Raw genomic sequence first — 144,179 nt, 5'->3', positions numbered from 1 at the left:
ACAAACATTCATTGCTGCTGCAAAACAAAGGATTATCTGGAACCTGACTGGAGAGTGATGCATCCCAGGAGCAAGCCTTTCAAACCACCTTCGTCACATCTACTTCAAATGCATGTTGCTGGAGGCTCTTTGTCAATATTTCATAAGGGCATTATACCACAACACTGTACATCTATTATTAATAACTTACTTGGAATTCATAACAATAGTGAAAAAGTCAAAAACATTACAGAGCATTACATCCTTAGTGGGCAAAAGATTTCTAAATAAATGCCATTCATGAATGCTATTCAACAACCTTTGATTTTATGCAACATTAATTGTAGAATAAAGTCACTTTATTTCAAATATATCTCAAGTAAAAGACACGATACAGTCGGCATCCCAGAAAGAGACAACTTGTGTTTGCAGATGGTTGAAATCAGGCAGGATTCTCACCTCTTATCCACAGTGCTGTCAATGAACCCCTTCAGCTTGTACTGGAAATCCTCCTGGGCTGCGTCCTCACTGGCCTCTCCACCTGGCAGCACAACAAGACTAGATGTTGTAAATGGACACTTCCTGATATGCTTTGCAGCACTCGATGTGTGTGACTGGACGCAAAGCACTGGATGAATTGCATTTTTCAATGTAGAGTTCTCAAACTTTTAAGAAGCTCTTTTACGATTCCATGAAAAACTGGTAGTTCAACTCCAATGTTAGCCAAATAAGAAACTTGACAGGTAATCTGCCAGGTATCTAGTGCATTCCTTTTTGATGATGTGTAAACAAATTACAAACGCATGCCCATGCAGAAACACCCACTGGCAGTATAGCCGGCGTGTGTATTCACAAGTTCAAACAAAGACCAAAGCACAGAATACACACAGTTGCATGCTTCATCGTGCACACAAACCTACCTTCATCTGCCACACTGGCAGTGTCACTGAAGCTGCTGCAATGACTGAGGGTCTCGATGGAGGCATCCTCATCACTGAAAGGCTGCACATGTCCATGCTGCCCTCCTGGAGAAAGAGGCAGGTAGCATAAGCATACAATTCAGGTCTGTGTGAGTTCATCATTATGTAACCCCAGCTCCACAAAAGGTACTGTGGCAAATACTGCAGTTATCTAATCTGTTTGATGTCCTTTGCACACCTTATCCTGCTGTACTTCAAGTCAGCAAGGTCAACCCACACTCCTGTTGACTATCTAAATACAACATTATGTTCAGGTTGGAGGGACGTGGGTCACCACAGGCGAACTGCCTGACATGACAGAAACCCTGACAATCTGTCAGTGATAAAGCTCAGCTGCAGAACTACTGTTCAGAACAGACGCGCACAGTTTTGGTACAGTCCAAAGACACGAGAGCAGGTTGTGGAGGGCAAGGAGGAAGCAATATTATACATCTATCCAACCAAAGTCCACTCCAGATTATCAGATTTCCATTGAAAGCACCCGGAACACTGATAATTGGCAAAGAAAACCTGCAAAACACCAGGTACTCAACACAATACTTTCACGGCTCCTGAAAACAAGATGAATGTGGGAGAGTTGTGAAAATTCACAGCTAAACAGTGTGAAAATCATGAGGCTGTTTGGTTTTTCAAAACTGAAAAGCTTTGATTGTATCAGCTATGAGAAACATCAAATAGTAACTAAATTATGTGCATGACACTACTTCCTCAGTGGTTGTGCAGAGTCACTAGGCTCAGACTCAACAGGCGTCCTGACCTGAAGTCACCCCTTGAAGACACGCTGGTGAGTCAACAGCCTTCTACGTGTTAGTATGCACAACTTCACGACTAATGAATGAATGTAGTTGGACATTTCAAGCCACGTTAAACGCTGTATGTGCGTTCAGTTGGTTTAAAACAGGCCATTTTCTCCACCTGACAGAGGCTACTACCTCCGTGTGTTTGTGTTGACGTGGACAGCTGATTTCTGAGAACCCAGCGCCGCCTTTTTTCCACCCCGCGTTCTGCGGAGCCAAAATGTCCGCCTTCTGTCGTGAAACAATAACAACCCAGATATGAAACGGCGATCTGCCTCACGTAGTAGTTTAAAGTCAGCTAACATTAGTCGGAATGAGACCCAGAGGCCACAAATTCGGAGATTAGCTAAAGTCAATCTGCAGACAAGACGACCTCACGTTAGCTAACGTTTTGTCTTTATTATGTCGACCCACGTTAAATAATTTATTCCTATATCGAGGCACTAATCATAGTAAAAGCTGCCAAATTGTCCAACAAATAGCGTTGTTTGTTTAAATAAACTTAATCTAATGTTCGCAGCCAGCTAGCTAGTGGGGAGTTGACATTAGCTAAAGTTAGCTTATGCCGCTACAGTTTGTCGGCTATTTAGGGCTCGTGTGGAATATAAATTAATCTATAATCATGAAACGAGTGTGTCAGGACATGTTTAGCGAAAGCACATTGCTGTAAGGTAGCACGTTTTGTCACCAACAGCGGTGCTTTGTGTAGCCATGGCTAGCTAGCTTTGTTTTGACGTAGGCCTGCGTCTGACGTTTGTAGTCCTCGCTGTAAACACGTTCCACACCACTCAATGGAACGACAGCGCAAAGAGAACTACAACTACCAACAGCGCACAGACGGCACATAAGAAAGGCCAAAGCAATGCGGCCGCTGGCTTGCTTACCCCTGCTATTCTTCTTCTTGGTCCTCGGCATTTTCGTGCAGATTAATGAATAATTTGATCAAAAATCAGCCAATACACGACCAGCTTTTATTGTATTGTCTCGTAAAATGAAAATATTCCCGTGGCACCGTAGATAAAAAGGAATTGAAAGCGATCTTGGAGATAGTCTGTTGGCCGAGACGATACATTTTCCCTCATAAAACAGGGCTGCGTAAGAAGAGGGCGGCTTCGAGTATTTATACCGGCAGGCACATCACGAGGAGGTTTCCCGGCATCACCGACCAATCCGGGAACAGGAACAGGTGTCGCGTGTGTGTGCCCGTGATGCAGTAGACAGAAACGTGGACACTGTGGTCTTCGGTCACTTTGGTAAAATGTTTATCGGTCAGTGGTCATCGCAACCCAGTGCCGACAAAACGAGCTTCTGATCTATAATGCAAAAATTCAATTAATTAAAATCAAACCTGTACTTTGTAACTTTCAGAAGATACTCACATAAAACATAATGTTACCTTCTGCATTAGGTTTCACAGGGAAATATTGTAGGATATGTTTTATACCACTCCTATCTAACTTAATACACATTATATATATATATAATATCACATCTATATATATGTATGTATTTATTTATATGTGTATATATATATATACACATATGTATTTATTTATTTATTTATATATATTTATATATATATATATATAATGATCCCTGCATAATGAGTGCATCAGCTTGTGATATTATTTATTGGAGTACTGAAGTTAGTGGATTTAAATGAGAGAAGAGATGTGAGGTAGTCAGGAAGCAGAGCTTTGTAAAAGAACAACATGAGGTGCCTGTTTCTTCTTGTCTGTAAGGAAGTCCATATATTCAACAGCATTTTGTTGATAACACTGATACTATTGTACTTTTTACGTAGTGCAGTACCTCTACTTGGAACATACTATTAACATTTTGATCTTGCTACCTTAACTTATAGGTAAAGGGAACTATACAGAGTAAATGGCAGTAAAGGGCTCCCTTCTGCAATGGCCTGCTGTGATCATGCACCTCTGATGCTGTGATTGTTGTTATTGACCTCTGTCATGCAGTAATTGCAAAAATGTGATGTCAGGGCTCTGTGATGCAGCTGATGCTCATTATATAGCTTTGAATACATACTGTGATTAGATAACCTCTTTATCACATTATATACTTTGATCACTGTCGTCTTAGATACGCTGCATAATGTGGATTCATTCACTGTGCACAATATGTACTATTGTATGCTGTTGCCACGGTGAGGTGGACAAAATAACAGAGACGCATTATAACATTTTTAAAACGCCTTTCGTCTTTTCTAGGATGGGCTTGTGGCCACTCTTCTAATGTTTCTGGCATTTGTTGTCATTAATTCTGAGCCTTTACCCCAAGCAGGAAGCGACAACTTAATCTCTACTTATGCAGTCACACAAATTATATCAATTAGTACTACACAATGGATAGATACTGTGGTCAGTATAATGCGATCCATTGTAGAGGCACTTCATTGCTCACGCCCTGTGATCACTGTCCTGAATAAGATTGAATTGGATTGAAAACTGTCTGTCCCCCCCAGAGCACAGCCATTGATAGGAGCTGTCCATAAATGCAACGTAAGTAAAAAAAATCTGCACACAGTTTTCTTCTTTTGGAATGAATGAAGTTAAATGCAGCCTTTAACATTTGCTCATCAATGCCAGGATGTGAAACCGATCAATTCCTTTTTTTTCTTTTAAAGGAAATCGGCAGAAATTAGGTTTTTTACAAACTCAGCACTGTTTCAGTCTTTATTTACACAAGGTACGAGGAGTATGGATTTTTCCCAGACTGACATTACTAAAGAGAATCAATTCCAGCAGGTCGACCACAGATTCACACAGCTACTACAGTTGGTGGCAATTGCAATCAACACCAGATCTCAGGAATGAGTGCACTGTATCAGTTCTCTGAGCAAAAGAACAGACTTACAGAGTTTAAAGTGAACGTTTACTCAGCAAAATCCAAATCTCTGTCGTCTTAAGTGGGTTTAATAAGGAACGTTTGGATGTGCGTACCCAAATCCAGTTAGACAGTGTGGATCAGTGACACAAACACTCCCTGGACAGTAAAAAGCAGGCATGTGTCCAATATCTGTACTCCAGCAGTCATGTTGGAGTCTCCTCATCTGGACTCGATGTAGTTAATGTGTTGTGTAGTGTGATGTAATGTAGTTTGCGTTCAGTTAAAGTTGTAAGATACTTTATTATAAGGTCTCACCATTATTCTCTACACCATTCATAAGTATTTATGCAAGCTTGTACTTTATGAGGTGTTTATTTTCTGTGTGCATATTGCTTTACAATTTAAAAACCTAACTTGTTTTGCCATTAAAGCTAACTGCTAAGTGATACAGCCAATTACAACTTGTGTTTTTAGTTTCTCTAGAGAGTTTAGAGATCAAATAAGGACAGGACTAACTAACTAACTTTTCCTGCTGCCTAATACCCTAATAAACATTTAACCAACCTTAGCTTAAGAGCAGGGATTCAATCAGTCCAGTTGATTAACTTCTCTGGCTTTTATTTTCTCAGGACAGAAATAGTTCATTCTTTCTTACAGTGGAAAATCTCACAGATGTAGCCTCCTTGCTGCCATTCCCACGGCCCAACTGTCAACAGCGTTCTTGCCAGCTCAGACCTGACAAACACGAGAATATCGGTTTGCAGGACTCAAAGCTGATTTTCATTCTTCATGCGCTTCGTGTTCCACTGCTGCAAGGTTTCCAGAGCTGACTCCCGAACACACGCATACACCCACACGCTGATCCTGATTGTCAGTGTCGCCGTTTTAAATCTAGGTAATTAATAAAGCTTTTTTTTTTTCAATTTTTATCATGTAGTTGTCAGTTTTGTAGTTGTCGTATTTTCTTTGGAGAAGCAAGTGCCTTGATCCGTGCTCACTGTCAAGACGTGGGTGGGCTCCAAACACATTCACAAGGTTTTTCAGTCTTTACTTAACCAAATAGTCCTGCCAAAAGAAGATTTATCAAGACAGTGAAGTCAGACACGCTTGAAGGTTCAAAACATATCACCATGCAAAGAAATTCACATGGAAAGAGTAAATAGTGTGCAGCAGGCAGCAGGAAGGAACAGTCGAAATCCTCACTAAACAAAGCACAGACAGCTCCTCGAGTAGTCATAAGCAAAATCTGTCATTATGAGGCAAAATACAGGAAGAAAGATTTGGCATTACATGCAACAGTGAGGCCCAAAGTTTCAAAAACTTGAGGACCAGTGCTCAGTATTTGCAAAGTGGTTATAGCAAACAGAAATTCTCAGTTTTTATCCTAAAGCCATCCATGTGGTTTTTCTTTATAGTTCACTTTGTGCATGGAGTGATGTGCCGCTTTGAATATTTTACTTTTTACACTTCATACCCTTAAGATGGTCCACTGCAAGCTTCTTTCCAGACGAGGCTACATGTAGCCCTTAGGGCACAGCGCATGGACAGAAGTGCTGCTATGTTTGCAGCTTCAAACTTGAATAATTCATTACATGTGAAGCCGGGGTGTTTGAGTAACACCTACTGTGAGGTTAAATGAGAAGCATTCCCCAATATGGTAGATTTTGTGCTAAATTATTTTTTAAAGATACATTCCTTGATTTTAAGGGCTCTAATTGTGCTTCCAAGTTTACTGTTAACTGTTGAGTTTGGGGAACATAGCAAAATCAGAGAATGAATAATTGTGACTGCACTGTGAGTTAGTCAGTGGGGGGGTTGTAAAAAGGTTCTCCTTTATTACGTTTGAGCAAAGAAGCTGGCAAGTGCTTTTAATTATTACCCAGTTAGACTTTACAACTGTCTTTGGCACTAGGGGGAGCCATTCTGTTTGAAATTCAAAGGACACGCTCCTCTCACTGCAATACAGCAAGAGAAATTCCAAGAGCTGTTTTTTTGATGCATAATTTATTGAGTCAGTGAACTGTGCTCACTGCTGAGCTGCTTTAAACGTTTAATGGGCCGGAGCGTGCATTGCAAATATCAAATAACCAAACCAGTTAGGACGACCGTAAAAGCAGAATTTTCAAAAGTAGTGAGAAAAAGCAGATGTTATTTTGTGGGTAGTGGAAGCTGGTGTAGGCGAGCGCAAGCGATGTGTAGTAGGAAGAGAGAGAAATCACCTGCCAGTAAAGCAGTGTAGGAGTAAGGAAAAAACAGAGCAGCCCAGTCTAACCTCACTCAGCATGCCTGGCACGTTGCCTCAATGGGCACAAGCTCTGACCAACCCAATGCCACAGGAATACAGATCATTAGCAAAATAACAGATAGCAGGGAGGGAGAGAGCTGACAGCGGATAATAGAAAATGTCTGAATATTAATTTCATGTGCAATGCTTCTGTTTTTAAATAATTCATAAATGACATGGCCTGGAGCAATGGGGTGAGGCTGCACGGGTTAAGCCTGGTGGGGAGAGAGCGGGGTTAGGAAATGATCTCAGGTTGATAGGCTGATGGAAACGCAACGCCACAAGTTTAACGGAGGTAATCCACTAAAAACCTTCTCTGAAATTTAGCAGTGCACCTTCTCTTCCTTTAGTCATCATTTATTGTAGACAGCACTCCATGTCCCTGGAGGTGAAGTGGCTTTGGCTTCTTCTGCTTCCTGACCATAACTGTTATTTTGAGGGAGGTGGGAAGTGGTTCAGGTGAGAATTTCAACCCAGCAAGGTCTCACAAAGCCTCTGCATTTATTACATTTGTAGTTTGTTTGTTCAGTTGGCCTACGTGTTACGTACAAGAGATGGATCTGACATAGTGGAAAACATCCTGAGTAGCTTTCGGACAGATGAGAAGATGGATATCATTGCCAGAAGTGCACAATGAGTATGAAGGTACCAGCTGCTGGTTGACTAAGCTTACCTTAGACTAAAGACTAAGACTAATTTTATGTTTAGTGTTTTTTTAATAAGTGAGCTTCAGAGGTGCTTGTTGATACCTTTGGCCAGACTAGCTCCTCCTAACTAAGCTAAGCTAACTGGCTACTGGCTGGAGCTTTATATTCAGCAGACATGAGCGTGGCTTCAACCTTCTGAATGAATTTCCCAAAATGCCAAAATACTCCTTTAATTTTAATATGAAACACAGAAACACATTGTTTAAAAATTGGTCATTGTATAATTTTACTATTTTTTGTTTTTAATTTATTCATTTAATTATCTATTTGTTTAATTATTCAATCATCCATTTATTTCTTTGTTCCTATCCCATTTTCCATGATGTATCCTAGTTTTCACTGCTACAGAGTTCAGTTTCCCTTCAGGGATCGTGGAATTTTTATTTTGCCTTAACTGCCTTAATGTATCATTGTGTGAATGCCACTCTAAATAAACTAAATCACCTAACATGACTTGTAAATACCTAACTATTTCATTTGGCATCTACTCCACTTGACTCAAGCACATAATTCAAATTCATGTTGTTGATCAGTAATTTATTATTTCCGGAATAAAAACAACTGCTGGGTAATAGAGGCAGGGTGCTCAATTTAGAGCATCCACCTCCTAATTACAGTCTGTTAGTCACCGGCTGAATCCCATATTCTCTCTCCTCATTTACTTGTTTTGAGAGGGGTTTAAAACTCAATCAGCCAGCATCCTATGACAGCTAGGCTACGCTCCTGTCATTGTAATTACCTCGGCAGCCCTGCTCACATTTGTCTTACCAGCTCATATTTTGCAACTTCAATCTCAATCTATTAACCTTTTAAAGAGGGAGAGAGAGAGAGAGGGAGAGAGAGAGAGAGGGAGAGAGAGAGACCTTTGTTCCAAAGATGTGCTGTGCCGCACCCTCGAACAAGGATTTTAATTGATCCACGGAAAAAAAAAAAAAAGTAAAACACAATAAAGAGCGAGTTGGGGGAAGGTCGGTCAAAAACACCTGTATGCCCCCAACTCTGCTCTCCCTTTTCATCTCGGCTTCAAACCCAGTCACACTCGGAGCAGAGAGTCACGATGCCACAGCCTGTCTTTGAATCGCTATTTGCACATTAGTTTGCCAGTCAGTCATCCAATAAAACATCTGGATGTATTTAAATTTTTAAACTAGTGCTGCCTCTGCTGGCTCTAATAGTCGCTTAAAGTCCCTCCTGTTTACTCTAAGTGTTATATTAAGGCGAGCGTTCCCTCGCATCTTGCTCAAAAGGTGTGATTATCAATTTGCTGCAGAATCTGAATAAAAATCTGCAAACAAAGCATTATGCACTCCAGGTTGCGGCTTATCTGGGTCCTGGGAAAAATCCATTAAGTCCCACAAGCACGGACACTCGCCTGAGCACACACACACATATACAAAGATGATTAGATAATGTCATTGTCATCTGGCCATCTGATTAAGTAGATTAAAAACACATTTATTGCTTGGTTGTGGCTCTGATGGCTTTACATGTGTGTGTGGTGGCGGGTGGGGGGGGTGGGGGGTTAAACGGTACCCTCACACACTCTGCTCTGTCCTCATTACCTGCTGCCTTCTCTGGAGGTAGCCGCCATTTTCCATCTACAGTTGGGGTACAAAATACCGGAGTATGTCGTAAGCACCAGCGACACCAAGAGCCAACGTTTCGATCTGAGGTCTATCCATTCATCGCAGGCACCCAGACGTAATAACAGCTGTAAAGCATGTTCCACAAACACGTTTTGTGTGAGTGTGTGCTATTGCTCATTGGGCCACGTCCTAGAAACAAACAGAACAGCCACTTGGATGTGAGGTCCATTTTGCAGGTTTCCACAGACAGATAGACCAGGAGCCCCGGGCATTGAATCAATAGCAGGCTGAGCTAGACAGCTTGTTCAATTCCATTTCCTCCGAAAAGCCCCTTTCCCATTAAGGGAATTTCCCCTATTTTCTCCCTTCCTCCACTGTGGGAGAGATTGTGGAATAGTTGGCAGGAAAGTACTTAAAATAAGTTCAGACATCCTATCTAAAGGTTCACGCAGCCTTTCAGTGCAGCCACCCAGAGAGACAAGCTGACTGACTTGTTTGAAGTTAAAAGGCTGTTTAGTGATGAGCTTGAAGCTTTTAAACTAATTTCAAATGGCAATCCTCTTCCCGAGTCACCATAAAGTTGAAATCTGAGTTATGATTATTGTACATAGCATGTCTAATGTTTTCATCATAACTGTGGTTGTCGCAGTGCGGTACAAAGAAGTAGGAAAATCAAATACACATTGCCATTAACAAAATAAGACACCCTCTTGGAGAAAATACTGCAGGTCATCATGGATGCTGCCGGGGTTCTGTGTCTAGGCGGGCAGCAGCCTTCCAGACAATGGAATCCCATCTGAAGAAGACACCGTGGCCAAAGGCTATTAAAACAGACAGACGATCAGTTGGGGAATCTCTAGCCACATTGGTTTGCCTCAGCGGATGACTACACCTCATTGTTACATGCTCGCCTCCTATTTCCCCTTGTATCTCCCTGCATCTTGTGCATCTGCCTTTTCATTCTTTCGCTCGTGTGCCTACACACAAACATCCCTCTCCTCACTCCCCTCCTTGTTTCCTCTTGGTGCACCAGTCTGTAAAACACAAAAACTGGGATATCTAGTTGCCTGTCAGAGCTGCGATATATCAAAGGCCTCTCTGTTTCTGACAAAAACAAAAGTCTAGATGCAGAGGAAAGACATATGCGGTGAGAGGTTTGATCTTTGTATCCCTCCTGTTGAAGTACCACTGAAGTCCAGTCAGTGCAAATATTCTACCCTTAAGCTTTGCTCGGTGCTCATGTAAAACGTTATTTCTGACAAGATGTACTGTAAAAACATTAATATTTCATAGACCGCTTCAAGCTAATATTTAACATGACTTAAGCTTGGCCTGTGTAAATCTCTCTGACTAGACACAGGGTTTGCTGTGTGATTTTGTGTCCATTCAGGGCTATGAGGGCTGCCTCTGTTTACCATACCACACAGTGTCAATGCACCTGCACCGGCCATACAGAGGACGTCCAGTGTGAATCCATTTTCAAGCCCATAATAATCCATTTGAAAAGAGGGACAGTGAACGGGCTGTTTAGTCTTGGAGGCCTACAATCCACTCTCAGTACAGCAAAGGCATCAGTGCATACTGCGTCATTCATGGCAGTTACAGAAATGGGTAAACATTGCACAGAATTATATGAAGTAAAGCTTATAGGAGCCAAAATGTATGAGACTTAAAACCATGAGTATGTATGTGTCGCCTTGAGTAACACCATAATAACATTATCATTAATTCTGTATCTTCTGTCCTGCTTTATTTTTGGTCTTCCATCATAACAATTTAATTACAAAACATACAATTAGTTCATTTTGTTTTACATTAATTGCAGTTAATAAGCAAAAAAAGTAGATTTTTACCATTCTTTTAAACTCTGTCCTCCATGTATTTGTATTTATGTGCAATGCTAAATCACATAAAACAGTGTTAACTGTGTATTTATCCCATTCAGTCTGAGTGCTACTTGATCCTGATGATACTGATTCATCTTATTTACGGTCATTAGGAAGGAAAATCTATATTTGTTGAAGTCAAGTCATGCCTGTCTTACTATCAGTAACCACACACTGAATGGGGACTCAAATCTTCCAGCAAACTCTGCACATTCAACATGATGATATTGTTCAGTTCTGCTTTGTGGTGTTCCTGTCCGGTATCATCCATCTAATAATCACAAATCATCCAGTTTCACAGAATCAGACACACTGTGAATCAGATTATCTTACAGCAGTGACAAAAAGTTTGTTGGAGACGAGGAAGTGCGGCTCAAAGAGGCGAGACTTCAAAGTGGACACAAAATGAGACGCAGCATCGCAAATATCTGTCCAGGAAGTTAGTTGGGAAAGTCCACGCTGTCATCTGGTGATGAAGTTTCTGTTCTCTTTTCAGACTTCTCCTTTTGACAGCGTCGCTGGCTTAAATAAACACATAACAGAGCCGAGTAACCTCATCTACCTCTGAGGCAAGACACATACAAAAGAGAACAGGTGATTAAAAGGGCTGGGTTCTTTGCATATATATGTGTGTGTGTGTGTGTGAGTGCCACAAAAGGTTGCAGGGACGCAGTCAGGCAGACGTTCTTGGAGTTGCCTGGCAACCCTCTAGCCACAAAGAGGAGGAAGTGTGGTGTGTTATGACACCTTATATAACCGCAGGGATGGGTCTGAGGAGAAGGAATGAGATAATCCATTCCCATAACTTCTCTTTATACTATCTGGGAAAACAAAATTGAAACAAATGATGTATTAAAGATGGCTGGACTGCACGCTGTTTGTTGGCATGCTCCATCCATTCACACAAAATGAACTCTTTTACAAACCTGCCAATGGGCCAGACAACAGCAGCATCTCAGAATGTTACATGCATTCAAATGTCTCGTAGATTTTACTTTACATAAACTCCACAGATGGTTTTATAGAGTCGCAATCTGCAGAATCCACAGTCCGTATGATCAACCTATGCCTCATCCTTGGTGCTGTTTTCTTTTCTGTAGGTCAGCACCAACTGTGCCCTGCAGGGCTGCGTGCAGGGAAGCCATGAGAATCTCCGGTGAACCTGCAGTGAGGCCTGGTGGGGGGGATTCTCCTCTTCCTCGCCTGCCTGCCTGCCTGGGGAGCCTGAAGCCTGGGATAAGCAGCCCATGGGTACCCTGAGCTAGATTTGCCAGCATTGTGGAAGATTATAACACTGAGGTAGAGGGGAAGAAAAGAGGTGGTGGTGGTGGTGGTGGAGGGGGGGTAAGGTGCAGAGAGCAGGGAATCTGGAGAAGAAAGGAAGCAACAGAGAAGTGGGGAGAAATGTGGAAAGATGGTGGGCAGCAGCTGGAGATGATTACGTCTCCCAGGTTGAATCGCTCACCATGCTCCAGTTCCCTCGTTCGCTTCTTCACTGGAATCTGTCTCATTCTCACTCATTCACTCAGTCACAACTTAACCACTGCAGATGGACGCCTACGGTGCACTGAGATCCACATAGCTCTCTCCACTAAACCAAATAAGATATTTATGAAGCAGGGAGTGAGTGAACAATACAAACAGCTGTCAAAAAGAAACTTCCAGGAAGTCTTGTTTGATAAATTGTCCTTAAGTGATGCAGACAACTATGTGTCTGTCTTCAGGTGAAAAAATAAATTACTATTCAACGCTTCCTTCCTCTGCTGGAAGCTATCGATAATGTGTTTGTGTCCAACATAAAGACGGGATGCCCTATCAGTCTCTCTTTTAAATATCCTTCAATGTAAACTAACAATGCAATATAGCCACAAGGTATGTCTTATTGTTCATAAACTAGTTGGTTTATTTGTGTGTTTACGTGCTCGGCTTTGGCAAAGCACTGCAGACAAAGCATCTTTTATTCATGCACTGAGATTTTGGGCTATTTTGCTTCCATAGATTGTCTTCTTCGAGACAAGTGAAGAAGATATCCCAAATACACATTTAGGTGTTTATTTTAGTACCCTTCATCTTCATTTGTGTCTTTAGATTTCTCCTAAATTCACATATTTAAAGGTTGTTTTCTCAAAATTAGTTTGAGACATACTCTACTTCAGTAACACTGACATACACCAAACTTTCCAATTTTACTCCTGTCTATATTCTGATGGTTTTTACAGATGAGTTTGTGCATGTATCATTCATAACCTTTGTTTTATATAACATTGAATTCCTAAAAACATTGTGAAAATAGCTTTTTATGGCTGTTTTTAAAACCTTTGGCTCTAATATATCAATAAAATGAAACATGAATTTTGAACCTGGCTTTATCCAATATTCGGATTTATGTTCTGGAAAATGTATGCAATGAGTGCATATTGAATTTGCATATTTAAAAATCAAATTTCAGGAAACTTATAAGCTAATCATTGGAGGAAGTTTCATGGTGATACCTGTTAGTTAAATTTGTTTTACTCTATTCACCTTCAGTGCCTGAAGTTCAGGCAATTGTTGGCAATTATGGTAATTCTTGATTTCTGATATTAACATAGGCTCAAATTACTATGTGAAGTGAAAGGTCTCACTCATAGTGACAAACCCACAGAGGATTAAACCCAAACTCTGCAGTTCCTCTTGGCTCTGCAACATTTGAGCTTTTCTGTTTTTGTTAAGTGATCATCACTTTTATTATTAACCTTGTGTCCAGCTGTTTTAAGAGGGGCGTTAAATCCTGTACATTACTTACCCCACACCAAACAGCAGACAGAAAAGCATTTAGCAGCTAAAGAGATGTTTTCCTCAGGGGTTGATGGACACCAAAGCATCTAAAGGGAGAGTGAAAATTGGACTTAAATTAATCCGGTGGCTGCTTTAATGGACTAGAGCGGGTGAGGCAGGTTAATTATGACAAATAATTCCTGACATAAACATGCTAAAACAACAGCAGCATAAAAGTACCAAAGAGTAGAATCTTCTTTTGTTCAGCTACAGCGTGGCATCACTGCTAAAGAAGCATCACCGATTTCACCTACATGGAGCCATAACAATACATGCACCGAAACTGATGGCTGCTATCTGGACATTTCACTCTAATATTGTACTGGATGTACTGACGGATTTGAAAGCATGAAACAGCAGGACTGTATAAGTGTGCAAGAGGAGTGAAAAACATACAAAAGAAACTAGACTGTACATGTATTATACATGTCACTCTGCACACGTTCATTCACTATTCAGTCAGTATGTGCATGCAGGCATCTTGCATACTAATTTCCTGCACTGACACAGCCCTTGCTGTGATCTCTGTCTGAGCTCTAACATTATTGCCAGGGGCCACTAACAAAGATAAGTGAATCAGAGCTTATTGGCATCCTGGCTACTCACCCCTGCGTTCTGAGGATTGGGTGAACAGATAAATAGTAAGATAGTAAGAGGAGGGTAGGTGAAATGAAAGAAGCTAGGATAGAGTAATTATTGGAAGGTGATAGAGTGATGTTATGAATACACAAATGAGGCATAGTGCAAAAACAACCCCAACAAAACGTAGAAGCTCAGGAGTCATGGCAGGAAGCAAACAGAGGTCAAGTCAAATCAGCAAAGCAGAGGAGAGATACGGATAATGATAGAGACAGAGAAATATAGTAATGGCTGTGGGCAGTATTTAAATTAGCCTGTGTGGCGGTCCAGTGCACAGATTGACTGTGAATTATTACCACTGTGTGCTCACTGGAGCTGCTTGCCCGCTAGGCCAGTGGGCACTCAGTAATTCAGAGAGACAGAAACAAAGAAAGGAGGGCAAGAGAACTAGAAGACCCCGAACGATACGAGTGGACTACGTTAAATTACATATTAACTGTTTTCTTTAAGGCAAATGGATGAATTACTTTGGAATTCGTTACCTGCATGGTGGATAGTCTCTAGTCGATTCCAATCAAGTTTAGTAGCATGGCTTCATATAGTGTATCAGTGGGTTTCACAGCCGTGCTTCCCAACCCAGACAGCACACAAAGAAGACAATGGAAAACTCCCCCAAAACAAACTTAAACACAGAATTCTATGGAGGTGAAATTCAAAAAGAGAGATGGCTAGAGGTGCAGTAGGAGCTACAAATGAGGAAATGAGGAAACACACACTAAATGCACCAATTATCTAATGAAATATCTAAACATAGGATTATTCCACAGTCTTCTGGTTTTGCTGTGTTGCTCTCTATCTCGTTTTCCTCTGCTCTGTCCTCTCTCTTTGGATTCCTTAACCAGAGACAGGGAGAGTGTGTGTGTGTGTGTGTGTGTGTGTGTGTGCGCGTGTGTGTGTGCACATAGAGAAAAAGCGCTTAGATCTCTAGCAGAGCAGATCAGTAAGGCTGTGGGCAGAAGCAGGGCTCCAGGCCCCAGAGTCCCAAAACCATCACCTACACTGCTGCCCTCAGCAAGAATCACACACACACACACACACACACACACACACACACACACACACACATATCTGTTTGTCTGTGTTTCTTTGGTGTTTGTGTTTGTGTATCAAGGTCTGTACAGTGTGACTAAGGGTTATGTTAACATACATGCACATATTTTTCTTCTATTCAGGCACAAACTACTGTACTGATTCTATTATGACATAAAAACAGTGGCGGTGTCTGTCAGGAACCTTGTGACCACTGTATGTTAGTTTCCTTCTTCCTGTACAAATTGAACATAAAAAATGCATGTTAGCCATAGCCTGCATGTAATTAGATCATTATAGGGTCATTCTACTGTCACTCTCTTCCCCTCCACAGAGAGGTTAAAGGTCAAGAGCGCTTTGACAGAGCAGGAGCTCACTGCTTTAGAAGCCTGAAGGCAGCTCCTTGTAGACAGTAGACCACCTCTGCCATAGTAGAAAAAGAAATTATATTCACTTTCTTCCTCTGATGGCAACATAGCTTGTGGAAAGGCATAATTTCAAGCAATTTACATTGCAGTGTTGTTTGTGTGCTGCTCAGATTGTCTGCTATTCCCTTCCATTAAATCCTGAGTCTGTATCAGTGGGGATCAAAGTATTAATTCCAGCATATAGAGAGATTCAAGTTATGCTGCACAGGCAAATACATAAGGGATAATGTAAGGGAACAGGATATTTATCATATCCTTTAATCTAGTGTACTTCTGTTTTTTGTTTTTATTTTCTTCTGAAATATTTTTTTTCTAATCATATCTCCACAGCTTCTTTATTATCCTCTTTATTATCAGCCTTCCCTTTTTTATGTCATAAAACTGCACTTCTGCATTTTCTGTCACGGCAAATTGATATTCCGTAGCTATACTCAGAAATAGAATTCAATACTGTGTATTTATTGTTTGTAATGCATCTCAATTTCAAGTCAGTATCACATCAGAGAGGGGAAAAAAAAAATCAGCTCATGCTCGTGTTTTGTTTGCTCTGCAGGCTCTTACCCGTCGTGTGTTTAGGCTGAATAATAGAAGCTCTTATTTTTGGTGGGGAGTAAACAGCTGGCTGAGAAAGCTTTGTCTTTTCCCACCTGGATACTTTGTTGGCTGTCTGGCTGCTATCAGGTTGCTATCTAAAGGAAACTCCATAGAACAGTCCTGGCATCGAGTCAGCGTGGCTTCCCTGGAAAAAAAAAGCTTAGTTATGTGCATGTGCACTCTGTGTCTGCCTTTATCTGCAGTACGCTCAAATCTATACTGTTGCCTGCCTCTCTGTCCCACTCTCACATTAGCTGTCTCACCCCATGAGTCTGTTTTCCTTCCTCTACGTATTGATTCTGATTTTGGCACTAACACAATGTTCAAAGGAGTGTAACTTCCCGCTGAGGCAGCTGGGTGTTTGTTTGTGTGCATGTGTTTTACCCTATATGCATTTGTCAGTGTGTGGACCCCCCCCTGTCTTTTCGTAGGCAATAGGAAGAGACAAGATATTACTACTTATAGCTTGTTGACACTAGTCTGTGCAAATCTCTTTGAACTGTCTTGTCAAATTAGTGTGAGTGGTCCAGAAACTTCTGCCTTTTTAATCAGTAACATTATACAGTATATCTGTGGACTTACCACATATTTCACAACATTAGCATTGGGATTTGACTGGATTCACTCATATTAACTGTTAACATTTTGTCGTCACCGTTAAGATATATCTTCAAAAGAAAAGTGGCAACCATGGATCCGATCCAACCCCCAACCTGCCTCATGTATAATAAAGCCTAAACTCTCCAGAGAATTGCCAGAGAATTCATAATTTTCTAGTTTTCTCCACCTCCAAGGTGCTTTTACCACAAATCCACCCTGGTAATGTATGCAGGCAGCACAGAGATCAAAGATACATAGATCATATTTTGGTGTGTGCATTCGTACATGTATGTGCGCTGCTAACAGGCATGTATGCGTATCTTCAAAAGCACCATCACGAGGCCTAAGGCAAAAGGGTGAAGAATACGGGTTTTGATGTCAGATGCCTCTACCTGATGTGCCGCCTTCATGCGGTCGCATTATGCGGCTCCAGCATGAAGGTGAATCACCAAATGTGATGCCTCAAAACCCTGCCAGTTTGTGACTACTGACCTTAAGTAAATACATTTCTGCATAGCATGTTGGAGGTCCTGTTAAAAAAAAAATCACACACTACATGCCTTAGTGCTAAAAACAGAAAAGTAGAAAGCATGGCTTTATCACACACATAGTTTATGTGTATTCAAGGAGATAGTTACAGTAATATTTGCTTTTTTGCAGACAGTTAAATGAGAAGATTGATGCCACTCCCATCTCTGGTAAATGTGAAGCTGCTGCCAGCAGCTGCTTTGCTCAAATTAGCATAAAGACTGGAAACAGGGGGAAACAGCTGGCCAGGCCCTGTTTAAAAGAAATAAATAGATCCACCTACCACCACCTGCAAAGCTCACTAGCATAGCATATTAGATCTCATTTGTTCAATCTGTATAAAAACTCTTAACACTACAACTACAATAACAGGGGTCACGTGCAGGAGTATTTCTTGGAGTTCTGTTATCACAGTCACCAGCGAAAACGGCAGGAAGTCACCTCAAGAGCTTGTCTGCACCTTTCACCACCTGAAACTGCAACCACACGCCTGATGCTCAGACTTATTCTCATGTGTGTTTCTTCTTTACTTGTATGAATTCGGGGTTATAATGTACATTTCCTCTGGGAAGCAATGTCACATTAAGCAAACTGTAATGTAACAAAAAGTAAAGGAAATCGGCCAATCAGCTTGCTTGACACACAGGTCCATATTATGTGCTGTTGAGATTTGAGAGGTGTGCACGTCGGCTGCTGAGGTTACCCATAACTCCCCTTTCTACATAGGTAAACAAAGACATAACTGTCTATGTTTTAACTGTCTGTACCTTAATATCTAATAGACAAATATAAGAGTGGCATCAGTCTTCTCATCTAACTCACAGCAAGATGGCAAATTTCCCTAAATTCTTAACTATTTCTTTAACACTTTGTTTATTATATTATCCACTTTACACAAAAGCATGTGTGGGCCATAACTAGTAAAACCAGATGTGTGTAAATCAAACTGTTGCTCTAGTTCTTAACAGTTTAATACCAGAGTCATATTAAGGTGAAGTGCACCATTTCCTGGCACTGACAGCGCTGCATTTTATTGATTTGGTCTTCATTTTGGAGTGCTGTATGTCATGTTCGGTTAATAATAGAGTGGGCCGAGCGTTCAGTGAAAAATTGCTGCAATCATGGCAGGGTGCTGTTCATAAATAGAGCAGATTGATGCAAGAAACCAAGCCAAAGGGCTTTTAAAGGTTATGTCATCGTCGGTGACAGTTGGAGGAGAAAAGAATATCCTCTGGGACTCTGCTCCGTCTGTCAAGCCAGAGATGAGGGAGGGAGATAGCCTTTATTAAACTAAGAAAGTCTAATAAAGGCAACTTGCTTTTTATCTCCTGGTTTAAAGGTTGGTCTGTGACAGGTGAGGCTGTGTCATTTATTTAAGCAGAGATGGGTTTCAATTTGCCTGTAAGGCACACAAAAACTGTTTTTATTTTATAAGCAACAACCACGCACAGAAATAAATTGAATCCCTGATCACCTAACGACAGGCATGTTGGACACAATCTATTTAGTTCCTCCTCAGGGGGGTGTGCGATGGTGAGAGCAGAGATTGGTCTGTTTGGATTAAGCATACACTACCTGAGGTGATAAATCATGATCATGGGAACACAACTGCTGTTATGTTCCCACTGTATATTTCTCCGGGTGCTAGTTCCTCCGTCTTCCTGTCACTCACCCAACCTCTCATACATCAGTCCATCCAATGAGAAATCTCTCCGGCTACATCTATGCCTTGTAGCTGCAGCGGCATCTCAAATAGTAACCATAAAAGAGTGCAGAGCATGCTCTAGTTGCAGAAGACCCCTCACGGTCGAGTTTTAGGGACGGCAAATCGAACCACGAGGGCAGCCGAGCCTGATTCAGAAACACAGGCAGGCCTGATATCCAGCTACCCTGACATTTGGAAAAGAAGGCTGTTTGATGTGGGAGGCAGAATGGAGCTGTGTTTGTTTTTTTTTCTGTCTCTCTGTTGCTGCAAATCTGTCCAGAGCTGTCTTTCTCTCTCCGCCTCTCACTGCATGTCTGTCTTTGTTTCTGTCAGTTTCATAATTTCACTCCTTTCTCTCCTTTTCCTTTTTCCTTGTTTTGCCTACTCCTGTCCTGTGTTTATATTTTTGATGTTTCTGTATGCTTGAAATAGGCCCTGTGTGTGAGTGTTGTAGTGGATATCTCTGTATTGCACTCCTGTCTGTGCTGAGTGGAGCAGCAATTCACAGACCCCCTCACCTCACCGTCAGAGGGTTATCAGAGTAAAGCCTGGTGTGCCTCCCACTGAGCCAGGAGGCACTGATCTTCCCTCCGCCGGCTTTCATCTGTGCCTTAATGCAACTGAACTAAAAGCATATACACACACACTCACACTCACACACACACATGTTATTTATTTGCACACTGCCACATTATTTTCCAGACCCTTAGAATCCTGATTTTTAACCATCCATTTGAACCGTCTTTGTGTTCTTTGAAGAACATTTGATGCTCAAAGTGTTGCGCAAGAAATCTTCCGGCGTTAATGAATGCTGATTTTTCAGTGACAATTATTGGGCTCTGGGTTGGGTGTTCAAAATGATCAAAAGTGTTCAAGTTCACTTGACTCTGATGGTGCAGACATTAGCAGACACCGACACAGTGCCGAGTTTAAATTCTAAGCTCAATTAGCATTCATTATTTCCTTCAGTTAACGGATATAATACAGAGTGCTACTGTATATTCATTATTTCTATTCACATTATTTTGCTGTATTATTCATAGAAGACCTGACATGATACGTGTATCCAGCATGTGAGACAGTATGTCTGATAGAGCTTCCCAAGGCAGAAAATCAAGGCTGTTTCATGTCCTGCTGTGATTTGTAATTCTGTTGACTTATCTGTCCAGATCAGTCTTTCCTGCTTCTGGTTTTGCTGACGGACCAAAGCCATTCTATATAGCTCTAACATGAGAATAGCCTCTATTTGTACAGTGTCCTTCTAAACAGTTTGAAGCATGGATGCAAATAAAAGCAAAACAAATTCTACGAGAACTTGGAGTTGATTTTCCATCTCCAGCAGCTGATTTTGAAGCCCTGGACGCTGTCGGACCTTCCCACTAGCATATGAGCTCACCATTACAATGATGATAATCATATAATGTCGGAAATCCCTGATCTTGATCACCGCCAAAATTCAATTAATGGATCCGTTGACCTTGGGTTATCTCTCCACCAAATTTCAGTTAAATAGAATCAACAGCAATGTGAGATTAGCAAATTTGTTAAGTAAAAAAATGAATTATTTAGATAATATAGCCAACTGACAGATTGTTCCAAACTTTACGAGCCTTGGTTGCCAATCATTAAGTCAGTCTGACTTCAGAATAACACATAAATACCAGGCAAGCACTCACACAAGTGCACACACATGTAAACAGGTTCTCACACACTTTTCCATGCACCACATAGGCTTCTGTGCTCCACATATTCACTGTGATCACATATGGCACGATAATCTCTGTAATGTCAGCAGAGCAATATGAAAATTCATATTAAATACGTCTCTGCAGACATGTTTTTACTAGAGATAACCTAACTGCCATTTTTCAGCTGCATCTGAGCAATTACAGCATGTAATTCCAGCCCCTCAGGTTGGTAGCGCTGCATGTCACAGGTTACAGTTAAACGTGTCAGCATGTCTTTATGTTATTAGTCCATGTAAACATGCAGCCATGGTAATCACACCCCTCTTGGCATGTTTTATGCACAGAGAGCCTTAATGCATCAGAAAAGCAGAAATTATCAGCTCAACCGCTAGTGAATCTTATACACCACCTCTTTACGTGGCTTACTGGATGTTGGTGGGGCGGCTGCACTCATCACAGCACAGACTGCTCCTCACGCCAACACCCACAGACCAACAGGCTGACAGAACAGCTAAACACCAAGCAGAAAAGAGCAAACAGCACTTAGCTGAGAGCTGGTCGGGCTACTGCCAGTCTGTGGATTTACAGCTATGAGTAAGACAGATGACTAAGCCTAGAAACAAAAGCTTGTGCATGCTTGTGCGCTGCTAAACGTGGACTCTTTACACTTTTCGTTCTTTAATCTGGTGGTGTTTTCAAAACGGTTGGATCAAATCAGGAAAGCTGGACACTCCCCTTGATTATTCTTCCCATCATCTAGTTCCTTTTTGCTTCTGTCAGTGTGGTTTTGGTTCTGTATAGGTGCAGCTGTGACAAGAAATTATCCAGTTCTACTTCTTTATTCCTAATAACCCACTTTTAGCACATAAAATGTTGTCACATGTTATCGTGGATACTTTTTCTCGTGGGAAAGTCCATTGCTTTCAAAGAAACAAACTGGCCTGGCCTTAAAAAAAAGGATCTTAAGCATGCACTCATGCACTAGACGGCTACGTGCATGATACCATGCAAAAAGTAAAAAGTCAGCGCTCGCCACCATGTAGAAGACTGTATGTCAGTTACATTTAAGGCACAAAACACGAGTTGTCAAGGGAGACATTTTTCTGTGTGTATGTGTATGTGTGTGTTGTCATCTGATGAGATGAAACATGTATGTGGGTCGGTGAATAGGTGTGGGGAGGGGACACATTGCCAAGAATTGCTTTCAACTTGCTAACAGATACAGCCATTTATGACAGCCATCTGTCCAACATGTATGTGTATGTGTGTGTGTGTGTGTGTGTGTGTGTGTGTGTGTGTACATTCACTCACAGGCACAATTATGTTTTCGCTGGTGGGTGTCGGAGTCCAGGTGGCTGTATACTGTAATATTGCACCCACTGTGTGCAACAGCTCGGGGGATGTGCCCAGCAGAGCATGTTACTCATAAAAACCCATTTGTAGATGACCAATCTGGGGCCTGCAGTGTTCTCACCATGAAGCTAAAACTGTAACCTGAGAGAAATGTGGCTTTTAGGGTCACAACACATCTGGTGACAGGAGTCAATAAGTTTAGCTGACCGCTTTCGATACAGTTTCTCCAGATAGTCACAGTTTACCACACAGATCGTCACAGGCTAGAAGCCCAATCTCAATCATACAGCGCGGTGGAACATGTGTTTAAATGAAAATCTCTTCGTTGTTACCACAGTGGCAAATGACCACATGATAAACGTTGTGGGCGGCTGGTGACCTCGTCTGCCCAGAGGCTTCCTGGAGGCAAAGCGGATAAAAACGACCACTTCATAGGCTAAAGCAGATAAGAGCTGCTCCTTTTAACTCCACTTGTTGATGTCTTGAAACAAGATCAGGGTTCAGATCCCACAGGCATCAAAGATCTTTGGGAATATGCTGAAAACTGAGACGCTTTGTGTCTGAGGGAGCAAAGACGTCCTTTCAAAGGTAGAAAGCAGCTGGAAATGAGCATTAGCCGAATAGACAAAATAATTGCGCCTTTGCTCGTCTGCAGTGGCTCCTGAGCTTGTCGATGGTAAACGTTTTTGGAGTATCAGAGAAGCGGTTAAACTAGATGAGAGAGAACACGTGGGAAACACTGTAGTCTTCAGCCTTTTGATTCCCACTGTGAATACTTGCAGGTGACAGGATCCATTCCTGTACTGCAAATCATATTTTGTCGCTTCTGAGTGCAGTTTTGCATATCAAACCAATGAAAAGTCATCCATGGTTGATGCTGAGGAGGGAGACGGAGTGGGTCTATTTTTACACCCAGCCAAAACAGGGTTTGAAGTGAAGGCCCAGCGGAGAGGAGGAAAAAAAGTTGAGCTGAAATGCTGCTCTCATCCAGAGTCTGTAAAATCTGCAGATGCTGCTCCATCAGTCATGTTGATCAGATGGAGACTATCAAGGCGTTATCAGATATCTGGCAAAATGCAGCATTTTATTGGTTTTGGGGGCTTTTTATTAGCAGTTTTGACACATTTTTGCACATGCTTCAGACAAAATGTGCCTATGTGTGAGTATACATGCACGTGTGTATAGATTCAGGGCATTTGTGTGAATATGAATGGGCTTTTATGACTGGATTATATCCTAAGCAGGCATTACAAATGTTATAGAAAGAACAAAAGATTAATCCCTTTCAAAGCTATGGTAAACGTGTCAATACTGCAAAAGCGCTGTCTAGGAAAAGCAAAGTAATTACAGGCAGCATTTCTATATGAAGATCCTCCATTAGGGGTACAGGGTGGTGAAATTCAGTCTTCATATGATGAGAATGTACACTGAGGGGTGTTTTTCTTGTAAGGCACAGCCTATTTTCACGGCTATATTTAGAGGCCTGTTTCTACTGGAGGTGAGGATATTGCCTGCTGTGTGTGAGCTGAGGGAAGCATATGTTTTTTCCCCCCATCTGACCCACACTTCCTGGTGTGAATTGAATAAAAGCTGAGAATTGCTGAGAAGAGGTGATAGGCAGTGGTCTCTTGAGATAAGCCGGTGTCATTTCTGCCCCAACCGGCCAGTGAAGTAAATCAGCCTTGTGTAGTCTCACTTTTTGACAAATTAACTGGTTGTAGTTATAGTGCTTTGATGCCCAAAGGGGCTCTGTGAGTGAAGTAGATGTGGGAGGACACGAAAAAGAAACCGGGGGTTGTCCTTAAACGAAACCTGAGAGCTCTACTATGGCTTTAAAACGCACCACTGACCCTGTCATCTTACATCTCCTTTGTTAGATACAACTTGTTTATGTTCAAAGAGCAATGGAGTCCTGGCTGATGCTAAAGGAAAGTACAAATCTCTTCTCTTCTCTTCTCTTCTCTTCACCCTGGCCATTTTGATTTATGTGTCCCAGATGTCGTGTATATTTGTGGCCATGGGCCAGAGATGGTGGTTGAGTGGCGGAAGTGCTGAGCGATCTTCAGAGGCCATCTGGGGTTGTGGAACTGTCCGAGATGACAGACCCCATCTTCCCTCCATCATCTTCAGTCGTACTGCCAACTGTGACGCCCTGCAGGTAACATATGGGTCCCACTGATGAAACTCGGAGCAAACATGGAGAAATGTACGGACGGTGGGAATGGACGAGGGATAGTAGGAGAGGGAGGGGGGAGATGAAGTGATGGAGGGTGAAAATAATCGAGCTCAGACAGAATACCGGGAGAGTCGACCTGTCCTCGGTCCGCCATGATAATCCCTTCACAGTGTGGTCAGTGAACAGATATGCCACCTCTGACCCCTCCCCTTCCTCTCTCCCCCATCCTCGGCCCCTCAGCTGCCACTCCGTCATTCTCTGCCAGTCTGAAGCTTACAGTGTCACACGGTTTCACATCACACACGTTGAAACACACTGCAGATTAGTATTTTTAGCCACAAACAGCATTGTGGATGTGGATCTGTTGGTCATTCCACCAACTTTTGTCCAGACTGACGTGTTTCAGCAACTACTGGATAAATCCTCAATGTTTTGTACAGACATTCATGCTCTCCAGAGGATGAACAGTCTGCCTTTGATGTTTCCCTGATGGCACTGATTAAAACATATGGTCAGTATTGCATACTGTAAATTAATGACAAAATCATTTCTCGATGAGCATCTAAATATTTCATTTGAGTTTGATGAAAATCAATAGGAAAATACAAACTCTCATTTTGTATGAAACTCACAGGGACAAACTCTGATGATACCGAACACTACACCATTTCCTCAGGTCACATTTTGCTGCAATCTTCTCTGTCCCATCCATGTTTTCTTGTTTACTTTGCCAGATTTTTTCACCTCAGTCACAACCAAGATGTGATGGCAGCCGAAGTTTGCGCAGGGACTCACTGATGTAGAGGAACACAGTCTAGTTTCCACTTTCCAAAAGCGCACACTGGCTCCAATCTCCTGTCCTCGCAGGGATGAATCCATAGGGTTTCTGTCTTACTTTGCTCCCCGGCTTATGATTTATTCATATGTAGAGTAGAGCATTCCTACATTCCCCCACACCACATTTTATACCCACAATCCCCCACCTCTTTAATCAGAAATATCGAAGCAGGCCGAACGGGGGATGAAGCAACGCAACGTGGAAACGCAGTGAAATTAATCCAGTTCTCTTTTTAATCAAATGCACTATTCCATGGCATTAACTCTGCGTATGTATGCTTGTGTACAGTGGCAGAAACGGGGCGTATAAAAATGACATGCGACCCATGATGCCCTGAGCACACGGTGTGTACTTTAACCTACAAAGCCGGCAGCGAGCCTCGGGTTGCTTGCTTTTTCATGGCACATCCATTCATAATTCACCATGTAAACTACAAAGGTGGATGGGTAAATGGACATGTGAACTAGTGATGAGACAGAGAGAAAAGAGAGGCACATTTGACACTTCAAAGCATTTTAATGCGCCATTTGCAGCATGGGAAATGAACATGCATTACATTGCTTTTTTTGTTTTTTTACAAAAATCCTTTGTACTCAAACACAACACCAGCTACACCCAGGCAGATGAGGAGAGCTAGTCGGGAATGAGAGAAAAGTGTATGGGTGCTATGGATGCATTAGATGGTGAGGACAGCCGGCTCATAAAAAATGTGTGACATTTGGTGTACGTGCACTCACCCACATGCAACAAAGTACAAACTCACTTTCATGCACACACACACACACACACACACACACACACACTGAGAGCTATCTTTCATTTTGGCTGTGGAACTCCCTCCAGTTTTCTTCTTCTCATGTATTTTTCATGCACCAGTGCTCCCAGTAGAAGGCCTGTGTGTCCAAGACAGGATCCTCCACTGTTACAAGGTCGTGTTCTACACTAACACCCTGAAATTAGGGATCTAATTCTTAAAGGGATTTATTTATTAATTGATTTTTTTTTTTTTAGAATTTAAAATGTGTATAACGAAGACAACGTTTTTACATTACAGTGTTCTGACCAAGTCGGCTACCAGCAGATTCAACAGTTACAGACAATAAGATTTCAGATCACTGTGTGATGGTAGAAAGAAAAGGCTCAGGGTGTCATATCCTGGGTCACCTATGAACAAATCATCTGTGCCTTCCTCCGACTCCTTCCATCTATATTTAAATACACTTAAAGTGACCAGCAGCTTCTTTCTCTCTTTCCCTCTTTCTTTCTGAGTAGTCTGATGGCTGTAAAGATGCTGTAGATAAAAGGGTCTTCACCGTCCACGTTGACGTCACTGGGTTTCACTCCAACTCCCAGAATGCGTTGCTCAAGTGTCTCGATGCGCTTGCGATGCCGCTGCATTCATGTACTCCTCGGAATTCTCGCTTCCGATTTTGTAAATCTCGGCTTGCACTTGCAGGCCCAATTGTTTGTTAAATATTAATCAAACTGTGTTTGGACAAATCAGGGAATCGAATGAAACAGGTCATTACTTTGCAGTACCATGGAAGAATGAAAAGGTCTAATGTAAGTTTCAATGATTCTTGATTCAAATAAAACAAAAATCACCCAACTAGGTTTTGAAACTCATTTGTAACAATGATCAGGCAAGATATCTTATTTAAATTGGAAGCACGTATAGATTATGTAGTCTAATAATCCAAAACCTTTTTGAGAAAGAAAAGCAGTCAGTGGCGTGTTTTCTTTTAACTTATAGCTTTCTGTCTAAACTGTTCCTATTGGTATTAGACTAATTAGACTAGTGTGTATGTTATTGGGATTTTAGTCTTAAATGAACCAGTGAGTCATATTTATTTGCCTATTTCTTCTTTCAGATGATTTTATTATTGTCAGTTACATGTAACAATGTCCATGTGTTATTGCTTGACCTGTGCATCAGGTTAGTGGAGTGATGACCATTACATGTATTACCACTGCAAGCAATCAGACACACTTAAGGAATTCAAATATGAGCTATAGATACAATCAGATCTAATATTTACAATAGTAATGGAGAGATTTTGCACAGCTGTAATCTAAAACTTAAATGAATACCTCATAGTATTTAAAAGCATGGAGCATGCTCTCCGCCCCCCTTCATGCCACGAAGTTGTGAAGTGGTGATCAAGTCTTTTATCACTCATCACAATTTCGCGGATCGAGCCTAGCAGCGGTCACATTTCCGACAGCCCGTGAAGGCAGCACGCTCCGCACCACTCCGTTCAGCAGCAGCAGCAGCAGCAGCAGCGCTTTTCCTCCCTGTAACCTAAACAATGACTCCTGCTACAGACCGGAGGAAAGCACGCCAGTAGAATGCGTTACCCAGCACCAGATCCCTGCATTTCACCACTATTCCTACCACTCACTTCAATGAGCCGACCGTGAACATGTGGATACCTACAGAGCATGAAAAATACGGCGTCGGTAAGTTTATTGCCTTTCTGTGTTTAAACTGCTGTCCTCTGCGCTCACTCACATTCAGCCGGAGGGCATGTGTATCGATACGGGCTGGCGGAGGTGATCTGGCTCTGAGCGGGATGCGTTTTCCAGCCCCTTATGATTATTTTATTATTATTTTATTCTAATGGAAATCAGCATCGGCTCTCCTCCCAGCAGCCCGTGATGAGAGCTTGGGTTTCATCTGACTGCCACATTGCAAAGCGCAGGGTTGTCGCTCTGACCCCCCCCACCACCCCATGGTTTGCCAAATGAACAACCACATTTAGATTTTTATTTTTTTATTTGGTTTTCTTTCTTCTCCTGCTTGTGCTTTGCCCTCTTTCTCCTTGCATTGTGTGGGGAAAACAACCAGCGCGCCGTGTTGACTCTTTTTCTATTTGTTACACTGTGTCTGTTTGAATGAGGGGGGAAAAATCAGCTGCTTGCTTCAGTCAGTATCTGTATGTCTGTGTGTATTTGTCTCAGGCTCTGCCAATTCTTTGAAAGAAACGCAAATCTGAGGGGGGAAAAACCCCAAAAAGAGAGCTTAGATTTATTTTGGTGTGTCTGTGATCGAGGCTGCCTTGGACCTTGAGAGGTCCTGGAAATGTGTGCATCCTTGAGCGCATTGTTCCAGGCTGTCGCGAGGCTCTGGATCAAACACTGAAGTGAGACAAACAAGCGACAACAAGGCAACCTAAGCCAAGTGTGTATGTGTGTGTGTGTGTGTATGTGTATGTGGGGGGGTAAATCCCACACAGACTTTGTCCTGTTAGTGTGGTAGGAATTTCTCCCTTTGCCTGTCTGTCTGTCCCCACTAAAAAAGAGGCTCATTGAGATGTGGCCGCTGAGAGGCGGCTTAAATGTCTCATAATTATATTCCCCAGAGATACTGGTCTGCTCTGTGTGTGATGTTCAGGTCCCTACATGATCCCACAGCCTCTGTGAAAACCAGCCAATAATCAGTTTGTAATCTCCACCAGGACGCCAGGAAAAAGTGGCCAGTAAAACCTTCTTAAAACTGCTGTGAGATGATAAGCGATTATGGTTGTTTCCCACTATTGTGTGTAGCCTGTCTGGTTGCATAATAAGGCATCTTTCCAGGCTCTTAAACTTTGCTCAGTGTTTAAAAAAATCCACTTGTGCCACCTTGCTACCGTGACCTGGAATCATTGGAGCACAGTGAACCAGAAACTAGCCTTTGGCCTCTCTCCGTCACACAGTCTGGTCACTTGACTGCTTTGCTAAATTTTCCCCTGGTGTAGACTTGTTTCCCTTCCCTGTCCATGTAAATGTAAGACCTGACCCTAATAACTGTGCAGTTTTATTATGTTATACTCAATTCTGTGCATGATAGAGTCCCCCAGAGCCCATAGCTTCCATATTTTGATAAGCCAGAATAGATTTATTCCATTTAGCCTCTTAAACCCATTCCCTCCTGTCAAAGTTCACTTGGCTGGAAAAAGAAGACATTTATTTTGAAGGCTAAACACTTACCATTGTCCCCAAACTGCTAGGAGGGGGGGGGGGTTAATTGGATTAAGTCTCTTTATCCCATTTTTTCCTCAATAACAGCAATAAGACTCATTTAATTGACTGTGATTTATTTTCTAAGACGTGCTTTGGCAGAGGTGCGTTTTTTTTTTTTGTGGCCGGGTGCTTTTTTTGAGGAAGGAACTGGGACGTTTGTTTTCCTGTTGTGAAATTCAGGTTACACGATGCACAAACACTCACGCATGCACGATAGATAGATACAGTGGGAAGCATGTTTGATGGTTTAAGTTATGATAACAGCAACTTTTAAGGTGTCTGCCTCAGTGCTGTTTTTCCCAGTCTGAAAGGTTGGTGTGCTTTTGATTTTTGGTTTTTCTTGTGCTGTACACTCTATCAGTGTCTGAGAATGTCATTCATTCTGTTTAAGTGGATCAATGGAGACTTTAGAGAGGCTATGGAGTGCTATAATGGGTATCATTAGGATGAGGTTATGCTGCACTGGAGCTATTTCCGATGATTTGTTGTTCGACCACTTTGTCAGACAAACGTGTTCACACACTTTAAACAGACCTTCCGGACGCCACAGAGATGCTTGAGACACAATGATTGTTTGAATATGTAGATAATGGTGCAATTTCTTTCAGATAGTCTCTCCCCTCTTGGTTGTGAATACGAAACGTGACAGGAGTAGTTGAGCGGAACAGAGAACTTGAGAGTTGTTCACACACTGCTTGCCTTCTCACCTCTGCACAGCTGGCGATTCACTGCACAAAGTGAGCGTGTATGTCGGATTGGTGGTTTCTGGAAGTTACAGAAATATTTAAAAGCAGCCCCTCCCAATTGGTAGGTTGGTAAGATGTGAGACAAGCTCTCCTGATGAAGTATAGGAACACCTTGAATCTCAACATAAAGCCTTCGTAGTAGCCCTGCATAATTAATTTCATATTCATAAAATAACCCCAACAATATTAAAGACTTTGTCATTTTGCTGTTGCTGGAATCTTTAGCACGTTTACTGCAATGTCACATGTGAAAATGGCAAAAGTTTCCATCCTCTGGCCTCCAATTTGATCAGTTATTTTGCAAGAGAAAAGGATAACTAAATATTTATCCTTGTTTCAAAATAACTTCACACAAGTAATGACCATTGATCCCCAGATGGAATCTCATGCTAAATTATTCATACTAGGAGGAGCAGCTGTTGCCTCTCCAGCAGCCTGCACAACTTAGCAAAACACTACCTGAAATGCTACTGAGCCGAATCACACCTCAGTAGAATTACCACCACTGAACCACATCTGTTTTTACTCTTCCGCTCAGTCCTGTTGGGCCTCTCATGGAAATCCATGCTGTGGAATATGCAGTGATATCTAAATATTGGTACAAGTAAGTCCCTACCTTAGCCATTTTAAATGTGATCTCCTCCAGGTGCTTTCAGCGAACATTTTATCCCGTTTTGACAGGGAGGCTGGCCAACTAAAAGGGCTTGGAAATCCTTGGATCCTTGCGGGAACATTTGATCTGGGGCCAAATCGAGATGAGATTAGAACGTCTCGCTGTCTTAATTGGAAGGTTGCGGCTTTTGATGTCGATTCGCCTTACAGAGCGAAGTGGCGCCCTGGGAGGACAGGGGGACCACGGCCATTGATGAAATATGAATGCACTCTCACCGAGTTGATGTTAAGGCTCCCATTAGCCCACCAGTGGAGTGATTACTGGTTCTTAACCTGAAGCCAGAAGGTTGGAAGATTGATGAGATGATGTTAATGTCTGACTCCTAAATGGACTTGGGACATGGAGACATTAGATTGAGCCAACAGGGAGAACTTGTGAAGATGGGTTAGGTTGGCACTAAAAATGACGAGATCACATAACAGAGGATAAGAGGAGGCATGAAGTTAGATGGCGAAGAGCTGAGATAACTGAATCTCAGTAGACAGACGTACTGAAGGCTGTCTTTCCAGTGCTTCATAAGTACATCAGGAATAATCTGTCACGAATGTCACTGAAGATAAACCCACTTTGAAATAGTCGCTGACTAAGAACATACTGGAGGCTGCATTGTGTCATGTTTGGAGAAGCCGTACAGTTAATGCTGCAGACAGACAGAGTGAGTCCTTTCTCCCCATTAAGGCCCTTTGATACAACCAATCAAGCATGTCATTGCTCATCATAATTTAGACAGATAATTAAACCATTTTAACGAGCTGGTTTGCGTCCGTGCGCGTGCAAGTCGAATCCTCTTGCTGGAGAAGCTTGATTTAGCATGCAGCCCCGCTCTGTTCTTAGAGTGCCGTGGAAAAGAAGCATCAGATAAAGACAGAAGAAAGCAGTGGCCTGATTGAATGTTCCTGCTCGAGGCCAGGCTGCGACAGAGGGCCGATGTCAGGCCTGGGGGTTTCCTGCTCTGTCATGGCTGAGATCGCTGGTGCCTCCCTTGGGGGGATGTCGCTGTGGTTGATGGGGGGTGTAGGAGATGGGGTTGGAGGGGTGTGATGGGAGGTTGAGGGTGCTGGCGCGTGTCAGGGGTGGACTCATTGTCGGGGCGTCCGCCCTGCCCTGTTACCCCCAGATTCATCCCCCCCTCCCTTACCCCGCACTCCACAGGGGATTAGCAGGTTGTTTTGGAGGGGGCCCTGAGGCTCATTCCACCATTATACCCATGATTCTCTAATGCAGCAAGCCCCAAGGCGATGTTTGGGAGAGGTTGGGGGGAGGAGGCGTGGTGAGGTGAAGCCTACCAGCTTGTAATTGCATCCTCGCCTGCTGCCTTGTCGCCGTCTGCAGAGATAGCACCCCTTCCCCTCTGTGCGCACACACACACACACACTAACCCAATGCAATCATTCAGTGTGGAAGGAGACCGTAGGAGGCTCCCTTGTGAATTGATCAAATGCAGAAAATGGAAAAAAAAAATAGAGAGCAAGAGAGCTAAACACCCAGCCCACTACTATACGCAAGCTGTTCCCTGGTGTGTGTATCATGTAAGGGTTAAATAAATCTGCGTGGACATGTGACATATGACGGGTTGAGTGAGCGTTTTATTCATCGCTGATTCACCCTGACAATAATAGGCATTGTAGCGCAAACATGGCCTGAGACATGAGGACAGCGTTGGAGAAATGCCACCGCTGGTTCGTTTGTGTTGTTCAATTAAATCATGCTCTATTTATTGTGGAGCCCTCAATTATGAAATAAAACACCCAAACACTAGACACAGGAAAAACATTCAGCAACACCAGACACAGGAAAAAGGGGCACGATTGTGTCATCTCAGTTGCATTTTGTGGAAATGAAAATATTCCACTTCACTATTCTTTTCACCCCCTTCTAGCTTTTTGTCAGCACAAACACGGGGGGATACCCTTGTGAATCCCATTGGAGTTGGTGACAAAAACAAACCAATGTGCTGTATTTGTACATCTGTATCCATGTATAATGCAGAAATGGGCTGCTGGGGTGGGGGGGGCTTTCCTGCATTTCCACCCCAGTGTGCTTGCTGGAGGAAGATGATGCTCCTACTCTGAGATGGCAGTGATTTCCAGATTACCAGAATGCATATGGCCGTTGTGATGGCCATTATTTCAGATTGGCTTGACATGAATTATTGGTTTCAAAACCTGTGTCTCGTGTGCTAATGTCCTTCTTGGAGGCCCAAAGAGCTTGAATGATGCATTTTGATAATGAATAGTTTTCATCGTTTTTTTAAAAGATGTCAAAAGCTTCTCAAATGTGTGGATATGCAGCTTTGCTTGATCATAAACGGCAGTAAATTTAAAAAAAAAAGGGCTTTCAGCTTTTGGCTGTACAAATCAAGACATTTGATCTCCCAGATATTATGAGCGTTCATCACAGTTTTCTTTGACATCTCACTGTCTAAATCAGTCCATCATGGGAATAACTGGCAGATTATTCAATGAAAATAATTGGTACTTGCAGCCCTACCTTCTACCTTTTTGGCAAGCTTCATATCAAATGCTCTTGTGATACTTTGTAGCAGGCCTGCTGTGGTGTAGTTTGGTTGTGGCTCCCCTTCGTTGATACCAATCTGTGATCCCTGCATGAGGGAGGTTAATGGGATATGTCCTATTAGGAATTCAGCAGCTTAACCGATCAGTGGCACTCCTGTAGTGGAGGCGAGGGTACATTGTGTATGTGTGTGTGTGTTATTTGCCATGTGCGTAGGCTGGAGGGAAAAATGACTGACATGCCATTTTCATAAATGAAGGGCGTCTGCCGGTGACAATCACTTTGATTGGCGGGTGAGAAGAGCTGTTTATGCATCAAGAGACACAGTTGGTTTTTTTTTTTGTGCTCATTTGCAGCAGAAAAATGATTGCCCCCACTGGTCCAGCATCAGTTATCTGTCTACCATGGCTGTAATCCAGGCTCACATGTATTGACCATAAAGGAAGTGTACATTGATTTGTGTGAGGGTTTGTGTGGGTGACCCACTGCATCACAATGACCTCAAGGCTTCTATTTTCCTATAAACCTCTCTTTAGTAATGGCAACCTCTGAACACCCTCAAGTTACCAAGTGTGAGTAATTCATTGTGAACATGCTACTAAAGAGATAGTTATGGTCCACTCAGGATAAATCTTGGAGCATTAATGTATTATTGAAGGCTAATAAAGTGTCAAGGCTTGCTTAAAGGACATATGCATAATTTAAGAATGTGAAGAGCTAATGGTGGTGGTTGTCTCTGTCTTCAATTACCCCGTTAATTCCTGAATATAGAATTGGCTTCTAACACTCTTGAGTCACACAGTCATGGTGGGGGATGTGTAACCAGGGGAGAGTCGTACAGATGGCTTTGGTCCAGTTCTTTGTTTCGCTCTGCAGTGTAATCTATTTCTCTGTGGGGTGATTGACCCTCATCAGGCCAAATCTGCATTGGGGTAGGTTTTCCTCAAAGTATATTTCCTCATCGTCCTTTCCTCTGTGGTTTTAATGATGACGGATACGTCCACATCACATTTGGAAATTGTACATGTCCACTGATGATTGGCAAACACCAAACCTATGTAGTTTTTGGCCAATACCGATAGGAATATTACATTTCAAAGAAGAGTGATATATCTGATATTCATATTTTAACATACACATAACATGATTTAATGAGAATCCTAGAGACTATATAGCTAACTAAGTGGTAACATGTGCATGCTAACATGCTCACTATTACAATGTTTGTATGTAGATGTTAAGAAAATATAATGGTTACTATGTTTGCACAACAAACGACAACCAAAATAACAGCAGCTACAGCACTGACAATAGGAATATGACTAATAATGAGCAATATGGTAACAGTAAAAAACATGACAATAGTTAATACATGACAATAATAACATTAAAACTGTATATCCGCTTAGAAGAGTATTTCTTAAAAGACTGGATTTAAGTTGGATAAACCACCAGCTTAGTGTGGGTGAAATGCCACAACGGACGACTAAAGATGAATTTGTAGACATGACCTAAATTCATCCAAGTGCCAAGATATTTAAAACCAAATTTGCCCCTCAAACCATACAGCTCAACTCTGCTCAGTTCCTCTGAAAAGCATCACAGTCCAGTTCGGGTCACTAAGGAGGCTATTAGGAGTTTATCAGTGTGCACGACCAGGATTAATGCCAGCGAGAGGGAGAGAAAGGAAGAGGGTGAAAGGTCTTCAGACAGAAAGCTTGTGGACGCCTTTGCTCGACCTTGACTGGACGTTCACTCACGGTGCTGTCTGACCACATCTGTTCCCTCTCTCCTCCACTTTAGTTTTGTGGAGCCTTGATTATATTCTAATGCTTTTATATACCTGTTGTATGGAATTGGCTCCTTTTGCTTCCTCTTTTGTATCCTTTTCTCCCCCCCCCTCTGCTCTGCAGCAAATTTCTGCACAGTGAACATTTAGGCTGTCACGTTAGATCGACAGAGACAGCAGGTTGCACTGTGATGACCCTTATCTCACTTTCTACCTCTTTCTTCTCATCCGTCGATCGCTCATTGCTTTTCTGCATGCCTTTTTTCCCCTATCTTTTTTCTTTCCCATCTTTCGCGAGCCCACTTCCCTATCCTGTGCTATGGTCTGTTCCACCTTTTATCTCTCTTCCACATGTGTCTCTTTCTCTTTTTTCCCCCCCATCCCTCGTCTCGATCCATACTCACCTGCCCTAGATATCCCCAGTGACTGTGTGTGTTTGCCTCTTGTGTATCAAAAAGTGTGTATTCAACGTTGAATGCATATTTGTGGCTATGGTGTTCTCTGTGTATCTTGTGTGGCATAATGCAGGTTTGTATGTTGTATTTCTGGGTGTGTGTTTGCAGCATCCTCAGCGGACTAGTAGTTGAATGTGATGAAGCACTTCAGATGCCCGGCAGGCTTTGGATAAGAGCTGCAGCTTTATGCATCTTTTTGTTGTGCTACATACTACGCTCCCTATCAAATCCTATAAAACATGTTTCCTTTTGATAGTAGCATATCATTCTAAAATGAGATTTGAAAACACTCAAAACTCAAAACTCAGTCATACCTTAGCAACTGTAAAGAGTCTTTTTTATCATCTTTCCAAAACCAAAAATGGAGGAAGCAAAAGTGTGAGGAATAGATTTAACTGTGTTTGTAAGTCCTGTAGCATGAGCTTCAAATGTTAGTGTTTATGGCTAAAGTAGTGCTATTTCCGAGGCCTAGAAGCACATCATTGGGCCTGTTACATGTGTGAAAGAGTTATGTATACGTTAGCTTTATTAGTAACTTTGCCGTTATCTTTACTGTATTAGGTGAAGTTTAAATTCCAGTAGCCTTAATCAAACTTGTTACAAGAAATATTATCTTTGCCCAAGTCTTAAGTTCTTTCACATGTTGCTTGTACAGGTATTTTTCTGTAATAAGCTGAGGATCCAAGCAGGTGCATGCTGGGACAAAACGACAGTCCAAGCTTAGATTTTTACATTAAAACCCTCTTTACATTGTCTTTTCAGTCAGCCATTTCTTTTAAGTGTGTGTAGCAGGTGGACAGATGGTATTTTCCTGTTTCCCTGAGTTTGGTTTCTGTCCCATTCTGTCTGCTGTCTTTGTGACCTCAATACCTGTTTTATCAGTGTTTTCGTAATGGAGGAGGCAGCTGTTTATATGCTGGCTACTTTGCAGAAATGACATAAGAATGTCATTTATGCTCTGCTGTTGATTACTTCTGTCTCTATGAATAGTGGTGGTGTGCCTTTTGTTATCTTCTCTCGTGTCTCTATCCATTCATCTTCCTGCGTACTTTCTGCGTGCACATATTCTAATCAGAGCATCTGGTCGTTTCAGAATTGACTGTTGAAATCTCAACGGCAAATACAAAAACACATACACCACAGGTATGCTATATTATTAGTGTAGCATGACTCTGGCCTCATGAGCCGTGGTAGTGACATTGATCTGTTTAGATCCGTCTCTGTCTTCTCTGAGATTGAACTGTTTTGCCATCTCCATCACTCTCTGTAAAAACCACATAGGGAGGATCAGCTGCTGCCTGGCTGACTTCTGGGCAGCAGCCTCTCCGACCTTGGCTGCAGTTAGCTGTCTTATTACCTGCTCGGTGTGTGTGTGTGTGTACACCTCTGCAGCGATTGAATCAATGTATATAGGGTCTCTTAATTTGATCTTTGTCCCCTTTAGAGATTCATGCATGTGTGTGTGTGTGTGTTAGTGATCTGTTTCCAGCTCTTGCCGTGCCGTCGAGATGATGGCCTGGCTCCCCTGTGCACGTCAACCTGCTGCATGCAAGGTCCTGGCTCACCGCCCGTCCTCCTCACCTCTCCTCTAGCAGCTCCCCTCACTTCCTCTCTCTGCCTGCACACAGGAAAGCCAGTTTAATGTCAGGTTGACTTTCAAAAGGCCTTTTCATGGCAGCCCACTGCCACTGGCTTGCTCGCTTTCGTCACAGCTTCTTTTTTTTTTTTTTTTTTTCAGTCAATTTGAGACTGAAGTGCTGAGGCCGATTGCAATTGATTTTTGGCATGCAAGACCGCTCAGCTGATTGAAATAGCTTTATTTTATAGAAGGAGAAGTTATAGGATGTATAAAATTCTGCATGTGGGGTTTTCTTCATCTAGATTGATGGGCAAAAGGAGAGGGGAGTTACAACTTTGAAATGAGATTAACTCCAATCTCGGTGACAAAGCTGCAAAATATGATTATTTCGAAACCGACTGGTTCTCCCCAGCTGAGCGCTTCTTATGAATTTCTAAATTAATTGTGTGGGTGTTGTAGAGTGTTATTGCCTCAGAGAGTCTGTTTAATTCATCAGGTTGACTAAACCTCCAACTGCGACCCAGTTCACTTCTTACATTTCCTCTTTTCAACCCAACCCCTCTTCGGGAACTGTTCCTATTTGGATTGTTTATCTAGTTAAGAGGAAAGCCTTCAAACCACACAGACAGAAACCGATTTTTCAGTTAAATACATTCTTGAATTAATATGCCCGCCAAACATCTGAGCCGCAGGATCATTTGAAGTTTTGTTTGTCTGAAGGGAGAAAACCAAGCGCCTTCCTGCTTCCTGCCTCTCATCATTGATTGAATTGGGCCTTTTCAGCCTTCTTCTAGCAACACCAAAGGTTTGCATCGCAGCACATTGGAAGGTTTACTTTGTTTCTACTCCTTTTCTGAAAGTTGCACAGAGGATTCCTTCTGTTGATTCAGTAGGCTGGGTATTTCTTCTCCTGCCAGTAGAGTAGACACTTTATGTGCTAAGCTAACCATCATCGGCTTCATATTTACCGCACAGATTTGAGAGTGGTATCTTCAAGAAAGTGGATAAAAATATTTTCTAAAATGTTGAATGATAGCCCACATCCTGTGTTATACAAAGATATGTACTGATGTTGCACGAACTCACAGATGGCATAAAGCAACACAGCACTAAACCTGACACCAGGGTCACTCCAAGCACTGATATCAGTTTCTTTTCCTCCAGCCAAGCATTACCAAAAAAAACACAACATTCAACCACAGTGCGATTGGCTTGAAGTGGCCTTGTTTGCCACAAGCCTAACCTCTCTCCCATCATCCACCTGGCGTCTTTATTTTCCTCCTTCCTCTACTAGTCGCACCCTCAGGGGAGGGAGTCTGAAGAACTAAAAGCGGAAAGTGGCGCTGCTAAAAGCCGCTGAAATGGATCCCCTTTGTGTGGGGGCGAGAGGGGAAATACGAAGGAAAACCCCCACTGTGGGAGCCTTTGTGCGGGGAGTAAAAGCACTTGGTCTGGGCGATGACGGCGGATGGACACCTCAGGCAGTTGGTTGAGCCCAGCAGAGGAGATGACAGGAGAGAAGAGTCATTGTTTGTATGCATGCTTGCTATGTACAACATCAACGCAAACTGTGATCCTATAGCAGATCCCCTCCCAGTGGACGCCTCGCATACCTTTTGAGGCCAAGGACTATTCTTGCTAACAAGCAATTTGAGTTGAGAGCTGGCCTCAGATAAAATACAGCCACTGGCATGGAAATAATATAATAAAGCAGAAGCCCACATTTACTGGTATTTATTTCAAACAATCCTTTTTGATTGCAGATGGTTTTGTTGATCAAGTGATAAAATACTTTGAGATAGTGGTAGTTTTTGTCTCACTCCCAAGGGCATCTAAAAATAGCATCACACCCTAGCAGTATTTTCCCATAGAGTAATCACCACTGTTAATGGATCAATAATGGAAATCTCTTTTTGGATCATGTATCCCCCTACCTATCTGTCGACTGCCTAATGACCTGTCATGGCCTCCATTTTGACCTTGATGGTCATCACAAAGCCCAGTATCATCTTTCAGTCTTTGAGCTTTTTGAAGAAAGATGCTTTCATGTTGTTTGAATAGTTTGACTTGAAAGAGTGCTAGAGGGATAATGTAACATCAGTGATTTATACATCTTGTCTTGAATCCCCTCCTCTTGACTAATTCTTTTCAGGCGGCACCTCGAGAGTTTGATGCTGCGCAGCTTCCGCAGAGAAATGAGGCGTATTTGTTTTCCATCCCCCTCAAAAATAAAGTTAATTGGGCTAGTGAAATGCACAACACATTCCTCGCAGCCAGGATACATGTGAGCGGCACGCATGTCAGAGCAGATGCCCGGGTCGTAGCAGAACCGTGCATTGTCTTCCTTCCTGTCTCTCTCTCTCGGTTCACTCAGACCAGCTCGGGCCTTCTGCTGTGCCGTGCTGACATAATGAGTATGGGGATGCTAAAAATACTGATGCACAAATGGAGCATGCTGCACTGCACACGTTTAAGACATATGTTTTAGCATAGCTGCTGATGCTGCTGTTGTCTCCTGGAGCAGAAAAGGGAAGAACTTCGCTTGTGGCTTTGATCAAAGTCCAGCTGTTTCCCTTTGACTCGGCTTTTGATTAGGGGAAAGTAACCTGGGTGAATTCGATTTCAAATCCACCTTTTTACGTTGCACATCTACAGGTATAAAGATGCCCCCCATTTGACATATGGTAACCTTCTGTGACTGCACTTCCTCTGGCTTGTATTGAGTTCAACGGTTAGTGTGGTAATGGTAGTGATTGAATGGGCGCTTGGAACCAGGCCATTGATCTGTAGGGGAATGTTTCCAGGCATCATCAGTGGTGATGCATCACCCATAAGCTCCCCCCGGACCCTCATCTGGAGTGCAGCCATAATCCTCTTTGCACAGGCTGTCCTAATGCACCAGTAACCTTTCCACCACCTAGGAGTACAGACTGGGTGACAGCGTCTGCTGTGGCTGTGCTAGTTTGGCATATAGCTGTGAGAAAGGATGCACTTAAGCTCCTTTTACACAGGCAGTCTACTCCTGACATGTTCAGGAACATTTCCTTCATGGGGTCGTGTGAATGGAAGCTGGGATCGATATTCTGGGAAGTCTTTACATCTAAATTCTCACCTCAAGGCCCCGAACTAGCACTGTCAATGCATGTGTGAAAAGGCATAAGAATTAAGTGTTCCTGAATGTAGCTGCATGTGTGAATAGTGAAAATCACTAGCGGTGCCTGAAAGGTTATGCTGGTAATCTACCAGGAACTGCGTGTGCTTTATGCTGGTTTATACACCAACATGTAGGCAGTCTGGGAATAGATGTGTATGAGCCGGCAATATTTTTACACCTAAATCCTGATGTCAATATCAATAATGGAGATTAGAACAAGAGAACCAATACCTCGTATCAACTTTTCAGACAAACTTACTCATTTTTAATCAAAAGATCAATGAATTAGCCCTTACTATGTGTGAGTAAGTAACAGGTGCAATCATTTTATTGATCTGGCATCATAATGAACAGCATGATCACTTCTAACACTGTGAAAACTGAAAATATAAGCATTGATAACACAAGTTGCAAACAAATCCCTGAATTTTATAGTGTAACATTTGTACCCCCAGACCTAAACACTACACATTAAATTACTTATCAACCAACTCAAATTAAAACAGAGGCAACTTTTTTTTATAGCGCAGAATATAACACAGTAACCTTCAATAACACTGCATGGAAACATTTTCCAGCCTTTGAATCTCTTCATGGTTTATACTTGGATCTGAGTATTACTATACTTGAATACTTGGGGGAAGTTTCCAGACTTGTCTGCTCTCATGTTCACCAAAACGTAAGACAAAGGAAGTTCACAAACTCTGCGTATAGATGTTGATAGTAACCATGCAGTATAGTGAATAACACTAAAACTCCGCAACATATGCTAACTTACTTGTATGAGGGAAGTTTGGGAGGTTAACGAAATCTGGCCATTTAGTTTACAAGTTCTCGGACTCACCGCGACCTAACATAATAGTTTTTATAAAATTAGTTTGTTTAGCAAATCCTACCATCACTTTAGTTTAGCCACTCCGTTCCTGGAAGAGATCCTTCCTCCATTGCAAGGATTTGTATCCAATAACTCCTAACCTAAGCTTTGACCATAAATTAAACCCAAATATAATCAGGGGTGTGTGTATATGCGTATGTGTGTATGCATTTACTGTCCCAAGCAGGATCTTCCAGGCTTTACCCAGTACCACAGCAAAGGAAGTGAGGGGACTATGAAGGGGGAGGGAAATGAAAAGGAAAGGAGAGGTGGATATGGGTGAAATGGAGGAGGAGATACAGCGAGGCGAGGAGAATGACACAGACTCAGAATCTGATGGTTGATGGGCTGTCAATTGGCGGTCCACATGGAGTTCCTCCTCAGAGTTGAGCTGCTAAGGCTGGCAGAGCAGCGTCCCAGCGTGTCTCTATATGCCCGTTTGTGTTTCAGGAACTCTCTTTGTAGCTCATTAGAATCTTTATACTTGCTTCCCCCCAGGGAGTAGCCGGCGTTGAACGGGCACACAAATGAGGCTACCTTTCTACTTTGTATAACGGTGTTCGTGCAACTGTGGGAGGAGAAAAACAAAGATGAAATTAATCACTCTAGCCGCGCCCCTCCCCCTTCTCTCATCCCTCTTCTCCCTTCAACTTCAGAGCTCCTGCAGACTTTTCAACTAGTTTTATTTAATTACAGACAGCATGAGGGTGCACACAACTGCCGTTGACCTAAATTGGGAAACTGGGGCGTGATTTTTTTTTTTCTCTCCCCCCTCGTCCCCTCCAACTTCTTACTCCACTCTATTGATTTTGTCTGTGTGGACACGAGCGCGAGCGCACGGCCATCAGTTTGACACTCACTCTCAGCGTCTGTCTCTCGGCCTGCTTCTGTCTCACTGCTGCATCTGAATCAGCCTAGCCACAGCTCCCTCTCCTCCCAATTGAATCTGGAGAATATGTAGGGGAATTGGGAATCTCATCCGTTCGGGGTCCCTGACAGGACGAGAGCTGTTATAAAACAAATTGGAGAGCAGCCTCTTTGTTTCGCACTGATGTCTTCGCAGTAATGGACAAGATTAAGGCAACGTGTGAAGCAGCTCCTCGAGCTGAAGCAAAACCCAAAGCAGGCATCAGGGACGTTCTTATGTGACAGCTGAGTATTGGTTAATTATTTTCATGGTACAAGATGGCTTGAGTGGCTACTCTCTCTCTCCTTCTGTGTCTCTCAGTCAGTGTAGCTCTTGGCTGTGTCATTTCCTACGTGGTTTGCTTTGACAAACACCGCTCTGATTCTCAGTCCCTTTTGCCTGAGTTTGATTCCTGGAGGAAAGCCTTCCAAACCATGGTGGTTCTCTCTCTTTCCTCTCGTATTCTCTTTTTTTTTTTTCTCCTCTCCATCTCTACAAGCATAAAGTTCTCCGACCCCAGGAGTAATCCTCCTTGATCTGCCAATGGCATGCAGCGCACAGGAAAATAGCACCGACGACAGCTGAACCCCTTAGCCCCGCAGGAATGTTTGACCACGTGCACACACACACACACACACACACATACAGGCCATACATTGAAACTCACAGTGCAGCGCAGTGCAGCGCAGTGCAGAGCAGAACAGAGCGTTTCATTCTAAAGATGGCTGTCCTGGAATCAGTTGCAAGCAGCCATCCGCCCTTGTTTACATTAGCAATTTCGCTCTGGTTCACTTCGACACCGGATGAACATGAAAGCAAAGTCGGGCAACGAGTCACCTCTTAGACTTCTTTTCAAGAGGCCTACATTTCCTGAGAGCAAACGCCATGTTAGGTGACCGAAGCACGTAGAAGGAAGGAAGCCCATTTCCTACAGAAAGCCATTAGACGTTGTAAAACAAATTATTTCACTGGCATTGTATTAATACACAATGCCAATTAATAGAGTTTTCTGAAATACTAAAGTCTGATTTGCCACATTATTTGCCCATATATTGGTGTGTGTGTGTGTGTGTGTGTGTGTGTGTGTGTGTGTGATATCCATTATTGATCTGTCTAAATTATAGCAGATGTCAGAAACACTGGCATGCTAACAAGCCACGGAATCCAACCCTCATTTTTCAGTTTTTAGTGTGTGAGGCTCTCTCGGTAGGAAAGAATGAGAATCAGTGCCAATATAGACATAGACACATACACACACACACACACACACACACACACTCGCTCATTCATTCTCCATATCTTGTGGTTCATGGAAAGCGGAATGCATATCACATGAAAACATTTTATTTTTATTCCGAGGCTTTGGCTGGATGACAGATTCCGTACTTGTCATATTTCTTGGTTCAGTCGCCCCTCACCGCCGTCGCTATCTTGTCATTGTTAGTTCAGCTCTATTGTAGTCTCCACTTTAACTGGCCTCCTCTGCTCTTATGACTCTGCTGAGTTTGGGGGGGGACTTGTGGCAGAGCTTGCAAACTTTTGCTGAAAATCTGCTTATACCCAGTGGTACACCCTGTACTTAGAGGTGCCACTGTTGAATGGCTCTTTGTCTAGAGGCCCTTAGGATACTAAAACTGTATTGGTAGCAGATTTTGCAGATTGCAATTGAAGTCAGACTATAAACTGTGGACTTGAAAAGCAATATTCTTCAGCTTTTGGCGTAGAAAGAGTTCACTCAGAGTCAGAAACACAAGAGTAAATGTTATTGAGGGACTTGTCAATGTTTGATTATGCTGATTTTACTGATTAGTTACTGTGATGCCATTCAGCCAGAATTTGATTGCATGTGCAGTAATAATTCTGCCTTGACTCTGTTGAAAATAGTCCTGTAATTTAGATTATATATTTTTCAGTCTGTATTTTAACCAAGTTTTTGTAAGAATAGAACTAATAATATCAAAATGAAGAATATTTGTGCAAATCTGATGGTTGTCATTGAAGACTGGTTAGAAAAATAATCCCCAAGCTCCTTTTCAGAGAAGATCTATTGAATATCTACATACAGTACACTGTATATGTTCAACAGGTTTACAGACCTTGAGAGGTCAGTTTTAAAGCATTTCACCTTGTTCTACCACACAAGTTTTGCTGTATTAAGCCTGGAATGAGCCATTGTGTCATATGTGAAGTGTGCCATGGACTTGGATGGGTTTCATGTATGCTTATTCAGTCTCAGCTGCGCTTCCTCTCCCACACCCTCTCTTCAGCCATATAGTGATTGTTAAACATTGCGTACAGTGTTAAGCTGACACATTAAATAGTTTCCAGTGGTGGTTTTCTGTATTTTTTACTGGCACTGTTTTGTATTTACTGTATTATTTGCCGATAGCATGGGATTTAGGTTGGTTAGTTTAGGGTGTTTCACAGGCTTCCCTTTAAGTTATCAGCTTAGCTGCTTTTTTTCCCATGTTAAAGGAAGCTGATGTATTCAAAGCTGCAGAGTGGTTCTTACAGTGAAGCAGTGACTGGCTGGCTGGCTTAGCTGATAATAAGGTATGCTCCAGTGGCTTGTATTTGTGTAGCACCTGCCATCTGTGTGTCCTTGAGTGTGTGCGAGTATGTGTTTCAGAGTTACTCCACGCTGCCACTTCCTGTGAAGAGGCTTCAGTTGCCCCGGCTGTGCTTTGAGGCTATCGCCGTCTGTCAGTGTGCGCGTGTGTGTGTGCATTTTAGCAAGCACACCGAATTCATGCGTGCACATGTCCTGTGCGCGTGACCGTGCATGTTTCAGTCGGCGCCTCTTCCCGTGCCTCGACCCCACGCCGCGAATCTGAGCACACATCTAACATCCCAACCTGCGCCCAGCGGCCCTTCAGCTCAGCGCAGACGACCCACACTGTGGCCTTTTCATTCACTCTCGTGCTTTTTCATGCACTCCCCAGCGACTTGAATCACTCTCTGATGCTTCAGTGCTCTCTCTACTCTTACGCCGTCTCTCTGTCTCTACTTGTCACTGAGCTCTTTGTTTGCTCCGCTCGGGAGGAGAGCAGAATGAAGGCTACTAGGCCAGGATGTGAAGTGAACATATAGAATAATGACTACACAGCATTAGGGATACTCGTCCAGTGGGATTTTGTCTCTCGCATTTGTTTGTGATGCGTCTTTTCGTCTCCCCGTTTTGTGTTTTATCTTGTTTGCTACAAACTAGGCTAAACGAGACTCTTGGCGGTTGGCGGCAGAATTGCCAACTTTCAGTAGACATGAAAACAAGTCATATAATTGGTTGAATTATCTCGGGTCTATAATTAGCTTCAGCCCTATCATCAACATTGTCATTTTCCCCTCCTCCCCACTTTCTTTGTCTTGGTCTTTTTGTCTTTGCACGCAAGTTACTGCGTCTTCTGGGAGGCTTAGCGTTTAGCGGTAGCAGCATGGGGTCATTTCTCCATGCCTCGCTGATATCGTGCTTCAAAGGGAGACATACCGTCAGCTTCATCACAAATGATAACACAAGCTTACTGTCGGCAGCGGAATTGCATTGAAGTCAGTATTAACCCCACGGTCCACTGCTGACATTTGTCTTTTCTGTAGGATCCCTATTGGTCCACTGATTCTGATCTTTTCACATCTTTACCCAACCTTGTCTTCTATCTAAATTATCATTCTCTCTTCTAGCACTTCCTCATCTCTTCATTTTCATTTGTTGATTGACCCTTGTTAATCGACCCAACTCTTTGACTTTCACTTTTCTCCTCATCCTTCTAGCCTGTGTGTGTGTGTGTGTGTGTGTGTGTGTGTGTGTGAGACCCTTGAGCTAAGGGTGGCTAAACAGATGAGGCAGAAGCCACATGTTTCAGCTTGCTTAGATACAGCTTGCATGAACGCACGCAAAGTGCATACACACAGACACACACATGTAAATGCATATTGTAGGCACATTAGGATGCCACATACCAAGGTATGTGTGTGTTTATAGCAAGAGGCCAGGCTGTGGTTTTTCACAGAAATGAAGCAGCAAAATATCTTTTCATTTCCTCGTTGGCCTCAGCACCATAGCTGTATACCCTAGAGAGCTAGAGAGCATCACTGCCCTTTTATTACTATGCATGCATGATCGAGTTACCCTTTAAGTACATCTTTGTGTTTATCTGCTCCCATTTAGCACCAGGCTAGATGGCTATATCTCATTCTGCAGTTAGGAGTCCTGAACAATAGATTTAATTTTAGCTCAGAGGAGGTGTTTGTTTGCGCTATTTAGTTGCTGGAAGTTCATGCGTCGTCTGCGGGCTTTTGTCTCAAGCCTAGGACCCTACAATTGAGAGTGCAGTGGTGATGTTGCGGTGGCATGTTGCCTTAACAACAAATCAGAGTTCAAAACAGACCTGCATCTGTGCGTAATAAAATGCACAACGTGTTCCCAGGCTACTGTCGTGCAACAATCCAGCGGCTGTGAAGAAAGCCTCCATATGGCTGTTCATGGCTCAGTGCAGACCCAGCGATGCCGAGCTAGCCCTGCTCACCACGCCAACAACATGCATGTGGGTGCGTTTGTGCGTGTATCATGTGCAGTCTCACGCATGTGCGCATGCTAAGATACTGTATGTATGGAGAACAACTTGCAATTTCATCAGAGTGGGGAGGGAAATATTTTTAATGAGGCGATAAGCACCAGCTGTCCAGCTCGATATGACAGATTCAAATAGTATGATACCAGCACATTAGCCCAGTAACACACGCTGAGTGTACAAATGAGAACCATTCTTCAAACACCGAGCCGCACAGTGCATGCATTGTCTTCAGGCCTGAAAAACCCCACTTCAAGGTTCAAGGTCCAATTCATTAATTCCAGAAAGCATGAAAATTACAAGTCTCCTGCAACCAACTTAGATTGAAGATATGGACAAAAAGGTTTTAGAAAATACTCTACACTTATATATATATATTTGCTGCTTTACCATCTCCCACCTTTTTAAGTGGATTTGAAATGAACACAAAAGAACTGTACCTTTCAAAAGGATTTGCATGATCAGTTTATGTTCAATTAAAGAGACAGGTGACAAATTAAAGTGAAAAACAACTTAGTAAGTCTAAGTAAGGTGTTGGATGACCATGAGCCTCCACAACAAATCTGCCAGTGACCCTTCATGGCCTGTCTGGGAGCATCTGCTTTTGTTATGCTTCACTTTTTTTTTTCTTTTTATTTGTCATCCATCTCTCTGTTTTTGCAATTATGCGAGGCTCTGCGTTGGAAAAACCTGCTGTTGCCCTGACAATGTCTCAGCCGCACTCGCTCTCATATGTAACTGTGCTGTTACCTAACAAGCGAGAGCTTTGCTATTTTCTGATCCGTTACCCTGCTTTATTGCCATTCTTTGCCAGAGCTTTGCTGAAGTCCGGGCCTTTTATCGAGCAGCAAGTTATCTCTTGGAAACTACAGTTTTTTCCCTACATTCTCTACGTGAAGCAGTCATCGGAGTAAAAAGACTTGGAGCTGATAAATGCATCTGGTTTTAAAGGTGAAAATATCCATGGATGTGTCAGCAGCATGTTAAGGCCTAGATGCATTAAAAATGTAGACTTAAAGGTGCAATCAGTAACTTTCCACATGTTAAAATCACAGGCCGAAAAGGGCATCCAGTGAAATGTGTGTGAAATGTAAAGTTTGTGATGATGGTTTATGTGCTATCAGCACATGGAACCTGTGTATGGAGAGTTTCTGGAGAGTTTCTGGAGAGCAACTGACCGTTCGCTCAGGCCTTTCCCAGAATAGTGATTGTCCACTCACAGCTTAGCAGCTATAGCTGGGTTTCTCCACATGCCCAGGCAGTGTGCATGGGGCTGTTGCGAAAGTGACACACTGTGGGAACCGGCAATTCCCTGCCTAAATAGTGTTTGTCTTGGTGGCTGTGATCAGGTTATGTTATGTATGCAGACGTCAAGTGCATATTTGAGACCCCTTTTAGACGTTACTTGTTTTAAAACAGTTTGAAACATTACACGCTCTTAACCAACTCGTGGCACTAAAGTTATTTAGCTGGCTACATACGGCTGACAAAACCTGCCAGAGAGAGTTATTTCAGCAGACAAAATAAACGGTTGCTGGCTTGAAATGAGAGGTCTGCTTTTTCCTACCTGTGTCTGACATCAAGGACCCAGTGGTGGAAAAAATTAAAAGAATTTCGAGTGGTAAATCTGCCACGGCTGTCACTGTGAGCTGGAATTGTGCTGTGCAAGAATGGAAAGCTTTAAAGGAAGCAGCAACAGTAACTAAAGGTGGAGTTTCTCCACAGATGGGTCAAACCATATGATAATTTCCACATTACAACTGTAAATGTTGAATTTCTTCCACATAAATCACCAAATTATCACAATTAGAATCAGATGTTTTCTCCGTGTCACGCAGCCCTCTCCTTCTCTCTTTCCTCCCCGAGATTGATTTGACAGCCGAGTGTGTGTTTAGCTCCCTGCTCTCGTCCACACCTCTCCCCTTGGCCCTGCCGTTGGCGTGTACACGTTGGAGAGCCGACAAGGAGCATCTCTCTTCCCCTCAAGCTGACATACAGCACAGGGGCAAACAAAAGGGGGAGTGAGATGCAGAAGAGCTGACATCTACTTATCTCTCTTACCTCTCTCTTTGATACACTCAGCCTCGCTCTTTTCTCTCTGCCTCTCATCCCGTCTTTCCTTTTCTATTGTTTGTCGGTCTCGCTGCTCTGCTGTCTTTATCTGGCCTTCACCCTCTCGCTGTCTCTCTCTCTCTCTCTCTCTCTGACTCTTTCTCTGTCTCTACCCAGACTCTCTCCTCTCGCTCCCCAGTCAGCACCAATCCCACCTGTGTCTGTACATCTACAGGCTTGAGGCTGTGGCTGTAGGCTACACTGCGCTGCCTCTCCCATTTTAAGCCTCCTGACAGACGCATAACACAAATGAAAATTTAAACTAAGCCATTGCAGCGGTTTTACTGCTCTGCTTATAAAATCCAATTGATTTAGCCTCACCTTGGGGCAGCATTTTCCCTGTCTTCTTTTTGTTCGTTTTTTTTTTTAAAAAGATGCCACACCTTCACTGTTTCATTTTTGGCCAGCTGGAGCTGAGAAACAAAATCACAGATGCTGTTTTTGGAGGATTTTGTTTCATCATAGTTTCATCATGATCAGTGTGGACCTGAATGGTATTGGGGTTGCTTATAGCCTGGAGCAATGAAACTGAGTGTGTATGTGTGTTTTTTTAATATTTTCTTACCAGTGCCGGATGAGGGTCTATTGCTGATGTCATGTCACTGAGATGTGATATCAGATTTTAGTGCTGCTGACTGCTTAACGTGCAACCTGCCAAATTCGTCTATGTGGGCGTTTGCTCTTGTCAAAGGTCACACACTCACAGGTATGCAGGCGCTCCTGCTCAGGCCGCATGCCCGCTCAACTTCCTGTCAGCTTTGGGTGTGTTTACACGCCACTGCAGCCGCCGCAGCACAAGTGCATAATTTGTTGTAATTTGATTCAAGATGGAATGAAGTGCAGATAGAGGTCGGTCGCACCTCCTCTTCCATGAAAGAGAGCGGTTGAGGGATGGTGGAGGGGAAGTGGAGAGGTTACAGTGAGTCAGAATGAGAGAGAGAGAGAGAGACACACAGTGATGCAGTAGGTTTCATTTGACACTCCCATTTTTAACGGTTATACCTGACGGAAGAAAAGCAGATGCTGTGTCTGTTCATGTCTTTGGTTAGTGGTAGATGCTGCCTGCTCTCCACTCATCTATCTCCTGTATCCTGCCGGTTCTCCCTCCATCCGCTCTTCACAATCTCTCTTTGTCTCCCTGAGTCTTTATTGTTTTTCATTTATTGCTTTATCATCAGCCACACCCACATCCCCTCATTTCCGTCCTTTCCCTCTGTATATTTTAGCCTTTCTTCCTCCACTCTCCATCTTTCTTTCTACAGGGTGGGAGGATGTGTAGGCATCAGTGTCGGTGTGACTTGAGCAGCTGCTGCTGAAAATCATCACTCTGTAAAGCTGCAGCTCCCAGGATTTGCATGTGGAGTGTTAAGAGTATGAGAGAGGGTGGTGTCATGTGGTTTGTAAGTAACTGCAGTATAATTCAAAGTGTAATTATGGCATCTCACCACTTTGGTAATACTTAAGTAGTTTTGGTCACAGTTCTATGTTAATTTTGTACCGATTGGGTTAATTGCTTAGCTCTGGACATGTGGACATGCAAGAAAAACAATGATCAGACAAGTTTGAAGTCCCAGATTTGTCAAACTTATTTGAAAGATCAAGCAAAGCTGAACCGTAAAAACACAACCCACCTGTCCGTTCTAAGCAACCATCACAGCTTGCAGTCCAACTTCCTGATTCAACCTGATGTACAGCACTAGCCCTAGTCGAAAGCAGCCACAGTTTTTAATGATGAATTATTACTGACATTTTGTGTTTGCTCACCTTCAGTTTTACCATAAAGGCCTGGTGGTTTAGATAACGTCACTCAACTGTTTCCCTTTTGTCTTAATTGTTACAAATTGTGGAAGTAAACGTCTTAAAATCCTGCACTGATTAATACTTTTATATTTCCAATGAATGATATGACTGTATGAGAAACGTGTCACTTGTGGTGAGAATTATCACTTGACTCTGCAGTTCCTCTCAGCTCTACAGAACGTTTTACTGTCTTTTGTGTCATTCTTTTGGTTTTTATTGTCCACAAGTTTAATGTTTCGCTCAGTCTCACTGCTCAACTTCATTTCCAGGCGACTGTTTTCAGCAAAAAGCTCCAATAAACCTATTGCACATTGTATGCCAGTGTCAAACATCAGACAGTCAAAGTTAGCAGCTAGTTGGTGAACATAGTGACGCATTTAGCAGCTAAATAGCCAGATATGTTGGTGGAGAACAACACGGAGCTACAAGAAGAGTAAATGTTGGGCTAATGCTGATGTTGAATGCTAATGTTGCTCTGTGTTTGCTGGATCTATTTAGGCATCAAGTTGTTAACACATTAGCCACTGCAACTTTATTAGATATTCAGAATGTTTAGAGTCTGTTGCACCTCACCTGTCCGAAAAGCAAATTATGCAGCTTAAAATGTGCAACAAACCCATTGAAGATGATGAGTTTTCCTTCATATTGCCTTTGTTTGGTGCACTCTGGTGTTTATTTGCAGACATAAGAAAAAACAAAACACTGGAGTTAAATTCTGGTGGCACCTCAACAGGTGTCCTCTTGTTCTCCAGGGAGAGCTGGTGTCAGATCGCTTCCCAAGGAAATCTGAGCTGTTGGCAAGAATGCCAACAGCTCAGATTTCAAACCGAGTCACAGGAAGTGATCCTTATGTCAGCTATGTAGACAAACGCCGACAGTGACAAACACTGGAGTAGTGCTGTCAAAATTCATCAATAATTACTACAGAGGAAGGAGAAAATTACAAATGTATGCACAGGTGAGATAAAACCCTCCAAGATTATAGTAATCATCTCATCTTAACTTTGGCATCAGTGGGCTATCTAATGCATGCACTTAGCCGCACGCATTAGCACACACACACACACACACACACACACACACACACACAGAGTCAGATTAATGCCTGGGAATGAGGTGAGGTTTTAGCGCACTGACCTATATTTCTATTTAATCTGAGTCATTTATGATTTCTCCTGCTCAGGCCAGTAGGACAGACTGAGAGCTGCTTTTGTTGCTCTCTGTTTTCCTGCTCTTTATGACAGAGGCCAAAGCTGATGTCACCTCAGCTGGTAATCATGCTGATTAAAAAGCCAAAGGGGGAAAAAAAGTGTGTTTTTACCTTTTTCCATGTTAAATGCCTTATGCACATTGTTTAGAAAGTGTGAATTGACAAAGTCAGTGTGCGTCTGTGTGTGGATGTGTTAACAAAAGATTCGTCAGTGCTAATCATGTTCGCCTTCACGCCGCGACTGTGTGTCACCTGCAGAGCTTGTATTTATTTTTGAGTTCTTTCATGCATCAGATATTGTCGGTATAAGATTTCACATTAAATCTTTGACACTGAAGCAGTTCTGAAATGACGGTGAGCCCTGAGCTGCACTTTTTTGCCATGCAGCCATTGCCAAAAAAGTAATAACTTTCCTCACACAACTCTGCCATGAAAGCCTCTGCTCGAGCAGCGTGATTTGAGCGAAGGTTTATTGTTGCTTGTGAGCGGTGTTGTGATGGCAGTTAGGTTGCTATCTCTGCACACACAAAGGCAGCGTAAGGAACCTGGCGGCCAGCAATGGAGAAGACGAAATGAAAGCCGTTCCTCCTGGGTGATTCTGCCCGCTCGGCTTTTGTCTGTGCTGCCTATCAGACCTCTGTGTCTGCACATGTGTGTGTGTGTGTGTGTGTGTTTTTGTCTGGTTCTGTGTGGACCTACTGCCAAGTTGAGTCCCGTTCAAGGCCTTCTCAGTGGCGCTACTTTCACACATCTGCCTGCTCTCTCCTCCCGCTGCCGACCCCTGTTGATTCCCCTTTTTTAAAATGCACGATGCCACCTCCCAGCATTCCAAGCTCAACCGGAGAAATCACCTTTTTTGCAGATGCACACGAGTGCACGCACACTGACTTAATCTGTCTCCAGCTTGCGCTAAAGCTGTCGGATTCCTCTCCTGCTCTGTCACACTCGTGTGAGTTAGTGTGGGTTTGTGCCTGCAAGTGTGCTTTCATATATGCATAAACACATCTTTGTGGTTTGGATTTTCTCAGTGTACATGATGCCTGAGTCTTTGTGTGTTGTTAACCATATTCACAGACTCGCGGCCTCAAATCAATGACGCGGTGGGACACTTGCAGTATTTTGACAATGACGTGGAAGCATTTTAGCCCGTTTTACCTCACCACATAGAAAGATAAATGCCTGAAGTCTTTGATTAGGAACACAGTGTGCATGAGGTTGGCTTAGACAAAACATAGCTGAGCTAGTTTTGGTCTGAGTAGGAATGTTTTAGTCACATTGCTGGAATAAAAGGCTCTTTTGGTTTGGCAAATCCTGACAGTGTTATGATTTTGGACAGTGGAGAACGCAAACTGTCCAACATAAGGAAGTGGTTTATTGGTGTAATTAACTTTCTGTTAACCTTTTATAGGGTTCACCTTATAAATGTGCAAGAAACAGGATGAAAACAAGCTTTGCTTCCTGATTTTAAATATCCCTCAGAATCAACTCATTAACTTGCTATAATGTTAATACATCCTTACAAATGTGTGTTTCGTAACTCTCACACTTATATTCCCACACACAAATTAAATATTCATGATCCTTACATTTGGCAGCAATGAATGCCAGTGGAGCACAACCAGTTGTTGTGATGTCAAATTAACATATTAATGATATAAGTGCTGTATAATTAACACGTAGGAGTGGATTATGCACGTGAATCATTGTCAGATCAGTCGGAGAGAAGAAAGGGTCAGGCTAATGAGGTTAAAAGGCGTGTTTTAAGTGAAATTTACCCTGTACTGGTAAAAGCTGTGGTCTCTGACACAGGAATCAGTGGCTTCTTCGGGCTTCTTTTAGTGTTTTTTGTTTTTTGTTTACTTTAATGCTGTAAAATTGAGCAGCTAACATCGAGATGTGATCACAGATGGTATACCTGCCTCATTCAGTCATTCTCAATAGGTTTTTGCAAGAGCTTGGGCTGTCTTTTGAAGGAGAAACTCTGCTTCTTGTTACTCGGGGCCTGTGGCGGTGTTTGTTCTTCTAAGGGGCTTAGACAGAGTGACGAGCAAACCAAATGTAACGCGGTTTGACAGGCCTTGACTCCGAGTGGCAGCCTAAAACGCATGTAAGCCTAATCCGAGCCAGTAGGCTTTCTAGGGATCTCGACTTACTCAGCAGAATGCACTTGCAAACTAGCAAACACACAGAAAGTCCTAATGGATCAAGGCGAGGTGAAAGCGCATTAAAGAGATCATAATGCGACCTCTGACTTCAAGATCCCATGTGGACACTGTCGCTGTCAGTAAATGACAAGATTATTTGCTCTCGGTGCAACTTGGCTCGGTCAGATATGTGAGGTAGGGCTGCAAATGATGATTTTCATCATTCATGAAGCTATCAATCCTTTTTTAACAATTCATGATCAATTCTCATTTAGTCTATACAATTTAAAAGAAAAAAAAAAGTCCAGTCAAGTTCCCAAAAGCCCAAGGTGACATTTTCAGCTGTTCTGTTTTGTCTGACCAACAGTCCAAAAGCCAAACAGATTCAGACTATATTAGTTTATATTGATATAGTGACTGATTGTATTAGCAGTAGTTCAGGTAGAAATACACTTTAACACTGAACAAGGCTAAACATGGTACTACAGTCAAACTACAGGCTGTGTGCTTTGAGCTAAAAGCAAAGATCAGCATCTCACATGCTCACAATGATGGTGCGAACATGTTTATGTTTAGCTGGTGCAAAGTTTGCAGTGTTCACCTTCTCAGTTTAGCATTTAATAATTAGCTGTAAACACATAGAGAACTGGCATCAGCACCGTGCACCCCTCGGTTAACAAGCAGCCTCGGCTGACGGCACAGGTCATTTTATCTGCAGGTCATAGTTCAAGCTCCTCTCTATCACATCCATTTGGATCCACTTGGTTAGGAGACATATTGACACACTAACCTGAGACCCAAGAGGACCCTCTTTAGACTGGACCAGGCAGACTATAATGTGGACCTGTCCCAACTCTGTGCTTTGATGAAAGATTAATCGACCTTTTGACTTTCTTCTGACTTTCATTATGTTGTCTCAGTGTGTGTCTCTCTTGATAACCTCAACATGTGCTGAGATTTAGCCCCATGCAGGCCGGGTGACACACTGCATCAGTGTTAAACCACCAGCTCTCCACCAGAGACCCTCAGAATTTTTATTTTAGCCTCTGTATTTGCTCCCTGTTCCTCTGTTGATGCATTTGTCAGTCTCAATTCCCTCACCTTTCTTCTTTTCTCTGGAGAATATACATAGTTTTTCCCCGTCTGTGTCTCTGTGTCGTGTTTCTGTTTGTTTATCCATGTGTACATGGCTCTTCCAGACTGCCATCTGTGTGTAACGTCTAGTTTGGGGATGATAGTTTGGTCAAGAATAGCAGCGTCCTCGCCATGACCCAGCGGACCGGTGTCACATAGAATCAGGCTGTGTGTGTTTGGGTGTGTCAGAAAGGATCAGAGTTTGCCTTTTGGTGGCTAAAATGCTTGTCATTTCAGGCCATCTGGAAACTGGCTCTAACAGGTTCGATAGACAGGCAATTTGTGTGTGTGGTCATGTCATATCTGAGCATCAGCAGGTCTGCTTTTGTTCAATTTATGCAATAGGTTATCTATGCACCAGTGGCATCCACTTAGATGCTATGTTTGTGTGTGTGTGTGTGTGTGTTCATTGGTCCGTTTAAAGGATTTTCCCCCTGCTATGCCTGTTCTTGTACTCTGCGGCAGCTGTGTGGTCAAACAGCCATGAGTGGCATCTTTTTCCCAGTTTGTACTCGCTGTTCTCTTTTTCTGGCATAATATGGCATAAACATCCTGCAATCCCAGCAAATGGGACAAAAACAACAATGAATCAATTCCCCCTCGTGTATGCACCTTTCCTGTCTCTGCAGTGCATCGTTTGGCGATTCGCCAGTCCAGCTGACAGACAGATAGTGAGAGGCAGACGGATGACAGGCAGTTAGGGACAGACGGACAGACAGCAGCTGGCTTGTGGATCGACAGGCGCGAAGCTTTCATTTCACAGCAGAAAAAAAAACTTAAAACTGAATAATTTAGTCGACTGCAGCTGGGAAAGTCACTTGGATAATTCATGCATCGGGCACACTTTGTGAGTGCGAGTGTGTTCGCTGTGATTGCCTCTGTGTGTGCATGTGTGTGTGTCAGTGATTGGGCTTTGACTGAATCACAAAAAATGGGCAAGTTTCGTGTTTCTCTGCATGTGCTAGCGGTTGGTCTTTGAATGAATTACAAAGTCAGATGTGCACTTGTGACAAATCCCTTGTAAAGATAGTGTTTCTGCTGCTTGAGGGATAACAAGGAGTTGGCAAAGCTTTAGCATAAAATTCAGGACACACACACACACACACACACACGCACACACAGGGTTACAGACAGCGGAGTGTCTGGCTGCAGTTTGATTTCATCAACAGACTTGATCTCAGTGTCAACATGAGAGAGTGGGTGGATGGGTAATTCAACTGAATCCTCTCTTGAGTAGCAGGCTACTCTGCCAAAATAAAATCTTAAAAATAAAAACTTAAACACCTGTAGCAGTCAACTTTTGATCTGTTACTGGTATTTCTCTTTGATCACATCTTAGTCTTATAGTAAAGTTCAGATTTTTTAGTTTCTGCAAATCTAAAAAAAAGTGCAGTAGTTGACATCGATTTTTTTTTTTTTTTTTCACCCACTCCCAGCACATCCAGCAGTTGTTGAATTTCTTGATGCAAGATGATGCTATGATGAGATCTTCTTGCCAGGAGGAACTGCAGAGAAAATGCCTCTGCTCTAGAAAGTAAAGGGAAAACAGGAAGAAAATATACATTAACTAAAAAATAGTTTGTCAAAATGTGTTCTTAAAATGAGATTATTACCCAGAAAAACAACAAAAAAAAGAATTGAGCCCGATCCATTATAGAGCAAACTCAAAGAGATGTTTGTCACTATCTGGATTCACAAGTGTACACCTGAGTGTGGACGGTATCCCGTGTGTTTGCCTCTTTAAATTGCACTGGATTAAATATAATCCCTTGGCAGCGAGGGAAATTCTCTCAGCACTGTTTGGACGGTGCGTTCAGGTACACTGGACGGGCCCCGCAGGCACAAGAAATGAAATTCTCTGTAAACACTTCAGCTGTAGTGGGATCCCTCGCAGTTCTGCATGGCAGGGACATCTTGTTATATGTTTCCACTCCAAATCCCAGTGAGGCTGTCTTTTTTTCCTCTGCGTGTGTGAGTGTCCATGTGTGCTTGCATACACTGCTGCTTGAAAAGGCTACTTGTGTGAATTTTCTGTCCAATGGAAGAGAAGATGTAGAAGCTTCTACAGTTTGTGTGTGTGTGGCTTAATCTGTCAGCGTGTGCACGCATGCGTTTGTATGAGCATCAGTGCACCTTGGTTGACAAATCTATGTATACATGCAGGTTTAAGTGTGTAGGTTAATATATCTCTGTGAGTGTGTGTGTGCCAGGTTGCAGTGAGCGAGTCAGCGGGACACGGCTCTCTTTTTAAAGAGCTGGTTGAAGAGCTGTCAACTGACACTCTCTGCTGAAGGCTCTCACATCACAAAGTACCGTTCACTTCTAAAGCACCATCAGCATCTCCTCTCTTATTCTGCTTTTCAATTTCAGGCTTTGTTTCAAAACGCGTACAAACTAAAATCCTCACAATGTGTATTACATCATCTCACACACTGTCCAAACTCATTTGATTAAGACTTTTTTTTCTCCATTTCATAATAGCGTTTCAGACTGTGTGCTTGCTTTGTTACACTTGGCCACTTTCTACAAACCTCCATCTGTTATTTGCATAATTTCTCTCCTCGCCTCCAACTTCTCCTTAAAGAGGTGCTATCAAACAAAGTTTGGGGGAAGTCACAAAAGACTATGATTATGAAAAGAATGGATATTGCAGAGGCTGAGATACTCTGTGTTTTTTTTCATGATGAGTTCGCTGATCTTCATGTATTTAATCAGCAGAGTTACCTCAAGTCCATCAAATCAATCTGCTCTCCATCTTCTTTGCTTTAGAAAACAGAACACATGCAAGAACTTTTTCTGTTTCCCCAAGGAAAACACAGTTTTTCCTCTGTCAACTCTTTTTTCCGTACACACATGGTTTCAGTGAGGAGTTGTTTCAGGCCTGCAGAGATGTTATTTTTACCACCTGGACACGTCTCCCAGGATGTCTGCTGGTTAGTTTCTCAGTGGAGGACGGATCACTGCAGTCAACAGCTTCTATCGCTTCATCACACAACATGATTTATGGGTGGTGTTGCATTGTTGCAAGTGTCCCCATGTTTCGATTGCTGCATGTATTCTGTATCATGCAGAATGTATTTATGCAACTTTGTTCTCTGTAGTGCTATTTTAAATTTCTGGAGAAATCCAGAGATATTTCAAGAGCTTTGATTTTATTTCACCTCCACAGATTATTGATTGTACCTCCTCTCTTTTCCTCCTCTTTTTTTTTTATGGTGATTTTCCACAAGCATTTTGTTATGTATCACTCTGCTTATGTCTCCATAACTCATGTGGGTGTTTTTTGCCTCTCTTTTGTTGTAGTGCTGGCCAGTTTCCGAGGGACTGTCCAGCATGGCCTTCCGCTAGAAATCGGAGACACGGTGCAGATCCTGGAAAAATGTGAAGGTACGGTGCACACCATGCACATGGTACACACATAATGTGCATACATTGCTTTCAGATTAGTCGCTTTCTGATAGAGAAAAATAGAAATGAAACAGAGTAGCACATTTAAGGAAAGCAATTGCTTTCATTTGAGTAGTGAAGTGAAGACTTACACACTTGTAAAGTATTAGGAACACTTCCTCTTTGCATTAAATATCAAGTGAATCAGTGTCAAAGTAGCTATACTTGTGGATCTCACTCATTAAATCCATCACACACTGCACTTTATACACACACACACACACACACACACACACTTGATTGATCTACAGATTTATGCATGCAACCACAAGCAGGCCCAGAAACAGACTCATTACTTGGCAATGATTTGCACAAAAAACACTTGCAAAGATGCTTAGATGTGTGTTTGTTGATCTAGTCCACAAAGTTCATCAGACAGACATCACACTTCTTGTACATCTCCTTGTGGGATATCTCACTGCAGCGTGTGCACGAAATGAGCAGCGTCGTGTCTGTGATGAATGTCTGTGGAAGTTCATGTTTTCTACCGTTTCCTGCACCACAGACTGGCTGCTTTTCCCGCCTTCCTGCCCACGCTGAGTCTGTTTTTCTCCTCTGCCTGCTTTCTTTTACACTTTCTTTTGCTGTCTGTCTCTCCCATATATGTTGGGATGTTTTTTTTTGTCTCCTTCTTTTGCTCTTTTTCTCTCCTTTGTCATTTTTTAATTTCCAGAGTAATATAAAATTATCTAACCGCGGCTGTAACACACGCATTAATGCAAATGAGCAGCCATGCACAAATGCATACAGGCCTCCGTCTTCCGGAGCTCTTCTCTCTCACTTCCTGTTGGGGGACAGAAGTGCGCGCTCACGCAGAGACAGACACCCAGTCGAGCAGCCAGTCGTGCAGCCTGCTGGAGGACGTGATATTGTGGTGAAAGGCTCAAAGGAAACAGACAAATGCACAGCCAGCAGAATGCTTGGTCAAGGAGGGAGGAACAAAATCAAAATCCTGGCAGCAGCGAGGAGGCTGTGAGACGGGCTGCTGACAGCAGAGGAGACAGACTAATGGCTTTGCCTCATGCTGATACTGTCGACACTTCAAAAACACAGGAGCTTACCATGAGAAAGTGTCTTTACTGACATGTGGCTCCTGTCTGTAAAGGCCCGCCTCAGTAATTAGTTTTTGTTTCCTGACAGCAGTGAATACATTAGACTGAGTGTACACTGTACAGTTAAACTGTGATGTAACACCACAACCCCATCTGTAGCCCTAACCAACCATTCAACTGTTTGTCTGTTACTTTTGGCTATTTCAGCTGTTAATAGGTTACTTTAAGCTAACTATTTCATCTTCCGTGCTCCCTTCTTAATGAGATTTTGTGCCTTCTCAATCACAACACGTGGTGTTCAGGTGTAACAGCTGATTCGCTGAGGTGGGAGATTGAGGTTCATTGAGGTGCACTGATAAGATAAGATATTCCTTTATTAGTCCCACAATGAGGAAATGTACAATTTCATTACAGATTTGTAAATCATCCTATGGCAGCTTACTTGTTGTTAGGATTAGAAATAGGTGTGATGTTTTTTGAGAATTTATTATCACATTTTGCTCTTTATTTTCCTCCTAAACACAGACATATGGGTATATTTTTAAATTAAGTTAGCTGCGCTCCATTTTGTCGTACGTCCCTTGCAAATGCACCGTCCCGAGTACCCCTGCTGTCTTTCACTCACATGTAACTTTGCAGAAAGCTGTCACAAGTACACAACCTCTGCTGCTGAAAAAAATTACTCATGGAGGAAATACTGAGCATGTGTTCCGCAGTGCAGATGAATTACTCAATGCTCCTCTGACCATGCATGCCTGAGACAAATCAGGGAGAAAATACTACCTAAGTCATAGATGCTCTGGTGAAACCCAACAGTGATTAGAATAATCTAGTACATTTACATTTGATTTAGCTAAAGCTCTTATCTAGAGGGACTTACAATGACTGCAACAGTGGAATGAGCTTAAATCGTCAGTTTGGAAAAGAGCATCAGCTCAAAGCCTCCGTTGTAAATGTATTAGATTGTTTCCACCGGTGTTGGGATTTGCAGAAGCGTCAAACATACTAATTTGGCTTGAGCACAAACTAGAGTGTGTTACATTGTGGGAAGAGCGTGAACGTATGCAAACCTCAGCATTGTCACCTTTATCTGTGTCTCTGCTGGGTTTTTTTTATTTTTTTCTCACCTGCTCGGACACTGCAATGTTTACGGGCTTTTCAGGTCGCTTTGTGTGCCACAGGTCTCTCCCCCTCACTCCGCTGCACATTTGCTTGCGGTCACTGCAAACACAAGTTGTTAAACTCGTACTGCAGCGCTGCTAGGGCATTTTGATTGTCTGTGGAAAGTTTTTTTTTTTTCAGTTGGCAATGAGATACCTATTCAGCGATCCGTTGATGTGTCAGACGTGTGTATTTTTTTATACATACAGCTGTCAGACAGATTGGATCATTTTAATTAAATCACACACACACACAGCCTCTCACACTTAAACCACACACACGTTCTCTCCCATGATATCTCTCTTTTATTAAATGTATAGCATTCTGTATTTCTCTGCTTCCCCTCCTTGTGTTGCTCTGCAGTCTAAACCAGATATCAAAATTTTATGGGGCAATATTCACATTGACACTGAAATGAAAATGGTGCTTTGTGTCTGCAGGCTGGTACCGAGGATTCATCCTGAAGAATCCAAATGTCAAGGTGAGCAAAGTTTTATTTTTTTTTTCTGCACTGTGTGTGTGTGGATGTGCATGTTTTGCCCGCTTTTCGATTGCTTTTAACTCATTTGTACCCAAACTGACCCCTGAAGCCCTGTTTTATGAAGTGTTTTTGTCTCTGAAAGTGTCAACTCACAGCAGGGATGTCAAATTTAAAAGTCCCCCCTGGGTTTTTGCCCAACAACTGCCAGCGACAGATGACAGCTGTACTTATTGTCATCAAAATATTTCACTCTGTTAGTTGGTCAAACCCAATCCTTTACGCTGATGTGGCGAAAGTGCTCAGCATGCACAGACAGCGCTCTCCCTCAGGTCTCTCGCTGTCTATGTAGTCTGGTTGCGCATTTTAGAGCAGGAACACTTGAGACAGTTTTTCATGACAGATATCATGACATGTCGGCAGGATATTGAATAACAGCAGCCTTCCATTCTGGTTCAGCTGCAGGACGGCCCGCTGGCCTGGCTGATCGGGACAGGAACCATCTTCAGTGTTATAAATTACACTTGTGTTTTTCCAGCTTTCGGTGCGCACATGTGCAGTTAAGGGAAATTTTCATTGCATAATTTCCTGCAGGGTTTTGTCTCTAGGAGCATCACCACAACATCACACATGGACTAAAAGTTCTATCAGATACATCATATACACTGTTTTTGATTTAAGATCAAATCAGATCTTGGCACAGACATTTCATGTGTTTTTTCATGGCTGCTCGTCTCAGCAACATGAGTCACATGTGGACACTGCTATGGCTCCTCTGAGTGCTGGGAAACTGAGTTGTTGCAGAGATATGAGGTTTCTCGAAGTGGGATCATTACAGGAAACAGAGCTTCCTTTGATTCTTCTTTTCTCCGTGTCTTTGCTCTGTCTTTGCTTTTTTACACACGGTAATTCTTCTTGTCAGGGCTTCATTATAAGCATGTGATGTTTTTTTTCTTTTTCTATTTTCCATTATCTACATTTCACAAGAGGACGCTTTGTCAATAATTTGCACAGTGAAAGATGTTGGCAGTGGACACATCACTCAGTAAGACCAGTGTTGCTTATTAATACCACGAGTAATACTCTAATGATTAATACCTATTACACCAATAAGTCCACATCTGACATAGTTTGAAAATAAAAACCCTGCTCAAAAAGACCAACCAATTAAACCAACCTGAAGTCAATAGTCTTAATTATGCTTCATATCCCGAGCTCAAAACACACTCTACACTCACGCTTTAAAGATAATATGAACCAAGTTGGGAGTAAAGTGTTAGGTGTGTTTCAGACTCCCTGCGCGCATGAGTATGCTGCATTTATCCTCAGATACTTAAACATAAGTTCTGCTTTGATCTTTGAAGTCAGTAGGGAACAACTAGCAGTTTATTAGCGTCAACCAGGGTGCACACACACACACACACACACACACACACACACACACACACACACACACACAGAAACACTTTTCATCTTTTTTTGTCTCCTAAATCCCATTGCTGCTTGCTTTTATCTCTTTGTCTGTTGCTCCTCTCCCATCTTTTAACCCACAAACACACTTAGCAGCGCATTGATTATGTGCGTCACTGCCACACGTTAACAGCTGCATGCTAATGGAACTGGAATCGAATGACTTGCTGAGCATTAGAGGGGCTGCTCATTAACCTGTTTATCCTCTGCCCAAAGGGGATCTTCCCATCCAGCTACATCCACTTGAAGAATGCCCACGTCAAGAATAAAGGGTTAGTGATGCCATGCTTTTTTTTCATCTGTTCCTGACCCTTTGTGTGTGCAGGTCATCGTATCAGTTTTGATTCATTTCATCCTTATGCACGGCTGTATGTTTGTAGGCAATTTGAAACAGTCATCCCTGTTGAAGACTCTGTCATCACAGAGATGACATCGACGTTGCGAGACTGGGGTGCCATGTGGAAACAACTCTATGTGGTAAGACACACACACACACACACACAGTTTGCATCGATTTTTAAATATCACCAGCGCCTACGCGAAGCTGCCTTTTTAGCTTTCTCATGAAGGGAATTTATTTGGCTTGGGGTAATTCAGAAGTCGCAAACAGTCAAAGCTTTTTCATACACATTCATTAGTTGGATTGATTGTGTTTGTGGCCTATTAAGCTATCTGGGGTGCTGATTAAATCGAGCTGATGAATACTCGCAGATCAAAGTGCATAAATTTTCGACAAAAAGCAGCAGGACACTGAAGCTAATTTGCACAAATCCATTTTAAGTCCCGCTGTCTGCCTCTCTCTCTGGGTCGCCCTCTTCCTCTCAGTGTCGATTTGGCTCTCTAATGTGCATCCTGACACTTTGTTTCCACTTATGTTTTTGGGTGGCTCAATGCAGCTGTACTTGTTCATCTTCTCGCCCGTCATCCTCATTCTGTCTCTCCCTCTTGTCAATTTCTCCTTTCATTCATTCCTTTGACTGACTCACTTTGCTCCTCTACTCATTTTCTTTCCCCCTCTCCGTCCCTCCCCATCGTTTCCTCATTCCACAGAAGAACGAGGGGGATTTGTTCCACCGACTTTGGCACGTGATGAATGAAATCCTGGACCTGAGGAGGCAGGTGCTGGTGGGCCACCTCACCCATGACCGCATGAGGGACGTCAAGCAGCACATCACAGCGAGATTGGACTGGGGCAACGAGTGAGTGGGAGAAAGTCAAATGCCCAATATTGTTCATGGGCAGGTCCTTTTATTATACACAAACACAACATTTTATTGTTTCATCTTAAAGGATCATGTCTGTTTGTTTTCCTACGTTTTCAGTCATTCATTATTCATTGGTTAAACTTTTGCTTCTAGTCTTCAGATTGATTTTCTGCCCTTTGCTCAGTCACTGGATTCTGTTAGCTCTAAAGTATTGTATGACTAGAGGCTTGCTTGAGAGCAGCAATCCATCGCAGGGAATACTCAGTCAGCTTTATGTTTGGTAAAAGTTGTTTTGTTTTGCATGGTAATGCAGTTGTGAACCAGAACCATTATAAGTCTCGCTGCTCAATAAAAAAAAAGTGGGACATCAGGGATTTGAAAGTTTGCTGCTGAGCTGCAGTCTTTTTAATGCAAAACATCACCAAATTCATATCAGTTATACTGGCTGATTGTTTGCCTTACATCAGCAACCCAGGAAACTTAACTGGAGAAACCAGGGAGTAATTCTTTTATTCTAATGCCATAGTTCCTGGAACCCAAACAGTCCCTGTTGCGGGTGGAACTGGTGATCCAGGAAATGTTGAGGCAGAGTTTTCAGTGCTGAACATGGCCCACTAATTAAAAAAGACTCTTCAGCTGCTAAAACATAAAGTTATCCTTACAAGGATTAACAAAGCTGTACTGAGTTGAATTGAATTACAGCTTGTGTGCTGCGTTATTCCACTCACACAATAAGCAACCACCAATATTTGTAACGAGGTGCAGAGAAACAGAACTTAATATGCCATTTGTTTCGAAACAATTACACAATGAAGTAGAAATGACTAACCATGAACAGGGTTCATGCTTGAAAGTTTGGAAAATGCTTAATTTTAACCATTAGGTTTTAAAGCTAAAGGAGAATATGCTCACTTTCAACATAATCTGGTGTTTCATCCACACAATTACTCACATACACCAAAAATATTTTAGTAATTGAAAGGAAACAATCCTGTCAGCTTATTTGTTTGTTGTTTGACACTATACATCTATGACTATGGGTGTAAAGGGTTTCTGTGCACTTTTTTGCAGTTTCATTTATAGTCTCAATTTAGATGTGATGGCTAACACTTCAAAAGTCTGCGTAATGTTGGTATCTTGAAAGGCGCTTGAATTTCCTTTTTAAAAGCTGTCTGAACGCTGCATACAACACTAAGACAGGCGCTCTAGAGTTTGTAGAGAGTTGTGGTTTAACTATGTGGCCAAAAAAGGCTACATGTATGATCTCCTAACATAACTATTGCAGCTATGCTTTTAACAACTGGCTCTAAAATCTTGCATGGCTGAGCGTCTTTGAATGCACCGCTGATGAATCATTCCCAGTCTCACTTCTGCATTATCACATTATGGCAACATATCCTCCACTAAATAAATGAACAGAACAAATCAAACTGCATTTTCTCTGAGGAATAACCTGCAGAGAGTTTTATGCTGCATCTGCCGGGAAGGTGGGAAAACAATCTACAAGGCTAGACTTAAGTTTGAGAGATGGTTATAAATCATATCATATCGTATAAATCAGAATTGTAGTTAATGAGGAATAGTTTCAGCTATTAAATAAAATTGTCACCTAACATTAGTGTTTGATTTAACCAACACTTGCAAGCCAAACTTATTTGGAAAATGACAAAGTCTGATCTCACATTTCTTCCCATATCTTAGGAAATTGGAATAATACCAAATACGTGATTCAGTTACTTGTTTGTTCTGGCTTCCTACGGCTTTCTGTAACTCGTCTTTCCTTCTTTCTCAGACTGTCTCCCTCTCCCTCTCCCTCTCTCTCTCTCTCTCTGGCTCTTTCTTCTGTCCTTGTGCCTCTTGTCTTTTGTTGTCACCTACCATCCCTGCAGGCACGCTCCCCACTCAATCAAGTGTCTGTTCCCCCTCACACAGACGGCACTCTCTCCATCCTTCCTCTCCCTTTCCTCTCCATGCCATGGGGGTGATGTATAAAAAATGAAAAAAAAAAAGCTCCCAGCTTCTGTCATTCTCCCTTTATATCTGTCCTTACCCTTCACTCTCCTTCACTTCCCTGCTGTGGGCCCTCCTCAAACACGCACATACACCCGTCCTTAGTGAGGAGACGGGTGGACAGTCCCTCGCTGTGGGCTGTTGCATGGTCGACCGGGCCTGTCTCTTTTATTGCTGACAAGGAGAGACACTGTAGCGTGCCGATTTGGTCCACTGAAAGGGCCGACGTAGAGAGGATGAGAGGAGGAGAAGGAGAGCGAAGAGGAAAGTGAGAGGTGGAGCTGTTTGTGAAAAACTTATGAGAACTTGAAGGAACAGAGAGGATTAACGGATGGGGAGAGGAAAAGATGGAGGGGAGCAGTTAGAGGCAAAGGGAGAAAGAGGGCAGCGAGCATAGCAGGGGGCTAAAGAGGGCATTTTTCTGTTTATCTGTTCTTCAGAGAGGACAACGATCTGTCAAGTTTGTTTAGATAACTGATGCAGGTGATCTGACAGCAGTGGTTTGCTATGAGTCTGCACTCTTGTGGGTCTATATGCTGTGTGTTTGCTCACTTTGTTGGTGTCGCTCATGTGTTACAGACAGCTCGGCTTGGACCTGGTCCCCAGGCGAGAGTTCAGCATGGTGGACCCGGATGAAATCAGCGTCACAGAGCTTTACAGACTGGTGAGTGTGTCCTCCTGCTTCCGTCTCAAACTAGCACCTCATTTAGGCAGCAGGATGGTGAAATGAAATGCTAAATCCAATACAGCACATCACTCGTGTATGTCTGATTTCCCTTTTCATTAAGTTCATTTATAAGGCAATGCCAGTAAAATAGCTTAGATGTAGAATTGGTCATGTTTCAACAAGCTGCTTACTAATAGTTCCAAAATCCTGTCTATGTAGACTCCCCAAATGTTTCTAAAACACAAACAGGATGAATAGATATAGGATAGAGGCTGTGCTCCAGGATAAGTGGATATAAATATGCATATGATACAGTACATTTCTATCCAGTATGTTACCATTTTGACTAAAAAAATCAAATCGTCAGTCACAGACTTACAGCTGCTGCTTGCTTCAGGCGAACAGCTTTAAACAACATGTTCTACAGCAGACAGCTGAAGGATATTTTTTTACCATGCTGTTCTTTCAGTACTTTGTCTGATCCAGCTAACCTCTCTGTTGATGTGAGAAGAGAAAGTTCTTCCTTAAAGCTGGCAGGTGGCAGAGGCGGCAGACCACATGAAACCGTGCCCATACCTCCACCTAAGCTGTGGAAACTAACTTCCCCATTTGGGTTTCAGGAAAATAATGAAAACCGTGGAGTTGATTCACCACAAAGTGCATTCAGTAGCTGTTCTGGAGCTTTCGATTGTCCTATAAAGGCTTCATGATGGCGTCAAAGTTTACTGAGAGACTGAAAAAAGTAACTGTGAAGCCAATTGAAACTGTCCCCCGCTTTAGCTACTTTTCACGGTATTGATACACAACTCCCTCGGGTGCAGTGTGTGCCGCTCAATGGGCTACTGGCCTCATGTAGAAAAATGTAGTATATTTGAATTTCTGAATGTCCCCCTGGACCATCTGTCTCCCCACCTCTCTCGCTCAGTCTCGCCTTCTTTTCCCTACTGTTTATTCCCTGCTTCCCCTTACCATTTTCTCCAAGCCCCTACTGCTGTTACCATGGCAACCACTTCTCTGCCCCGATACAGTGCGGGGAGAATTGTATCACACACACACACACACACACACTGATGGCTTTCTCTACGCAGGGGTAATTGAAGCTCTTAATCCATCTGTTTCTTTTTATGTTAGTCAAAACAAAAGCAGGCATAGCAGGGTGAAAGCTTAACGCACCTCCATTAAATGGCGTACAAAATGAGCAAATGACTGCATTTCCCTTATATTGAGACAAGATAAAGGGACTGGCACTCAGTGCCGCCATCCACTTACATAAACACATATACACTCGCACCGAGACACAACACACCATCACCCAAATGACATCAATATTTTTCAGAGAGATCTTTGTTTATGAGAACAAGCTTCTTTGTTTCTGTCTTGTGCTCTGCTGCTGTGGTGGGGCTTAATTAAATTGATGGGGGATTACCTTGTGTGTGTGAGTGAGTGTGAGTGTATGCGTGTGCGTGTGCATGTGCGTGTGCGCTTAAATGGCAGTAGGGCATTACTGTGGGAAAATGTAGCCTGACTGCTACATTGTGTCAAAGAATTATGAGATATCTGCCCAGTGAGGAATAAAGGGAACACTGAGAAGGATAAAGGAAGGACATTCAGTGCATTGAATGAGAGATTTAACACAGGCATCAAATAGACTGTAATGGATGAGTTAGATTCCCAAATGAAATGTACATAAAGAAACATTTATGAATATTTTGTTTCTTTTTATGACATTTCAGCCCAACATGAGTGACACTTTTCCAAATCTGTGTCAAAATGTGTGAACATTTTAAAATTATGTTATGATCAATTCTGGTGATATTTTAGATTATACTGCAGATTATTATTTTTTAATTACAATGGATCAAATGTCTGCATATTATGAGAGGGATAACTCGCAGTGACAAACCCGATGTGAATTTTCACCAGTCTCTAGTTCTCCGCAGCTCCATATGTTGCATTTAAGCATCTTTTAGCTCGTTGTTTTGGTTTTACTGCCAGCAACTTTAAAACTTAACTTTAAAGCTGTTTTCAGCTAAGAAGCTCTGATACTGTAAACCCACCGTAGACCATCTGACCAGCACCCAATAACAGACAAGGAATGATGCATTCAGCCTCTAAAGTGTCAGATGTGTCCACGAGGAGCTGAAGGAGGACAGACAAGAGCTCAAGTGAGGGTGAAGATTTGACTTACATTTGTTAGGTGGACAAAAACAGGACTCTGTGAATGCTGATGTTGAAACAGGCGACTGTTTGCTTCACCATAACAGCTTCATATATGTCAATGTGCTGTTGTAAGGTAGCTATACAACATTGGGACTCTTCAAGAAGAGATTTCCTTAGGATGTCCTTTCTATTGTAAATTTGTCCGTGGACTTGACTTCTGAAAAACAGACACCCTTTGAATCATTTTATTCGGTAGTGGCTTTAAACCAGAATGGCTTCAAACTTCCCGTTTTTCCCTTTGAGAGTGAGTTCAGTACAAAGTGCGAGCGGAGCAGATCGGAGTTTAGATCCCAGAGCGAGGAATTCATTACCGGTGGCAGATCAGACTGCAGTGACGGATAGCTGGGGCCTGGCCTGGACGTGCTAGTTAAATGACTCCAGTTATCACTAAAGCGATACGCACACATCTCTTGCTTCCTGCTAGTGTCGCACAGGTCTCCCTCCCACAAGCTTAAAAGAGGGATGGAAAGAGGCTTAAATAGTGATGTAGAAGTGAACGATGAAAGGCGGCTGCGATGGAGGGATGCAGAAAGACTAGAAGTTTCTCTGTGGCCTCAGTTTGACCCCTCAGTCCTTTTTTAAAAAAGCTCCTTGTAGTTCAACAGTCACTCCGCCTGGTGCTGCTTCATGCTGTTTAGAAAAAGATTACAGACTGAACAATTATAAGACGGTTGGGCAAGCACACACATGGTCATGCTCTCTCGTCCTCCACTCGTTTCCCTCAGCATTTTGTGATGCCAGCAGAGCTGCCAGGCTGTCATGTCTATCCTTTTGTGTCTAGTCATGCTGAAGCTGTCATATAACCCCAAACTGCTCCTGCTGGGCAGCTTAAATGACACGCTGAAAATAACCTCATAATAAAATCCCACAGCATAAATTAGGCTTTCCTGGACCTAGTCATTCTGTGTCAAAAACCAGGGGCTCTGCCCTGTTTTGTAGAAAATAACTGATCCTGTTGTGAGATCATTCTCCAGCTTGTTTCCTACTGGGGCCTCAGAAAGGGCAGAGGAGTCACACCAAAGCAAAACATATTCATCATTCTGACAGATATTGCAATTGTAAAATGATTTGTGGCATAATCTTCAAGCATGTTTAAGTCCTAGAGGACCATGTTAGTGATTTTTATGACTGTAGATATAGTACGTCCAACTGTACTATGAGAAAGCATATCATACATTTCAGAGTGGAAGCAACACTCTCCAACCAACAAAGCTCCTCTAAAACGTTACAGTTTCACAATTTCTTTCCATGACCTTGCGTTTTTTAACATATGTGGCCAAAAACTAAGGAAAGCTGCTGCAAATCCATAAATTCCTGTCACAATAACGACAAAAAGTTTAGCTCATACAGAGATAGTGTATATATATAAGATATCACACAGATGCATGCTTTTTAACGTTCCTTTAGGGACAATCCTTTTGGGAAATCCATTTAGATTAGTTAGATGAGACGATTGATACTACTGTGTCTGTATTGTAAATATATAGTTGGTTAGCGTAGCTTAGCATAAAGTTACTGATCTGCCCAAGAAGTAGTCTGGATCCTAACCTGTAAAACCAGGCTAGCTGTTTCCACCTGTTTCCAGTCTTGGTTAGCTTGCTAAGCTAAGCTAATCAGCTGCTGGGCCCAGCCACTTATTTACTGTACAGATGTGTTTAACGCTAGCAATAAATTAAATAAGTATTTCCCAAAATATTGACCTGTTGGTTTTAATACACCAACAAGCTCAAACATGGTTGCTTCTACAGCACCACCCAACAATATGCAACTCTGAGGACAGATACAGAAAATGAAACCTTTAGAGGACACAAGATTCCTCCTGTTTTCATATAATCTCCGCTGATAATATACTGTTGAATCTGACTGGTATTATTGTGTGTGTGTGTGTGTGTGTGTGTGTGTGTGTTTTGCCCTTGCATATTTTTTCTATTCCTTTCCCTTTCTTCCCTCCTCATCCCTTTCCCTCCCCATCCCATCTCTTTACATCCCACTACAGAAGTGAATGTGGAGCACTGGAGCACAATTTGGCACTGGCTCTACTGGCCATCTGGTGCTCTGTCTGTATATATATGTGTGTGTGTGTGTGTGTTTGTTTGTCCTTGTATTTTTGGATATTGACAGCAGATTAGAATGACCGTCTCATAAACAGAGCTGTAACGTGCGTGCGTTGATGTGAATGGTACTTCCAGCAGCGCACCATGCTGTGTGATACTGTATCGACCCTTTTTGATAAAGGTTGACTTAATATAACATGTTACATCAGACACTGACGGTGCACTAGCAGACACTGAGATGTGACTTTGGGCTGCAGTGTTTGCTCACATTTGTATTCAGTGGGAATCTCAATGCTTGGGTTTCTGTTTTAGGCAGATTAAGCAATCGGTTGAAGAGGATGCAAATCACGACACTATTATTTCTTTGTGTCAAGAAAGTAATTAACCTACTTAAAGATAAATGCCTGAGGTAAATAAATAAGAAGCAGTACAAGTTTGGGTGTTTTCCTGGATGAATAGTCTGAGAAAGATTTCTGTGAATGCCCTGTGAATGTCGTAAAATACAGAAATAACTACTGTGCATATTTGTTCATACGCATATCTTTATTTACAGCAATATATGCTTCCAGTGTCCAATTTGCTTCTTTTGCACCAAGACTGCAACAAAGAAACACCCAGACAATACAGCTGGAGCCCTCACATATTAGCCTCTGGTGCTGTTCACAGTCTGCGATATTACACGCTTTATTAACATGATCTATATCAACACAATCTATATCTTGGCCCTGTTTTTACTGTCTGCAAATATATATTCAAATCTGCAGCAAAGCTCCTCCCATCGGTGAGGTGTCTCAGAGGGATATTTGTCTATCTTTGATGAGGAAACTCAACAGTAAATACAGCAGCTCTTGAATGTCATTGACCGGTTTTAGAAGACATGTAACCACATGTTGTTTTTTCCCTGGTATTATCTGTGTTTGATAAGCTTTGATCCTGCATTTGAGGATCTTTTAGGATTTAGAGCTTATGGATTTCACTCGTTTTTTAAACCTTTCCCTATCCATCCCTTCAGTCCTATTTAATAACAGTACAATATGTACATTCATCGAATTTGTTTTATTTTTTGCGGTTCTGATTTTGCAGTTACAGATTTCCCGGCTCAGAGTACCACAAGGAAATCGATTTGAACTAATACTGGTCTCTACTCTCTTCTGCAGATGGAACATCGCCATCGCAAGAAAGACACCCCTGCGCCGGCCAGCACCCATCACTTGTTCGTCCACATGAAGAGTCTGATGAGCGCCAATCTGGGAGAGGAGCTAGAAGTCTTCTTCCACATTTATGATGGACGGGAGAACCGGCCGCTCAGGTAGAGACAGAAAATAATCTCCCATAATTTCAAAATGTAAAAAAGAAAACATATATGTTTGCTAATACCTTTTTGAATGCAGTCTGTAGCAATGCAAGTGTGGGTGATTGGCGATTGCAGGGGGACATTTTGAATGGCTCTCCCCTCTGAAAACGCCTGCTCTGATTATATTCATGAAGCTTAATTAAACGAAGCAGGTTGTTAACATGCACGCTGACACATAAAAGAGGGCACAGCCATGCTATTTTCTCATATAAGGGGTGTCCATGCTGTCCACATTAAAAGGGCCCATCACCCTGGGTGCACATGTCAGACACACACATGCACACACTCCTGATGGGGCGTCGGCCAAACGCAAGACTGTGTTTAAACTCCCTGGTTTCATAGTTCAAAGCGAAAGAATTCCATTTCATGTAACAAACAAGTGGATTCGCCAGGCAAGGAAAATGAGTGGGTTGAAAAATGAGCACAGCAACACTGAAACTTCTTTTGATAAGTCATGCTTGTGCTTGACGCTACTCTCCGCCCCACAGGGTCACATCAGAGGAACAAGGGTGATGTTGACAGGACTCATTGCTTTATTATTTTGTCTCGGCATACTTTAACACCACAGTTATTTTTTTCCTCTATTTTTTATTCGCGACATTACTGGCAGACATTGAAACCACCGCGCTAAGCTTCTTGAAACCTTGCATGAAGAGTCTGTGGTTTCCACCACCACTCTGTGAATAATAGGACACAGGAAAAGAGGTTCTATTTTTACTGGAAGTGCACGAGGCCTTTTGTGTCAATATGCATGTACACACAAGCACACAGACACACAACACTTTTAACTTTTGATGTATAGTCAAAGGTCTTGCTATAATGAAGGTTTTTTTGCCTCCTGCCAACCTGCACTTTGTCTCAAAGTGGGTAATTGCCATCCAGTAACATCCTATCAAGTTCCACTCGAAGCACCTGCATCCACTCGTCTCTATTTCTGTCTTGTCCGTCTCCCTCTCTCCATTTCTTCCTACTTTGAAATATTGAGTACCTTAGCCAGGTAAGAGTGATTAGACTCCTTGTGTTCTGTCATGCATTTGAGCTTCAGTTGTCAAGCTCAAACATCTGCCACAAATACACCTTGTATACCGTTAAATATCAGACAGCAGAAAGCCAAGAAACAATACAAAGCTTACGGGCTTTTATCCAGACTTATTACAGCGAATAATATGATAAAGAGACACAAAGGTCTAGTTTTCACACAGTTTATTGTGCTACCTAAACGCAGTGATAAATGCCAGTTAGAGGCCATAACCATTGTGTGTTAGTGGTTCTGTCTTTGAGGAAAAATCTCGCACTGGCAGCTCGCCAACGTTGTCTCTCACTGTCTGGTCTCACACACACACATTTACGCAAGATGTCTGGCATGGAGCCATTTCGACACTTCCTTCTGTGCTGGCAGTTTCAGTGCATATGTCTGTGAGTGTGTGTGTGTGTGTGTGTGTGTGTCAGAGACCAGATGGGGGCCCGACCCGTTGTCTCAGTACCATGCCAACACCAGCAGCCCCTGTGCATCATGGCAGCTTCTTTGTGTTCAATACAGGCTCCTTGTATGTCTTTTCAGCAGGACACACACACACGGTGGCATACTGTACCATGCTCAAATGATTCTGTTGTTCTGTCTGCCCCAGATCAAACTCACATATTCATGACAATGATGTTAAGCCTTGATTTACTCTGTCCCCTCAATACACACTCAGCTCTAACCGGGTCGCCTGTGGAAGACGTGACATGAGTGTGTGTGTGTGTGTGCATGCTTTTCAGTTTGCTTTCATTTTGTGTAAACAACAGAGGCCCAGTGTGTGTTTTTTAATTCTGCCGTGGTGTGTTCTCTACCTGTTCACCTCATTGTCTTGTCTGGTCATTTTCCCGTCCTTTCACAAAGCCTCTAGGGGTAGATTTAGGTTTCTTGGCTGGGGGGCGAGAGGCAACAGTGGCAGTTAATTCAACCAGTATTTTACACGCCAGCAGCTCACTATCTCATCCCTCGTCCGCCCCCTCGTCGGGTGAGCGCACGGCTCCTAATGCAATCATCGATATCAGGAGAGGGAATAGCAAGCGCCGTGCGGGCCCAGAGGGGAGGGAAATCGGCCATTCATGTTATGTTAATGCGAGCGGTGATAGGGGGAGATAAGGTCCCGCTGGGGGACACTGGTCCTCTTAGCTCGGGTGATCAACACGCTGCAGCTGTGAGGGAGAAGAGGTGGTGGCAGGGGAACGTGTGTTAGAGACTTGTCTAAGTGTGTCTGTGTTCGCAGGAGTGGCTGTTAATTGGCAGTTGGGGTTTCAACAATAGAGCACTAATTAGGGTTTGGGAAAACGTGTGCAAGTCTCATGTCTAATGCATAGGAATCCGTCTCCATATGGCCAGATAAATGGCCTGGAAAGTAACAGCGAGCATCTAATGAGGAACAACTGCATCTAAAACAAATTAGTTGTCAACTATGGACGATAAAAGGAAAACTTTACTGAAGGAATACATGTATGAAGAATCATAAGCATTTGTATAATTAATAATCAGGAGCTTAATTAATTCAAACATGGGCACCCACTGGCCTACATACACAAAACATTGAATTACAGTGCAAGAAGCAGCCTCTTATTGATATCACTGAAGACATTTGGCAACTTTTAAACTTGTAATACGATCTTTTAATAGCCCATACTATTATAAACATTATAATCCATTGTAGCTGTATACAGCATGAAGTCAAGTTCTATAGGATCTGTTGGGATGTATTCTGCTCTTGTGTGAATGGGCCTACTGTAGCTTTCGCCTGCTAGCCGTGCCAGCGACTTGGCTCATTGTCAGGCACTGGTGCATTACAAGGTTTTCTCTCTGCTTATCGGTGGACTGTGAAAGTCACCTAACTGGATTAGCCCTCAGCTCGCCAGCCAGGATGAGACGGGCCCAGCAGGATGCCTCTGCTGCCTCTCTTTGAGCGTGTGTGCGAGATAGAGGGAGAGGACGGAGTACAAAGAGAATGAAAATGCGATCTGTGTCCGTCCTTTCTGTTTTTGCCCGACATGCACTTCATTTCCCGCCCACACTAAGGAGGGGTGCAGGGCATTTGAGGCCAGAGTTGTTATTTCGAGACAGCTCATTCTGCTGTGCGAAGCACTTGAATTTCATATTTAAAAGTTGTGTTATAGAGTATATGCAGACTGTTCAAAGTTTGATTCGATGTTGTTGAGACAGCAATCCAAACAATTCTTCAATTGTTCCAGTGTCGCCGATTTGATTCTTTTTAGCCGTGCTAGCATGGCTCAAGGGATGGCAACGTTGGTCCAGACTGAACAACACCAACTGGATAGGTTATAACATTGAACACACTGAACACTGAAACGGCTAGTTTGGTAAATATACCTGCTGGATGCAGCCACTGTGACGTCACCCACTGGTTTGTGGACCGCCGTTTGAAGCTTCGCTTTACAGGCGCCGTCATCTTGGTTTCATGGACGTCGCCATCTTGGTTTTTTGGAACTAAAAGTGACATTTGTTCCAAAAAGACCACATCTGTTTGGTTCGTCACAACATAGTTCTGCCCCAAAGCAATACCCTGACTTCTGTCCTTTTTACTCTAATGCTGTATTCAATTACACTTAAAACTAGTTGAGACCATAAACTCATTAAGAAAGTGTCTACTGAGGTAATTAATCTAGTGAGAAGAAGGGACTTCTTTTCACCACCAGAGTTGCCACCTGCTGGTCATGAGAACGAATGCATGTTTAAGGCACTTGTGCACTGGCTTCACTTTCCAGAGCTGGAAGCTACGTCCACATCTTCTACACCGTCAGTCAGTGGCTGAACATCAGCATGTAAACATTGCCTTTGTGAACACGTTAGCATGCTAGCTCAAAACACCACCGTGGCTAATTACATCCTCATGTAGCAGTCAGCAGAAGGCTGTAGTCAGTAGGTCTGCATTTTATATTCTCTTCCCGTCTGTCTGTGTCTGCTTTTCTACTTTAAGCTCAACACTTTTGCTTTAGTGTCATTTCAGAGTTGACAGCGCGGCCGTTGACTTGTTTTCATGCACTAGCATTAGCATAGCAGTCATGCTAAATAACATCACCACCAAACAACTCGTTACTTAGCATCCACCAAGCAGTTACACGTGTGTCACATAATTGCTATTTCTGTATATTTTGTGCTTTAAATGATACTATATACAGTAGCCTATTGCACAGTGCCTTTGACATTTACCAGCACTCAGCAACTCTCAGTTTTCACCTTGCTAATAATGGTCTCAGTCCGGCCCTGTCACAACTGGGAGATTTATGACAACCAGCTTGGCAGTTATAAGTCTGAGGTTGTTCGTTTTTTTGTTGTAACCCGTCACTATTTTGCTGACAGTACAGTATCGGGGCTAAAACATGTCAGAAAGAATCCACGATATGCAACACTGAATATGTTACCCAGCAGCGTAGGAGCTGTGTGTGGATGCACTTGTTGTTGGGCATGTTACACACACACACACACACACACACTGGGTTTGGGGATTTGGTTCAGTAATGTAAGCTTTATATATGCTTTTCTCTCCCTCCGTCTTTCAAGCTTGAACTTTTGAAGCACTTTCTCCAGTGCCCGATGTCGAGCGCTTGACATTTTTGACACTGTTTGGAATCTCTATTCCCTTTAGCAGCACCTTGGATGCAGCTGTTTACAATGACACCCAGCCATCTCTCCTGCCCCCCTTTCATCTCAGTGTGTGCTCTCTCCCTCCGTCTCTCCTCTTGTACAGTGAAAGGTTCTTCGTCAAGCTGAATAAGAGCGGGTTGCCAAAGTCGCCAGAAAAGACAGAAAGACAATGCACGCTGTTTGTGGTGAGTAGTGAACATGACTCTGTGTTTACAGAGTTGATTGGGAGCAATTTAAAGCTGTTTAAAGCTGACTGTAGTCATGTTCCATTAGAGTTAGACTGACAACTAAAAGCTAAGTCAGCACTCTGCAGCTTGTTTACAATGATTGAATTCGATGCTAAAGTGTGTTTCCCTGTTTTGTCAGGATTTGGGGAGCAGTGATCTACGAAAAGACGTCTACATCGTTGTACACATCATAAGAATAGGTGGGTTGCAACGTTGCTTCTTTATTCTACTGAGCACTAAATGTCTTTTAAGTCTCTGGGGCTTTAGTAGCAGAACTGTTATGACTCTGGATGTTGCTGTGTGTGTGTGTGTGTGTGTGTGTGTGTGTGTGTGCAGGGAGAATGGGAGCAGGAGAGAAGAAGAATCTGTGTAACGTACAGTACAGGCGGCCGTTTGGCTGTGCTGTCGTCAGCATCGCTGATCTCCTCACTGCTGACTCCAAGGATGACCATCTGCTCAAGGTTTATGCGTAAGTCACTGAACTGAACAAGTATAACTCAACTAATGCCTTTGTTTCAAACACTGAACCACGCTATACTTTACTTTTTATTGTTTAGTTACACCACCAGCTAATAACATGACTTGAATTAAGTTGTAGCTTGTAGATGAGGCTGAAGACGGATATCGGTTGTGGAAAATATGAGGTTGGTATTTATAATAAAAATGAGTTAGAACTGCAAAGTAATCAGGTTAAAGTCATCTTATTCTACAGTACAATTAAAGGAGACATTTCTGAACAAAAATGCACCTTTTTCAGTGGCAGTGAAGGACTTTGTGGTCCAACCTAGTCTACACGATGCCCTGAGGGATAGAAAAGGCTGCCATTGACACAGTAGTCTGACCTAAATTATAGCTGGATCAGACTGACTGACCAAATACACTTAGCTCAGAAGGAAAACAACAACCTCTTTCCCTATACCTGCAGTAACACCAGAGAGGTTTTAGTCGGATTAGCATTAAAAGTTCTGAGCTGAATGTTTTCAGAATTAGGTCCAGACAAGACGTCATAGTAAATACTGTAAGAACATGTTTTTACCTGACCTGCCCTAGATAAATGTTAAAAAACTTACAATAAATAGCAGGTCTCCATTGCATTAACAGTGACGCTTATTTAACAGCACCTGTGATATTGAATTTGTGGTTTATGTTACAGTGAATCATACACTGTATGTTACATATGCTAACACTGCAAGCAAGCAGTTAAGTGTGGACAGAATAGCGTTGGTGAAAACAAATTTGAAACAGAAAGCCTGTGTTACAAACTGGGGTTGTGGAGGTTTAAAGGTGTGGGAATTCGCCCGAATGCAAAGATGCTTTTGTTGCATCATAGGAAATTTAGGATCCAACATTTCAGAGCCTAATGTTCAAATATTATGTTTCCCTCTGCTGCATTGATTTTGACTGTTCTTTCAGTAATCTGTCCTCTTGTGAGTTCCCCTACTTTATCAAAGTGAAATACTAAGTAGCTTGAGTGCTCCTTAAAGTATGAATGTAAAGTTAAGATGATTTTCTCATCTTTCTGTCTCAGATGTAACACAGAGAGCGAGTGGTACCAGATTCATGAGAACATCATCAAAAAGGCGAATTCCAGGTACAACCTGTCGGGATCTAACACTGGTAAGAACCACAGTTTTTTTTTTTTAATAATTTGGCTTCCTCACATCTACACATCTTAGTCCGAGACATTAAACAAGGGGATTTAGTAATGCTACAAGTTGGCTTCTTCATCGGTGTGTGATTTGGTTTTAAACAGATTCACTGGATGCACTTTTTGTTTTGTTTCATGTTTTTGAAATCGGGGAACAATTTCCAAAGCTGTTAATTCGGAGGTGCTGTCATAATCAGGCTTATTTCTTTTCACAAAACCTCCATTATGCTGTGGTGACAAACTTAGCAGCTCAGTTGCATCATCGGTTTCTTACCGTGCAATGGTCGGACTCTGGTCAGGCTGAGTAGCGTTTATGTGGGAGTTAAGTTCCTCTTTAGGCGAGCAGATCAGTCATCACATGGATGCGTTTGCAGGAAGCCTACGGTTGCAAATGCATTCAGATGACTTTTATAAATAGCCGCAGTCGCATCATGCTGAACAACAGCATCAGCAGTTTCCCATAGCAACAGGTTGGCGGAGAATCAGAACATTCAGTCCTTCAAATGTCAAAGAAATGTCATGTGATATATGAAGAGGTTTGAGAGATCCATATTTTGTTTCTATAAATCATAGAATTATACAGAACCTTATAGATGCAGCCGTTGGAGGAATCAAAAATGATGATAGCCCGAGATGAACTTCTGATTACAATACAACATTAAGCAATTAGCAACATTTCATCACAAGTTTGTCTTAAAGCATTATCTAATTCTTTTATGAGATGTTGCTGCAAACTTGCTGCAGGCTGTTCTCTTCATAATGAAAATATTCATTTAGCATGTTAACGGAGTTTGTTGTCTTCTTAAGTCTCCCTCATGCACTCTGAGAGAAACACTAAAGCCTGCTGCATAGAAAGGGTTGATAATTGTTTGAGGAGAAACGGGAGAAGAGATTATAGGAATGTCAAGAATCTGCGAGAACGATCTACTGACTCAGCTCCTGTTTCCACCTTCCCTCAGAAGACCAATAATTACTTGAGAAGAAGCGACACAATGGAGGGACTTGAAGTTATCATGAATAATCGCGCACAAGCGTGAAGGATTCCAGGAATGAAGCTGAATGACACAAAAGCCATTAAACACAGTCTGCGTTATCCGAGCAGCATCTTTACACCACTGTGGTTCAGAAGCGTACTGCAGCATCCAGCTACATTTCTATGTGACGGCGCTGCTGTTGAATAGATGCGTAGCTGCTTTGCATAGCGGAGCTGATAAGTGCAACAAAAGCCTAAATTAGTTTCTAATAAAACATAAAAGCAGGGGAATGACACTAAACTGCGTCTATTACACAACCACTTAACACTGAACTCCAGCAAAATCTTAATCAAGTTCTTCTATCGGCTTTATTTGCTTCTTAAACTGTTGACTGGCTGTATTATCTGATAACACACAGCTATGGATGTGATTTAATTCCAGATGAAGCGTACAGATAACATGGTGCATTGTTGATGCTAAACTTCCAAGACCTTTGGCGGGCGTGAGGTTTTTTCGGTGTTTCCAGCCTGATGGATGACAGGGACATCAATCTTTATGATAAACAGTCTGCAATCAAAAACAATTAATTACACTGATCAGGAAGACAAGAGTTACTGGCAGAGGCGCAGCATGTGGCCTTAGTTCTCAGTATGCTCTCCAAATATATCCAACAAATAAGTGTATGCTTCGGGCTTTTTTATTTGTCAGAGTTAGCACACACACTGGCACACACATCATAAACACATGTTAGTGAATAATTTTAAAGAGTTACTCCCGCCTTTGGCTGCTGTGTGCAGTTTATCACAAACACTTAGATGTTGGCTATTGAGTAGCTGTCAGCTAGAGACATTGATCCAGCTGAACGCTTGATTTGCCTCAGTGCTTTCTCTTTCAAAGTGCATTAGAGGAGAGCTTTGGGCCTTTTGTCACAATACTCTGGCATGCATAATTCGAGTGGATCTGTTCCAAAATTACATTTCCGCCACTTAACTGAATTTGACATTGATCTTCGGAAGAAAAAAGCTTTAATTACAAAAGTAGAGGTGATCATTTCATTTTTTTAGATAATAAGCAGTGAGTATTGGGTTATATGTGTATTATTATTCATTATAATTTCACTCACTTCAACAGTTTTACTTTCCAAGGACTCTTTAGCTTCTATCTTTTTAATTACATGTCTCTCAAACACACACACACACACACACACACACTCTGCTCTTATTTAAAAAGCACTGGTGATAGTAGTGACGCAATTTGCGACAGCCAGATATCATGTCCACATTTATGAGGATCCATATTCACAACACTTAGATTGCTTTTTTAAATCGCTCTACCTTAACTGTCCCCCGCTCGCTCTGCGTTCAGAATGCACAACATCACTTACAGCACATTTTTACTGGGTACATCCACATCTGAACAGTCAATTCCTCGCAAAGGGAAATTTTTCTGCTGCAGAGCAACATTACAGAACAGATAACACTCGGGTTGTTCGCCTAGGCTCAACACCGCATGTCCAAACTGGGGAGAATATTTCATCTTTAGGAAGCAGGTCAGTGTCTCCTCTCTAGTTTGTCCATGAAAAAACGTCCATGCAGGAGTTATGGAGCACCATGCATAATTTAAAGACCACAATTTATTACACTTAGTGTCAGGAGGGCAATTAAAATAAATGTGCAGTAGAGTGAGATAACGTAATGTGCATTTGCTTGTAAATGTGCATGTGTTTGTACTGTATATGTGTGTACTGTGCTATCTTTGTAGGAGTGCGCGTGCATCCTGGTGTGCGTCTGAAGTTGTCTCGCTGTGTGGCTCTGCTTTTAAACAGACCTGGCAGTGGGCCAGAAGTCTCTTATTAGCAGCCAATTAGCAGGGGAGAGATGAATGCACTGCCCTCAAAGTATAAAGAATGCTGGGCTGTTTGGGTAATAAAAAGGCAGAGAGACAGTCTATGTGGAGAGACAGTTATTTTGTTCACATTTCATTTTTATTTGTGCGGTGTGTGGTTTTCAGGGTCATCAGGGCTTTTTGGATAATCGAATTCGAAAGACAAGAGAGGGAGTCGATGAGGGGAGGTGGTGATTTTGTTTACATGTAGCCTGGTAATCCATGAAAGGGATTTCATAAGAATCTGGCTCTGCATGAGTCAGGTCAGGTAGATAATTCGGCTCCCACCTCCATGCCAGCGTAGGCAGCGACAGAAGAGGCTGCGACAACTCTACTGTTTTGTTTTTCAGTTTTTATTTTCCTCTGTTTGGTTGAGTTTTTGTGAAGAGGCAGGCCGGGTGGGCTGAGGGCAGCAAAGGTTGAGGGTGTTTTTGTCTGCGTCAGCAGCATCTACCAGGCAGAATAGTAATGAAGCTGGTTTGCCTAATTGTAGCCCTGCAGTAGCTTTTAGAGCCTGTCTGTGTGTGTGTTCGTTTATGTGTGTATAAATGCCAAAGGCTTGATCCACATTAAAGGACAGACAGATTAGGCTCGGGTAGAAAAAAACATCTCCCCTGAACCTAATGGGACTCTCTTTTCATTTCCCAGCAGGCCTTTGTGCCAGGTTGAACACACTGTTGATGGACTGTGTGTGTCATTTTTGAATTATTTAGACCAGATGATGTTCTGTAGTGTCTCCGTCACCCCTCATGTACTTTGTGTGTATGTTTCTTTGAGTTTGTTTCCTGGTAGAACATCAGAGTTGTGTACTCCCCTACAAAGCTTGATGCAGTTACTATATATTTGACTTTTTGATCAAACCCATTAGGTCACAGAAATGTATAATAGACAAGAAAAGTAAAATTATGCTTTTTGTACGTATGCACTGCATTTTCCCCTTGGAATCCAGTATTGATGGCAAAGTAAAATAGGTAAAATAATCAGCTGAAAAAGGCACAAGGCTTTCCAACAGCTGATACACAATTTGATGGCAAGCCTGAAAACTTTAATCCCTTTTTTCCCTCTAACTTCTCTGCCTTTCGCTGCTCTTTGCTTTCGCAGTGCAGTATATTTTGGCATATTGCTAGCAGGTTTGCAAACAAGTCACGTTGCTTTGTTGACTCCCAGCGACTGAAACTCCATCGCAGCTAATGAACCGTTTCGCCGCTGCCTCCCAACTTTCCCGAAACCATCCACAATAATCATCATCATCAGCATCATCTTTTACACACTCCCTTGCTGTTAAGCTGTTTGTACATCTGCCTCTCTTCGTCATGGACAGGAACACCCACACACACACACACACACACACACATACACACACATCAAGGAGATGCATTTTGAGCTCTAATAATAAGTTGGTGCTTTAATTTAGCTGTACTGACATTCAGAGTTATTGCATAAGGATATTGATTTGAGACGGCAGCGTTCATGCAGGATTTTCTCTTAATAAAAAAGTGCTGCGGATGACTCACAGGCTGTTTGCATTTTTTGCTTATGCATGTGGGGGTGTCTGCTTGCTTTCCGTGCACTTAAGTGTTGCTCTTGGCAGGTATAACTGTAGTTGTCTGGTTTGCAAGCCCATGCGGCTGCAATAAAACTGAAAATATGCCCTTGTGAATAATTTTTTCTGAGCTCACCAATACAAGATTGTTTATAGTGTTGAGAGCAGGGTTATGGTATATTTTGAGTGTTTTATTGACTGGCTTTGGTAAGGGATAAGGGAGGGAGAATCAAGGTTGAAAATCTCATAGCTGTAATATAGGATTGTGGTATTTCACATTTTGAATTTTGTCATTACTCTTCCAAAGGCCTGGCAGTGGCTCTCCAGCTCCTCCACGGAGACATAGAGCAGCTGAGACGAGAATACATGGTTCTCTTCACTCGGGGCGTGTCCATCACCAGGAAACTGGGCTTCTCTGATGTCATCATGCCAGGTAGGACGTCATACACAAGCTCACCTGCACAAGCAATATTTTAACCCACTAATTTCCTTCAGTATTGTTCAGAACTTCTCTAGTCTTTGTGGGTTTGTGATCATTATGGATGTCAGCTGTCCTGTTTCTCATCAACTTTTCTTTAGGTCCGATAGTGGATTAACATGTTATTCCCGTGAATACAAGATCAAGCCCCTACTGAGTTACTTTTACGACTCCTGGCTGGAGAAAATAAATAGAAGAGCCAATGAACAGGAATCCTTACTTCCTGAAATACAAAATATCTTGAGTACTGATCTCATCTTGCACTAGTAACACAATTGTCCAACAAGTGTCAACCAACCAAACTCATCCTAAATTATTTTAATAATCCTGCCCTGTGTCTGTTTTCATTCCTTCCCCTAACCAATACCCTATTAGTTTACTATTTAGATTGGTCCCTCACTCTGTGAGATCCTGCTTCAACAGGAAATGCATCAAATGAAGGAAAATATCATTACACAGAACACTCTTGTAGTAACATCAGCTCATTTGCCAATCAGTTAATCTTGTAACCACTCCGGCACTAACTAATTTAGTTTCCAGATCACCTTACCTGCGTATCTTTGGACTTAGAGAGGAAACAGGACCACCTGAAAGAAAAACAGACCTGGACAGAACAAGTTAGCTCCACAGAGAAAGGCCCTGGTTGCAAGCAATGCTCTGCCCTTACCAAGTCCTTCACCTATTTATTGCCCTTAAATTGCTGTTACTGCTGTTTGAGACATAAAACGTATGATTTCCTGTGCATCAGATGGGTATATGTAGGAAAGACAGCAGGCAGCAGGTGTGAGGACACATAAACTGGGGATGCAGGCGCTCAGTAAAACTAATAAAACACAGATTTCTATGTAAAATCTCAATGAGTCAATGTTTTTGATGCTATAAAATTAAGACCTTATATTAACTTAATACCAGTTTATTCTGTGTATAGTACACATTGCCCTGCCTTATATTATCTACTGTAGTTGCCTTGGCAACACTTGACATCCCTACCTATTGCGTGAGAGTGGTATCTGAATTCCACCTAAGGGTGCCCTCAGAACGATGAAATATTCAGGTCGTTGCAGGTAGATAGGCATCACTTAGATAGCTGCCTCTCTAAATGACACAGTCCCCTGCAGAGGCCCTCAGGCTTAGCTGGATGTGGTCTTGTTGCCTTGGTAACAAATCTACAACCACTTGAATGTAAGATGAAAAGATGCACATGCTTATATTTATCTATACTGTGAAAAGTACTGAAGGATAAAGTTCTATCTGAATTAGCTGTCTGGATCTTTGTCTGTTCAGTCATTTATGAGAGCTGGATGTCGGGGGACTTTTTTTTTCCCCACAGAAGAGCTGTTCCTTTAAATAAGTGAGGTGTGCTGTCTGGTCACACAGATAAAGAGGAACCACAGACTATGGGTCCCCCAGCGCCTCACTAACACAGATTTATGTTCACTGTCTCTTTCTTTGTCTTTGTCTGACTACAAACCCTTACTGCTGAGTGCTCTCACCCTTTCTGCCAGTGTAAGTCTGCCCTTGGGCTGAGGAAATGGTCTCTCCCTCCTTTTCTGTCTCTCTTTTTCTAGATTTGTATCTGACTGGATCTTTCTCCTCATTTTCTCTCTTCAGCTGCTCTAGCCCCACCCTCCCCTCTTCCCTTTTTGCCACTGTACATTAAAAGCGGCCCGTGTGTGTGTGTGTGTGTGTGTGTGTGTGTGTGTGTGTGTGTGTGCAGTATGGGTTTATATAGAAGGCCTCATGTTGCCATGGTTACTGTTGTTAAGTTCAGAAAATCAATGTTGACCCTAGAGATAGAGATATGATGAGCGCACACACACACACACACACACACACACACACACACACACACAGAGGTTACTGTTTTACTGCGTGTCTGACCACAGCTTGGCTGCAAAGGAAACAGGCCTATCCTTTTTTTCTTACCCAGAGCGCTTTGCACCTCTGTGACTTCCCCTACAGGAGGAAACAAATGTGTGCCTGGCTCAGTCATTGTACACTCAGCTGCAATTATAACAAAAAGATGTAGAATATTACTTCCTGGGCTTATTCTCCTCAAGTGTTTTGGCAGATTGCAGCACATATCTCAGACAATCGGTTCATTGTTTGCACACTTAAATTTACCAGGCTAATATCATATGCAGGAAGGGACTGTATTTTATCCATTTTTATTTTGGCTAGTTGAGGGATCACCCTTTAAACCTTGCGGTTACAGGATGAGCTCTCTGAACCCTTAAGTATGTTTTTCTCCATTGTGTACTTCATTCTTCTCATACAGTATAGGAGCCAGATATCCACTTGCATCTGGAAGCCAGCCAGTGATGCTAACTAAATTTAAAAATAAAAAAAAAAATAGCATGATAATAATACGTAGGATTCACAAAATTGGTATACAGGACAGAAACATGAAAAAAAAACTTTCCTTGAATCAATTCCAAGTGAAACATTGTTTAACTTTCACCACTTCAGGCCTCTAATAGTAAAAAGATCGATACTCTTTGGCTGAACTGTTCACAACCAGTACACATATGCAGTAACTTTCTTTTTCGAGGTCACAAGCAAAAAGGTGACTCTTTCCTTATACAAGTGTTTTGTTTAATTTTTAAGCGTGTTCTTCCTTCTGTAGCCCTCACTTGCCTCACAGTTTGATATGACATGAGCGAATACTACAACTATGGCTTTTTCTTGAGAAAATGTGTATGTGCTACACAATCTGCTTACAGCACATACTAAATATTGTGTTCTATGATGATCAGAGGTCATATTTCAGGCTTAGATGTCACGTCAGCAGAAAATATATCATTAAATTCTACAAATATAAGTGCTGTCACTCCTGTCATGAAGCATTACGCTAAAAATTGTCGTCAAGCTGCTGAGAGATCATTAATAATACTCGCTCATATGCATAATCAATGCCTTGTTGCCTCTTTTGCCTTTCTGCTCCTGCAGGAGAAATGAGGAACGACCTTTATATCACACTGGAGAAAGGCGAGTTTGAGAAGGGGGGGAAGAGCGTAGCCAGGAACGTGGAGATCACCGTCTATGTGCTGGACATCGATGGACAGATCCTCAAGGTAAAAACACATTTCTTCTTATTTAGCAAGTAATGTCTCCAGGTTGCAAAAACCGTAACTTGGGAAGATAAATTATTTTAAGGACTAAACACTTTGTTTAAGGGTGCTAAATATCTTATTTAAGTCCTCAGTTAACTCCTCAGTGTTTTTCTTAATGGTTGGTATCTCCTTTTAGAGCAAAACTCTTCATTTAAATATCGCTGACCCAGATGAGAGCTAAGTGTCTCTCCAGTGTGTTGCCCATTTCTGGTGCAGCGCTGTGACAGTCTGCCTCTGTGGTTTCCTGCACTGCCTCGGCCTTGAAGAGAAAATAGACTCAAATATAACTCTGCTGCCGCTGCCACCGCAAGGCACGCAACCCTCTAACACACATAAACACACGCATGTAAGCCATGTCGTTCTCACTTTATTGGAATTTGTGGTGTGTGGGCAGTTTTCAATACAGTCCTATCTTTTCATGTCTGACTGATTTATTGTGTCCTTCAGATCTGCGTGTTACCTCATCCTTCAGTCTGGCCTCTCATTTCCTGATTTCCTGTCTCCACTTCCTGTTCCTTCTTTAGTCCTCCATCTTTAGTCACTCTCTTCCTTCTGTCTTTCAGAGTCACGTGGCTGCCGGTGCTGGCGAACCAGGTGGGGATGAGTACCACTCCTTGGTGCTGTACCACAACAACAGCCCTCGCTGGGCGGAGCAGATCAAGCTGCCCATCCCAGTCGACATGTTTCGAGGCTCGCACGTCCGCTTTGAGTTCCGACACTGCTCCAGTAAGTGGGACCAGGATCGTGGATACCCTTAATCAGTCTAGGAATGATTCAGTGATCACAGATCCGGGCTTTCACACATTTGTCAGGTGTGAATACCTGAAGTGCTGCTTGTCTCTCTGTTGATTGTCCAGGGGAGTTGGAGGCAAAGAGGTGTTGCTTTGGATGGAGAAGAACACAATAAGCATTCACCTCGCAGCCCGCAGCCCTCTAGCCTCAAGCCCAGAGGCTGCTCCCACTCGCAAATAGACAATGTCCAAGTCTATAAGCTTGTTTAAGCATTTTCATAATGAGACTAGTTTGTCCAACTTCTCACCTCCTAATGAGAAAAAAACTTTTATTACGACCAAAATATTGCTCTCACTTTCTCTCACCCTCTTTCTGGGCTGCAGCCAGAAGGTCGAGTCTCTTCTCTAGTAACAAGCTGATATTATTATGCTGTTTGCAGCCAAGCTGGGAGGCTGTGCGGCTGTGTGTAGTAGATATAGTAGCCTTATTACTCCTGGCAGTGCTAGGATTGCTGCCCAAGGGCTGCCTATTAAGAGCCCAATTTAAGCCTGTGGTGACACCAAACTGGGGAGACCATAGCACACTTTCTATTAGGGCTCCTAAACTCAACTCAACCTGCCTGCCATCAGCAGACACTCTCATTTTCAATTAGGCCTAAACAGAAAGCTCATTTCTATGAATATGCTTTTAAATGCTGTCTGGTTTTTACACTCATTATGCAGCAGCAGTAATTGTTAATTTGTCCTGTGTTGCTCCTAAATGGTGCTAAAGGGGACCCCGTTAGAAATCAGCAGTGCAATAGTTTTAAACAGCTGAAACTATTTGCAATAGAATGCATACTTTATTATTAGTAACACTATTGCTTCTATTGGAGCAATGTTTTCTCTTACTGTAAAGAACACAATTTAAAACCCTGAATTCCTAACAAACCTTTAAATTGTAATATATAATAGCACAGTGTATTTGGTTGAGTGGTTTCAAGAGATAACACATCAACCTCTACCTGGTCTGCCAAGCTAAGCTAAGCCTGAGTTTCACACAGTAGCACTTTATCTTTCCTAATCTTGTAGAGCCCAAGGCTATGAGGGTTTATTGATTAGGAAAACCTGCCCGAAAAGAAGCACACGCAACAAAAAGCAACATTTTTTCAGTCTTGAGTGTTGTAAACAATAACTTTCCTGATGTGAAAAGTTAATCACAGCAAAGCAAGATAGAAATAAAATGGCAATGATGCAGCACCAATTTCTAGGTTTAATACAGCGCAAGACACACACAGAGGACTGGTACACACTGCCTGAATGAATCACTGGTGTTGTATTGAAAGGAAGTAGAAACGCTGCTCACTTCCCGCTGTGCGCACATTAGCACTTTATTGCTAAAGCAGCAGTTAATCAGATTGCATGTGTTTGTAACGCAAATTATGCCCGAGTTATCAGAAAGCTTCTTTAATACACAGCAGCCCTCTGGGAAGACAAGTGTTTACACCGCTGAAAGTGTCTCTATCAAATAAAAAAGACCAAAAAACAGCAAAAAAAAAAACTGTTTTAGAAAAACAGGCACACTCACAGCATCCCACTTTAATCAGACACTTGAATGGTAATTTAACAGCATCTAAAAATGCAGTTTTTGCCGGCAGTTGAGGTTGTGTGTACTCTACATAGACTGTAATGCGTATCGTGCCGTATCGTGTGTGTGTACATGGTCAGCAGTGCCTTGTAGCTTGGAATATAAGCAGTGAAGGCTGAACCACTTTTTTCCCTAATTTATTAACTCATATTACATAATCTGAAAAGCTGAACCAGTTTCATAATATCAGTTGTTGGTCTCTTTTTTTTCCTCACAGCTTGTGCTGGTGTATTTTGGACTCAATGTCATGTCCATGTGTTGTTGTTTGACAGCTAAAGACAAGGGAGAGAAGAAACTGTTTGGCTACTCCTTTGTTCCTCTGATGCAGGAGGATGGCAGGACTCTGCCAGATGGCACCCATGAGCTCATTATCCATAAGGTAATACCTGCATGCACTCACCACCAAGACTTCGACTGTGTGCTTTGCAGGATATCTTTGTTTGGCACATGTACACGTGCTTTGACATTGTGCTGCAGACACATTCATGATGGGCAATTATGTTGAATCAATACGATGCAATAACTGTTCTTAATGCATTTCCTTTTATTTTAAGACATTTCTCGGTTGGATCGTTACCATCTTAATAACAGAAGTGATCCGCCTCGTATGATTACTCAGGCTACTTGGTCTTTATCAGTGTGCCATCCTGTCCTCTCTTAAGTCCTTGCATGACACATTTGATGTGATATTTAAAAGACAAAGTGCTTTTTCAAAGCAAAAGATTTCAGCACAAAGAAAGGAGGAAAAAGTCAATTGTGTATTGAGAAATTGCATTATTATAATGATACATAATTGTATTAAGGTGAACCCACTCGCTGTTTTTGCGTCACGCAGGTGTAGTCGACGCTATGTCAGATGGGATTACATACAATATATAATTATGAAACATTTGCTCCAAATGTCACACTGCGGTCATTCTGTTATCGCACTGTTTGGTGCCAGGGGCTGACAAACAGCACACATCACTCCATTACGGACTGACAGGTCAATGAGTAATGTCCACTTGCGTAACGTTATCAAGCTGTGGGGATGAGTTTCACCGGGAGTGAGTGTTAATGTATTTGTTTTCTTGTGAGACAGCTGGTACGTTTCCTTTGAGGCAAATTTAATGAATGTTGTTGCAAGTTTACTCGGTCTCTATCTCTCTATTTAGCACGATCTTTATGTCCCTTTTCTGCATTTTACAGACACTAAGAGACTCACACTCATCTTTTCACACATTTTGGTTTGGAAACATCAAAAGACTAAAGCAAATAAAACGACCAACAACCCCAGTTACAGGCTACCACGAGACCGTCTTGGGTGTAATTCAGAATAATTGCAGACTACATGCTTCTCCTCAGCTGCAGGCGAAGGGTGTGTGCATAAACCTCAGGCTTTGCGGAACACAGAAAGGCATGGAGAGCATTCATACATTTTATTGGAAGTGAAGCAGAACAGTGACCAAAAGTCTAATTATTTATTTTTCTGTTAGCTATAGTCTTCAAAAAAAACCCTCTTTCCATTGTCGTCTTTTCCTGTCAGGTGGCCAGATTTAGTCTTGCCACACACCCTAACCAGACCATGCCAGTTTTAGAGGACAACTCTGGTATGCTTGTGTGTTCCCACTGTTGAGTGGGGAAAAAGGCCCACTCTAATGCCAGATGGAAGTTGCTGAAAAGCTCAATGAAACTGGCATGGCCTAGTTTCTCCTCAGACCCAAAATAGACACAGAAGAATCAGTCCAAACTGTGTGGTAGCTTTGGAGCTCAGACGGCCTCAGCTGTGCATTAAGCCTCCATGTTGAATCCCAAAAACAACAGAGTACTGCGATCGATTATAATATCTTTACATGCCTCAATCATGAATGATATACAGCATAAAACCTTTTTTAACTAACCGAAACAGTAAATGCAGCAGAACTATCAACACTCCTTTCCTTTAAAACTCCTGTGCCAGTTCACTAAATGTGTGCTTTTCTTTTTTCTTCGTTTTTTTCCCCCAGTGCGAGGAGAATACCAGCTTGGCAGACTGTTCGCGTTACCTGAAGCTGCCATTCTCCAAGGCCAACCTCCCGTCCAACAACCAGACTCTAAAAGGCACCAAAGAGTCTTTTTGGATCACCAGCTTTCTCTGCTCCACCAAGCTCACACAAAATGGTAAACTAGACTCAGGGATTGACATTTTGGCCTGCTGAGGTGTTTTGGCTGCTACGCTCGAACTCCTGTCCCATTTTGAATTGGAGTTAGCTTGTACCTTAATACAGTAGCTGTTCCTGTGCTTCTGTGCGGCTCAGTGAGTAGAGTATAAAACTATTACTGGAACAGATAGAGAACAACACTTCTCTAAAGGCTAGCAAAATGGTAAAATATCACACGTAAAAAAAAAAAACACAGAGGGGGCGATAAGTGTGCAAGAGAGAAAGTGACATTTCCATTCAAATCAGCAGGATGTGTTGGGTGGTGGCTTTGCATGCGCCCACTAATGAACTAATAAAACCTTATGCCTTCAGAAATCTGCTTGCAGAGTGGGATTTGTAGTCTTATTTGAGCAGGACCAGCTTGTTGCCCAGTTTGCCCACATTTATACTGTAGTGAACAATAGTCCTAGAGTGATTTGTTTATCTCCCACAGTCACTGATGCATTCCAAACATCACTGTTTCACCAGAACAACATTATTTTCAGACCACAAAAAGACACAATTGTAACTTCATTAAACAAATGGTAGAATATAAAGATATAAAAGCTACAGGCACAATTTACTTGCAACAGGCTGTTAATTTCCTGAATACATTTGATGTTTCTGGTGAATTCATTATAGAAGCGTTGCAGAGTTTCTGATGACAAATATACTTGACAGATTGGTAACAACAAATGCGGTAATGCACACACACATACATAAACACATGCACAGACACACAAATTCACACATAAAGTTGCAAAAAGACACGTTTCAGGTTGAACAGAATCCGAAGAGACAGCCAAAAGACTTTCTTCTCAAGGCTTATGTTTTATTCATGGGTATGTCTGGGGACCCTGGCTCAGGAAAATGACTTTTTATCTCCCTTATCCCGCTGCACTTGAAAATGTCATCATTTGTTTGGATTCGGGGTGGTTTTTGGGCTATAATTGAGAGGTGTGGTGTTGCTTTCTGATCTGAGGTGCATACTGCTCTCATAATCTTTAAAAACAAACCCGAGATCTGTTTTGATATCTTGTGCCTTGCCGTTTCCGTTTTTCTATAGCCTTCATTTGCTGTTATACCTCCCTATATCCTCCTCTCTCTGCCTTTCTCCAGGTGATATGCTGGACCTGTTGAAGTGGCGAGCACACCCCGAGAGGATCAACGACAGCCTCTCCAAGCTAAAGGAGATCGATGGCTCGGAGATTGTCAAAGTAGGCCCACAATCAGATTCTCAGCACTGGCATTTGTAGTATTGATTGTTTCTGAATTGATTTCAGACCATGTGGTTTTTAGGTCCAAGTTGAGAGGCTGAGGATGTTCTGAAACTGAAAAGTCAAGTTAATTTGATGCTGCCAGCGCACACACACATACAACTTTTCCCCTTTGTTCGGCTCCCTACAGTTTCTGCAGGACACCCTGGACACTCTCTTCGGCATTCTGGACGAAAGCTCTCAGAGATATGGGCTGAAGGTTTTTGATTCACTGGTAAGTAAGTTGTTCAAATGGTCTTGTGGATTTCCATGGATCTTTTTGTATTTTCTGTTTGCTCTTTTTCATCATATGTCAAGCATACTTTCATAGTGTTTAAGCCGAACACAGAAAGCAGAAATGCTCTGTTGGAGAAAGATCTAGTGATGTAATGCTACAGAGCCCACTGAACCAATCTTGCTCTGGTTATGCTGTGCTGCACTGCACTGATAGAGCAATGCAAGTGATCGATCTCTCTCTCTCTCTCTTTCCCCACATCACTCTCTGACACACACTGACACATGAACACACTTTCTCGTCTCAGTGTGGCGTTATCAGTGATGAAAAGGTCTGGCGAGCCATTGCTTTCATCAAGTTACCTTTTTGTGGTTTTGAGATCAATCCAATAAGTCTGACAACAGCATGGCCACAAGGGAAACATGGAGTAATGTGTGCAGCCACAGTTTAAATGGTTTTAGCTCAGTCATTTTATTTTTAGTTTTATCTATATATATTGACATCATGTAAATCTTACATAATGGTAAACTGATAAACCAGTGCCAGTGATGCAAAATGCTGTGTCATTTCATTACATTTTACTTTCTCACCATGGATTCATACAATAATGAGTATCTGAAAAATGACTTGCTGTTTTTTATTTAGTTTGCTGTCTTTGGCAATTTTCCAGCAGAATTTCAAATAATGTTCTTTTGTTAGCTTAGATGTTGGTAAATGGACCGTGGACAAAATGAACATTGTATAAATTCCAAGGGTACATTTTTATATTGTTTTACCAAATATAGCAGGCTAAATTTGAGTTAAATCTGGACATCTAGAATTTTTTCATTTGATAAAAACTGTATTTTAAGGTATAAAAAGAGCTGCACAGACACTAATGTTAGATATCTGCTGTTTATTTCCAGGTCCATATCATCAACCTCCTCCAGGACAGCAAATTCCAGCACTTCAAACCAGTCATGGACACCTACATTGAGAGCCACTTTGCCGGAGCTTTGTCCTACAGGTAAATGACGTTTCAACCATCACCTCTCTGGATGTGTCTGTTACAGGCTACAGCAGCGCCTTGAGCACAAACAATGCAGCTCTACTCACATATTGTATTCTAATGACATAGTGCATCACATGGGCAGGCAGGCGGAGAGGCCAACATGCGTCAGAGGCAGCTCTGCTCAGCTCTGGGCTGTGAGCTAGACGTGTGAATGAAATGCTTATGGTGCCCCCTGGCTGATGAAAAGTGAAACGTGAAATTGTGCTTTTGCTTCCTTTCTCCTTGTTTCCTTTCCTATCTATCACATGCATTCACACACACACACAGACCAGACACACACATATTCGCAACCTGCTGTTCTCACCGGCTGTCTTCTTCACACTCTCTGTACCTGCTAAGACGCCACGCTGCTACTGTCTTTGCATACCACCCACACACATATACACACACACACGCAGAATACTGCCACCACATCCATCTGCTTTAAAACTCTTTCACCTGTGATACTGTGTCATTACAAGTGTCACACCTTAATTAATTAACACACAAACTGTTCATGCATATCACTATTTTTCCTCATTAACTATCTTAAGTTATTAGTAGGGGACCAAGATTTCATTCAGTCACTCAGTATTCATTGTCTTCCTTCTTTGTCGCTGTCTTACTGTTGCATGAAGGGGATATCTCTCTTAAAATGTCTGTCTCACCCTTGGATCATTACTCTCAACTGTAACTTTTTAAACAGATAAATCAATAAAAGTAGCAAAAGAGCGAATTTCTCTGAAATTGATTTAAACTTTGTGTGATGAAGTGTTTCGTTTTAAAACACTGCGTTGCCTCATCTTTGTTTAAATCCAGCGAGAGAATCTATGTGCGATGTAATGAGAGGTGAGTGTTAATACTGTGATTGTGTGTGTGTGTCACTAGGGACCTGATCAAAGTACTCAAGTGGTACGTGGACCGCATTGTTGACGCAGAACATCAGGATCACATCCAGCAGGTGCTCAAGGTGAGGCTCGAACACACACAGAAGGGCACACACAAAGACACACAACACACACACACACACACACACACACACACATGCATTCAGAATCACAAACAAACAGACTTACTCCCTCTCGCCGCCACTCAGCTAATTTACCCCCCGCTCCCGTCCCCATCAGCAGTGAACACATCTCCCCACCATTCATTAGTCTCCTCCTCAATCTATTACACTGCATGCAATTTTAATCAGCAGGAATGCAGTGCCTCTGGTGTTGGGAATCCACATCACATTATTCTAATGACCATGCAGATACGCCTTCAGAGAAGCACATTGCGGCTTCTGTAGTGTGGTTTTCCCATTTATCATTCACAGAATACATTCTGCACCCGAAGTAAATGTTACTCTGTCATGCAGTAAATAATAAATAAGTGATACACCGCAGATGTGGTTGCAGGATGTTCCCTGTACGAGTCATCTATAGGATGCCTTTCATTACGTTTTTTTGAGCACTTGCTTTAAACTGGTTTCATTTTGCACCAAAAATGTGACATGGGTTATCCAATAACAACTTTTCCAATAAAATTTTTAAAGTAAATTTGTCTTTCATGAGCTAATTGTATTTTCTATAAAATAGTCTCATCATAACCTCCAAGAGCCCATGCCACTTTTTTTTTCAGATGAATGAAGTCATGATATTGAAACTTTGATGGAAGGGGGGGCAAAATTGAATATCACATCATTCTCAAACCATTTCCAGCGGAGGAGCAGTCTTTACTCAAGGGCTTTTTTTTTTTTTCAAATCACCGAACAGATGATAAAGGAAGATTGTTCTTTCTGTCCTCCAGGCCAGCGAGTACATCTTCAAGTACATTATCCAGTCTCGCCGGCTCTTCTCATTGGCCACAGGAGGCCAGAACGAGGAGGAGTTCCGAGTCTGCATCCACGAGCTCTTCATGTCCATCCGCTTCTTCCTCTCGCAGGAAAACAAAGGCACCAGCCCCGTCGCACAAACACAGGTGTGTGTGTGTATGCGCCTCTGTGCTCACAAATGCAAATGTTGAAATCTGTGTTGGTGCCCGTGTTTTCTTTCTGAAGGACTCCTGTTAATGCAGTTGTGATAGGTGAGAAATTGTCTGTAATTGAATTTCATGCTGCCAGAGGGTCTGGAGTCGGAATAGGAATTTCTGTGGCAGCTTTCCCTTTTCCGTTGGGAGGTCTGCACAGCAGGGCAGCTGCATTCACTGATTTTCGAACAAGACCAAAACAAATAAGCTAAAGACACCAAAGATAATCCTAATTACACACCAGAAACAGCTGCTTGTGTGGTTGTGTGTGTGTATTTGTGCACACTTGTACGAAAAACCCTGCATTTTTGCCTCTACAGGATGTGTGTCTGTGTTGTTCCTCTACTTCTTTGCTTCCATCTCTTCTGCCTTATCATCTTCTGTGTTTGTCTGGTTTCTCGCCTTTTTTCCTATTACTCCTCTTTAGCCCATTAGAGTCATGTACTCTTTTAATCGATTAAATCCCAGGTCCCTCAGGCACTCAAGTCAGACAACACCTGTGTGTGTGTTCATTCCCTTAAGTGTCTTAATAACTTCTTTCCTCGTGAACTCTGAGCACATGTTTTGTTCTAGCATTAGGGAGAGATAACTCTCACCTTTTCTATTCCTCCATCAGGCTTTCTCTTCACAGCTCAGTTCAACAATTACAGCGATTCACTCAAGAGACTGACTGAAAGAGTTGAGTTATCCAAACCAGAGGTCTTCTTTTAAATCCTTCAGCCTCTTACAGTTTCACCTAAGTGTAACATTAGCTATTCCAGTTGTGTCCTCTCCATGCCATCGGAGGGGCTCTGCTTCATCCCTCTACTGACTGCTGATCCAGACTAATCTGTATTGTCAACACAACAATAGTAGTGGGAACTGTGCACGCCAGGCTAATGCTAATCCAAGTCAGTCTGTGGTATGTGGGCACACCGGCCAACGAATTCATACACATAAACAGTAAAGCTGTAAATGCACCTAATTTAGCACCTATAACCTGTAGTTTTCATCACAGGACAATGTAACATCTGACGTTCTGAGCACTGAACATACACAGCGATGTTGTTCCGTTAATACAACAGGCCGTAGCTTGCCAGAATAGTCCCTGAAAATAATTTATGAAATGTGAATAAGGATTTCTGCACAGATGTTATTTGCCTTAGGGAGCGGCTGTGTTAAGGAACAAGTGGTTGTTCTAAACAATCATCACAGGATCTCTCAATCTTTTATGGCTCATGACCCAGTTATTACGCTCCAAATATGTCATGCACAGAGTTAGTAGAGAGTTGTAAGTTAAAGTTGTCATGTGAAAATTAAGATTTAGTTTTTGACAGAGCTCTAAACTCCATACAGAAAAGAATGATGTAATTAGAACATATGCAATGCATTTATTTATTCACTTATTGATTGATAAACCCCCTGAATCAGACCACCAAGAACCCTTTAATAAAAAGCGGTTCTATGGGACTCTTGGCTGCTCCATCTGACTGCTCTTTTGTCAAAACTAAATCTGCCAGGCTTTCCTGGAGGGTAAAGAAGAGACAAATGGTGGCACAGCTCTAGATTAGAGCAAATTTCATCTTTCATTTATGCAACGAGAATGTGACAGGATGAGAATAAGGATGCTTTATTGTCACTCCAGGACAGACACCATTTAAAAGCAAGAATAAGTACATTTAATGTAAACATAAAGTGAGGATATGAATAAGATTGTACAAATCTAAAAGATAACAAGGTGGCCGAGTGGGCCTTAATTGAAGCAATGCCCGCATATGAAACAATAGTAATAATAGCAGTTCATTGTTCTGGGAGAAGAGCAACAAAGGGCAACAGTCTAAGAGCTGTAAAACATGCATGTTCATATTTTGAAATGCTCACTTCGGTCTAATTTGCAGCTTGAATGCTTTAGGCTGTTAACTATCATCAAGCTGTTTGAGGTAAAAAGATTATTTTGACGATAATGGATTCATAGCGCCTGTTCGATATAACCTCCAAATGATCAAATGTTCCCCCCACTCTGCCTAGGCGGTGTTCCTGCGGACATTTCCTGCCATTTATGGCGAACTGTTGAAGATCTTCACGGTGCGGGAGGTGGCCGGCTTCGTCAGGGAGACACTGGGCAGCCTGCCCACCACTGTCCACGCCGACTGCCCTCTGGAGGCTGTCAAACTGCAGTGCATTGCCAAGACGGTGGAAAGCCAGCTTTACATAAACCCAGGTGAAGACTTGATCACACAAACAGACGCACAGTTTATGTACACTTTGATATGCACACATAAAGCTTGTAAACACACTGGAAACCAAACATGGAAAAGTTTGTGAGCAAATAACACAAATACAGAAAAGCCTTTCAGACAGATTATGAACACAGAGGGAAAATAAACAACACTGAGGGAAAGCAACAGTTGTAAACAACTACATTCATCCACAAAATGCAGACAGTAATCAGCGATACTTTGTATTGTCTGTTTGTCTTGCGTCATGTACAAACAGGCCATTAGTCTGTATTATCCTGCTCAGCTGTGCGCTCCTGCAGTGCACCTAACTTCATGTCATTAAATCGCTCTTAATAAAGTCTGTACACTGTCACTTTTTATTTCCAGTGTGTCATGTACCAAGAAAAACATCCCTCATGCAAATCACATTAACGTTGCCCAGAGTATCACATTCAGACACAATTCATCACATTTAAGAAGCATTTTGCAAAGCAAGAACTAATACAGCAACGGGAGATTAGTCTGTTATCCCTGGCAGTCTTTGCTGTGTTTACTCTTTATATATCATGTTGTCTTTGATGTATGACAACTGTGTGTGTGTGTGTGTGTGTGTGTTGCAGAGTCACGGTGCATCCTGTTGCCGGTGGTGCTCCGGGTCCTCCAGGCTCACATGCAGGAGCAGAGAGACCTGGTCATGTGTGCCCGTATCCTCACCAGCATGCTGTCCCTCATCAAGAAGGAGGAAAATGGCACTGCGGTGAGTGCTGCATAATTGTAACTGGTCAACATTTTATAAGCCCATTGTATTCTTAAAGGAATAGTTTGACATTTTGGGGAACACAATTATTGGTCTTGCTGTGAGTGAGATGAGGAGACGTCATGTCTGTATGATAGTAACGAAAGTGCTGCTAGGATCCAGTTAGCTTAACCTACTAAAAACAGGGAAACGGCTAGCTTTGCTCTGTCAAGTGTGATAACGCGAAGTGTTGAACTATTCCTCTAAGCTATCCTGCATACTCTCTGCATAGAGCTGTAGAAATTCAGTTTCAACTACTCAATATATTTTTCCATAAAAATAATTTACAAATTGGGGAAAAAAAGGAATAATCTGGCTAAGATTTTCAAGTTAAAAATAAGTGACTTTTATATTTTATTGTGGATAAAGGGACAGACATTATCCTTCACAGTTAAAATAAATTCCTTTTGCTAATCTACAAGATTGTACAAGGGAATTACCACCATAATAACTGGAAAATAACTTTAAAGGAAGTCAAAACTGGAGGAATTAGTCTTGCAGCAATTTCCTGTGCGGGACATTGCAATAGTAGATTGCTTTGTTGGGTGTATATGGTCAATTAGTCTTGGTAACAAGGACATTGGCAGCCGCGCGCTCTAGTAATGAGACCCATCAATTAAGCAGTGGGCACTGTCAAAGTGGCAGTCACTTCATGGACTGTGTGTGCGTGCGCCTGTGTGTTTGTCTGATTTGTGCGTTCATGTAGCGTCTCAAGTTGCCTGGCTTGAACTGTTAGGAGCCAGAGGGGCAGCTACAGTAGTGCTAAAGGCGCCCAGTAGGACACACACACACACACACACACACACACACACACACACAGACTGGCACCACATCTAAAGGGAAGTGACAGCAGTGGCAGCCAACGTGCCAGTCTGAAGCTCCTTCTCATTATCGCTCTGTCCAAGACCTGTCTGTCTTGTCAGGGGTAGAGACTAGAGGGAAACACACACACACACACACACACACACACACGCACACACACACACACACGCACACACACACACACACACACACACACACACACACACACACACACACACACACACACACACACACACACACACACAAACACCAGTTTATCCACCACTCTCTTTGAGTTCCTTTTAATTTTTAGCTGTCTCTCTCGCCTTTGTATTCCACCTTTTTTTAGTCTTTTCCATTCTCCTCCTTCTCTGTGAATTTAGAGATTTTAAAATGCTGCTCTTAACCTTGAAACTTCTTATTAGCCCTGCGCTTGCTGTTTCAAGACTGGTTAAAACTGCAATGAAAGTAAAATTATAGGGGAAAGACTGCAGACTTTGTCTCTTTGGCAGAATGACGGCAGCTGCTGATCGCGGTCCACTGTTGTGAATACGAATTCATCAAGATAACTTAAAGGGAACATTTATGTAACTCTGGGAGAGAAGTGGAGTCATTGCTTGAATGTCAAGGATCACGCTGATGTTTTAGATTCACATTTTGGCTTACAAGGGAATTTCTTTTCTTATATGTGTTAATAAAGTGACAGTAAAGTGCTATTGTTTTGTCCTCTGTGTAGGAGCCGGTGGTCTCAGAGGAGGTGGAGCTAATTGTGGAGAGCCTGCTGGGAGTTTTACTGAGGACCATTCTGGAAATTAGCAATCGGCCCCAGCCTGCAGGACCTGCCATGAGACTGCAGTTCCAGGATGTCACTGTATGTGTCTTTTACCATGCACAGTATGCGTCACTCTGTGTGTGTGCGTGTGCACGTGTGCGTGCGCGCCTATCGCAATAAATTGTTTAGGGACTTAACAAAATGTGCAAGTGTAATTATAGATTTTAAATTGAGTTTCTACCGTGGCGACTATAATTCCACTAACATTATTAACATTAATGGCAATAATTAAGATTTACAGCACAACACAGCACAAAGGGGGAACGGTGAAGTGGATAATAATGAGATCATCATCATTATTATGTGATGATGGATACTTAAGGAAGGGTGGACGGTTGTTCCACTTGTAATAGAGCTCTGCTAATGTTGCTACAATTCTTACCGGTTGCCAATAGAGTTTAATAAAGGGCGTACTGTAAATTCGATATAACAAAGTGCCTCCTTTCCTATTTCCTGTTGCAAAGGATGGAAAGAACCACCCATTGCAAAAGTACCATAGTTTTAACTTCTTATAATTCTGCTCAACATGGTTAGAAAAGGAAAATGTGCCAATTTGTTAGAATTAAAATAAAAGAAAATACTTCAGATTGAGCTATAGTTGCCTGCTAGCACGCTGGAAAGATGAAGCAAGCATATAATCCAATTTGAAGTGTGACTTCCTTCTCCCATACCTGTATTTTCACCGTGATCACCACCTCTCCAGCATTCTCTGATCACGCCACAATAGCACAATTTAGTAATTTCAGGCACCACTGAAGATAATCCCATCGCAACATTAAAACCGATGATCACCCAGTCTTTTCTCTATTGTTGTGCTTTATCCCATCAGGGAGAGTTTGTGGCATGTTTGCTGGCCCTTCTGCGGCAAATGAGCGACAGACACTATCAGCAGCTGCTGCAGACATTCAGCAACAAAGACAACCTGAGGGTAAGACCGCCACCTCCATCCATCTTTCTCTCTCGCTTTCTCCCCGTAACCGTCTGTCTCTTTCTCTCTGCCACTGATTGTGTCTGTGTGTGGCTCTGAAAGTGAACAAACAATAGAATAACATAAATAGCAGTGGATGGATATGTGACTCCCACCTGCGACAGTAGGCACATTTCTTTTAGGTACAAGCTCCTCATATTGTCTCAGCTAGTCAGAGCCCTTCTCCTGTTCAGATTTACCTTGATTTGCTGCAAGGTTAGCAGTGGCAGGTTACAAAATGAAGAAGAGAGAGATGGGAACACAGAAGAAGAGAGACAGAGAATGTCAGAAAAAGTAGGAAATTTCTATGCTCTTGTAAGCTTGAGAGCTCTTATTCAAGAGGCACAATTATCATTATAATACTTTAAATTGAGTACTCATATCACAAGCATCCAAAGGAAGGTTCTGGAACAGACTGAGTAACCACTGAGCTTGGAAAAAACATTGTTTCAGCACCATGGAGAGAGGCTTAAACTGACTGGATTTGATTCCATAGTACACAGTCTGCCTTAGATTTAATGCAAGTAAATTCTAAGGGATACATCTATGCAGAAACAACCATGTTTCTCCTCAAATTTTCTTTCAATGGATTTAAAAATATCATGTCTAAAGCCTGAGCCAGCTGCTTTGAGTTTCCAACGATAACCTGCCTGCTGTGTGTGTTTGCTGTGTTCCAGGACTTTCTTCTTCAGATCTTCACAGTCTTCAGGATCCTAATTCGACCAGAAATGTTTCCCAAAGACTGGACCGTCATGCGGTTGGTCACAAACAAGTAAGACCACATGCAGATGACAGAAGATGGTAAACAGCCAAAAAAGTGGAGGTGCAGTCAGGGGTGTGACACGAAACCATAGGTTCTCAGTCCAAACTAGACAAATTCGGAAGATCACCATGCCACGACAGAACCGACATCAGTGAAATATTTAAATCCACTAGCTTAAAGTGTATGTGAAGCCTTTTCCATGTGCAGTGTGTTCCACCACTCTGCAGTCTTTTAAAGGTCAACTGCCTTCAGTAATCCAAGGTGATGTCTCTTTATTACACACGGCTCGAGATGGCAGTTCAAAGACAAGTAAAATATTATCAGCAACACCACAATAACCAGTTTTTTATTGGTTTTATTGGTTATTGTAGGCCAAATAATTATTTCAATGTAGCCCCCTCAGTTAATATGAAAGTGAATCCAAGGCAAGGCTAATGCACTGTGTAACTTGGAGGACATTATCAAATACAAAACATAGGTTATCTGATAATAAAGGTCAATGAAAAGCTGAAAAAATGCAAAAAAGAATTTTTATTTGTGTCCTTCATAAATATGGGATGTAACTGCATCTCTCTTTCTGAATTTCTTCATTATGTTTTAGCACTTCATGTCTGCACTATTACTATACAAATGGGTCTTTTGAACAGCTGTTAATTGTTCATGTTGGTGTATTTTCCTCTAAGGTAACGAAACAACTCCCACTTCCTCCTCTTTTTTTTCTTTCTGTTCTTTTTAGCGTCATCATCACGACTGTCCTCTACCTTTCTGATGCTCTGAGGAAGAACTTCCTCAATGACAAGTTTGACTACAAGGTGGGCGAAATGTGCCGCATGTGTGTGTGCTTGTAGATTAGAAAAATGCTACGATGCTACAAAGCTGTTAGCAGTATCAGACAGCATTAGCACAGACACACAGGAAGATGCACTTTTATAATGAAACTCAGTCATGTGTTTATTTCTGTGCATCACACTTTTCAAAACAAAAGCCTTCATATAGACACAGACATGAAACAGAGATCAACAGAGATTAATATTAAGGCAGACAATACAATTATCTGAAAGCAAAAAAAGTAAGAACAGAACAGCAATAAAAACACTACAAGATAAGAGTTATATGAATTAGAAAGAGGCTTCTCCCTGCACTGTAAATCTATACATCTACATTTCGCTTTTTTTGCCTGAATCCCTGCAAAAGTTGGAGGCGGATGTTTTTGCACAGCGTTGACATGATGCTATTTTTTGCTGTCATTTCCAGGTGTGGGACTCGTACTTCTATCTGTCTGTAATATTCATCAACCAGCCCTGTCTTCAGCTGGAGTCCTTCTCTCCCTCCAAGAGGAAGAAGATACTGGAAAAGTACGCTCTGTTTGTTTGCACACACACCTCACTCTTCGCTGCACGTGTTAGATTGGCCTGTAATTAGCCATGTGTGCACTCGACAAACCGTCCTATCCTGCTCCCAGTGTCTGTCAAACTTCAGCACACACACACATACACACACAAAGTATACTGTAGGCCACATACAGTATAATGAGTACTTAACATGCTTTTCTGTACAGCCTGTCTCAGTATCTGCCTGCAGCAAGCACATATGTCTAACGATGATATTCTATCATGCAGGTATGGAGACATGAGGGTGATGATGGGCTGTGAGATCTTCAGCATGTGGCAGAATTTAGGTGAGATGATACAGTGTCTCGATGCACACGGTTCACATGGACTGTTTTATCACTAAATTCACTCCTTAAACCCGTGATAGACTTTTTTAACAGAGACTCATTGTAATATCTGTGTGGCGCTGCGAATGAAGTACTTTAGAAGCGCCGTAGCGATCTCTTACAGGCTCGCAACAACATGCGCGTAAATATCTTCATATTAATTCCTCCTCTGATAAAGAACAACTGCTCCTCAAATCTGTGTGACAGCAACGGCAAATGAATTCTCAAGCTTTTCTTTGTACTTGAACCAAAAAGACTCTCAGCCTTTTTGCTCCATGCCAAAAATTATTTGTCACTATGGCAACCAGCTGGCTGCCTCACTCTGCTTTGTGTGGATGCTTTTGTTCTGCTCTGAGTCTCAGATGGATCGGTACAGTGTTTTGTTTTTACTATAATTTCTTGTGTTTATGTGTGTTTTTAAGTGTGTTTTTGCACAATTTACATTTTCAAGACACATTTTAATTTTATTTGATGTCACAATTGATGGCAATGTCTGCCCACTGACAATAATACATACCACAGTAACACAGACACAGTGATTATTTAGTTTGGCATCAAGTTGGTTAAAGTGCAGTGCACTTAAACCAAATAAACAGAGCAGTGGTCCAAATGTTTGAAGAGAAGAAGGCTGCTTTCTAGAGTTGGCCATGTTTCCTCTGGCAGAAACAATACGCTGTGTTCGAGGATAAAGTGAGGGCCCAACCTTTATGCTGACCTCTGGTTTCTCCTCCAGGGGAGCACAAGTTGAACTTCATCCCAGCTATGATTGGTCCATTCCTGGAGGTGACGCTGGTGCCTCAGCCTGATCTGAGGAATGTCATGATCCCCATCTTCCACGACATGATGGACTGGGAGCAGAGGCGCAGTGGCAATTTCAAACAGGTACACAGCAGTTAGAAATAGATTAACTAAATCGGATCACTTGTTTAACCCTTGCATACGTATGTGCTTTCATTAATGGGTAAGAAATGACCTATACTGAATCAATGTTTTTGTCATAATGTATAATTAATATATAAGATGCTGTCTTCATTATTTTGCTCAAAATAATAGCAATGTTGCATTTTTAACATCAAATTAGATTATAATTCGATTATTTTCGATTAGAATAGAAGACGCTTTTTGGTCTATAGTCCACAATCAAAGCTGTGCAAACCAAACAATTTTCAAAGAAAATGCATGTGGTTCTTTTTTTATCCACCATCTTGCACAGTGGCAATGGCGAGATGCTTTTTGACCCTTTTTTCATGAATGCAAGAATATGTCATAAAAACATGTCAGAGGCATGTGCCTTTATTTTGACACCTGACATGACGTGAAGTGATTAAATCTAACACACTGGTCTGTTTCAAGCTCTAAACCATCCAAGCTGCTCTTCTCACCTGCCATTTCATCAATATTTTCTGAACGGGCGCAGCTCTCTTTGAGATTTAAATTCTTTTTCTTCGCAGGTGGAGGCCAAGTTGATCGACAAGCTGGACAGTCTGATGTCTGAGGGCAAAGGAGATGAGACATACAGGGAGCTCTTCAACAGCATGTGAGTTAGAGAAAGGAACAGAAAATATGTAGGTGCATACTTACTTATACTTATTCAATCAAGGAAAAGGAACGGGGTCAGGATACCAGTGTATAATGTAAATTGGCCCACTGAACAGCTTAACAGTAAAATCACCATAAAAGCCTAAATAAAGACATCATTTCAGGATACAAGGTTGCTTCCACTGACAGGCAAAATAGCTGTCGATTGAGTCTAATGACCTAAATGATGCAGCCCACACAAGGCTTCGTCAAGTGAACTCGCAGGTCTTTCGCCTCGGTGGATGTGTCTAAGTATTTGGCTTTCGAGCTTTTAAGCCTGAAAATCAAAGAGCAAAGATAACAGTATTAATGCTTACAGAATGCACCTTTACCTTGAAAAAATGTTAAATGTGTCAATAACATGCTGCTAATAGCACAATATTAGTGTCTGTCTTTTTAAATTTAGGGTATGCTAGGGTATGCAAAGGATATTAGGAAAGTGTTGTTTTTTTTACAAATTTACAAATCAGTCATTAGTGTGAAAGAGAGATTGAACTGTTGATGTTGAATAGATAAAATAATATTGAAAGGTAAGTGATCAGTATTCAGCTTCAGTCACCTTCATCTTCACTCACACCTCCTCTGTGGCCAGCCACTCTGTCTGTGTGTTTCCAGGTTTGTGCTCCTGCATGTTTAGTGTATGTGTTCACGCTAATGTGTGCGTTTTCGTGTGTGTGTGTGTGTGTGTATCCCCTGCTTTTTTCAGTGCCTGCTCACATTTTTATGTCCCACTCCACAAAGTTCCACTATATTGGACTACATTTCAACTTGGCTCTCCAAAAGTCATTTCTCTGATTCACATACATACTGTATGTCTCTTTTACTATCACATAGATGTGAATCAAAAGTGTGATCTTGATAAGTATTTTATCAATATGCATCTACTGTAATTGTCCCTTTTGTCTTTCATAGTCAGTCATTCTCTTTCCCACCATTTTTATATGTGAAACATTAAAGAAAACAGTGCAATGTCACAGCATATAATTAAAGCTTTCTATCTATATCTCGTGTCTATTCTGCAATATAGTATAATTATGCATTAAGAATTATTATTAAGTTGTCAGTATCTAATTGCATATTACAGTTAGTTTTATGCTCATGATTATGATTTTAGCCTACTTTTATCTTTTCTTGCTCAATTAATTTATTGTTTTGGTTTAGTTTCTTAATTTATTTTCCTCCTACTAACTCCACTAACCCCTAAACTAACCTGTGTGAGTGTGTGCTGATATTAATCGTATTAATATTAATTTATTCCGCCTATGCTTCCCGCCTGGAGTAGAATTCCTCTGTTTGGTCCGTACCCTAGGTAAGACGCTCTCCTCTTTGTTCTCTCTGTGTCGTCTGTGTGAGGGGGAACAGCGGTAAGGGTTGACGCTGGGAAAATTACTTCAGCCAAAAGCTAAGAGCAATATTTTGGCCGTGACGTGTTGTCTGTCTTCTCTCGCTCCCCAGTTGAGATAACCAATTTATTCTAAGAATCTATTTAGGTCAGCTGTTGTGGATATTTTTTTCCAGACATCTTGGATATTTTATTCTGTTAACTCTCACAGGCAGGCCAACAAGCATAGGTGACACTGGCGTGACTGGGACTGATTTCCTCTTTGCTTTGCCTCCTTTTCTGTTGCTGTAATTTCTTCTTTCTTTTCCCTCCCCCACCCCGTCACCTTTCCTTTGCCATTTGCTCTCCTTTACCTCTTGTCTCTTTCGCTCTTTACATCTCTCTGTCTTGTCCTCCAGCCTGCTGAAGAAGATTGAGAGAGAGACCTGGAGGGAGAGTGGGATCTCTCTGATCGCTACCGTCACTCGCTTAATGGAGAGATTGTTAGACTACAGGTGAGAGGGCACTCACAGGCTCTCAGAAACATGCAGACATGCTTTATCAATATGTATTACATTTAAAAGATCTTTCGTCATCACTTTGTCCTGATGATGGTGTTTCTATCACAGGGATTGTATGAAGCTGGGGGAAGTGGATGGAAAAAAGATTGGATGTACCGTCAGTTTACTGGTGAGTAGCAGGCGTCTTCTGTTTGGGTTCTTTAAAACTGAGTGTGCTTTGACCTTTTGAGTGCAAAAATTTTAAGGTCAAGTGAAATGAAGAAATGGCTGTGTCGAAAAAATTGCTAAAACAAATCACTGGCATGAGAAGGTGGTAAAAATCGATAGTTCGTCAATAGTGTTGACTAATGCAACCTCACTGAAAGGACTTGTTTGACATTTTGGGAAATACTTATTTGCTTTGTTGCTACAGATAAGGGGATTGATACCACTTTCTACAACCAGCAGCTAGTAACAAAGGGAAACAGCTAACCTGACTCTGTCCAGAAATCTGCCTTTAAAGAACCCTCAAAACTCCCTAATTAGCATGTTATACTACATTTGCCACAGACTTTTAAGTGTCCATCTCCTCCACTTATAGAAATGACAGTACAGAAAAATCAGTTTTTTGTTTCATTTTTTCCTCTGTTCTGTTTCTATTGTCAGTCCTTCTGCCTACTGCTTTTCCTTATGTAACTGCAGCCATCTGTAGGAGCACCTGGGTGTGTAGGCAGATGGATCAGGAGTGACTGCTAACCGGCAGCTGAAATATACTGTTGCACCACCAAAATTTTTTAAAACATTTTTCTTATTTGCATCTCCAACTCTCTCTCTCTCTCTCTCTCTCTCTCTCTCTCTCTCTCTCTTCTGATTCTTTTTGTCCTCGTCATGCTCCTGTCAGAATTTCTACAAAACTGAGCTGAACAAAGAGGAGATGTACATCCGTTACATCCACAAACTGTACGACCTGCACTTGAAAGCACAAAACTACACAGGTACACATAAAGGAATTGACCCTAACGTACAGTTTATGTGAGCATGGGTGTCAGCATGTGTGGGAAGTACGGCACTAGGCATGTGGTAACATATGATAGTGTGTGTGAGTTATATTTGCAGTCTAGCTTTCCTAAAAGCATACAGTACCTACTACTACTTACATGTATGTAATCCTCTGACTGTTTGTGTGTGTGCCACAGAGGCATCGTACACCCTGCTGCTGTACGATGAGTTGCTGGAATGGTCAGACAGACCACTCAGAGAGTTCCTCAACTACCCCATGCAGAGCGAGTGGCAAAGAAAAGAGTATCTGCATCTCACTATCGTCCAGAACTTCGACAGGGGAAAGGTGAGCTCGAACCACTCTCTTTGTTGCTTTACTTTATTGTCTGTTAAACAGCCATTACATAAAGAAACATAATTACAAAATTCAATGCTACTCCCCCCCCCCCGGTCTCATTTTATATGGGGAAAATGAGTCAAATAAGCTCCGTTTTTAGTGAAGCCAACTCAGAGAAACACAGTACATATGAGCTTCAAAGCCAGCAGGACAAGCACATTCTTAACATTGCTAAATACTAGTGAATGTGCCACTCTGCTGTGAAAGCAACAGCATGTTTGGCTTTTATTGATAGCACATTTGCTGCGCTTGCCTGCACCCAGCAACACGTCAGTCTCTCATGCATATTCTAAAATGTAACTCTTAATTCATACCATTGGGGGAAAATGATGCACAGACATATTATTAGTGCATCTTTTTGAATAAATACATACCAACTTAAATACATGGATTTTACCCTAATAAGTACTAACAAATTCATTAAACATTGATGCTCAGCTGAAATGCAGCAGTGGGATGGAAGACGAGAGAGCTGGAGTTCCCCACTTGTTTTGTGGAGAAGGGACGCCATTCACATGAAATGAAAGAGCAGAGCTGTAAGCTGTATGGAGCCACGAAAATATATGTCACTCGGGGTCACACATTTAATTTCTACCTGTTGTGAACTGTGACAGCGGCTCGAGGCATCAACACCTCTTCAGTTTAATCAGATGAATCACTGGCGGGTGTAATTAAAGCAGAATCCGTATCGTCTCACAATATCCTTTAAGAAATATTGTGGGAGATGATGACGGGTGAAGCGTTGCTTCCATTGCTGTGTTGAATTTAGGCCTCAGCTAATGATTAACTGTGTGTCTGGCAGCTTAAACAGAGCTCAGCTGATTCAGGATGCAGCAGCATTGGAGAAGTAGTTTCCAGGCTTTGCTTTGTTTCTGTTACTCAGGAAGTCATTTTTTCTTCCTTCCTCCCACTTCTCCTCACTACTGGTGTTATCCTAACTACCTTTGCCATCGTTCTGCACTCTCAGGAAAAAGCGGCATTATGAAAAGCAAAATTACACATTCAAAAAGAAACTTCAGCACCCCTGATGAAATAACATAGCTCCACGGAATCATTAAAACTGCTCCCCTCGTTACTCATAGTCCAATTTTCCTTCACATTCACGAGCTGTGCCATCTGCCAGTGCTGCCGCACAGGGACTGGAAGGCAGCAGGAAAGGAAAGCTTTTCATTTAATTAGCAAGATGGCTGTGTGCTGCTTGTACCTGCATGGAGAGGTTATATTTGACTCTTTATATTGTTGACTCACCAGTGCCACCCAGTGGAGAAAATACAGTTCAGCAGCACCACTGCAGCACAAGCAGCTCAGACCAGTGTGGTCACAATGAAGTCAAACTGATAGACATGAGCTTCCTTGACTTTTTCCCCTCTGTGTTTTGTGTGTTTTTATGTCCTCAGTGCTGGGAGAACGGCATCATCCTGTGTAGAGAACTGGCTGACCAATATGAGTCTTATTACGACTACAGGAACTTGAGCAAGATGAGGGTGAGTTATCCACAATAAACAAAGTATAGAGACACCTCCTGAAAACAGCTGCAAAGTTTTGCAACTAAGCCTTGCAGTCATGCAAACAAGGCTGTAGAACTTACTAAACTACACTAATATAGCTATGCTGTTGTCAACTCATCAAATCCCTTATTGCTTACACGACACTGTTGTTTTTTCCATTGCCAGATGATGGAAGCCTCTCTCTATGACAAGATCATGGACCAGCAAAGACTAGAACCTGAATTCTTCAGAGTGGGTTTCTATGGGAAGAAGTTTCCTTTCTTCTTGCGGGTAAAGAAATCTCCATATTTCCTCTGTGTCATGAATATTAAGTTGAAGAGAATAACACTTTTACCCTCTCCAAAGAAGAAACAGACCTGCAGGAAGAATTAACTTCTCTTATGTAAGACTCCTCCAGTGTGAGGTGACATTCAGTGACTCTTATTCAATGCCATTAAATGATGTAACAGGCCCTGTCCTTGGTGGAGTTTGCAGACGAGGCTGCGGTTGCAGTGTGCGGCCACTAGATGTCAAGCTAACCCCACGCTGTCCTCTGCCGCCCCCTCTGTAGAACAAGGAGTTTGTGTGCCGCGGCCACGACTACGAAAGGCTGGAGGCTTTCCAGCAGCGGATGCTCAATGAGTTCCCCCATGCCATCGCCATGCAGCACGTCAACCAGCCGGACCAGACCATATACCAGGCAGACGCGCAGTGTATCCTTGGCTATAGAAAGAGTCACTTATGAAAGGTCACTCACACAAGCATGGACGTATGCCGCCATGCTGAGCAGACACAGTCAAACGTGTGGAAACGCATAAAAAAACTAAACACAGGGTGTATATATAGATATATATGTACATATATATCTATATATATATATATATATATATGTGTTTGCACATACGCAGAGGCTCACACACAGACACACACACACACACAGCATGCTTTGTGTTTAGACATACACAATTGCCTATAATGACGCACACGCTATCATCCACCGCGCCTCCCTGTTTCTCTCTTGTCATTATCAAAGGCTCATTCTTAGGGGGACACACACACGCTTACTGCACTTACTATACTGCATATGATGTGCAGCATAGAGAATCTCATGCAACAAAGCACTATCAAACACACTTTGATCATACAAGTGCTTCAACACAAACCCAAGGGCAGAGTTTCCACTGGGGACAGATTTTCCAATCTTTTTTTTTTTTTTATCCCCACTTTCAATTTATTTACTCACTAAAATCTCTCTGGACAGCGTCCTCCTGCTCGCTATCATCCAGATAAGAGAAGCTCTAAAATGATACAAATGTTGATTATCGACATCTGGAATGCCTCAGTTATTTCAGTGCGCTCTATTTCATCACAATAAGTGTTACAAGCAGCGTTGAGTGCTTCGAGGACTTTTTTTTACCTCTGGTTCCGTCTGACAGGTTACGTACTGAGGAAAACAGCAGATACTACTTGTCACGAATTTTCATTTACTGTACAGTTACAGTTAATAATTCCCTAATAAGGTGCTGGAATCGAACATCAAAGATATGCTTGTTACAGTAAAGAGGTTAATCCAACATTATGTATTATATGATACTAAATATGAATATGATTATGGCATTAATTATACAATATTTACACAACCTTTTTCATAATTTGGTAGCCCACCATTATCATAATAACACGGTACAATAACACATTTGATGTACATGTCTATAAATGTAGTTAGGTCAAGATGCTCAGGTCGAGGTTTTAATCATTTTTTGCAACATTACACATTAACCTATAAGCTTACATAAATCAAGTCTCCACACCACACACTGAGAGCTATACTGCTTATTTCTATGCAACGCTTTCGAATTCAGCTGAACAGTTTGGGAGCCTTTTTAATTATTCACAGTAATCTATGGGACAACTGTTGGCCTATAGATGTGTGTGTGTGTGTGTGTGTGTGTGTGTATATGGAGAGAGAGTGGGAAATGCAAAGGCTTAGTGGCACGATGGCACAAATATTACAGAGCAGCACTAAAAGAAAGCCAGATTGAGGACAGAGAGACATGTTTCACTTGTTCTTTTTGTCTTTTATTATGTCTACGTGTGATATGTTTGCTTGTATTAGCAGGGATCATCTGAATAAATTGGCACACTGCTGTGTTATGTGTTATGTGTTGTGCTGTGCTGTGTCATAACGCTAATCAATTGAGTCTCTCTCAGATTGCTCACCCATCTGTACATCCTTGTTGCAAACACTTGTGCATATGAATATATATACAGTAGCTGTCCTAACTCATATTTCTGTGATCGAGTTGCTCACGATGAAGCTGAGGCCGAGCAGTGCAGTTTATCTGTGTCTATGCTCTTCTTTAGTGGTTTAAGTGTGTGTTTTCTTGATTTAAGTGTGTGTTTTCTTGATTTGTAATATTGTGAGGCATTCATGGTCCAAGGATTGTTTTGGCCCCTATTAGTATATTCTTGGCAGGATGTTGTTTCCATGTGGATGTACATAAAAGTGTGTGGCCATTGGCTTGACTCATCAAACAAAAGACATTGCAGGAGAGTTCTTTCCTCAATAACACACTTGACCTTCCTATAAAACCCATGCCTGTCTACAGCCATGTCTTCTGTCTCAGCGAATCTGCAATTTCCCATGTTCTTTCCGGTCACTGAAGAATTCTCACTGTTTTAGTCTGCGGTGCTCTCCCTTGTCACTCTCTCCCGTGTTTTTCTTGACTTCCCGTGCCTCCAGACCTGCAGATCTACGCTGTAACCCCCATCCCAGAGAGCCAAGATGTGCTGCAGAGAGATGGAGTGCCTGACAACATCAAAAGCTTCTATAAGTTCAATCACATCTGGAGGTTCAGATATGACCGGCCCTTCCACAAGGGGACCAAAGACAAGGAGAATGAGTTCAAGGTACGGGAAAAAGAGGAATTCTCTATACAGACAGATGGTGATGAATATAGACAGCCACTGGCACAAAAAGTGGACACATACTTTCTCTTCATGTATGTAATTGAGTTCCTTTTTCATTCCATTTTGTCGATTTTGCGGCAATATGAAAATAAGTCAGTATAAAATTAATTTAATGCCCCTTACAGCTTCTGCAGTAGCTGCAAAATATCATGTGCAGTGAAATGAATATGGAAAAATCTGAAGTTTTCTGTGAATATTTCAGAATTTGAAATTACACATTTATGATCATTTGCATTTTTCACTGCAGACCGATGTGAAACAGCCTCATTTTCTTCTGCGCCCAGGTATTAGTCTGTGTGTAGCACATGATTTATTCATCATGACACCTCTATCACTAATTACACACACGCTGCACGCACTCTAAACACATATACATGCACGAACATTACACAGATATTAGGCTCATAAATATTCAGTATTAATACACACACACACACACACACATATATATATATAAGGGCTTCATACAGTCATTTCATCTCACTTCCATCAAAGGTATTTGGCCAAATTTAATCATGATATCACATTTCCATCTGGGCTGGATACCTCTGGCCCTCAGGTAGGAATAATATGTATGATAAACTTTTGCATGGCGACAAGAGTATGCAGCAGCCTGGAAATGGAGCGATCAGTCACTCTAAAGTAAGAAAAGATAGCTAGATAGTTTCCAAAATTCAACAAAGAAGTTTCTATCTGCAGAGAAAGATTGTTTGCAGGAAGGTCAAGATTTTCATTTTTGTCAAATTTCCAAACTGTAATACATGATTTTTTTCAAGAGGTGTTCAGGTGGGTTTTTTGGCCTTAAAAAGCATAAAATCAATAAAGGGCAGCAGGGTCGTGTAGTGAGTCGGAAGACCCTTCTTCAACCTGAGGACACTGGATCGATGCTGCATGTCAGCACTCATCTGCTCTGCTGGAGTGTCCTTGAGCAAGACACTGGGTTTCTAAACTTAGGTTCAAATAAATGAAGTCATACAGCAGCTTGATCCTCACCTGCCTGTGGTGTGGGCACAGCAGAGAGCAACATGTCCATATAGGGACTAAAAAAATGTAACATGATCTTTCAGTGATTTTGGTGCACGTTAGCACGCCGCGTTTAGCATTTAGCTCAGAGCCTCTGTGTAAAATAGTAGTTTAACCTTGAATTTTTGTCAAGCTATTTTTTATGAGTCAAAAATCACAAATTGATAATAGCTGTACAATATACAGAAAATACAATTATTTAACTGCTTCCCATGCTTCATGTTTTTTGATTTGTAACATAGTGCTAGCATTACTGTAGGTGTGAATCTATTATGCTATTTGCCTGCTATCAATGCTAGTTTGCATAGTTTTCGTGCTGTCAGAATGACCTTGTGGGATGTTGGCAAACTGACAAGCATGCTGGCTAACAGGGTAAGTGGTGGAACATGAATGATGATATGAGATATATGACCTGACATGTGACCTACACCTACAAGTGGGTGTCTGGCTATAGGTGTACTCAACATGCTTTCTTTAAACTATGCAAAGGTAATTAAATAGTTTGCTGTCTACCAGAGAAAGAGTAAATGCGTGCATTGGTTAGAAATATGGATTTTTGTGTGTTTAGCAGTCAGCTAAAACTCACAAGCGTATTGTGTGTTAATTCAGAGCCTGTGGGTGGAGAGGACGACTCTGACTCTGGTCCAGAGTCTTCCAGGCATTTCCCGCTGGTTTGAAGTGGAAAAGAGAGAGCTGGTGAGTGTGACCCCCCCTGATGAAATAACCATGAAGACACACAGTCATCTCACACAAGGGACACTCTAATACACTTTTCAGTAGCAGGTTGCAATTTAGAGAACTGCCAGCCAATACCCAAGTATTGATCCAAGTCATTACATTGAACAACAATAATGACCGAGGTCATGAGTTTGGGGCTATTGGGCACATTTCATTTCCAACATTGGATAGATTGGATGTCGTGCTAAAAATCAAATTGCTTTGCTTTGATTACAAACGTGATTTTTGAGTTGGGGAAATTTTTACCAATAACTTATTCTGTGCTTTTTAGCCTGGAATCACTATCTGATTCAAATCCAAATCCCCTCAAAGGCTTTCTGTCTAGGATCTTCTCATTCATATCTCTAAGGAGTGGGAGGATTTTAAATGCTGTTTTGTCCAGCGTATGCAAAACATAACGGTGTCTGTTTCTGTTGGTCTAAGCACATATTCTTTAGCGCGTAGCTGCCGAGCGTGGTGTGAAATTGTGGATTGTGAACCCAGTGTTATTCTACGATGTTTATGCAGTGCAATAGCATATAAAATACAGAACTGGCAAAAAGCTCTATTAGCAAGAGGATTAAGATTTGTGTGAGACAGAGGAAGAGAAAGAGAGAGAAAAATAAATGCATTATGGTGGGAAGAAATTTTTTTATACATGTATATGTGTACACCAAAGCCACTATATACTAATTATGTGGGCGTTTGCAATGATACAGTCGTGCTTTACACTTAAAGGTGGTGTAATCATTATTTATTTGTTATTTATAACAGTGGCTTGTTCAGTAAAGAAGCTCTAAAAATTCACTGTATACTGTCCAGTACTAAATTCAAGACCGACAAAGTTAACAACTAGCTGAGGAATGTAGCAGCTTTTGACAGCTAAAGAGCCATATTTGTGTTAAGAGAGTGTAGAGACCAAAAACAGAGCCAAAGAGAGAGTGGACATTGATCAGGTGGCACAAACGCTACTCGAAAAGTAATCATACCCCATATTTCCTAGATTTGTAAATGAACCACTAGATAACAAGTTTGCCATATTAAATTAAACATTTTTTACCCAAATATATCCACTATTTGAAAAATTCAGGGACTTTTAGCAGCTAGATCTGAAGGTGGAAGTGTGTAAATGTTATTTCTTTTGCTACTGTAAACAGACATTAAATTTTCAGCAGGAAAAGCTTTCAGAATTGATACACAAAATTTAGGAATAAAAGTGGCAATTCAGAAATTTAGCATTGCACTTCCAAAAAGCTGGGAAACCTGCAAGACTTGCAGTGAATGAAAGAATGGTCAAAGTCAAAGCATCAGAGGCTGATGTGGCCTGATTTGGAGCGTGCACTTCCCATAATGCTCCTCAAGGACAGGACTCCGCAGATATATACCCACCTTTTCTAAACTCCACACTCACACCTTGTAACGCGGGATTCATTTTCTCCGAGCTTTCCGACTTCAGAAAGCTCCCTTTAGAGCCACCGATGAAGTGGCCCCTTAAAACATCAGATTTTTCTTTAACCTCCCCCTTTGCAGGTGGAGGTGAGCCCGCTGGAGAACGCCATTGAGGTGATCGAGAACAAGAACTTACAATTGCGCACATTGATCACCCAGTGTCAGAGCCGGCAGATGCAGAACATCAACCCCCTCACCATGTGCCTCAACGGGGTCATCGACGCCGCTGTCAACGGGGGGCTGGCCCGCTACCAAGAGGTATGGATGGATAGATGGAGGATAAGGTTGGAGGGTTTTAGAGACCGAGGCAGGAGTGAGGAGCGATGACATATGGATTGCCTAATGATGCATGAAGGTGGGTTTTAGCAGAGAGATGTATGGACAGAGAGCGTTTCGCAGAGGGAGGAGCGGATGAACAGATGGATGGATGGATGCATGAATGGCTGGGTGAAGGTTTGACTGATATGGATGGATGGGATGGACAGATGAGTGGAGAGCAGGAGGAGGTGGAAGCGGGAAAATGAGATGGAGGGGTGATGTAGGGATGGGTGGATGGATGGGGGCTTCGGTCGATGTATGGAAGGATGGATGTGGGAAGAAAGAGGGGTCAGGTCAAAAAATGGCAGTTAGAAGAGAGGGAGGAAGGATTATAGAGAGATGGGTGGCTAATAATGTCTGAATGAATGAGATGGGAGTGTTTATGCAGCTGCTATATTGAAGTGCTAACAGATTGGTAGAGAAAAACTAAGATGTGGTCAATGCCACAGACAGACATGTGCATCTACTGCTTCTCCAAAAGCTGCTCGATAGTAGACAATTGCAGGATAATTGTACAGTAGAATTTTTTTTTTAAACCAGGAGTGGCTCAATTGAAGAAAAAGACGTCTACAAATCTACTTTGTAAAATGGATTTTGCCCTCAACAAACTGAGTGGACTCAGCGACTTGCTCTGTGTCGCATAGCAACCACCCTTTTCCACTGGGAGCGCGTTTGTGGGGGTGCATGTTTGTGCAAGCATGCGTGTGTGTGTGTGTGTGTGTGGGCATATACTGTATGTGTGTGCGCCTTGGTGTAGAAGTAGCCTATTATGGTTTGTAGGATACTTGATAGATTGACAAAGGCAAGGGTTGCTAAAGTGCTTTCCACCCTTACTGCCATTATTCTGGTCGAAGAATGATAGCATATGGGATGATTTTCAGATTTCACTGTACTTGCGGAGCAGATATTCACTTTCATACGTTTTGGCAGGGTCATGCACACGTTCCTGCTTATAGAAATGCACAAATGGTGTTTCTCTGGATTAAGAACAGCTTCTGTCAACCATTTCTTATTTTTATCTTCATATCATACACCATCGAAAGTGACACATTTTTCCATTATTTTGCATGAGGTGGACACAGATGGGACCGTTTCTGCAGCAAACAAACTGCCACTGACATCAACACTCATTTTCTTTGCAGAATATTGCATGCTGCACCCCACGGAACGCACCATAAATCTATTAATTTCACTGCATAATGTCGATTGACAGCTGTGGAGGTTTGCTCAGCTACAAATGAATGAGAAATTGTCATTATTAATATTCAGATTTATTGCTCTAGTTTGAGTTGAAACCCTTGAGGGGGGATGCCGTCTGATTTACACCCCCTGCCCCCCCTCACTCAACATTCCATCTCTAATTGAACTTTTCTAATGATTAACTGAGCCGCTCCATGGCGAGGTCTCACTCCCTGCAGCCCGACGAGGAATTTCCATCATTCGAAGGAGATTATTGATTATTTTTGCTGCCTTTTCCGGGGTTCTTTGGTTGGAATTTCCTGCTGAAAGCAGCACTTCTCTCTTCAGAATTACTACATTGGCATCATTGCAGGTGTGCTTAACACCATATCAACACTAATACTATGAAGAGCACAATAATGTTGACATGTAATATAATATCTTTCATCTCTTATACATTTGTTGTGGTGGTTTAATAGGAGAGGAATATGATATGTACAGTGCATACTAGTATATGCTGTCTTGATAAAGATTACATCTGAGGATGTCTTTCAAGAAGAAAACTTTAAATATGGTTTCATAGTCACACACATTGATTAGTAAGGATCTACGTGTGTGTGTTTGTGTGTGACATGTTTGAAGCAGCATTGAGTATCTTTTCTCTTTAACTGTAATCTGTCTCTTTGGAGATAAACAGCTGTGTCCTTGGGAGAGGAACTGTGCTGATCTTTTGAACTTCCCCTTTACCTTTCAGCCCCTCTTTGTGTGCGTCTTTCCCTCTGTGGCAGATTTGAAAACAGATTTCAAGCCGGGTCTTTCATCGGCTCGTCGTCTCTCCTCTTTGTGCACTCTGATGCAGATTGAAAAGGATTTACCATAATCTGTAGACACATCACCAGCCTTGATGGCATTGTAAACAGCGATGAACTGGCTTTTAATGTATGGAGGCGACAAAAATGTTATCATCCTTCAAAGCAGACTGAGGCTTTTTTCATCTTATCTGTTTCTCCTTTGAGTCGCATTTTTTGAAGGAAATGTCTTGGAAAGCGGATACAAAGCGCAGTCTGTAAGCCATAATCAAGAAGTATGATGTTTCTGAAGAGACATGATCTATAACAGGAAGCAGTGACACGAATGAACTTGATTTGGAAACAAAAAAAGCTTTTAAAATCTGAGACCAAATTGGCCCCTAAATCAAAGTAAAATCAATCCTTTTATTCTAGTAACATCCATTTGGCACAGTGTTTTTCTTTCTCTATTTTTAGCCATTGTGTTTTTTTATTCTGGTCCCTGAACTTGATATTAATATCACAACACAAAAGTCAGACAGGAGTATTACGCTCAATTTGAGCTGCATGTTAGCTCACTCTGCCTGGTTATTTGCTCAGTTTTTTCGTGAATGTTTTTCAGGGATTCAGTGAAAAACGTGTGGACACTAATTTACTGTGTCAGGCCAGCGGGGATTCAAGTAACACCGCAGTGCAGAAAGCCTACTGCTTCAACTCCCGGTGTGTGCATAACAGATGTTCTGCATTTTATCTCCACACAGGCCTTTTTCGTGAAGGACTACATTATGAATCACCCTGAGGATGGCGAGAAGATCGGGCGACTGAGAGAACTCATGTTTGAACAGGTTTGTAACAAAATGGAAAAACAGCGACGTGCACATTTACATAAACAAATGTGTTGAGGTGGAAAGTAACTCACGGAATGTGTCCACTTGTCCTCATATTTGGTTATTTGTGGTATCCACAGATGCTAAGCAGCTTTTGTTTTGCAGGCGCACATTCTGGAGTACGGCCTCGCTGTGCATGAAAAGTTTGTTCCTCAGGACATGAGACCTCTCCACAAGAAGTTAGTGGACCAGTTTCATCTGATGAAATCCAGTCTTGGCATACAGGTAGGCTCAACGGTGAGTCATGGTGAGCATTAAAGAATGTGTTTTAAAAACTCCACATTTACAAATCAATATAAGATTCAAATATCAAGTTAAACAGAAGTTAATTTAGTTAATGATGATGAGTTATGTATTAGGTAGATTGAAACGCGTGTGTTTTCCTCAAATCACTGAGACTCCTGAAGTCTTTTATGCAAGCGCGCCCTGCACGGTGTGTGACAACAGAAATGGACCGCTGTGTTCAGATTTCCGAGCAAATGACCCCTTAAGTCCTCCGAGTAGAAAGCAACCCTTCATTTAACTCGCTTCCTGCTCTGGTGTGCATTTTATTTACATACCTCATGCTGGCATGAAGAAGCACTTAATCATGTGCACTCCCTCTTCTCCAATTTAAAACCCCAGGAGTTTCCTGCTTATGTGCGCGCAAGCCCAGTACACTTCACCAACGGGAGCCCACGAACATGCCGGAACTCTGTGCCCAACATCATAAGCCCAGACGGTGGCAGAGGTGTTACCAGGCGGAGGTGATGACCTTTTCTGTCTATTTCCCTCTATTTTATTGGACTTTTTTTACTTGTCTTTTTTCCTTCTGTCTTCCTGATATTATATTTTATTTTAGACATTTTAAAAGCACCCAAAACGCTAAAAGTATCAAATTTATGCTTCATATTGTCTCACCTTTTCTTTGCTCTCTTCTGATTGACTGCTCTTAAACTTAAACTTTTCTTGTGTCCCCACCTCACCTCGATCACCATGCTCCATGCCTTTGCTCTCTTCCTCCTTCCGTTCTTTACCGGTATGGCTCCATCTGGGCATACAATAGGTGGTGGCGGCTGACTGGCACCCACAGGGATATTCCTCTGTGGCTGCTGCCAGGCCAGCAGGCGGACTGCGTGCTGCATGTGTGGGTGTGTGCGTGCGCGTGTGCTATTTGATGTGTTCAGTGACCCTGCCAGTCTGTCTACCTGCGACATTCTGCCTCCACAGTCTGATCCCAGGGGGCATAGCCACACAGAAAGATACAGACACACACATCACGTCACTCTCCCAGTGACATTTCGCGTTTTACTTCTTGAGTTTTGATTTTTTTTTTTTTTGTATTCTGTTTGGCAACACAAAAGCAGGTTACATCTTTTTTTTTCCCCATCATGTCCTTTTTCAGGAAAGACTTCTGCTTTAAAAACACCATTGTTTGTTCTCTAACCTTTCTTTTATACTTTTGCCTTATGGCAGACAAGTGCTTGAGAAATACTGTGATTGTTGTATTGATTATCATCTCATAATCTGACATTGTCTGTGTCTGTTTGTTTTTTTCCCTGCTCGCTTTATGCCGGCCTCACGCTGAATTTTCGGTGAGTAAAACCTCTGGAAGTTAATGAAACTACATACCCTAACCTCCCCTTATAACTTCCGTAGATTCTCCCTTTCACTGAAAAGCCACCATAACCACCTCTCTCTGTCTTTCTCTCACCCTCAGTCCGCTCAGCTACCCCGCAGTGAACCGCTACTCCTCGTCCTCTCTGTCATCTCAGGCCTCCAATGAAGTCAGTAACATCACAGGGCAGTCTGAGAGTTCGGATGAAGTCTTCAACATGCAGGTAATCTCTCTGTCATACACACAGACTTGAATACCTTCCCACACAGCCACACGCAGGCTGTTTAGGTAGCAGACAGAGTTCACATCCCAAAATGCTCCCCACAGATTTCACTTGCAATTCTTTTTAATCCCCCTCACTGTGTTCCACCCTCATTCCTCTTCTCCTCTGACCCTTTCTCTCTATAGTCCTCTTCGCATGTTGGGAGCTTTGTCTGCACAAACAAATTGTCATGATTGTATCAAATAAGGACACGGTGCTTTGTGTGGTCCCTCCAGGGAATTTGCTGGAGTTATGCAGTAATCTAAACTAGATTTGGCCAATTGAGGAAGCTGCCGACATCTCCTGGCAAGCTGTCTGGCACACCTGGCAGGCCTGGAACGAGAGGAAGCAGAGAAAAAGGGGCTGTTGTCAGGGATCTGACTGAGGCTATTACATTATTGTTTATGAAAATCCCACCCTTCACTCTATAGATAAAGTACAATTCACTGTATGGTGATCCTAAAGCCACGTATTATTGCAGAGCATTTCAATTCACATGCACTGCGTAAAGCCTTTAACCCCAAACCTCCTGGAGACACACGTTTTCTTTTTTATGGTTGAAGTTGCAGACTGCGATAGATCGAACATGGATTTTTTTTTCACGTCTTTTCATAATAGCACTCTGTAAAAAGTCCCTCCAACCACAACGCAGGTATTATTAGACCTATCGGGTCTCGTGTACTCGGATCCATTATGTGAAATTGCAGAGAAATAATAATAATAGTAGTAAGTGGACCCTGTGTTAAGAATTTCTGTCAACTTGAAATTTGATAAAGGAAAAGTTCAGAAAAATATATGACAAAGGAAATATGCCTGTTGACTCAGAAGATAAGATCAATGTGCTGTCACATCTCTGCAGTAAATATGAAGCTATCACCAGCAGTTCAGGCTTGTTGTCAGTGTGAGGTTGCCAGGCAACAGGTGGAAAATCCAGGAAGTCACTGCACTACACTTCGGCCTTTGTGCAGAATAAACAAAGGAGATATTACATGCTAATTAGTGAGCTTTAAAGGGTGCTGGTAGGTGGATTTTGTAACCACTGGACAGGCTAAGCTAGCCTGCCCTGAGCTGTGGCTTCCATGCTGATGAAGAAAAGCAAACAAGTATTTCCTAAACTGTGACCTGTTCCGTTAAATGAGGCCTGCAATAAATACAAATTGATAATAACAGTTAACTGTTTGCATGTCAAGCCTGGGTCCTCATGGTTTACCTGTGGAATAATAGCAAAGTTGTTCAGTGACGTTCTGCTATATAGTTTCTGATCCTGATGCCCTCCAGCAGAAGAATGAAAAAAGACAATGTCACCAAGTCACACTGAGATTGTCTCTATTGTCTTTTTGCTTGCTTGTTTTTTGAAACAAAAAATGTCAGAAAAATGCAAAACATTCCACAGTCACATAAACATTCTACACATAGCAGCTTTAAGTGAAGTTGTGAATCATTTTTTGGTTTCATATAAAATATGTAATTAATATACATGTGCTCTGGTTCATGATGCTGATGTAGTTGTTTCTGTCATGCCACCCACAGCCCAGCCCGTCTACCTCAAGCCTCAGCTCCAACCATTCTGCCTCGCCCAATGTCACCAGCTCAGCCCCCTCCAGTGCCAGAGGTGAGACTCATTTTACAGTGTTACACACAGAAGGCTTTTATCTGATACTTCAATCCAGAGCGAGTCACGTGGAGGAAGCAGACAGAGGTTCAGCTGTACACACCGAACATGGGGCCTGAACTTTTGACCTTTCATTGACAAGATGTTCTCTCAAACCACCGCAGCGTCCTGTCAACTGAGGTTAGAGAGGTTAGACAACAGCAAGGGGTACACATACTGTAGGAGAGGGAGCAGAGGGGGTTGAATGGAAAGTTAGAGGCTGGAAAATAGAGAGAATACAAAATGAGCTGAGATGAAAAATGAAATGGGCTGAGACGTGGAGACAAATGCTGTTGAAAGAAACATGGAGCCTGTGAAAATGCAAGACAGAGCAAGAGAGAGAGTACGAGATGATTACAGCTCTTATAGAGTATCCCTCTTGGACCTCAGTACAATATCGAGTCCAGCCCAGGCCATCCAAGGATCCTCTACTGTGGAGTGTGAATACCTAATGCCTTCTCTGTCTATGCCCTCTTATCTCTCTGTGCCCAAATGCGCAAATGTGTTTCTGCCTGATTCACATCATAAAAAGTAAGAATATATGACGACGTTTATGGAAGCGTATACACTCCCCTTTGGCAAACTGCTGGCAGCGGGCGGCGCCCTTATAAAAGTGGCCTCTGTCTACCCATAAAGCCTGCAGAGAATTATTGCTCGTGTGTTATCTGAACGAGAGCCAGCGATGGGTATCTCATACTCATATGATAGCCTTCCAAGTGGAATCGCATTCGCTAATGGATCAAGATCTATACAGTCGCTAACACCAGATGAGGAGAAGTGCTGCGAAAATGGCGTGAGAGCGAGCATTTGCATGTGAGTGTGAGGGCTTTCGCGTCTTATCTCGGCTCGTGTGCGACATGTGTTTCCGTGTCAAGGTTTAGCATGTGTCTCTGTTTGTTGTGATTGTCCACTCTCACCGAGGAGGCAAGGGAGAGAGGAAGGGGAATGTGTGTGTGTGTGTTTATGTGTGTGTGGGAGGGTGCAGGCCATTTATCATGTTGTGGAGCCAGTGAGGCTGAAAGAATGGTGGAGAGGCTTGGAGGGAGAAAAAGAGATTGGCCATTCCTGATTGCCAGTATTTGTGGGTAATAGTCTAACACCTTGCTGCTATTTGGTCCCTTATGTGTTTCGCATGCTCGTGTGTGTGTGTGTGTGTGTGTGTGTGTGTGTGTTGATGCTCTAACATTCTGTACTGGCCATTTCAGGTTCACCCCAGATGGCAGAAAAACACAAGCATTCCCGAGAAAATGCCTGTCTGTCTCCACGAGAGAGACCAGTCAGCGCCATCTTCCCCAACCCGCTGGACCCTGCACAGGTTAACACACACACACACACACACACACACACATGCCCACACACACATTCATCTACACACACACGTTCATTTACACACACATTAAGGCAGTATGACCAGAGTGAGTGGCACTGTATAGCCATGTATATAATTTGGCTACACCTTGTGTTCCAGTATACAATGGATTCTTACCATCAAGTCAAATAGAGCAATGCAGCTCACTGCATGCTAACAAGTGATTATAGGTGATTCGATTAGGTTAAAACACAAGCAGGTCTATGTTTGGTTCAAATAAAAATTAAATAAACAATAATGAGGTGCTGATGTAAAGGTGAGCTAGCAATAGAATTACACTCCGTAACTGTTCATCTAAACCATTTAGTTAGATGGGATACTGGAAGAGCAATTCATTTGCCAACCACAATGTGTGACTTCATGTAGGCCTTTGGCATATTAGCATGCCCAAAGAATCACAGTAGAGTTACTAAGCGAGGGAAGCTATTTCAGGCACCACTGGTTGTTGTTGTAACAGACCCGTACATTTCCTCCATAGACACTCTCCTGGTTTAATCATCAGGACAGAAGATGCAGAACTGCGTTAGAAAATATCTGGCTCTTTGATAAAGAGTTGACGGTAAAATACTGGGTACATAAAAGCGCAAGGGGAGAAATTAATCATGCCTCCCAAGGTGCATTTTGGCAAGAAAACCAATCCAATCACAGTTTAAAATTCTGTCACGTGCGGCCATGTTGCTGCGTTTATTCCCAACTGAAAGAAAGAATTGTTTTGATTTCACCACAGCTATTACTTTCCATAGCAACGGTGGCCGAGCCTCATGGGTTTTACGGTAATTAGAGCCGTCTGCACAAAACCTGATTTCTCAGAAACAAAATATTCTACGTTTCCATGTCAAGTAAAAAAAATTGAAATGATAATGCAGAATGGGGCTAACACAACACTTCCTCTTTTCTACTTTGCAGCTCCATACTGTAAACAGACATATCCACCCTGGGTGTGTTGTTTTTTCTTAAGAGGGTAATGGAAGAAGTACACTCATTTTTCTCTCATCTGTGACCCTCACAGATGGTTTTTCTCGCCGGTCGTGCTCACTTGAAAGAAGACAAAATCTATACATTGCAGGCATGTTTGCCCAATACTGCAGTCAACCATAAGGTGCATACGGGTGCAGAAAACAAAGCGACCTTCGTATTGTACAGCATATCTCAATGGGTGACTTCTGTCCTCCTAGACACATGCCATGAGACCTTTTGTAGTAGAGGACTGCAGTTTTTTCAAGAGCAGCCGATGTTACCGTTGTTTTATTAAAGTCAGTCAGTCTTGCGTTGCCTCATTTTCCATTAAAAAACATTCCAGTGCAGCAAGCTAATGTTGCCACAAGAAGAGACAACAAGAACAACATGATATTGCAGTTTCCTCTCTAGCTGAAGGGCAGCACGAAACGCAGCCACGCACTCCAAATCCTCCAGTGACAAAGCCACTGTAACAGCAAAATAATGTGTTTGTTTTTCAAGGCCTTTCATCTCTTCCAGTTCGTGCCGACACCACCGACACAATTCACCTGTTTTCCTCAGCCTGTTAGTGTTCGATCAAGAGTCATTCTACGTATCCAGATGACTAGATGTTGGGACAGTTATGGCAATTATTTCTAACCTGACAGCTGCAAAGGATGAGCTATTAGCTTCTGATGGAATATTGATTATTAGAAACCTTTATCACTTTTAGCATTTACTGTAATTAGCAGCTAGGTAAAAAAAAAAAATCATATTTCTATGATTTCTAAGGAGGATACTTCTGCAAATATCACACCGCTTCTAGACATAAAGGTCATTATGCATTCAACACTCTTTCTCTCTGTCTGTGTCTTCCTCTGTCCGTTCTATTGAAATCGTAAGGGACATATTCATTTCCACCATCCGAAGTGTTCAGTTGCTCCTCTTTGCATTAAAGGTGGCATTTGGCCGTTTTATCCCACATACACTGTTTCCTGCTGGATGTGTTTGGCGGTAATCTGGACTGTTTCTTCTTCGTGCAGAGAGCTCCTCCGCATCAGATAGGCGATACAACTTTACCAAGGAGTGACCCCAACCTCTCAGCACCTGACAAAGGTAAAACACCGTGTTTAGCATGTAATTTTAGATCCTTCACCTCTCCACACTCAGGACTGTCCACTTTCAACACTCAGAAAGTGAAATGTGCTCTCACCTTGCAGCGAATTTCCTCCAGCAGAATGATAATAATTTCAAAGGTGAAGTGTACAGTTTATTATTTTGCTGTTCCTCGGTGTTAGCACAGTAAGCACGGATGTCTCCTCTTCCTCGATTACTCACTGATGCTCATGCCACTGTCCATTGTGGCGGTCATCTGTCCAGATATGCAGTGTGTGTGACAGTTTGACCACAGAGCGGACTGGAGGCATCTGTCTTCACACAGCTGCTTCAGGGAGCTCCTCGGGATACACACACACACACACACACACTCTGGGCTCCATTTTCCTCTGACTCCTAACCATACACACTGTCTAGATTACAGCTTTTCATCTTCCCTCATCCTGAAAGGGTAATGAAATGGCAGATAGTATTCCTGCAACGTGAGTGACATTCATATGTATGAATGCATATCTATTAGTTAAGCCCCCTAGTTGTCATTTTGCTGAGCGTCGTCTAGGAGAGATGCATATTTCCTGCATTTTCTGGGGAAAAAAATCTGCCTGTGAATTGAAACTGAGAGCTGACCCCTTCCAAGAGTAATTAATAAAATACCCTTAACAGTTTGATTACTTTTCTTCAGAACTTCTGCAAAACTCTGATTACAAAGTGAAAACGGGAAAGTTGTGTCCTTTCTCCAGTGCCAAAGAGAGTGCAGCTTTTTCACAACACTGTGAACTAATTAGGGAGGGTTGCGGAAGAGTCACCTTAAAATAAAGAGCGAAGCGTGCGAATGTGAATGCTTCCTCGCAACTCTCACACAAACACACACCTTACCATGTGATTAAAGTGTGATCAGTAAATAATGCAGTGAGAAATGTATGAAGAGCAACAATATGGCGGCATGACACCTTCATGGATACAACGATGATGAAACGTGCCAGAATTTACACAAAACCTGCTGTATAAAAGTGTTGTTTGTCACATTTTGCCTTCAACCTTCAACTGTAACTTCAGATACCAAATATAGAGTCTTGTTAAAATAGAACACGCATCACTTTGCAACGAAATGAAGAAGAAAAACAGCGTTTTGAAGCTCAATAGCCGTGTCGACCCAGAGCCATCAGGCTACCGCTACTTTACTGTAATAACTGTGACCTGACCAATCACCCCGACTGTGATTTCAATTATAGTCTCTGATTACATTTTATTTTTACAGAAATGTCTGAACTAGTTGGAGCTCCCAGACTTGAAGTAGCCACTTAAGAACTTGTACAGCTGATTGAATGTCACCGTAGCTGCTTTACAGTTTATTCCTGTTGATATGACATGTACATGCAGAACTAGGACCAGATACAGTTTTTGTCAGCAAATAAAAACTAAATGTGTAAAAAACAGACAAGTTGAAATATGAAGTAATTATTGTTCTAATGCAAAGTCAGTGACCTGCATATATGTGACACTGTATGCTCCCAATTATCCTCCGCCAGCCACTAATATTGCTCCTCTAGAGGTTCCTTTAGCTGCCTGACCTTAAGCAACATTTTGCATTTCTGTGTCCTGTCCAACAACGTTAAGTAATGTTACTGTTACTCGTTAGGAATAAAGAAACACTTTCGGGGACTAAAATCATGTGCAGTCCCTCTGATAGTGCAAGAGAGGAGGAAACACATCAAAGATTGAAACATGCTTCAGAAGATGTACTGTAGACAACTTGATAACTGTCATCACACTCTGATTAAAACATTGCTTAATCCTGATTGGTGCGAGGAAGTACGTGACATCACCTTTTTCCAGCTCCAGTCTGGCCGCTTTAAAAACATGAGAAGACAGAGGAAAATGAAAATACAGAAATCACTCGTGAAATAAGCAACAGTGTTATTAATTTGGCAGAAGGTGGCGTGTTCATGTTGAATCCCTTCACTTATGATAAGAAGCTGATTGTAAAAGTACGTTTTAGGGTCTTTAATGCGCCTCCTGTTTGGTGTGAAAGCAGTATTGCTGCAGGTCGGACCGTGTCAATCACTCCTCATTTGTTTCCATCCAACTGAACTGTGCACGAGTCCACTGTGTTCTCCACGTTGTTCTCCAGTGTAATACCATAACCTGCTGAGTGACTTGTGATGTTTCTGTGTACTCGAAGTGAGACCCACACCCAGTAGCTGGAGCCTTGACAGTGTCAAAGAGGGCGCTCCATCCTTCTCTGACTCTGTGGGCAAATTGCTATGCCCCCCTGTACCTCCCAGGCCACCATACTCAGGTAAACTGGCCCATCACGGTGAATTCCGCGATGAAGAATGGTACTAATTTTCCACTCTGGCTTTTGACACCTGGTGCTTTCTCCACCTCCTCCCGCTGTGGCGTTTTCCCATCTGAGGCTCTCGGCTACTGTTTCCTGGCTTGCTGCTCCTAATACGATCCACATATGTGACGACAACAGCATTTTCTTTACTAACTGGCTTGAAACGCTGATATTTTCTGGTGTGAGATGTGTTAGTTCAGCAGAGGACAAGTTTAAAACTCTCTCTGGACTGTGAGAGGGCTGAAGTCAATCGTGATTGAAATTCCAGTCAATTCCCAGATTTGTGTTTATTTCTCACTTTCAGGCTCTCTGAGAAATGCATGTCATTACATTTCAACATCAGTTTTCTCCACCATCAACTCAAACTGTGTTTTTAGTCATTTACTTATTTACAGATGCAACAGACTTGACTTATTCCCCAGTGCTTTCTGATATATTGTGCTGCCCAGCAGCGTAATAAGCAGATGGAGTGTTTTTCCCCCCTCACTTTCTCTGCCCTCATTGCATCAAACAGTAACAGCTGTTGGATGTAGACACAGCTTAAGGCAGCCTAAAGGACCTGCAGAACATCAGCGCTTATTTGACTCATTGATGCTTTAAGCTACTGGCCCTCTCAGCTCCAAGTGTGTATGTTTGCATGACTCACGCTGTGTCATCCCGGTGAATGGAAGAAAACGCTCCACTAATTTGAATTATGCCCTCTTTCCCTCTCCCCTCCCTCCATCCCTCTCATCTGGTTGTCAGCAGGCTCCTCGGCTAAAAACATGAGGTCGCAGTCCCCCGTCTCCACGTCCAGATCGCCGCAAAAGGTTGGTTTCCGATTCTGTCGCTCATTTCCTGTAAGTTTTTGGCTTTTGTTTTTCCCAGAGACAGCCTGACCTTGCTTAGTGGTTGCCTCTGGGCGTTTATTCTGCAGTGCTAACGTCTCGCGGCCTGCTCCTGGGTCTTTATCCTACTCTGTGTCAACCCGAGGCCTGGGAGCTTTGCATTACTGTTCACTAAAGCTACTAACTCTTCCAGTGCTGCTGATTTTGTAGTTTTTATGACACCACTGTCCTGAAGAGGACCCAAAATGGGACTGGCCAGAGGACATTTGTTGTATTCACTAAATGTACACCTGGTAGATGTCAGCTGTTGTCCACTGTGTTTAATTCAGGCTCTGTGAGGATGTCACCTGACCTGCTTGCCAAATATATGCACGACCAGATTTCTTCAACGTCAGTACATGTACTTGTCGGTTAATTTAAAGTCCAAAGACTGAGCTCTATTTGTTCATTTTTCTGCCTTTGCTATTGGTGCTGTGAGACCTCTTTGTGCTGTACTGAATGTTCTCTTCAGCAACTCGCAACTGAGAGGTGTTGAACACGTTTTTAATATCTCTGACCTCAGGTGTGTTTATGTTTATCAGCAGTTAAACTGATTACTCAGGCTTCGTCTCCGAGCTCTAGTTTATTGTTAATGAGCCTCTTAGTAATTAATACCAGTCCGCAGTAGCAGGAGAGGTCCTGGAAAGGTTAGCTGAGCGCAGAGTGAGCTCTTAATGAGGGTAAAAAGTTGTTTTGAAAAGTTGTTGTTGAACTGAAGCTTGTCTCCTGCTAACTGTTATCTCCTTTGTGGGCTTGTCACAGGCAGCAGTGCTAAGCTCCCGGCTTTGTTGAGGGTGTGATGTCTTCTTACAAGTGACAACTACCAAGAATGCGGTTGCTTGTGTGGTCTGTGTGTGTGTGCGAGGCGGAAAGAGAGAGAGAGACAGTCTGGAAGCCAAAGTGTGAGTGACAGCTTGGCGCTCAGCATGCTCTGTCAATCAGATTTGTGTGTGCGGTTAGGTGTGTGCGTTCCGCCACATCGGTGCATGCATGTGTGTGTTTGTGAGTGTGTTGTGGCAAAAGAGGAGGCCTGGAGCGAAGTACCAAGCTGCCCATCACAGCACAGCCAGAGACGGGTCCTCCGTGGACCTCCAGCGGGCGCCATTATCTGGCACATGAATTCACACGCGCATCAGTCAGCGTAGCCAGAGGCCCATTACCAGACCACAAACCCCAGGACAGTAGCGAACTCGCAGAAAACACACGGTGCCAGTCTGACAGGGCTGCACTTATTCATCTCCAGAGGTAGAAATGATATGTGGTCGTAGCCTCTCTCTGGAAAACTGGGTCAGGAGTTTAAAGTGCTTGTCAGCACTGTATTAAATATACTGATTTTCAGCGCCCTCACCTCAGATGTGAAGAGGTTTGTCCAGTCGTGCATGTCGAATGGATACCTCTCTTTCTGTGTGCCCCCTGTAGCATGAACAACACGACCTTACTGATCAAATGTATACTCCACTAGATCCAATTAAGCTTTAGCAGATATTATGGCAGCATGGTGTAATTGCTTAGAAAAACATTTTGTTGAGTGATCGGATTTTTGAGGGGGGAAGTGCAGCATATTGTGTTTTTTCGTCTGGGTGCACAAGGCCGGGTGATCGAGTGGAAAAACCTGGCCCTCTCAATCTGTTCACTTTATTTATTTATTTCTTTAAGTATTTATCGTTGCTGTATGGCTGTGTCAGCACACGTTGGAGACAGCAGGATAGAGGATGCATACAATATGAATGCAAGATTACCATAAATGGCTGACTGTACTCTGCTATGTTATGTGTTTACCATTTTGTCGTGATTCAAAAAAAATATAGAAAAGTTCAAATCAAAGTAATGGTATGTCCGTAGTTCCAAACCTTGTAGTTGAACCCTCAGAGGCTCCAGAGATTATTTTTAATTTCTCTCCAAAAGTCCTTTTAACAATCTGAGAAGAAAAAAAAGCTCGAACAATGGTTGAAAACATCCATCAGAATTTCCTAGAATCCAAAGTGATCTATTGGAATTGCTGCTTTTGTGTTAGCAACAGTCCAAAACCCAAAGATGTTCGCTTTACTATGGAGCTGAGGCAATTACTCCATTAAATGTTTCAGTAGAAAATTAATCAGCAACTATTTTGATGATTATTTGGCTGATTTGAAGCGTTTGATCATAAGACATAGACAAAATTGGCACATAAGGGAGCCTATTTGCTTAGTTGAAAAACCCTTTACTTTATTTCAAAGGGTCCTCCAACTGCTCCACACTATGAAAAGCACATTATGTGATTCCCTGTCATTGTCTGTCTCCCTTTTAGACCACAGTGCCACCTTTCACCCCCTCGCCCACCGAGTGCCAGTCTACCAGCCTGGTCTCCAACTCCCCGGTCCTCTCCGGCAGCTACAGCAGTGGCATCTCCTCCCTGAGTCGCTGCAGCGTGTCGGAAGCGTCGGGCACCGAGCTGCCCACAGGCGAGCACCCGCCCCACCCGCTGCCTCCTCCCACCACCTTGCCAAACTCCATCTCCAGCAGCTCGGACGAGCCGGTCCGCAGGGAGAACAAGACGCCTCCCCCCTACAGCGTCTACGAGAGGAACAACCCCCGCCGGCCTGTGCCGCTGCCCCACAGCCTCTCCATCCCCCCACAGGCCACGGACCCCCCGGCCCTTCCACCCAAGCCTCACCAGCTCCGCACAGGCAGCATGAAGCTGGACGGAACTTCTGACCCTCGAGTCCCCAGACCAAGGCCTCTGCCCAGGAAGGTGTCCCAGCTATAGGTGCTGGTTCGGGTCCAGGTCTAGAGCTTGAAGAAACACACTGGCGTATTTTGCACTTTTCTACTGGGCACTCACTTGTTTTTAGTGACCTTCAGTTTGGCATTCCTGACCTTCACTCCAATAAAAGACACGGCCTATAGATTAACAGGCAGTCAAAAAAAACTGAAGAAACTGTCAAGTAATGATGTTTCTTTTTGTATTTGCTAGAGGGCATTGCATTGACTTTGACTTGGTCATTCCGCACTTTTAGCTCTAGTACGTACAATAGGTCACCACAGTCAGTCACAATGTATGTTTACCAGAACACTCTAGAAAAACACAGTTTTGATAGATGAAATAATCTGAAATATATGTATATTGGTATATATGAGAATTGTTTTTGCCTTAAGTATTGGAAACAGAGTCTTTTATCCGTGAGTCTTGCACGTTTTTTTTTTTTTTTTAAACAACTCTGTACATTTGTATACTGTATGGCTAAAAAGGTGCTAGAGGCCTCGAGTATGCATTTCAGTGAAGCGTAGTAGACAAGGTTGTGTTCCCAAAGTCATATCCACAAGAGCAATGGCACAAAAAAGTTAAACTTTTGATATAAAAACGTATTCAAATTAAATGATAAAATGCTGTTACACTGGCATTTTTTGCCCGCTTTGAAAATTCGAAGGAAATTTTGTCATTTCGTATGCAGTGATTAAAGAAAGGTCCCTCAGAAAGTTTTTAGGCTAATTCAGCTCCACATGGTTATACAGTATGTGAATCGGAAAAATAGAAAGGTTTTCAGTGGGAAGTTGCCACTCTACTGCCCTACTCTTTCTCAAATCGCCTCAAACCTTTCACACTTGCCAAAAACTGCCCCCATTAAGGATGAAATCACGAGCCTGGACCAAACGCATGGGCGAACGTTGGTGCAACCGCATGCTCAGAAGCTGGACTTTGGCCATTGCCATTCATGTGAACACACCCAATCCCTCCTGCATGATGTACATGACAGCAGATGTTTTGGGGGGTGGGGAAGGGGTGGGGGAAACAAGTATTGTGCCAAAGGAAAATGTACAATGTGCTGTAAAGATATTTTTTTTTCGTTTTTTTTGTTAAACTGGGACCTGGAATCAAGAACCTTGGAAGTGCTTGGCTGAAATCTCATTTTTAAGGTATCAAGTGATTTTCCCACCCAAAAAAATCCTAAGGAAACTGTAATCTACTGATCAGATGTAAATCAAGACAAGCACAAACAAGACTTTATTATCTATACCATGACTTGTACTGTTATTATGAACTCTCTATTTGACAAAGCAGTAATTGGGAACAGAGTTTCACTGTCAGCAGTCACCTTAAAACACACAAGGACTGACACTCTATTGAAAAATATTTACAAACTAATCATTGTCAAATATTTGTATGGTTGAGATTTACTATGTGTTTGATTAAAAAGGTGGGCGTGAGTTGACTCCGCGATAATTAGTCGCTCAGTTCAACCACGCTTCAGCGCTGCAGTGAAGTAAGTGTTCTGTGGCGGGCAGGTTTCACATAGTTTTGTAAAATAGAGAACATTTTGGCATAAAGCATTCATCAATCTTAAATCCATGCATCCTGGGGAGGGGGGGGGGTAGCTTTAGTATCGTTTGTATGTTTCATTTTTGTATGGTTAATTTGCTTTTTGATTTGTTGTGAATTTTTGAGATTAAATATTCACATTAATCAGTACTTGAGAACCTGTAAATTATATGAGATTAATGTAAGTATGCCAAATATAAAAATTTGTGTATTACAATTAATGTAAATATTGTGTTTTTAACAAAATGTAGCTATAACAATTTACAGCTTTGAATGTAATGTTGAAGCAGCAAATTATTATTATAAATGTTCAAACTTTTATGGTTTTGTGAGTGTAGAAAAACTAAGGTCATGCATAATGACACCTAACACATTTACAAGTTCAATAAACTGCCCTATGTAATACCAACTGACTTACAGACATCTGCGTTATGAGACTTTCAAGATTTGTCTTCTTTCATGGGGGATTGAGGATTCACAGGACAACGCCGCAGAGATCTAATCTGATCGGCCATCAGTGCCTCTAATAAATCTTATTGGTCAATTGTTTGAGGGGGGAAGCCAGCTAGGGATCATGTGGTCACTGTTGTGTTATTGGTGGACACAGCTTCTGTTGGGGTGTGAGATCTGATGCAGATCCTGTGAACATCAGCACATGCGACATTTTCCCCAGGCAGCAGTGGGGATCATGGAGCACAAGGGGAACTGGGATCAGTTAAAGTAGGAAAATATGTGGTGACGCTCTGTGTTTGAGGAGACCTGTGGTAGTAAATGCATCACTGCGGAACTGAGAGGAACCCAAGAATGTGCTGAGCTCCACGTGTCCAAAATGTCTCTCATCAAGACGGGAATCCCTGCTGAAGGATGGCTGCCAAAAAAGGGGAAGCTTGGTTCCAGTTTTATGTAAAGCTGAGGGAGTCCTTACTACATTTACACCCCTGTTTCTAGCATGAAGTGTGTCCCATATTTATTTTCAACAAATACTATTACAGTTAAGTATAACTCAACATCATCTATTAAAATATAAAAAATGGGTACAGAGAAAGCGAGTGATGTGATAAGGTATAATATTTTTGTGTCAAGTGTAGCAAATTAATTCTGTGAAATATTTAAACATTAATCTTTGATTTATAACTATATAATATTGGCTAAATGTAACATCACCTCAGAGGACCCAGATCACACCGGCGTGTTCAGATCACGTGACATTTTCAAAGCGCCGAAACAGCTGTTGTCCACTTCACTGGAAAGTGCAGATTAGAAACTCTCTCCTAGTTTTTGTTTGACGTTGATCGACCATGTGAAACTGGAGATTAATTAATTAATAACTAATTAATTTAACAGTACAAAAATATGTATCCGTGCGTAACAGCGGGATGGGCAGGTGCTGCGTTTGTTATTGCAACGCTTGCGTAAATATTTTGGTCACGTGATCTGTTCGGACCTCGGACCTCTAAGGGTTAATGACATAAAAACACGGAGTCTTTGGACCCAAAGCTCAAACCAGGAGCTTCCCCCACTTAAGACATGAGGCATCCTTAGAAATGAACTTTAATGGTCACACCTGGCTCACTTCCTTCTCTGGGAGGAAGCAGGAAGTGATTTAGGGAAGAAACAGGACTGGCAGGTCTTGGCAGGAACCATGTGAGAATGTAAATCCATCACTTCTTGAAAGCTAGTGAGAAGGACTGTCCCTAAAATGTAACACTGTTACTGTCATGCTGACTTTACTTTGGATTTCCTTGGGATCAGGTAAGATCAATTAGCTCAAACTAATGACATCACCTGCCTCTGCTGTACTTTGTGTTCACTACTAACACTTTTAAATATGATGAACATGTATTGAAAGAACTGGATACCAAAGGCAAAGACTTAGACTTAGACTTCTTTTATTGATCACCCATAGGGGGAAATTTACATGTTACAGCAGCAACAATAGAACAAAATAAAGTGTGAATAAAAGCAACATTGGAAAATAAAGCAATAGCAAAATAAATATGTGTTGTGATGATAAATAAATATTTACACTATGGAATATTTACACTATGTATCATAAAATAAAATGTGAAATGTGAAAGTATGGACAGGAATATCAAGGAGTGGAATGATATGAATGGAAAAACAAGATGGTGCATATTCAGTCCAATGAGAATCGCTTACACTGAAATGATAATGCAGCTGACAGCAGTGTTCCTTTAACCCCCTTGGCTTAAAAATATGTACCACAAAGAGTAACGGCTGACTGTCTGTAGCTGAAACTTTACTCCACATCTGTTTTACAATGATGGCCTTTGTTAAAAATGCTTTCTGGGTTTGTTGCAGTACGGCCGTGGTCCAGTTGTTGTTCATGCCTGCTACATACATGCATTCTAGCATTGTCATGGTTAGCATGTTTGCAAGCTGATGTTAGCATTTAGCATCACCGTGCCCCAGGTAGGGCCTCACAGAGGAGCCAACATGGCTGCACACTTGTGTCAGGCAAAAATGGAGGTCAATGGCTAGAGTATGAAGGTACAAATAAAGTGACACACTCACACAAGGGGGTAAGTTTCTTGTTCATCACAAAGCATCTAATTACCCCCCTCTCCTCTCTGCTGAAAGAACCGCGCTGCATGACCGAGGGACCTTGAACAATTGTGTGTGTGTGTGTGTGTGTGTGTGTGTGTGTGTGTGTGTGCCCTCACTCCCTTGCCTCTAAACATACAGAGTGTGTACAGCGTGGTGATTGGGAGGCGAGCACACGTCACCTGTCAGCACTCATCATAATTGTTGGTGGTTGGCTGTAATTTGGCAGTAATTATCATGTCAGGAATGAATTCCTGCCTAATCGCAGAGTCTCCTTGCAACAGAGGGCGCATACTGCAGCGACCGCAGAGACATGCCTCTGCCATTCGGCGAGCCTGGGAGAATTGTTGTCGGTTACAAACCTCCACGGGCTTGTCAATCTGCCCATTATTGAGAGAAGAGCTGCATTCTGCTTGTAGTGGCGGCGAACAAAACCCGTCCTGCTTAAAAGGACGAGAGAGTTAAGCAGGCAACAAATTTCTGCTGATCCCAGACAGTGACATTTTGCATTTGTAGGCACAGATAGCCCCCTTACAACAAAAGGAGCCATAGCTGGAAGGCGCAGAGCTGTAATAACATGTAAATATTATGAACCTGCAGAGCTCCCGGTAAATGTAGAGACGTTCAGCACATTTCTAAAAGATGCAGCATTCATTATAAGCAGCACAAGGTTTTTGCATAACAGTTTAGCCCTATTATAAAAGCACTAAACATCCTTCGTTTATAGCATTCATGGGTGATGATACATAATTATCAGGGGAAAGGCAGTGCTAGGTATTAATTTAAAGTTGCCCGGGGCGAATTTTGGAGAACACACAGCCGCAGAGAAACCCAAGGTGTTTGTCTCGCTCTGCAAATCTCTCCAGGGAGAAGGGAAGCTGGAGCAGCTCTGCAGGGAGCAAAGAGCCTCCATCTCAGAAGCACACTGAAGAGAAGTTTCAAAGAGAAACTCGCAAGAATAGATGGCGTGTTTTTATCTTTCTGCCCCACTCCCATATCTGCTCTGTTGTGTTCGGCAGCTTATGGGGGATTTTCACCTGACAGCTTCAAATACTCCAGGTTGTTTTTAATGGCACGATGAGTGAAGTTTAATTTTTTGACTTGTGCTGTCCTCAGAGGAGGACTGTTGCCTCAGCTGAACGGGGAGTTGACTGCTAGTTTCAAATGCTTTTGAATGCTGAAGAGGAGTACAAGACAAAAAGAGATCAGGGAAATGCAGGTGTGTGTTTGTGAATGTGTATTCTTGGAAGAGACGTACTGTATATATATTCCTGCAGTATTTCTCTAAAAGCACTGCAGCAAGGAGTAGCGCAGGGTTCAACCTCTGTGCTAACAACATAGAGGAAAATTACTTGACTGTTAAACATTCATCCGATGTCGCATTTTGTGGCAAATTCAGCTTGACTGCAAAGTAAATGTTTTGAAAGGGGAAAAAAAAAAAAAAAGTACTTTGTGGTGGTGAATAAATAATTCAGTCAGATTAAACATGACACCTTTAGTAATCCACAGAGAGAGAACTAGCTTGGTCTCACAGTCACAAATAACTAAAGAGACAAAAAAGGCAATAAGTGATGCACTTACAAACAACACCAATGAAGCAGGTGTGTTACTATATGAAATAAAACCTTATAAATGATGCCAGAAATACAGCAGAGAACAGGCAAATAGCCCATGTCAGGTGTTACAGCACAAGAGACCTTCCAAATCATTTTGTCTTTTTAATTTTGTCTGCTAAACAAAGAAACAAACTGTGAGATGGTTTAAAGGAGCTTCTACTGGATTAAATATTTCAGACTGGCTCTACTCCACAATATTTGCTTTGGTACACACTGAAACAGTTGCTGTGGAATACACAGCAGAATATTTGCTATTCTTGAAACAAAATAAGGGCCCTGAAGACTGTGAGCTTAAGTCCTTTGAGCTTAAAGGTTAGAAGTTACTCGAAAACTGTGTTTTGTAAAAGCTGGCACTGTATCCTGTGAATAGCTTTGTCCATTATAATGGAGCCGTGCTGTGATCGTCTTAAATCTGGGGTTAAAGCAAGGGAGGGTTTTTGTTATACAAGGTAGAAATATGCAGAATCTCCCTAGATCCTGTTTATTATGTCTACAGCTTGTATACCTTTCTGTGGAAGAAGATGAACCTGGAAGTTTGGGGGCATTTTGGAAGCTAGATGTTAAGGAGTTAAGCGGTGGGAACTTCTGTGAAATGCATTCATACTACCTTAAAACGATTAACTTTCCTCTGTGTGCACCCACGCCTCTTGAGACTCTTTAATCCAGCACTTCTTGAATCACACTGCAGTTCTCTCATTAACATATGCCCCTATCTTTTTTTTGTTTTGTTTTTTAGTGAGTCATTTCCGAAGGTCAGCAAACGGTGACCCTGTTTACTGAGCTTTCGTGCCCACCACGGGTTCTCGATCCCGGCTTCCGCTCCAGCCCTCGTGGTTCAGCAGTCTGCACAGCAGGGCCAGAGGGCAGCCGCATCAATACTTGCATCAGACCAGACATGCTAAAAGGTACTCTTTTTGCCCTTATCTAACCCCTGGCTGTCACCTGCCCTCATTCTCTGTGGGGTGTGTATTAAATTAAATGTTAGGCTCTCTCCGGCTCCGCTCTCTTGGGTGATCGCCTTAGTTCTGCCTGGCTAGTTCAGCTGTGAAGAGGCCTTTCTTGTTTCGTCTGCACACATGAATAAACATGAGGTCAGGTGAGATTTTGAAGCCTTGTTGCTATAAGGGTTTCCTGTTGAGTTAAGAACCCAGCGTAGGCAGGAAGGATGGCACAGTGAGGACAGTGGGCTGTTTTTATTGGTCCGATTATTTACCGGCTGATATGATCCTATCACATATATATCTAATTGGCACATGTGTAGACAATACATGGTGGAAAGTAGATTTACTCAAGTACTGTACTTTAGTACAATTTAGAGTATTTCCATGGGTCATTTCAGACTTCCACATAGGCAGATATTGTACTCTTTACTCAACTGTACTTATTCCACAACTATAGATACTAGTTACTTGTCAGATCAATATGAAAGCAGCCAGCTAAGTACCTTTGCATAGTCATATTGGTGCAAAATCAGTGCACAATCCACATAGAAAAGGTCTATTTTCTATTTCTATATTTCTAGATCCTGAATGACTTAAATAGAAACTGGTTCTTTAGTGTATCATCCTCAGTATGTACCGTTCTTACTGTTTCTAGGTAAACTAAACTTCTAGGTAAATGCTAGTTACATATTTTGAAACTTTTGAGAACATTTTCCAACTCAGAGAGAAACTAATCTCTGGGGAGTAATTATATGGCCAATGGTGATAAACCATCCTTATTTGGAGCCGGAAAACAGCAGAGGAGCTGTGGGAGAAGAAAAAATTTCCATGAGCAGCATTCAGGCAGGCAAGGATAAGTACCGGCAGCACAAGGGAATACAAAATAATTTTAGATGTTGCATGAAAAGGTGGATATGAAAATGGGCTGACTGACAGCACGGTCTAGAGGGGTCAGATTATTTTTTTTTTACATGGCATAGAAACCCTTACATCTGAGTTTGGCATCAGACCTAACAGCAGCTGCGAAACTAGCAGCAACTGCTTGTATCTCCCTCGACTTTACAAAGTGGTTTTGACTTAGGCGGCTAACTGGCTGCCAGACCAACAGAAGCACTTTTGTTTCTGTGCCTCCCTGCAAACTTTTCATTGCGCTGCTTGTTTTCGATTGCCCTCAAATTGTAAATGGTGTTTCAAAAGCCAACACTGTCAGAATTTGGCGCCCGGTTTTGTGATGAGGGGGGGGGGCTGGCGGCAGGAGGTAAGCCATGGGAAGGATAATGCACTGCTTGAGCACGCATGGTTTGATTCCTGCAGGAGAATGACTTTACTGGGCTATTACCGCTTTAGCTAGACAGCACTGAATTGTTCTTTTGTTCTGGCAGTGAAGCTCTGAGGGGGTTTCTCACAATGAATTCCTATTGATTTTTCTGGTCATGTCATCAAATTGTATGTGGCTTGAATTGTGACTACTGTTTTCTCATCTGCTCCCTGAGGTTCCTCTCCTCTATTAACTTTTTATCCTATTTGGATGGGGCAAAACTAAACAAAAGACGGGGCGAATGAAAGCTGCGATGAAACTGGAAAATAGAAGTAAACACAATGAGCAGACCGGCCATGTAAGTCACTTGTTCAATCAAGTTCCAGGACATTTGATGAATGTTAATACTCAGCATTGAGTATTGTTGTAAACATTAGCCTGCAAAACATTTGCAGATGGAGTTTTGATTTAGCCGATTAGGAGATGCACTTCTACCGTACGCATGAGATGCAGCCAGCTGCTGACGTGATAATAAAGCTGGGAACACAGAGGAGAGAGTGGACTTTTGGGATAGTGCAACTTTCAGGTATAGTGTAGCAGAATACTTGTGATAACAGTGATGTTACAGTAACGTTGGCTTTTTATCAGTGGGCGGCCATATTGGTGCACGTCCGTCCGTGTTTGTACCTTTTTACTTGCCCTCTCTCATCCGGGGGTTTCCATGAGGACGCGCTGCATTTGTGTTCCACGACCTCGCCGACCCACTGTTGCTTCACGTTGACATTAGCTAGCACGTTAAGTAACTCAGCTGTAAGTCTGTAAATTGGCAGCTTGTGCACATTTGTATCTTATGCAAAATGAACAATTGCAAAGCTCCTCCTGAAGCCACGTGTTAAAGATACTGACACTCGACTGACTGTGAGCATGTGCAGAGGAGGGCAGGCAGCATGTGCATGAGCAGTGATTGTCGCAGGGTTAGTGTTAGTAAAACCGTAAAAACAGAGTACAGCGCAGTGAGAGAATGTAATGTTACAAATTAAATTCAATTTTAAGAGGGCTGAGAGTTGAAGCAGGCATCACTTACTCTGCATGTGTATTTTTCTCTCCAGCAATGTGGTGCAAACAATGTTGCTTCTCGTCTAAGCAGACCTGTACCAGGTGACCTCAGAGGCCTTCAGAGCTGATAACATAGCAGCCGACCAGAAAAGTGTTTAGATCCTTAAACTATTCAGCGTTTCAGTCACTGTGAGAACCTTACGTCTTACTACATTTTTAATGTGATATTACAGTAATGGTGCAAAAGTGTTGATTTTATCACATTCCAAGTACACGCTGAATTTAAACGCCCATACCTGCCGATGTCTCTCCTTATCATCATAAATGCTAATGCTCTGCTTTTGTGAGGCCATCCGATACGCTATAATATTCACACCAGACACCTCCCCTCTCACTCGCTCTCAGTGTGATTCTGCAACCATCTGTTAATGTGCTGCAGTCTTAATTATGCTCTCATCACACTAAGTCAATCAGATGCCGCTGAGCCAACTGTAACACACCTAGCAGGAGCTTTACCGATCAATACTCTTCCCAGGGCTACTGTAGCTCTCAGCAGCCAGAGCCAGTCACTTTGTCTCAGCGCAATTAGGGTCGGGAATTGTGCTTTGTTCTGGTAGAGGAGCACATATTGTATCTGAAAGCTAAATATGTAGACACTGTGTCTGTGTTCCTGTTTAAAGGGGGGGGGGGTGTAAAGTGTTGCGCTAGCAGCAAAGCCAGCGGTAAGCAACAAAAAAGTGTATTTAAAAATAATGAGCCGCGTGGGTTGTCAGAGTGCCAGCAAAATAAGCTACTTATATCATGAACCTCAACACAGATTAACACAAGGTTATCCCAGAAAGGTGGTGTTTTAGTTCAATATCATGACTCATCAGCCTACGGACAGAACAAATTGAATTTCCCTGAACAGTAACGCGAAGGGAAACATGGGTCCGAAAGCATCCAACAAATAATAAAAACATCTCACCAACACTTTCCAGTTGGCAGGAGATGCAGTTTATAAAAACAGCAGGAGTGCGTGAAGAAAATGATAACTTGTAGCCTTCTTTGCCAAAACCCAGTTGTTTAGGTAGCATCCATCCGTGAAGTACAGAAAAGGTGTTTAGAGAAAACATGACGCTCAATACAACTGTACTGCCCCGTGGTACCTGGAGCTCCATCACCACGTCAGTGTACACACTCATTTACTGGAGGCCATGATGGGCTCTTGAAAGTCCTCTTGTCGTTGGTGAGTCATTTGTTGGAGCACTAATAGTCGTTCTCCACCTAAATACATGGAATGCCGTTCGTTTACCTGCTGGAAGCGTTTACAGTCTCTCTCTAAAATTTGCTCACCCACTGACATTCAGCCGACCTCGTTCCGTGTCATCTCTTGGTTCAAAAGTTCACGTGAAGAGTCTGCCTGTGTGCCCAGCATTACGTCTCTGCCCAGTCTGCTCTCTCTCTCCCTCAGCGGGCTATCGGGACTCCGTTGGAGGCTTGGCTCTAATCTGCCGGCTCGGGGGTGTGTTTCCTGCGTCGGGGCTGTGGCCCAATCCATCTGTCTTCATCAGTGAGCCGGGTCGACTGTGGGTTTGGGCCAGCAGGACCCCGCTAAGCACCAGCTGCTAGCTGCCTTTTACACTGATTCCCACCAAGTGGGACATATTTACAGTACAGCAAGCAGCTCGCTAAGATTGGAGGACCTTTTTGCACTTAGCACCTGGAATTTTCTTTTTTCTCGTGTGCTTATGCTGTGTCTTTTAGATTCTCATTACCCCACAAACCCTGTGCTATATGTGCCTGTCTCTGAATCTGTCTGTCTATGTCCGCGTGGACAGGTTAACATGAGTGCATGAAGGGTGTGAACGACAGTTTGTTGTTGGTCCTTTACACTAGAAGAGGATTGTTGTGGATTTAATGATGCTATTTATTTACTTAGACTGCTAGAGATTTCTCTGAGTATCTCTCTGTTCTACTTGCCTTTAATCACACAAACAGAAAGTTCAGTTCAACAATCTATAGATATAAAATAATAGTATTTTCAGCTGTCATCCCAACCCTTATTGCTGTTGCCATGGCTTCAGTGTAGGATAGAGAAGCCCCCCCCCATCTTCTGTCCGCCAATGGCCTTCTTTGCTTATCGTCCATCCACTCATCATCTATCTAACATAACTGCATTATCCTGTAAACTCAACACTTTGGCAGACATCTTCTACCTTCTCTCTTTCTAACGGGAAGGAAAGGTTTTGTTGACAGAATGAAAATGAAAGAACTCCACCAGAAACTCAGCAGTTCAACAGATAACCGGCTGAAGAGCAACTATTGCTAACACTGCCCACTGCTACTTCCTCTGCTCAGCCAGTAATGGAGCCAGGTGACCCTGTAGAGCGGGTCATGGTGATTGGATTGGTTTGGAGGGGCTGCTACTTAGCATGGCGAGACACTAAGCTAATTACCTCCCTTATAAACACCAGCCTGTCCTTTAACTCCTATTGAATGAGACCATGGGTTCTGAACGATGAGAGCGGGCTGAGGAGGCCCTGAGGGCGGCGTCCTTCCTATGGAAATCAATATTGGTCTAAATGGCAATGAGATTAGCGCACCACTGATTTCATCCTTTGATTTTCTTTTCCACTTCCCCTTGCTTCCTTTTCCAGCTGCCCTGGAGACGTGGAGGAAAGGAAATGTAACATGAAAGCCAAGCAGCAGTCTTCATATTTTATCTATTTATATCCATTCATCCATTGTCTATACTGCTTATTCTTAAGGGTCGCAAAGGGGGGGGGGGGCTGGAGCCAATCCCAGCTGGCACTGGTTGAGAGGCGGGGTTCACCCTGGACCG

General features: G+C 42.3%; 2 protein-coding genes across 2 annotated transcripts in view; one reads left to right on the top strand and one right to left on the bottom strand.

The window, feature by feature from the left end:
• Positions 1 to 2,845, bottom strand: part of ifrd1 (interferon-related developmental regulator 1) — a 6,135-nt gene extending 3,290 nt beyond the window's left edge. The window contains exons 1-3 of the mRNA XM_070854097.1: positions 2,641 to 2,845; positions 900 to 1,004; positions 439 to 520 (exon numbers count right to left, since the gene is read on the bottom strand). Of these exons, the coding sequence (XP_070710198.1) occupies positions 439 to 520; positions 900 to 1,004; positions 2,641 to 2,671 (218 nt within the window). The 5' untranslated portion in view covers positions 2,672 to 2,845. The remainder of the gene's footprint in view (positions 1 to 438; positions 521 to 899; positions 1,005 to 2,640) is intronic.
• A 24,986-nt stretch (positions 2,846 to 27,831) lies between these two features.
• dock4b (dedicator of cytokinesis 4b) lies at positions 27,832 to 133,420 on the top strand. The gene is made up of 52 exons (XM_070853742.1): positions 27,832 to 27,921; positions 58,426 to 58,509; positions 61,223 to 61,263; positions 62,947 to 63,002; positions 63,111 to 63,207; positions 63,781 to 63,929; positions 66,525 to 66,609; positions 72,044 to 72,195; positions 76,983 to 77,064; positions 77,246 to 77,306; positions 77,443 to 77,575; positions 78,635 to 78,723; positions 83,463 to 83,588; positions 86,583 to 86,707; positions 87,310 to 87,472; positions 89,377 to 89,483; positions 91,090 to 91,243; positions 92,383 to 92,480; positions 92,671 to 92,754; positions 93,660 to 93,760; positions 94,673 to 94,754; positions 95,579 to 95,749; positions 97,805 to 97,997; positions 98,616 to 98,752; positions 100,329 to 100,463; positions 101,254 to 101,352; positions 102,069 to 102,163; positions 102,891 to 102,966; positions 103,409 to 103,509; positions 103,774 to 103,832; positions 104,605 to 104,753; positions 105,323 to 105,408; positions 107,190 to 107,285; positions 107,400 to 107,460; positions 108,172 to 108,265; positions 108,467 to 108,615; positions 110,064 to 110,150; positions 110,340 to 110,444; positions 110,725 to 110,866; positions 112,897 to 113,063; positions 114,756 to 114,842; positions 116,394 to 116,570; positions 119,359 to 119,442; positions 119,590 to 119,709; positions 120,109 to 120,230; positions 121,193 to 121,304; positions 122,874 to 122,955; positions 124,200 to 124,309; positions 126,343 to 126,415; positions 128,598 to 128,714; positions 129,504 to 129,565; positions 131,910 to 133,420. Exons 1-52 carry the CDS (start codon positions 27,885 to 27,887, stop codon positions 132,366 to 132,368), a joined length of 5,913 nt encoding a protein of 1,970 aa, XP_070709843.1. The 5' UTR covers positions 27,832 to 27,884; the 3' UTR covers positions 132,369 to 133,420.
• The last annotated feature ends 10,759 nt before the right edge of the window (positions 133,421 to 144,179 follow it).

Source organism: Pempheris klunzingeri, chromosome 22, assembly GCF_042242105.1.
Source record: "Pempheris klunzingeri isolate RE-2024b chromosome 22, fPemKlu1.hap1, whole genome shotgun sequence".
Classification (NCBI taxonomy): domain Eukaryota; kingdom Metazoa; phylum Chordata; class Actinopteri; order Acropomatiformes; family Pempheridae; genus Pempheris; species Pempheris klunzingeri.
This window is presented reverse-complemented; position numbering and strand designations above follow the sequence as displayed.

Bases quoted from the DNA above. Each gene is read 5' to 3' on its own strand.
- dock4b (XM_070853742.1), top strand. From the start codon at position 27,885: ATGTGGATACCTACAGAGCATGAAAAATACGGCGTCG. The intron at 83,589-86,582 runs GTAGGACGTCAT...CTGCTCCTGCAG, and splicing joins CTCTGATGTCATCATGCCAG to GAGAAATGAGGAACGACCTT. The intron at 108,266-108,466 runs GTACACATAAAG...TGTGTGCCACAG, and splicing joins GAAAGCACAAAACTACACAG to AGGCATCGTACACCCTGCTG.